The sequence below is a fragment of the Orcinus orca genome, chromosome 13, assembly GCF_937001465.1.
Source record: "Orcinus orca chromosome 13, mOrcOrc1.1, whole genome shotgun sequence".
NCBI lineage: Eukaryota > Metazoa > Chordata > Mammalia > Artiodactyla > Delphinidae > Orcinus > Orcinus orca.
In genome coordinates, this window is record NC_064571.1 from 66,692,893 (window position 1) to 66,807,291 (window position 114,399).

General features: G+C 39.9%; 1 protein-coding gene and 2 long non-coding RNA genes across 4 annotated transcripts; 2 read left to right on the forward strand and 1 right to left on the reverse strand.

Annotated features, from left to right (window-relative positions):
* Nucleotides 1–3,433: 3,433 nt before the first annotated feature.
* On the forward strand, nt 3,434–59,332 carry SRD5A2 (steroid 5 alpha-reductase 2). Its single transcript, XM_004268188.3, has 5 exons — nt 3,434–3,849; nt 47,007–47,170; nt 51,382–51,483; nt 53,871–54,021; nt 56,783–59,332. The coding sequence occupies exons 1-5, from the start codon at nt 3,569–3,571 to the stop codon at nt 56,847–56,849; spliced, it is 765 nt and encodes a 254-aa protein (XP_004268236.1). The 5' UTR covers nt 3,434–3,568; the 3' UTR covers nt 56,850–59,332.
* A 29,350-nt stretch (nt 59,333–88,682) lies between these two features.
* LOC125960899 (uncharacterized) lies at nt 88,683–96,885 on the forward strand. Its single transcript, XR_007471040.1, has 3 exons — nt 88,683–88,707; nt 95,745–95,839; nt 96,756–96,885. It is a non-coding gene; the product is annotated as an uncharacterized LOC125960899 (long non-coding RNA).
* LOC125960896 (uncharacterized) lies at nt 93,499–106,682 on the reverse strand. 2 transcript variants are annotated; one of them, XR_007471036.1, is made up of 3 exons: nt 106,577–106,682; nt 94,903–94,970; nt 93,499–93,869 (listed from the first exon to the last, which is right to left on the reverse strand). It is a non-coding gene; the product is annotated as an uncharacterized LOC125960896 (long non-coding RNA). The 2 variants fall into 2 exon arrangements; XR_007471037.1 differs by lacking the exon at nt 106,577–106,682 and adding an exon at nt 106,407–106,570.
* Between the last annotated feature and the right edge of the window lie 7,717 nt (nt 106,683–114,399).

Genomic DNA, 114,399 nt, shown 5'->3' on the forward strand with positions numbered 1-114,399 from the left:
CCCAGGTGATCTCTTTCTCTCTCTGACACACACACACACACACACACACACACACACACACACGCACACACCAGCCATACCCCAATCATCTCTTATATCAGGCTCTCATACTTTGGACCACTATTCGCCTGACTTAATCACCCCAGTGCCAGGTACCAGCCAACTAGAAATAACCCCTACAACCAACAGCCCACTGAAAATATTCAAACTAGCCAATCCTAAGTCTGCTTACCTTACCTTGTCCATTCCTTCCTGCAGAAACCACAATAAAGCCCTTGTCCATGATTTCCTGTCACTCCCTCTGCCTACTGACTGAGCCTGATTCTTCCCTGTGTTGTCTTGTGTGGCTTGCTGTGTCTCCTGTTTCTGGGGATCTGTGAGTATAAACTTCCTTCATGATGGTCATTTCCATGTCTGCATGCCTTACCATACTGATTAAAATAAATTTCCAGTACCATTAAAACACACACAAAAAGTAAATACTGTATGACTATATTATGTAAAGTTCAAAAGCTGGCATAACTAAAAAAAAATAAAAAAAATAAAAAAGCTGGCATAACTAATTATGATGTCAGAAGTCAGGGTGGTGGTTATTCTGGGAGGGGATGTAAGGAGGCCTGAGGGGAGGATGTAAGGAGGCCTGAGGGGAGCTTCTGGTATGCTAGCAATCAGTTTCTTGACTTAGGTGCTGGTTGCAAGAATGTGTTCAGGTTGTGCAAATCAATCAAGTTGTATATTTCCAATCTGAGCACTTTCTTTATGCATGTAATTCAGAGCAGTTGCATTACTGGTTCCAGTTCTCTACCTCTCCCTGTATCCCTGTCCTTTGCCATGTAACTTTGCAATACTTTCCTATTCTGATTGTGGAATCCACGATGTGACTTGATTTGGACAACAGAAAAAGTACAAAATAAGAGTGTACTAGTTCTTGGCCTGAGCCTCAAGAGGTCTTTTGTGTTTCTTGTCCTCTTGTACTTCTGTTATTGAGACTGTATAGATATGGTGGGGCTAGCTCACTTATGCTAGGACCAGAGCCATGTGGAACAGAGCTGGCTCAGCTAAGGTTCTCCATCCAAACCCAGCCTGGAGCAGGCCTCTCAGTTGCTCAGCAGATGAATGAGTGAGCATAGGCAAGATCAGCCAAGCCTAGCCTAGGACCTGACCTCCAGCTGACTCACAGATGCATAATCTGAAGATAACTGACTTTTAGGGTAGTTTGTTATGCAGCAAAAGCTAACTGATACAGTAGTGGAAAAAAGATGATGAGGACCAAAATTGGGCAAAGTTGTAAGAAAAGAGAGGAGAGAATTGGGACAGGAGAAATTTCATTAAAAAAAAAGTATTCCATCAAGTTGGGTTTGAAATGTCACACTGCCTATTATCCTGATACTGTATGTTATCAAGAAATATAGGGACTTCCCTGGCAGTCCAGTGGTTAAGACTTCACCTTCCAATGCAGGGGGTGCGGGTTTGATCCCTGGTCTGGGAGCTAAGATCCCACATGCCTCATGGCCAAAAACCAAAGCATAAAATAAAAGAAGCAATACTGTAACAAATTCAGTAAAAACTTTAGAAGGGTCCACATCAAAAAAATCTTAAAAAAAAAAAAAAAGAAATCTAGAATTTCCTGAGTCTGCAAGCCAGCCTCCCAGGGAGGCTATGGCTATTTCGGACAGAGAAGAGGTAACCAAGAACACACAGGGAGGATCTGGGTGTGGGTGGAGGAGAGTGGAGGGGAAGATAAATGGGTTTAGTTTTGGGTAGGGTTGAATTTGAGGTTTCTGAAGGACATCCAAGTAGAGTTGTCCAGCAGGGAGGAAACGCAGATGAGAAGCTCCAGTCTTTGCTGGAGGCCTAGATTTGGGTGTTCTCAACTATCAAGTGGTAAATAAGGAATCTGGGACTGGATCTGGAAAGCCAGTGCAAATGCGGCTCTAGGTATCTGTGAGAGCTGAGCCTGGCCACTCCATGGAGAGTGCTTCAGCCGATATGGGTGGTTCCTACAGGGTGGTCAACTGAAAACTGAAGCCTATTTACAATTTAATTTTTAACCCAACAGGAAAGTGGTGAATACCTCTTCAGCAAGCAGAGGGCATCACCATACACCACCGTGTCCCAGGAATCAGGAAACAATCTCACACTGGGCAGGTGAAACACTATGTACCTTTCATTGGAATAGCTGGTAGGACAGGGCAGGAGTGGATGGAGTAATACTGAGTGGGGCTCCTGAGCGGCAGTTAGTGGGAACAAAGGGCGAAGGATGAAGAAAGCGCCCAAGAAAGGGGAGGGAGAGCAAGGGAAAGATGGGTGGAGCCTGAAGTAGGGACAAGAGAAGAGAATTAACAGGGATGAAGCAATCAAGGGAGGTGGGACAAGAAGATGAGGAGGCAAACAGCAGGTGGGAAGAGGAGGCCAACCTGGGAGGAGAAAACTGGATTAAAGAAAGAAGAGGGAAAAAGGGGTACAAAATATATGAAGAAGGCAGTTAAGCAAGTCCGGATACTGAATCAGAGAAGGGAAGAGGAAACAGATAATGAACGAGGGGGTGAAGAATGACAGGAGGGCAGCAAATAGAAGGGAGAGAGAAAGAACCGCGTCTTAGGTGTTCTAGAGCCCAGCTGCACTTCAAAGGGCAACATCATATGGGACTCGATTCATCCGCTCCAGGAGATGGGAGAGGGTGTCCCGCGGCTGAAGCCCTAGACATGAGCCTGAATCTGGACCAGCTCGGGAAGAGGAGAGGCTAGGGCAGACAGACAGGATCACTACTCAGGGTCGAAATCCGTGCTTCCACGCCCACGCTCAGTCGGCTGTCTCTTCAAAGCAGAGAGAAAGCAGAGGAAATAAGGGTGGGGAGAGGCTGGTACCTGCCTGGGGGCGAGGTGGTGTGGAGGGGCCACTAATGACGAAAGTGGCCAAGGAGAGCGGCGCCCCAGCGCAGAAGGCCTGGGGGACGCGGGAAGTGGCTGGAGGCTGGGCCCAGAGTCGAAGGAAGGATTCAGGGTTGAGTGGAAGCTGGCGGAGAGTGAAGGAGCACAGGGAACCGGAGGGGTTGGGGAGATTCTGGCTGCGGATGGTCAGAGGGTGGGAACTGCGTGGCCACCACAGAGGGTGTGTGTTAGAGCGGAAGAACTACCCTGGCTAAGTCGTACCTGTAGTTTTCTATTTCCTAGTCCCAGAAGTTGCAGCATCAGAGGTTGATGGGTGAAGAACAAATCTTCGAAGGGTAGTTAGAAGGAGAGAACAGTGGCAGGATGTGGAGAGGGGCGGACGCGCGGGCGACGGCGCGAATATGGGCTAAAGGAAGGGCGCAGGACACTAAGTTGGCTCCACGAAAGCCTTCATCCACTCTCCGCCTGGCTGCTTTCCGAAGTGCCAGCCCTGCGAAAGGGGCATCGCTGCTGAGCCTAGCCAGGGCTGGCCACTCTGAGATGGGAGGTAGGATAGAGGGGCGGGAGCCAAGGCCGAAGGGGCGGACACGGGGTGGCGTCTAGCTCTCCATAAAGGGGCGGCGAGGGCCGCGCTCTCTTCTGCGCTGGCAGCGGCCACCAGCGGGGAACAGGGCGCAATGTCCGTTCGCTGCCAGGAGAGTCCGGTGCTGGCAGGCAGCGCCACTTTGGCTGTCCTGGGGGCACTGGTTCTGTGCCTCGCGGAGCCCGCCGGCTACGGGAAGTACACGGAGAGCCGAATGCCCGTGGCTACCCGCCTGTCCGCCCGCGCCGCCTGGTTCCTGCAGGAGCTGCCCTCCTTCGCGGTGCCCGCGGGGATCCTCGCCGGGCAGCCCCGCTCTCTCTTCGGCCAGCCTGCGACTGTGCTTCTGGGCCTCTTCTGCGCACATTACTTCCACAGGTAGCATAGCGTTTTCCCTTGAGGGTGCGGAGCGCAGCGCACTGTCAGGCTCCCGGCGTCCAGGAGCGCAGCGCGCGGCGCGAGCCGCTGCAAGGAACGCGGAGTGCCGCGCGAGGGGAGCACCTGGCCGGGCCGGGGCTGCGGGCCAGACGCGGGCTAGTGGAGGAGCGATCGCGGGCAGACGCCGCCTTCACTCTCTACGGCCCCGCGCGCGTCTCGGGTCCGCTTCGAATCCTTGGCCTGCTCCGGGGAAAGCGGTGGAGCGGGGCGGGAGGCAAGCTGGAAAGCTCAAGCTGGGCAGAGCTCTTGGCTCAGACAGTTACCTCTCCAACTCCGCGCCGTCCCGCGTCACCTGTGGCGTCTTGCCCACCACCCCTTCTCGTTCTTCCTTCACCTTTCCTTTGCAGGGTGGGGGCGGGCTGGTTCTGAGATCTTGAGGGAGTCTAAGTATTGGCATCTCCCGAAGGAAACTCGGCTCAGAGGGACTGGATCAACGTATCTCCGCAGGGAGATGGGCAGACCCAGACCCTGGACTTAACGGTGAGAAAGAGAACGTGATGGGAACCCACTGACCTGAGCAGAGTCCCACTTCTCAGGAACCACCGAAAAGGGACCGCACTCACCACCAACTCGTTGCAAGTTCCGCTGGCACTAAAGTGTGGATGGGTTGAAGTTAACTTAGAGCTCAAATGTTCTGAATTAAAAGTCCCAAATTCAGGAGAACTTTACCTTCTGCTCTGAGAAGGAAAGACAGGAAAGAAACCAAGGGCTTTCAAGATTCGGAGAATAGATGTTCAAAAGAGACTCCTAGGAGAAGAGAAGAGCTTAAGATTCAGTTGCCTACCATGCCTAGTCATTTACCGTCTGTCGTCCCATGTAGCCCCATAGTAACCTTGTGAGATATGTATTTACTGTGCCCACTTTATAGACAAAGGAACTGAGGCTGTGTAAGGTTAAGTGACTGAATGAAGATGATACAGCTAGTGCCCAGCCAAATTCAAATCTAAGCCTGTGAAACTCCATGGTTTAAGACTTTCCCACCATGTTAAGCAGGCGGATACTCTGCAAGGAGAAAACAGGATCCATGGACAGAGAAAAGTTGCCAAACCAAATCAAGAACTGGAACAGAGGCACAGCCTTATTTTGCGTAGAGAATTTATGGGGTAAAAAAAATCAAGGAAATCTAGATTAGAAATTAGGGTAAAGAATTCCTCTGGAAGCTGAAAGGCATGATCCTCTCTCATAAGGATCATAAGGGAAAAGTGATGCCTCATTTTGGGAAAAGGAAGTGTAGAGAAACAAGTTTTAACCTCTCTTTCCATATAATCCCTTCTTATCTTCTGGATCTTTTTTATTGGTCAAGATTTAATACTTATGCAATTTTAACTGGATTCTCACTCTTTTAATAATTATTGCCAAGCAACCATTTCATAAATGGGTGTCCTTTCTGGAGCTATTTACTAACCATTTTATTTTATCCAGATTTAGGTAGTTTAATTTGCACAGAAAGAAGGATGTTGGGTGTAGGAGATAAGAGACCAGCTTTTGATTTCACTGTTTTTGGAAAAGACATTTGACAGAAAAATGAGATTTTATCAGGCAATTACTTTTAACTTCTAAAACTACTGTCTATTAGCACCATAAACAATATTTTTATGAGTTCATTTCATCTTACAGTATTGATTAGTGCTTTCTGACACTCCTATTAACATAAGTTTTAGACTTGTTTTTAAAGCCAAAAGGTACTTTGCCTTAGTAAATTATGACAAGTACATTTAAAAAACCAAGGAAGTAATTACTCATAAAATGAATATCAACATACTGTTCACCTTCTTCAGAGGAAAATTTAAAATGTAAAATTTAGAGGATTTGGGGATTGATTCTGCCTGAGGGAAAATTCCCCACAGAAAACACAACTCAGGGTGAGTGAGTTGTCCCTAAGGAATGAAGATGTGATGTTTGTCCACCATTCCCTTTGTGTGAACTCTTTCTTTGTGGCCACTGGACTGTTGAATCTATTATCATTTTGAGTGCTTACAAGGGGTTACGCTCTGTGCTAAACACTATGTGAATTATCTACTAATCCTCATACCAGCCCATTGAGGAAGCACTATTATCACCCCCATTTTGCAGGTGGGAAACTGGGGTGAGAAAAGCTTAAATAACTTGCCCAAGGTCACAAAGTAACCAGGGAGCCAGGGTTCAGATCCAGGGAATCTGAATCCAGATCTTAGGCTGTTAGCTACCATGATAAACTGTTTTATATTTGTTCTTGCTGCCTTGTTCTTGCCTTTTAAAAACTATATTTAGGCTTAAAATTATTTTTTAATTATAAAAATAATGAATGTTTACTAAAGAAAAAATGAAAAGTACAAAAGTAGAAAAATTCCCATAATTTCAACACTTAAGTACATTAATTGTTAATGTTTTGGAACATTTCTATCAAGGTTCTTTTTTTTTTTTTTATCTTTATTGGGGTATAATTGCTTTACAATGGTGTGTTAGTTTCTGCTTTATAACAAAGTGAATCAGTTATACATATACATATGTTCCCATATCTCTTCCCTCTTGCGTCTCCCTCCATCAAGGTTCTAATTTTTCTTGGTCAATTTTTATACATGCTTGCTATATTGAATATATGTAGGTTTTAGTTCTGCTTGATTACTGTCTATAATAAATATTTTTCCACATTATCATAGAATCTTAGTAAATATCATCTTAGTGGCTGCTTGTTATTTCATCTAAAAACAATAATTTATCCATTAATCTATAGTTTTTTGATAATTTTAATATTTTAAAAACATAATTTATATTAAATTGGACATTTAATTTGTCTTTTTATTTTGGCTAAATAAGGTTATGATGTACATTTTTGCACCTAAATTTTTTTCAGAAGTCATCACTATTCTCTTAGCCAAGATTCCCAGAAGTGGTTCAAAGTTATGAGCATTTTTGCCTTGAGGTTTTAGGAGTCATTAGGCTTGATAGTGAGGGCACATTAAGGAAAAAGCTCCAGGCTGCCTTGGCTTTACCCTGTGCCGTGCGTAGCTATGACACAGAGAATACGATGGAAGAACAGGGGTTCAGGAGAAAGCTGGCTCAGCTGTGGCTTAGACTCTTTTGCAAAATGTCCCTTGGGGGCTATTCAGAAAAGCAATATGTCCCATTGGATAGAAGGTGAAACTCTGCACTTTTCTCCATACAAGGGTGACATGCTAGAATGTGAGTCCCACAAGGGCAAGGATTTTTATCTCATTTGTTCATGGCTGTGTCCTCAGTGTATAGAAAAGTGCCAGTACATATTTGGTACTCACTAAAATTTGTTGAATGCATGAATGAACTCTACTTCTGACATCAGTACAGGCAGTCAGAATTGTGGGAGGGCTAGCAATTACTTAGGAATCATTGCTGAGATTGCATGGCTAGGTCAACTCAGATCATTCTCTTCCCTTCAGAATCTATTGTTGTGGATATTTGGTTGGTTTAGCTACATGAAAATGACTGCTGTGTAAGCATGTTGCCTAATCCCACATCTAGAGTTGTTTGAAGTCAGAGTTATCTCACCTCTTGTTGACCTTGACTACGGCCTGGAATGATCCTTTCCCCCCACTCTCTGATTCATCATTTTCTCAAGATGCCTTGGTGTCTCACGCAATGGTCATCACAACACCTATGCCTGTGGGAGCTTATGTTTTTTCAAGACTTGGGTGTGACCTTGGTATTTAGATGAAAAAGAAAACTGTTTTCAAATAAAGGTGACTATTCTGTAAAAAGTTGCTGGCAGTGTGACCTTCCTTGATGCACATGCAGAAGCAGAGGGCAATGCACACATTAGAGTCTGTTTGAATTTGGAAAGAACTTTCCTGGGATTTAGATGCTGAAAATAATGACATTTTCTATTCAGCCTAATAAAATGATGGATTAAATGGGAGGTCTTTTTTTTCTTTCTTTGAATTTTATTTATTTTTTTATACAGCAGGTTATTATTAGTTATCCATTTTATACATATCAGTGTATATATGTCAATCGCAATCTCCCAGTTCATCACACCACACCCCGCCCCCCCACCACTTTTCCCCCTTTGTGTCCATACATTTGTTCTCTACATCTGTGTCTCTATTTCTGCCCTGGAAACAGGTTCGTCTGTACCATTTTTCTAGGTTTCACATATATGCGTTAATATATGATATTTGTTTTTCTCTTTCTGACGTACTTCACTCTGTATGACAGTCTCTAGATGCATCCACGTCTCTACAAAATGAGCTTATTTCGTTCCTTTTTATGGCTGAGTAATATTCCATTGTATATATGTACCACATCTTTTTTTTTTTTTTTTTTTTGCGGTATGCGGGCCTCTCACTGTTGTGGCCTCTCCTGTTGTGGAGCACAGGCTCTGGACACACAGGCTCAGCAGCCATGGCTCACGGGCCTAGCCGCTCTGCGGCATGTGGGATCTTCCCAGACCGGGGCATGAACCCGTGTCCCCTGCATCGGCAGGTGGACTCTCAACCACCGCGCCACCAGGGAAGCCCCCACATCTTCTTTATCCATTTGTCCGTTGATGGGCATTTAGATTGCTTCCATGACCTGGCTATTGTACATGGTGCTGCAGTGAATATTGGTGTGCATGTGTCTTTTTGAATTATGGTTTTCTCTTGAGTATATGCCCAGTAGTGGGTTTGCTGGGTGATATGGTACTTCTATTTTTAGTCATTTAAGGAACATCCATACTGTTCTACATACTGGCTGTATCAATTTACATGCCTGCCAACAGTACAAGAGGGTTCCCTTTTCTCCACACCCTCTCCAGCATTTGTTGTCTGTAAATTTTCTGATGACGCCCATTCTAACGGGTGTGAGGTGAAAACTCGTAGTTTTGATTTGCATTTCTCTAATAATTAGTGATGTTGAGCAGCTTTTCATGTGCTTCTTGCCCATCTGTATGTCTTCTTTGGAGAAATGTCTATTTAGGTCTTCTGCCCATTTTTGGATTGGGTTGTTTGTTTTCTTAATATTGAGCTGCATGAGCTGTTTATATATTTTGGAGATTAATCCTTTGTCCGATGATTCACTTGCAAATATTTTCTCCCATTCTGAGGGTTGTCTTTTCGTCTTGTTTGTAGTTTCCTTTGCTTTATAAAAGCTTTTAAGTTTCATTAGGTCCCATTTGTTTATTTTTGTTTTTATTTCCATTACTCTAGGAGGTGGATCAAAAAAGACCTTGCTGTAATTTATGTCAAAGAGTGTTCTTCCTATATTTTCCTCTAAGAGTTTTATAGTGTCTGGTCTTACATTTAGGTCTCTAATCCATTTTGAGTTTATTTTTGTGTATGGTGTTAGGGAGTGTGCTAATTTCATTCTTTTATATGTAGCTGTCCAGTTTTCCCTGCACCACTTATTGAAGAGACTGTCTTTTGTCCATTGTATATCCTTGCCTCCTTTGTCATAGATTAGTTGACCATAGGTGTGTGGGTTTATCTCTGGGCTTTCTATCCTGTTCCATTGATCTATATTTCTGTTTTTTGTGTTGTATACCATGTTGTCTTGATTACTGTAGCTTTGCAGTATACTCTGAAGTCAGGCTATAGTCTGATTCCTCCAGCTCCATTTTTTTCCCTCAAGACTGCATTGGCTATTTGGGGTCTTTTGTGTCTACATACAAATTTTAAGATTTTTTTGTTCTAGTTCTGTAAAATATGCCTTTGGTAATTTGATAGGGATTGCATTGAATCTGTAGATTCCTTTGGATAGTATAGTCAGTTTCACAATATTGATTCTTCCAATCCAAGAACATGGTATATCTCTCCATCTGTTTCTATCATCTTTAATTTATTTCAACAGTGTCTTATAGTTTTCTGTATACAGGTATTCTGTCTCCCTAGGTAGGTTTGTTCCTAGGTATTTTACTCTGTTTGTTGCAATGGTAAATGGGAGTGTTTCCTTAGTATCTCTTTCAGATTTTTCATTATTAGTATATAGGAATGCAAGGGATTTCTGCGCATTAATTTTGTATCCTGCAACTTTACCAAATTCATTGATTAGCTCTAGTAGTTTTCTGGTAGCATCGTTAGGATTCTCTATGTATAGTATCATGTCATCTGCAAACAGTAACAGTTTTACTTCTTTTCCAATTTGTATTAATTTATTTCTTTTTCTCCTCTGATTGACGTGGCTAGGACTTCCAAAACTATGTTGAATAATAGTGGCAAGAGTGCACATCCTTGTCTTGTTCCTGATCTTAGAGGAAATGCTTTCAGTTTTTCACCATTGAGAATAATGTTTGTTGTGGGTTTGTCATATATGGCCTTTAATATGTTGAGGTAGGTTCCTTCTGTGCCCACTCTCTGGAGAGTTTTTATCATAAATGGGTGTTGAATTTTGTCAAAAGCTTTTTCTGCATTTATTGAGTTGATCATATGGTTTTTATTCTTCAATTTGTTCATATGGTGTATCACATTGATTGATTTGAGTATATTGAAGAATCCTTGCATCCCTGGGATAAAACCCACTTAATCGTGGTGTATGATCCTTTGAATGTGTTGTTGGATTCTGTTTGCTAGTATTTCGTTGATGATTTTTGCATCTATATTCATCACTCAGTGATATTGGTTTGTAATTTTCTTTTTTTGTACTATCTTTGTCTGGTTTTGGTATCAGGGTAATGGTGGCTTCGTACAATGGGTTTGGGAGTGTTCCTTCCTCTGCAATTTTTTGGAAGTGTTAGAGAAGGATGGGTGTTAGCTCTTCTCTAAATGTTTGATAGAATTCACCTGTGAAGCCATCGGGTCATGGACTTTTGTTTTTTGGAAGGTTTTTAATCACAGTTTGAATTTCATTACTCGTGATTGGTCTGTTCATAATTTGTATTTCTTCCTGGTTCAGTCTTGGAAGGTTATACCTTTCTAAGACTTTGTCCATTTCTTCCAGGTTGTCCATTTTATTTGCATAGAGTTGCTTGTAGTAGTCTCTTAGGATGCTTTGTATTTCTGTGGTGTCTGTTGTAATTCTCCTTTTTCATTTCTAATTTTATTGATTTGTGTCCTCTCCCTCTTTTTCTTGATGAATCTGGCTAATGGTTTATCAATTTGGTTTATCTTCTCAATGAACCAGCTTTTAGTTTTATTGATCTTTGCTATTGTTCTCTTTGTTTCTATTTCATTTATTTCTGCTCTGATCTTTATGATTTCTTTCCTTCTGCTAACTTTGGGTTTTCTTTGTTCTTCTTTCTCTAATTCCTTTAGGTGTAAGGTTAGATTATTTATTTGATATTTTTCTTGTTTCTTGAGGTAGGCTTGTAGAGCTATAAACTTCCCTTTAGAACTGCTTTTGCTGCATCCCATAGGTTTTGGATTGTCGTGTATTCATTGTCATTTGTCTCTAGGTATTTTTTGATTTCCTCTTTGATTTCTGTAGTGATCTCTTGGTTATTTAGTAACGTAGTGTTTAGCCTCCATGTGTTTTTGTTTTTACATTTTTTTCCCCTGTAATTCATTCTAATCTCATAGTGTTGTGGTCAGAAAAGATGCTTGATATGATTTCAATTTTCTTCAAGTTACTGAGGCTTGATTTGTGAACCAAGATGTAATCAATCCTGGAGAATGTTCCGTGCACACTTGAGAAGAAAGTGTAATCTGCTGTTTTTGGATGGAATGTCCTATAAATATTAAATCTATCTGGTCTGTTGTGTCATTTAAAGCTTCTGTTTCCTTACTTATTTTCATTTTGGATCATCTGTCCATTGGTGTAAGTGAGGTGTTAAAGTCCCCCACTATTATTGTGTTACTGTCGATTTCTTCTTTTACAGCTGTTAGCAGTTGCCTTATGTATTGATGTGCTCCTATGTTGGGTGCACATATGTTTATAATTGTTAAACCTTCTTCTTGGATTGATCACTTGATCATTATGTAGTGTACTTCCTTGTCTCTTGTAACATTCTTTATTTTAAAGTCTATTTTATCTGATATAAGTATTGCTACTCCAGCTTTCTTTTGATTTCCATTTGCATGGAATATCTTTTTCCATCCCCTCACTTTCAGTCTGTATGTGTCCCTAGGTCTGAAGTGGGTCTCTTGTAGACAGCATATATATGGGTCTTGTTTTTGTATCCATTTCAGCCAGCCTGTGTCATTTGGTTGGAGCATTTTTCCATTCACGTTTAAGGTAATTATCAATATGTATGTTCCTATGACCATTTTCTTAATTGTTTTGGGTTTGTTTTTGTAGGTCCTTTTCTTCCCTTGTGTTTCCCACTTAGAGAAGTTCCTTTAGCATTTGTTGTGGAGCTGGTTTGGTGGTGCTGATTTCTCTTAGCTTTTGCTTGTCTGTAAAGCTTTTGATTTCTCCATCGAATCTGAATGAGATCCTTGCTGGGTAGAGTATTCTTGGTTATAGGTTCTTCCCTTTCATCACTTTAAGTGTATCATGCCACTCCCTTCTGGCTTGTAGAGTTTCTGCTGAGAAATCAGCTGTTAACCTTATGGGAGTTCCCTTGTATGTTATTTGTCGTTTTTCCCTTGCTGCTTTCAATAATTTTTCTTTGTCTTTAATTTTTGCCAAATTGATTACTATGTGTCTTGGTGTGTTTTTCCTTGGGTTTATCCTGTATGGGACTCACTGCGCTTCCTGGACTTGGGTGGCTATTTCCTTTCCCATGTTAGGGAAGTTTTCGACTATAATCTCTTCAAATATTTTCTCGGGTCCTTTGTTTCTCTCTTCTCCTTCCGGGACCCCTATAATGTGAATGTTTTTGCATTTAATGTTGTCCCAGAGGTCTCTTAGGCTGTCTTCACTTCTTTTCATTCTTTTTTCGTTATTCTGTTCTGCAGCAGTGAATTCTACCATTCTCTCTTCCAGGTCACTTTTCCTTTCTTCTGCCTCAGTTATTCTGCTATTGATTCCTTCTAGTGTAGTTTTCATTTCAGTTATTGTATTGTTCATCTCTGTTTGTTTGTTCTTTAATTCTTCTAGGTCTTTGTTAAACATTTCTTGCATCTTCTCCATCTTTGCCTCTATTGTTTTTCCGAGGTCCTGGATCATCTTCACTGTCATTATTCTGAATTCTTTTTCTGGAAGGTTGCCTATCTCTACTTCATTTAGTTGTTTTTCTGGGGTTTTATCTTGTTCCTTCATGTGGTATGTAGCCCTCTGCCTTTTCATCTTGTCTATCTTTCTGTGAATGTGGTTTTTGTTCCACAGGCTGTAGGATTGTAGTTCTTGCTTCTGCTGTCTGTCCTCTAGTGGATGAGGCTATCTAAGAGGCTTGTGCAGGTTTCCTGATGGGAGGGACTGGTGGTAGGTAGAGCTGGGTGTTGCTCTGGTGGGCAGAGCTCAGGAACACTTTAATCTGCTTGACTGCTGATGGGTGGGGCTGGGTTCCCTCCCTGTTGGTTGTTTGGCCTGAGGCAACCCAACACTGGAGCCTACCTGGGCTCTTTGGGGGGGCTAATGGCAGACTCTGGGAGGGCTCACACCAAGGAGTACTTCCCAGAACTTCTGCTGCCAGTGTCCTTGTCCCCAGGGTGAGCCACAGCCACCCCCCGCCTCTGCAGGAGACCCTGCAACACTTGCAGGTAGGTCTGGTTCAGTCTCCTATGGGGTCACTGCTCCTTCCCCTGGGTTCCGATGCTCACACTACTTTGTGTATGCCCTCCAAGAGTGCAGTCTGTGTTTTCCCCAGTCCTGTCAAAGTCCTGCAATCAAATCCCACTAGCCTTCAAAGTCTGATTCTCTAGGAATTCCTCCTCCTCTTGCTGGACCCCCAGGTTGGAACGCCTGACGTGGGGCTCAGAACTCCAGTGGGTGGACTTCTGTGGTATAAGTGTTCTCCAGTTTGTGAGTCACCCACCCAGCCGTTGTGGGATTTGATTTTGTTGTGATTGCGCCCCTCCTACCGTCTCATTGTGGCTTCTCCTTTGTCTTTGGATGTGGGGTATCTTTTTTGGTGAGTTCCAGTGTCTTCATGTCAATGATTGCTCAGAAGTTAGTTGTGATTCCAGTGCTCTCCCAAGAGGGAGTGCACCTATGTCCTTCTACTCCGCCACCTTGAACGAATCTCTCAATAAGAGGCCTTTTTGCTCGATTGCTCAGTTCATTCTCCAGCACCATGAATTCTTCCCCATCCTTCAAGACTCAGATCGGGCATCACTTCCTCCAAGAAGGCTTCTCTGTGTCCTTTCTCCTTTTGTAAGTCAAGGTGTGGTTTTCATAGCAGCCAGCGTGGCCTTCCATGAGGCACTTCACACACTGGATCATAATTCTCTATTTTAAGGAAACGTCACATCTGTCTAGCCTCCTCATTTTATAGAAGCAGAGCACCACAAAGTTAAGACAATTAGGGGCAAAGAGGGCACTGGAACTTGAGTCTCATCATGTGCCGTGTCAATGCTTCTCCAATCTTATAAGACTGGCAGATGTGTCAAATATTCAGAAGTAATAAAACCTCATGAAGGAAATTATTCATTGGCTGAGAATCAGGAGGATGATTAATACGGACATTGGAAACCACCTAGAAAAATCTCTCCTCTTACACACTGAGAAGGAAGTCCCAGGCAGAATAAACTGAATTCTTGTGGTCACTTATTCATGTGTTAAGGACATTCATGAGGCATAATTTGGATCAATTAAAATGGGGGTCAGCAAACATTTTTCTGTAGAAAAGCCAGATAGTAGCTGTTTTAGGCTTTGTAGTAATACAGTCTCTGTCACAGCTACTCAGCTCTGCTCTTGTAGCATGAAAACAGCACAGACAATTATGTAGACAAATGAGTGAGGTAATGTTCCAATAAAACTTTATTTACAAAAACAGGTATTGGGCTGTATTTGGCCTGTGGGTCATAGTTTGCTAGCCTCTGCTTAAGAAAACCATGTGTGGCATAGCTTTACATTCAGTGCTCTGGTAGTTCTATTATAAAATTTTGTTAAATCCTATAGTAAAGTACTGGGCATAATCTAGAAAATTTCTGCTACATTTAAATAGGAATTTGGTAGTAAATCTGATTTTCTGTGAATTCCTGGGTTGCAAGTCATTTATTTGATCCTTTGTGGGAAATAGTAGGACTCTTGGAGTTTACATTCTAAATGGGATGACATCATAAGCACATCTGAAACATATACAGCTATGTTTGCCAAAAATGTAAACAAGATTTAGAGATCTTGACCACTTTTACCACACTGAAGAAAGGTCCAACTTATTGCTCATTTTAAATCTAATTTAATGTCACTTAACAAACAAGATAAGGAAACAGTGATCCAAGCTGGTTAAGTGATGTGTATGAAGTTACATGGTGAGGAAGGGGCAGAGTGGGGCTTGAACTTAGGTGTCCTAATTCTTTATCAGAGTTCCACATGCTCAGAACTGTGCTGGGTCCTAGGGGAGCACACAAAAGAAACACAAAGCTGGTGCTTGCCCTCCAGGAGAAAGGCAGGAAAACACATCATAGTGTGTCTGACACTCTTTCTGGTGTGAAAGTTTGGTGGTGGTAATGTCAGTGTGAGAAGCTCAGGACAGGTGGGAAAATGCAAATTGAGGGACATGTGGGCTATGGTCCACAAGGGGGACCATGGTCATGCCACTGAACATGCTGAGGTCTCTGGTGCCTGTCTGTGTTTGAGTGTGCATGGAAGAGTGGGCAGATGGGTGGGTGGGTTTTGAGGGAACCCAATAAATGGCACCCTTCTTCCCCCACCCAAGTTCATAATCAACTGAGAGACAGATCCAGGAATTAGGCAACTAGAGACAAATTACTACCCTTATTAGTGGTAAAGCTGGTTTGGGGCAACATGGCTTCCCTTTTGGATCCTAACACTGTCCCTCAGAAAAACTCAGTGACAACGATGGCTGAATACTACGGGCCTTACCCAGTGGTGCCTGTTTTGGAAAGATAGCAGAACGGAAGAAGGGCTGAGCTGCACACACCCCTTGAGAGGTCCTGCTTTCAAATTTACCAATTGGGTAATTTACTCCTCCTTTCCTGAGGAGCAATGAGTGAGGGAGAGTGGAAAGGCAAGGAGGTATACTCAGATGAAAGGTCCTCGGCCAGCAGGAGGGAGAATATTAATGTTTTCTGTTACAAGATAGAATATGAAAGTTGTCTACATGTTGATTTTTGCCAGAGCCTGGCAACTTGGTTCTGGAACCTGGGGCACTTCCCTTTCTGCTTTTTGACTCCTTGCCACATATGGCAATGGAGACATTAAAGGCTGGACTCAAGATGTTTAAAAAGTTGCTGGGCTCAACCCAGCAGCCTTTAAGGAGACTCATCATAGGAGCTCTAAATTTTAAAACCCTCTGAACCAGGGCCAACAATGCAATTTGCCTTCCATTTGGTTATGGAAGGGGGGATATGGGAAGGAGAAACCAATATTTATTGAGCTCCAGGTGTTCCAGGAATTATGTTACGTGTTTTATATCAGTTATCTCATGTTATCCTTGAGACAATCGCTGTTATTAATGCAATTTCACAAATAACTGCACTCTGTCTGATTGCAGTAATTGGTGGAAGTGAGGGGGAGTGATGACTAAGCACTTAGCTGGTCCTCTAAAGATGGTCTATGTGGGTGGGAATGAGATGTTCAGTCGGGAAAAGGGGTCTGTTTGGTGACCTATGACTTAAAATTGCCCTGTGCGCCATATGTACTCCGTCTTAGAATACCTTTTTAATACCAAATATCTTTTGTTTCTTTTAACATCTTTATTGGAGTATAATTGCTTTACAATGGTGTGTTAGTTTCTGCTTTATAACAAAGTGAATCAGCTATACATATACATATATCCCCATATCTCCTCCCTCTTGTGTCTCCCTCCCACCCTCCCTATCCCACGCTTCTAGATGGTCACAAAGCACGGAGCTGATCTCCCTGTGCTATGCGGCTGCTTCCCACAATACCAAATATCTTTTGTATCTATGCCATAATATCTGATCCTACTATCCAAGCCTTAAATCAGGTCTGGGCCATTTTCAAAATTCTTCCATTTACTTGCTTCATGTTGTCAAGGCTGATCCTAAAAGTTACTGTGAAGAAAATAAGGCAATTTGCTTTTGATATTTTTTCTATTTGACCATGAAAAACCCGCAACTCCCTTTCTGTGTACAGTCTCTGTTTTTCTCTTCTGCTCTATCTGTCCTCTTTCAACAGCAGTACTTGGTCTCACTTCAGTCTCCCAGTGAATGTTCTTTACTTACCCAAAGTTACTATCTGATAAACAAATCTAAATACTAGTGTTTTGGGTCCTTTGTTTTCTTATTATTAAGTTTTGAAAGTTCTTTATATATTCTAGATACAAATTCTTTACCAGATATATACTTTGCAAATAATTTCTCCTACTCTGTGTGGCTTGTCTTTTTCATTCTTTTAACCATATCTTTTGAAAAGCAGAGGTTTTTAATTTTGATGAAGTCCAATTTTTCTATTTGTTTTCATGCAATTAAATCTAAGAAATCTTTGCCTAGTCTGAAGTCACATGGGTTTTTTCCTTATGTTTTCTTATAAAAGTTTTATTATTTTAGGTTTTACATTTATGTCTATTATCTATTTTGAGTTAATTCTTATATGGGGTTAGAAATATGAATCAAAGTTCTTTCTTTTGCCTATAGATAGCCAATTGTTCCAGTACCATTTGTTGAAAATACTTTTCTTTCTCTAATGAAATTGCTCCTGCACCTCATGATATGAACAGATACTTTGCTAAAGAAAACATATGAATGGCAAATAAAAACAGGGAAAGATGCTCAACATCATTAGTCATTCGGGAAATGCTAATTAAACCACAGTGGGATACTATTATGCCTCCATTAGAATGGCTAGAATAAAAAGACTGAACATACCAAGTGCTACTGAGGATGTGGAAGACTAGAATTCTTATACATTGTTGATAGGAATGTAAAATGACTACCACTTTGGAAAACATTTTGAAGTCTCTTAAAAAGTTAAACATAAACATACCATGTGACCTACCCATTCCATTGCTAGCTCTTTTCCAAGCAAAATAAAAGCACATGTCTGGGGCTTCCCTGGTGGCGCAGTGGTTGAGAGTCCGGCTGCCGATGCAGGGGACATGGGTTCGTGCCCCAGTCCGGAAAGACCCCACATGCCGCGGAGCGGCTAGGCCCGTGAGCCATGGCCGCTGAGCCTGTGTGTCCGGAGCCTGTGCTCCGCAACGGGAGAGGCCACAACAGTGAGAGGCCCGCGTACCGCAAAAAAAAAAAGCACATGGCGACACAAAGACTTCTATACAGATGTTTTTAGCAGGTTTATTTGTAGCAGCCAAAAACCAGAAACAACCCAAATGTCCGTCAAAAAGTGAATGAGTAAACAAATTGTGGTATAACCATATAATAGAATAGTACTCAGCAATAAAAATGAGTGAACTATTGATGTGAACTACACTAAGATGAAAGTCAAAATAATTATTCTGTGTAAAGAAGCCAAGCAAAAAAAATAGTGCATGCGTTTTTTTTTTTAAATAAATTTATTTATTTTTGGCTGCATTGTGTCTTCATTGCTGCGCACAGGCTTTCTCTAGTTGCGGCAAGCAGGGGCTACTCTTTGTTGCAGTGTGTGGGCTTCTCATTATGGTGGCTTCTTGTTGCAGAGCATGGGCTCTAGGTGTGTGGGCTTCAGTAGTTGTGGCACGCAGCCTCAGTTGTTGTGGCTTGTGGGCTCTAGAGCACAGGCTCAGTAGTTGCAGCACATGGGCTTAGTTTCTCTGCGGTATTTGGGATCTTCCCGGACCAGGGCTCGAAACAGTGTCCCCTGCATTGACAGGCGGATTCTTAACCACTGCGCCACCAGGGAAGCCCAGTACATGCTTTATGACTCCATTTGTATAAAATTCTATGGAATTCAAACTAACTTATGGTACATGAAGTACATCAGGGGTTTCCTGGGGACAAAGGGAGAGACAGAAGGATGAGATCACGAAGAGTATGAGCAAAATTTTGGTAGAGATGGATATGTTATTTTGATATCATGATGGTTTTAAAATTTATCAAATTGCATACTTTAAATACATGCAGTTGATTGTTAATTATACCTCAGTAAAGATTAAAAAAAAAAACTATAGGTAGGCCTTTGAAAAAATCGTTGTATGTGTGGCCCTGTGTCACTGAGAATTGTTCAAACTTTCTGTGAAGCTAATCTGGCAATGTTTAACAATAGCTGAAAAGCAGTTCACTTTTTTCCCCCAGGAATTTCACTTAGGTAGAATACTCAAGGGCAATAGTCCAAAAGAAAGAAATCAATTTACACAAAGTTATAGTGTTACTATTCACAACTGTAGAACACTGGAAGTTACTTAAATGCTCTACTATTAAGGGCTGATTGTAATCAGTATGATTGAATATTACATATAATTCAAAAATATTACCTTCTTGGATCTATATCTGTGATGGAAATAATATAAAGTTATTTAGTGAAAAAATAGCACACAATGAGTATGCTCTAAATAAGTCCACATCAACCCATATGAATTAATATAGATAATGATTAGAATATAAAGTGATGTGAATAGCTGATACTTTTGGTTTATAGATTTTTTAAAATAAAGTTTTAAATTTATTTTTGTCTGTGTTGGGTCTTCATTGCTGCGAGCGAGCTTTTTCTTATTGCAGCAAGTGGGGGCTACTCTTCGCTGTGGTACACTTGCTTCTCATTGCAGTGGCTTCTCTTGTTGCAGAGCACGGGCTCTAGGCATGCGGGCTTCAGTTGTTGCGGCTCATGGGCTCAGTAGTGTGGCTCATGGGCTCTAGAGCGCAGGCTCAGTAGTTGTGGTGCACGGGCTTAGTTGCTCTGCAGCATGTAGGATCTTCCCGGACCAGGGCTCGAACCCATGTCCCCTGCATTGGCAGGCGGATTCTTAACCACTGTGCCACCAGGGAAATCCCTGGTTTCTAGATTTTTATGTAATATTTTCAAAGTGTTTAATGGCATAACTCCCACTATACCTAATAGAAGCAATAATACTGACATTACAAGATTTTAAGAATTACCTCGCAAACTGAGCATGCAATTAAATGCCAATAGAGATCAAGACATTTCTACAAATAAGCACTGCCTTGGGGGAAAAGTCACCATTAATGTATAAGATCTCTCCCACTAAGCCACTGTGATATCACTAACTTCTGAAATTGTCATCTTTCATATTGATCCTTTGAGTTAGGATGTTGAAGATCCCTTAAAAGGCAGATGTTACCTGGTAAAGTGTCAATACACAGATATCCTTTTAATATGTATAGAATACATGGGGATGTCACCTGTCTGATTCTTGATAATGGTAATGTATGTCTTCTCACTTTTTCCCCTACTCTGTCTAGCTAGAGTTTTATCAACTTTATTGATATTTTCAAGGAACCAGATTTTGGTTTCGTTGAGTTTCTCTATTGATTTTTATGTTTCCTGTTTGTTTTCTGATTTGATCTTTATTATTTCCTTCCTTCTTCTTACTTTGGGTTTAATTTGCTCTCCTTTTTCTAGCTTTTTAAGGCAGAAGCTGAGGTTATGCATTAAGACCTCCTTTTTCTGATTTGGCATATATTGCTATGAAAATCACAAAATACTGCTTTTGGCACCTCACAAATTCTAATATGTTGTTTTTGTTCTAATTCATTTCAAAATACTGATATTTCTCTTTTGATTTCTTCTCTGATCCATGGGTTATTTGGAACGGTACTATTTAGTTTCCAAATGTTAGGGCTTTTCCAGATATATTCTGTTATCAATTTCTAATATAATTTCATCATGGACAGAGAACATACTTTATATGACTTAAAGCCTTTTACTTGTTGAATTAAAACTTGTTTTATGGCCCAGAATTTGGTCTGTCTTGGTAAATGTGCTCTTTAAACTTGAAAAGAATAGGTATTCTGCTGTAAGGAGGAGTCTTCTAAAAATGTCCATAGGTTAATTTGATTGAAAGTGCTTTTCAGATCTTCTATATCCTGCTGATTTTCTGTCTACTTTTTCTCTAAGTACTGAGAGAGGAGTATTGATTTATGTCTGATTAAAATAGGACTTCCCTATTTCTCCTCAAAGTTCTATCAGGTGTTTTTCATGTATTTTGAAGCTCTGTTATTAGATGCATGAGCATTTAGGATTGCTATGTCCTTGATGAATTGATCCTTTTTATCATTATTCCTTTATTATCACTACTTCATTATCATTACCCTTATTCCTGATAATATTCTTTGCTCTGAAATCTACTTTTATCTAATATTAATGTAGTCACTATGGTTTTCTTTTTCTGAGGGTTGGCATGGCATATTTTTTCAACATTTTACTTTGAATCTGTCTCTGTTTAAATTCACTGTATGTTTCTTGAAGGCAGTATATGGTCAAGTCTTGCTTTTTGCTCAATACTGACAATCTCTGCTTTTTAATTGGGACTTTTAGAATGTTTATAGCTAATGGGATTATTTATGTAGTTTGGTTTAAATCTATCACATTGCTATTTGTGTCTTTTTGTCTCTCTGTTACTTGCGTTCATTTTCCCTTTATCTTCCATCTTTTGAATTGAGTGTTATTTTATTCCATTTTATAGCTTTTGTTGGATTATTAGCTATAACTCTTTCTTTTGTTAGTTTGATTAAAGCTTTAAAGCACGTATCTTAAACTTATCACTATTTATTTTCAAGTGATGTCATACCACTTCATGTGTACTGTAGGAATGTGAAATAATATACTTCCCTTTCTTCCCTCTTGACCTTTATGCTATTGTTGTTATTTGTTTTACTTACACACATGCCATAAGAAGCTTCAACCTATTGCTGTTATTTTTGTTTAAACAATTATCTTTTATAGAGATTCAAATAATAAAAAACATGTATTTGCCCATGTATTTGCCATTTCTGATGCTCTTTACTTTTGGAGGTTGATCTATACTTCTATCTGATATTATTCTTTCTTTTGTCTGAAGAAATTAATTTTGTTAGAACAGTTTTTTCGTATTTTGAATATCTGAAAATGTCTTTATGTCTCCTTTGTTTCTGAAGGTATATAATTCTAGACATAGCATTCAGATTGACAGTTATTTTCTTTCAGTACTTTAAAGGTGTTGCTCCACTGTTATCTAGCTTGCATTGTTTCCAAAAAGAAACCTGTCGTTTTCCTTATCTTTGTTCCTCTGTACATATGTCTTTGATCTCTGGCTGCTTTTATTTTTTTTGCTGTATGCGGGCCTCTCACCGTTGTGGCCTCTCCCATTGTGGAGCACAGGCTCCGGACCCGCAGGCTCAGCGGCCATGGCTCACGGGCCCAGCTGCTCCGCGGCATGTGGGATCTTCCCAGACCGGGGCACGAACCCGTGTCCCCTGCATCGGCAGGCAGACTCTCAACCACTGCGCCACCAGGGAAGCCCTGCCTGGTAATCTTTGATTGGATGGTCAGACATTGTACCTTGCTGGCTGTTGGATATTTTTGTATTCCTATAAATATTCTTGAGCTTTGTTCCGGGGTGCAGTTAAATTACTTGGAAGTAATTTGGCCCTTTCAGGTCTTAATGTGGTTTATTAGGTGGTTCTAGGAGAGTGCTAGTGGAAGGGCTAATTAATCCCCTCCTCTGAGCTAAGGCCTTTCTGAGTACTCTACCCAATGTCCCATGTATTGTGAGTTTTTCAGTCTGGCTGGTGGGAATGGGTTCTATTCCTGGCCCATTCCAAATGACATCAGGATCCCTCTAAAGCTAGGCTGCAGTATAAAGCCAAACAACTAGAATTAGAAAACCACAGCATCATTTTTGCAAATAATGAAAAATGAAGGAGACAAAATTACAGCTTAGAGAAATTATGTATTTGTGTCCAACAGTGAATGTGTCTTGTCCTTATCTTACCTTAGTAGCCTTGCTGAACTTTGTACTTCAAGCTGAAGACCACCCCATGTCACAATTTATAATTTATTAACTTGGTTGTGACCAGTTAGCATGAGTGGCTGAGGAGATGTGTCTACACCATGCCAAAACCCACACCAAAGCAATCAACTTAAAGAAAAAGAAAAGGTAAACTAGTTATTCAAATTAATTGATTAGTTACTCAGGCCGAGAGATTGATCTGGTTCTATTTGTACGCTAAGATTTTGATCTTCTAGGGTATAAATAAATAAGGAAGCAAGCAAACAAACAAATAAATAGGGTCAGTGGTCTGTAGCCTGTCTCTTGTAGGAGGTTGTAGCCTCGATGATTACTCTTTTCATCATTCAGAAGATCCTCAAAGTTTCTTAAAACCTTAGTAATTCATTGGATGTTCAGACTGAATTCTGCTTTGATGCAGAGGTGGGAAGAAAGAGGAAAATTGAGTGAGTGAGCAGTCCCAGGGTCTCCCAATACTACCAGGACACAAAGATTAAGAAATAATACAGGAAAGTTAAAAATGGTGTACTGTATTTTAGATCTTCATGAGCTAATCATCTCAATAATTTTAATATATCTACTGGATCATGACCACCAGGTGGTTCACACCGGATGACGTCTGCAAGGGGTTGACAATGGGGCCTGTCTGTCCTCACTTCCAGGGCATCAGAGCAAGATAAGAAGAAGTCTTAGGAGCTTTGGGGAAAACTTTGTATTGAATTTTTCCCATGGTATCACCCTTAGTAGAAAGTGATCAACCACTCTATTGCAGGAAAAAGAAATGTAGTTTTATTGAATTGAGTCCCTTAAAAAAAACTAGATTTGGCAGTCTAATTTCTCTGTGTGTACATAGTCTTTGGAGAAACCAAACCATCTGGTCACTTCCAATTTGAAAAAGTTAAATTTGCCATTGAAGTTTATGCTGTTAGTGGTTTTTAACCCTGTCTGCACATTAGAGTCATCTGGGGGGACTCGTAAGTGCTACTGATGCTCAGGATCCTATGCCTAAGATTCTGATTAATTTGTCCTCAGTGTGCCTCTTCCCCTTTAGTGTTCCTAAAGCCCCTTAGGTGATTTGAATATGGAACCAGAGGTGAGAACCTCTGGTGTAAACAAATGCTCATGAAACTGATGTTTTTCACACAGTGACTGCAAAGCAAAGTGCTCAAGAGCATAAACTCTGGAAACAGCTCCACCTGGACTTGGATCCCAGCTGTGACATTTCATAGCTGTGTCAACTTGGGCTAATTTAATCTCACTGTGCCTCAGTTTCCTTATCTGTATAATGGGGATAATAACAATATTACCTATCTCCTAGGGTTACTATAAAGATTAAATGAGTTAATGTGTGCAAAGTACTTAGAACATTACCTGGAGCATAGTAAGCAACGTATAAATATTAGCTGTGTGTGGTCCTTTGCTGGCAGTTCCCTTACCGGATGTCTGAACTGAAATTAATTTCAATGACCTGATATTACTCTAACAAGGTGTATTAGTTCCCTGTAGCTGCTATAATAAATTACCACAAATGGGGTGGCTTAAAACTACAGAAATTTTTTCTCTCATCATGCTGGAGACCAGAAGTCTGAAATTTTTTCTCTTGTCATTCTGGAGGCCAGAAGGTGCCAGCAGGGGTCCCTGTGGAAGCTCTAAAGGAAGATCTGTTCCTTGCCTCATCCAGCTTCTGGTAGCTGTCTGCATTCCTTGGCTTGTGGTTACATCTCTATGCTCTGTCGTCACATTGCCTTTTTCTCTGTGTATCTTTCTTTTCTTCTGCTCCTTTCTTGTATAAGGATACATGTGATGGCATTTAGGGTCTATCCAGATTATCCAGGATAACACCATCTTCTCAAGATCCTTCATTTAAACTCATCTTTTGCCATGTAAGAATATTCGCTCTTTTGTTATAATGAAGTAGTATTCACAAATTCTGGGGATTAGGGCATAAACATATTTTGGGGGCCACCATTCAAACCACAACACAAGGTCCATAGTAAAACATAAACTTGGATGGGATGCACCACTGACTCATTCTGTATTTAGTCACCTTTGCATTTGGCCTGCACTTCCCACTTTCTAATATGTCCGAAACCATTACTTACAATGACAGGTATCATCTGAGTATATAGACAAATGACTGTTCGTTGTCACTGTTTGTTATTTCTTGGGAAGGACTTGGGGAAGTGGGCCAAGGGCTCAGAGGACGGGTTGGCCTAATGCCCTTTGGCATACATAGAGGCTCCAACAAGGAAAGACCTCTTGGTGAGTTCTGCTCCAAGAAAATAATTTTGGGGAAACTCTTGTTTTATGATTAAATGCAACTCAAAACCTTCACCAAGTCTGGTTTCAAACTTGGAAAAGTTTGATGCTTATTTCAAAAGAGAACAGTGTGGTGATGCATTAATCAGGACTCTTTCAGTTCCAAGTGACAGAAAATTCAAGTAGGTTTAAGTAAAACCTGAATTTATTAATTCTCATGACTGGAAAATTCTAACTTAAGGTCCAGATTGATGTAGTGGTTCCAAAGATACCATCAAGACCTGGTTTCTCTCTCCAACTCTTGGCTCTACTTCTTTTACTGGCTCTGTTTTCAGAAAGGCTGTCCTTTGGTGGTGACAAGACAACTGTAACATCTAAGAGTATGTGTACTCTCAGATCCAAGGCATGTGGGAAAAAACAGTTCTAGAAAAAAACATAAGGGGTTTGTTGGGTCATGTGCCCAGCTCTGAAACAACCAGTGTAATAGGGCTGTCACTGTTTTGATTGACTGAGGATGAACCCTCTCATGGGCTAAGATGGAAAGGGAGTGGAGAACCAGGGTAGTTACCATAAAAAGGAAGAATGAATGCTGGGTGGCAAATACAACAAATGACTACCAGAGATGCAACAAGATCCTTAGACTAAAATGACTGAAAACCAAACATGGATTCTTTTGAAGGGCATGTGAGATTTTTTTTTTCCAATTGTATGTTTTGATGTGAATTTTCCTTTCCAACTGGAAATGAGTGAGTTGTTTTGAAACAGGAGACCCTCATTTAAATCTCATCTCTGCTGCCCCTTTGTAGCTGTGTGGCCCTAGGAAAATTACCATACCTCTGTGAGTTTCATATTCTTCACTGGCCCAGTAGTAGTAACACACACACACACACACACACGCACACGCACACGTACACGCACACGCACACACACACTCAGGATAGATGCCTTCTTATCAGGACAGCAGGGTGCATAAACAGAATAAGCCTACCTGAACACAATCTGATCGGTACCAAAAAACCATCTGCCCCTACAACTCTTTTCTGTGGCCCTGAAACATGTCTGAAATTCCTACCATTCAAGTGTTTTCTTTGGTTTAAAGCAATGTGTCTCCAGGGAGCCAGGTAAAAAATGCAAAAAAACCCCAAGGAGAGGTAACAGGAAATCTTGCATCACTGACTACTCTTTATCTGCCGTCTTGGAGGGGATGAACCAGAGAAAGTCACCTTGTGAGATGATTTTTATTGCCACATGCAAGGCAACAATTAAGACCTGGAGAAAAATGTTTTCTTTTCCTTCCTCATCTATTTTAGGATTCTTCTCTCACTGTTTCTCCTTTCACTCAGGCAGGGCCTTCATGTTCCCTAGCGATACCCAAAGCCACAGGGAACCTCCACAAGGAAAAACTCTGTGTAGTGTTCTCCTTTCCCCAAGTGTCTCTAGTTGTGAAATGACTCTCTTCTCCATAATCACAATTCTCATTTTCACACTGGAACTGATGTTAGGTAGGGTGAGTGCCATCTGATTACTATTTGATTAAAGTATTTATGCAAAGCATGAATGAGGGACAGGCTCAACTTTCTTTCAGGGGATAAACAATATTTATCTTCAATCTTCTATTTTGGCATAAGAGGTTTTTTTTTAAATTAATTTATTTAATTTATTTATTTTTGGCTGCATGGGTCTTTGTTGTTGTGCGCGGACTTTTTCTAGTTGCAGTGAGCGGGGGCTACTCTTTGTTGTGGTGAGCGAGCTTCTCATTGTGCTGGCTTCTCGTTGCAGAGCATGGGCTCCAGGTGCGCGGGCTTCAGTAGTTGTGGCTCACAGGCTCTAGAGTGCAGGCTCAGTAGTTGTGGTGCGCGGGCTTAGTTGCTCCGCGGCATGTCGGATCTTCCCGGACCAGGGCTCGAACCCATGTCCCCTGCATTGGGAGGCAGATTCTTAACCACTGCGCCACCAGCGAAGCCCTGGTGTAAGTTTTTGAGAAGGATACTTAGGTCTCTTTCCTAGTCACCAAAGATCAGTTACAAATGTGCTTATAGCAGGTGCTAACTCCACTTCTGAGAGATTATTGCCCATAGGTTTTAGGTGTTGCTTAGAAGATAATAGGAAGTAGAGCATCCTGAGGGATTAGGACAAAAGAATGGTAGGTTTCAATAAAGGAACTGGAAAGAAAAGATTTGAAGACTGGGAAATTTCCAGGAAAAATAAACATTTTGGGGAACGGTCATTCATGTCTGTGTCAGGCATGTCTGGGATCCTGAGAACCTAGGGCAAAGAGGGAAGCAGTGGGAGAGAGCCCCACAGGGGATATGATCTGAGCAGACCCAAAGACTAGGGCACAAAGACCATTTTCACCATTGGGCTTAGGCTGACCCTCGGCTTTATACAGAGAAACTCTAATGATATATTTCCTTGGTTGGGGAAAGAAACACTTAGTCATTAAGTTTTAATATGTGCCAGTTACATTAATAATGTCATTTAATTCTTTCAACAACCTTCTGAGGTTGGTTATTATTCTCCTCCTTTTACCAATGGAAAACTGAGGTTCAGAGGAGTTAAGTTGCCAAGGTCATTGTGATAGTTAAAAAAAAATAATAATAATTTTTTTTTTTTTTTTTTGCGTTACTCGGGCCTCTCACTGTTGTGGCCTCTCTTGTTGCGGAGCACAGGCTCCGGACGCACAGGCTCAGTGGCCATGGCTCACAGGCCCAGCCGCTCCGCGGCATGTGGGATTTTCCCAGACCGGGCACGAACCCGCATCCCCTGCATCGGCAGGCAGACTCTCAACCACTGCGCCACCAGGAAAGCCCCCAAAATATATATTTTTTGATATGATTTCCTTGAAAAGATGACACCTAAGAGAGAGTTAAGAGAGCTCTTTATGCATTCTAAACTTCTAGTTCTTTGTAAGATATGTGGTTTCCAGATATTTTTCCCAATGTGTAGCTTGTCTTTTCATTCTCTTAACAGGGTCTTACAAAAAGCAAAAGTTTAAAAAATTTTGGTTAAGTCCAATTTATGCATTTTTCCTTTTATGGATGGTTCTTTGGGATTTTCTGTAGAGACAATCATGTCATTTTCAAACAGGAACAGTTTTATTTCTTATTTCTTATCTGTATGCTTTTAATTTTTTTCTTGCCTTGTTGCACTGACTAGAATTTCCAGCACTTTGTTAAGTGAGAGTGGTGAGAAAAGACATCTTGTCTTGCTCATGATCTTAGAGGGAAAACATTCAGTCATTGACCATTAAGTATAATGTTAGCTGTAGATGTGCTTTATCAAGTTCAGAAAGTTTTCCTTTATTCCTGTTTTCTCAGAGCTTTTATCATTAAAGGGGTTGAATTTCATCATATTTTTTTTACAATGATTGATATGATCATAATATTTCTTTTTTTATTCTGTTAAAATGTTGGGTTGCATTGATTGATTTTTCAATATTGAACCAGTCTTGCAGCCCTGGAATAAACCTCACTTGGTCATGCTGTATAATTCTTTTTATATATTGCTGAATTCTATTTGTTAACAGTTTGTTAAAAATTTTTGGCATTAGTGGCTTGTAGTTTTTTTTCTTTGTACTGTGTTTGTCTGGTTTTTGTGTCAGAGTAATATTAGCTTTATAAAGTGAAGAGATTGTGCAGAATTAGTGTTAATTCTTCTTTAAATGTTAGGTAGAATTCTCCAGTGAAACCATCTGGACCTGGAGATCTCATTTTTGAGGAGTTTTAAAATTATGAATTAAATTTCCTTAATAGTTATAAGGCTAGTCAAATGATCTGTTTCATTAGGATGAGTTATGATTGCTTGTGTTTTTCAAGGAATTAGTCCATTTCATCTAAACTGTCAAATTTATGCATGTATAGTTGTTCATAGTATTTCATTAATATTCTTTTGTTATTTGCAGGTTCTCTAATGTTATCCCCTGTTTCTTTCCTGATTATGTTTTCTCTTTTTTTCTTTATTAGTCTCATTAAAGGTAAATTTTATTAATCTTTTCAAAGAATTAGTTTTATTATTGTTTTACTATTTTGAATTTTATTGATTTTTTGCTCTTATCTTTTTTATTGCCTCCTTGGATTTATTATTCTCTCTTTTTTTTTCCCCTAGGTTCTTAAGGTAGAGGTTTTGAGACCCTTCCTATTTTCTATTGTATGTATTTAGTGCTACAAAATTTTCTACGAGCACTGATTTAGCTGTGTCCCACGAATTTTGATATATTGTATTTTTCATTTTCATTGAGTTCAGTATAGTTTTAAATTTTCCCTTGAGGCTTCCTCTTTGAAACATAAATTATTTGGAAGTATGATGTTAAGTTTCCAAGTTTTGGAGATTTTCTTATCTTTCTGTTTGATTGATATGGTGTGAGGTGGCCAGATTCTGGAAATATTTTGAAGGTAGAGCTGACAGGATTTGCTAACAGATTCTATGTGGATTATGAGAGAGAGAGAGAGAGAGAGAGAGAAAAGGAGAAGAAGAAGAAGAAGAGAGAAGAGGGAGAAGTCAGTGAGGGTTCAAGTCCTCAGTCTGAGCAAGCAGAAGAATGAACTGAGATGGGGCAGACTCAGGGAAGTGCAGGTTTGGGGAAGAGTAGGGAATCAGGGGTTTGGGTTTGGATGTATTAAGTCTGAGATGTCCTTTAAGTTAGATGTCTAGTAGGAAGTTGGCTACATGAGTCTGAGTTCAAGGACAGCAGACATCCTGCCTGGAGGCATAAATTTGGGAGTTGTCATTCTACAGATGATATTAAAAGGTATGAGACTAGATGTGATCACATCTACAATGGCTGTAAATAAAGAAAGAAAGAGTCCCGAGCCCTGGGGTACTCCCATATTTAGAGGTCAAGGAGATGAAGAGAAACCAGCAATCGAAAATGAAGAGAAATCAGTGAGGAAGGAGAAGAATCAAGAGAAAGTGGTGTGCTGGAAGCTGCGTGAAGACAGTGTTTCCAGAAGGATGGAGTGATTAACTTGTCAGATAAGAGGGCTGAAAATTGGCTCTTGGATTTGGAAATGTGGAGGTCTGTGGTGGTCTCGCCAAGATCAGTTTCTATTGGGGGGGAGGGAGGAAATAAGGAGGAAAAGACACAGATGGAAAGTATAGACAACTCTTTGGAGGAGTTCTGCTGTAAAGGAAAGCAGAAAAATGAGGTAGTGGATGAAGGGGGAGATGGGGTTGAGGAAGGAGTTATTACTATACATAACAAGTAAATGTACACATGGAAGCCTTGTATTTATATATAGAACTTGAATTTATTTTGATTGACAGTGAAGTCTAAAATTTAATATAGTGAGAAGTCTTCAATAGGCTTGATAATCTCAGCAATAGCATTTATATTTGAAGAAGACTTAGTTAAATATGAGATAGTCTATGCAAGATGTGTAATTTTAAAGGTTTTTCCTTTAGTTTAATTTGGATTTGCAATTTCAGTTAACCCTTTCCAATCAGCATCCCCCCCAAATGAATATTTACTTAGCCGTGATAGAAAACTTTATATTTACATAGTGCTTATCAGGCTCTGTATCAGAACAAACACAGAAGAATGAAAATGTACATTAGACGTGTAGGAGGGAATTAAAGGGAATTTGTTCCAAACCCCAGGGAAACTGAGTCTCAGGCCATATTGGGATCTGAAGGTGAAACTCACCTGCAACGCCCCAGAGCACTAATGGTTATTAGCCTCTTGGGTGGACTCTCCTCCCCTTCCTCTCCATTGTTTTTATCTTTCTACAAGGAAACACTTATTTTAAACAGCTCCCAGTTGTCCAATATCAAAGTTTTTCTGATCAGAAGAATCTTATTTGTTCTCCAGGACTCCTGGCTTTCCAGAGTCTTTTGCCTGTTCAGCTAGGCTGCATTTCCCAGTCGCTGTTGCAGTTGGGTGGCGCCAAAGTGGGAGTTATATGTGCTACTTCTAGTCCGCAGCCTGGCCCTTAAGAAAACCTTTACACAATCCTCCACGCTGTCTTTGTCTGTTGGCCAGAGGAGGAAGGTGCATGGAAAGAGCCTGGATCCTCAATGATTATAGAGCAGAGCATCACCCCTGAACAGCATTGTGCTGTTCTTGACACAAGCAAGAAATGAGCTTTTATTACATGGAAACTCTCTGAAGTTGTTTATTATAGTAGCGAGCCTGTCTTGATGAACATACTCTTTGGATGAGAAGTGATTGAGTACTGACTTTGCATTCAGACTTAGTCTGGGGACTTTCCTCGTCATCCAGTGGCTAAGGCTCTGTGCTCCAAATGCAGGGGGCCAGGGTTTGATCCCTGGTCAGGGAACTAGATCCCACATGCCGCAACTAAAGTTCTATTAAAAAAATAAATTAATTAAAAAAAAGAATTACCAAAAAAAAAAAAACAACCTATAACATCCAGAAGGTAGAGGTTGGATGGATACATGATTTAATTTGGAAAATGGCTACATGCACTATGTCCTGTGTTTTCAAAAGGCAAGGACTTTGCCTTTGGGCTTGTTTTGAGGGCATCGTTGGCACTGACAGGGCCACACTGGGAGGCCAACAGCTATCTTTTAATAGGCTTTCTTTAGCCTTCTAAAACCCTTTCCCTCTAAGAACTTGAGCCACCTTCACACCCTCAAAGCTTCATAACCTATATAAATAGGAGGAGAAACAAATTGTTTAGCAATTATCCTGTGTCAGGCAATTTTTCTTACACCATCTTATTTAATTTTTATAAGAATCCAGTGAGGTAGTAATGATTAACCTCCATTTACAGATGTTTATAATCAACTATGGTCATTATTCTTATCAATACCCAGTTGGTCACAAATTTGGCCAGTGGAATTCCTTTCCAGTTGGCATCTATGTAATTTTGACAACTCCTGTCTCCTGTTTAATCTTCAATTGTTTCCTTATTTTCCAACACACAAAAAATTTCTGACTCAACCTTGTACTTTTCCTGACTTTGATCTAGAATGAGCTACTTCTCTGTGGTGCCCTGCTTCCTTTAGGTAATGGTATTTACAAATGAAGACCCAGTTGCTTAGTGTGTTTTTGTTGCTGGTGTGCCATTTCTCCTAGATCTTCGAGCGGGCCAGTTTTAAAAGTCATGGATCCATACTGATATTTTCAATTCAAATTTAACATTACAACTTTTCATTTAATTTTATATTTGTGTCTTCTACACTGAAAATCTTAGTTCTTAGTTACATAGCATATTTCCTTGATTTCTCTATCTGACAATATTCATAAAATAATTTATAAGCTACAATACCATTATTATTGGTAAAAATAGAATAAATTAAAATTTATTATATATTTGCCATTCTTTCCGTGCTTAGAATGAATATAGCCCACTAAGGCTATATGGTCAGAGCACTATGTTCAAATGTCACTTGAAATTATTCTTTTTGTGTGTGTGTTACTGGTTTTATATACAATTGGGTTCATATCGATATTTTGGTTTGTCTTCAGTTTTACAATTTGCTTTCTTCACTTTTTGATATTTGATGTCTTTTTTTGTATTTAAAGGCATTTACATGGTCAAAAGTTCAAAACTATATGAAGAAGGTAAATTCAGCAATGTTTCACTTCATGTCAATCCCTTCCACTCTTTATCCCCTCCCATCCTTCTGCCCTTTATAGGTAAGTATCTTTTAAAATTACTTTCCCATTTATCCTTTTAGGGTTATTTTGGGGGGGGGAAGTAAGCAAATATGGTCACTTTGGTAAACATTCTGTCAGTTCCTCAAAATGTTAACCATAAGACCCCAAAATTCCACTCCTAGGTATCTATCTGAGAAAAATGAAAACATACATACACATAAAACTTAGATGTGAATATTCATAGCAGCATTATTCATAGTAGTTAAAAAGTGGAAACAGGGAGGGACCTTCAAGATAGCGGAGGAGTAAGACGTGGAGATCACCTTCCTCCCCACAAATACATCAAAAATACATTTACATGTGGAACAACTCCTACAGAACACCCACTGAACAATGGCAGAAGACCTCAGACTTCCCAAAAGGCAAGAAATGTCCCATGTACCTGGGTAGGGCAAAAGAAAAAAGAAAAAACAGAGACAAAAGAATAGGGAAGGGACCTGCACCTTGGGGAGGGAGCTGTGAAGGAGGAAAAGTTTCCACACACTAGGAAGCCCCTTCACTGGCAGAGATGAGGGGTGGGTGGGTGGGGGGAGCTTTGGGGCCACAGAGGAGAGTGCAACAACAGGGGTGCAGAGGGCAAAGTGGAGAGATTCCTGCACAGAGGATCAGTGCCAACCAGCACTCACCAGCCCGAGAGGCTTGTCTGCTCACCCTTCAGGGTGGGTGTAGGCTGGGAGCTGAGGCTTGGGCTTTGGAGATCAGACTCCAGGGAGAGGACTGGGGTTGGCTGTGTGAAGGCAGCCTGAGGGGGCTAGTGCACCACAGCTAGCCAGGAGGGAGTCTGGGGAAAAGTCTGGACCTGCCAAAGAGGCAAGAGACCATGGTTTTGGGGTGCACGAGGAGAGAGGATTCCTCCTCCATGTGCCCACAGAAGGCAGAGCACTGCCTAAGTGAGCTCCAGAGATGGGCGTGAGCCGTGGCTATCAGCTTGGACCCCAGAGATGGGCATGAAACACTAACGCTGCTGCTACCAAGAATCCTGTGTGCAAGCACAGGTCACTATCCACACCCCCTTGGAGCCTGTGCAGCCCGCCACTGCCGGGGTCCCATGATCTAGAGACAACTACCCCAGGAGAACACACAGCAAGCCTCAGGCGGTTGCAACGTCATGCCAGCCTCTGATGCTGCAGGCTTGCCCCACATTCCAATTGAGATTACCATACCCTTCCCTCTCCATGGCCTGAGTGAGCAAGAGCACCACAATCAGCTGCTGCTTTAACCCCCTCCTGTCTGGGCGGGAACAGATGCCTGAGGGCAACCTACACGCAGAGGTGGGACCAAAACCAAAACTGAACACCAGGAGCTGTGCGAACAAGGAAGAGAAAGGGAAATTTCCCAGTGCAGCCTCAGGAACAGGGATTAAATCCCACAATCAACTTGATGAACCCTGCATCTGTGGAATACCTGAATAGACAAAGAATTGTCCCAAAATTGAGGTGGTGGACTTTGGGAGCAACTGTAGACTTAGGGTTTGCTGTCTGCTACTGATTTGTTTCTGATTTTTATGCTTATCTTAGTTTACTTTTTAGCGCTTTTTATCATTGGTGGATTTGTTTATTCATTTGGTTGCCCTTTTTTTAATTTAATTTTTTTATTTTAATAATTTTTAAATTTTAATTTTTTTAATTTTATTTTTTTCCTTTTTTTTTTCCACCCTTTCCTCTGAGCCATGTGGCTGACAGAGTCTTGGTGCTCTGGCCTGGTGTCAGGCCTGAGCCTCCGAGGTGGGAGAGCTGAGTTCAGGACATCAGATGACCAGAGACCTCCCAGCCCCATGTAATATCAATTGGCAACTGCTCTCCCAGAGATCTCCACCTAAACGCTAAGACCCAGCTTCGCCCAACAGCCAGCAAGCTCCAGTGCTGGACGCCACATGCCAAACAACTAACAAGACAGAAACACAACCTCACCAATTAGCAGAGAGGCTTCCTAAAATCATACTAAGTTCACAGACATCCCAAAACACACCACCGGATGTGGCCCTGCCCAACAGAAAGACAGATCCAGCCCCACCCACCAGACCACAGGCACCAATCCCTTCCACCAGGAAGCCTACACAAGCCACTGAACCAACCTTACCCACTGTGGGTAGGCACAAAAAACAACAGGAACTATGAACCTGCAGCCTGCGAAAAGGACACCCCAAACACAGTAAGTTAAGGAAAATGAGAAGACAGAGAAATATGCGGCAGATGAAGGAGCAAAATAAACACCCACCAGACCAAACAAATTAAGAGGAAATAGGCAGTCTACCTGAAAAACAATTCAGAGTAATGATAGTAAAGATGATCCAAAATCTCGGAAACAGAATGGAGAAAATACAAGAAACATTTAACAAGGACCTAGAAGGATTAAAGAGCAAACGAACAATAATGAACAACACAATAAATGAAATTAAAAATTCTCTGAAAGGAATCAATAACAGAATAACTGAGGCAGAAGAATGGATAAGTGACCTTGAAGATATAAGAGTGGATAAACTACCATAGAGAAGAATAAAGAAAAAAGAATCAAAAGAATTGAGGATGGTCTCAGAGAATTCTGGGACAACATTAAATGCAGCAACATTCAAATTATAGGGGTTCCAGAAGAAGAGGAAAAGAAAGAGTCCGAGAAAATATTTGAAGAGATTATACTTGAAAACTTCCCTAACATGGGAATGGAAATAGTCAATCAAGTCCAGGAAGTGCAGAGACTCCCATACAGGATAAATTCAAGGAGAAACATGCCAAGACACATATTAATCAAACTATCAAAAATTAAATACAAAGAAAAAATATTAAAGGCAAGGGAAAAGCAACAAATAACATACAAAAGAATCCCCATAAGGTTAACAGCTGATCTTTCAGTAGAAACTCTGCAAGCCAGAAGGGAGTGGCAGGACATATTTAAAGTGATGAAGGAGAAAAACCTACAACCAAGATTACCCAGCATGGATCTCATTCAGATTCAATGCAGAAATTAAAAACTTTACAGACAAGCAAACGTTAAGAGAAATCAGCACCACCAAACATGTTTTACAACAAATGCTAAAGGAACTTCTCTAGGTAGGAAACACAAGAGAAGGAAAAGACATACAGAAACAAACCCAAAACAATTAAGAAAATGATAATAAGAACATATATATCGATAGTTACCTTAAATGTAAATGGATTAAATGCTCCTGCCAAGAGACATAGACTGGCTGAATGGACACAAAAACAAGACCGTATGTATGCTGTCTCTGTTTAAAAGAGACCCACTTCACACCTAGGGACACATACAGACTGAAAGTGAAGGGATTGAAAAAAGATATTCCATGCAAATGGAAATCAAAAGAAAGCTGGAGTAGTAATTCTCATATCAGATAAAATAGACTTTAAAATAAAGGATGTTACAAGAGACAAGGAAGGACACTACATAATGATAAAGGGATCAATCCAAGAAGAAGATATAACAATTGTAAATATTTATGCACCCAACATAGAGCATGTCAATACATAAGGCAAATGCTAACAGCCATAAAAGGGAAATCGACAGTAACACAATAATAGTAGGGGGCTTTAATACCCCACTTTTACCAATGAAAAGATCGTCCACAATGAAAATACATAGGGAAACACAAGCTTTAAATGACACATTAGACAAGATGGACTTAATTGATATTTATAGGACATTCCATCCAAAAACAACAGAATACACTTTCTTCTCAAATGCTCATGGAACATTCTCCAGGATAGGTCATGTCTTGGGTCACAAATCAAGCCTTGATAAATTTAAGAAAATTGAAATCGTATCAGATATCTTTGCCGACCACAACCCTTTGACACTAGATATCAATTACAGGAAAAAAACTGTAAAAAAAGAACCACACACACACATGAAAGGCTAAAAAATACGCTACTAAATAACTAAGAAATAACTGAAAAAATCAAAGAGGAAATCAAAATATACCTAGAAACAAATGACAATGAAAGCACGGTGACCCAAAACCAATGGGATGTAGCAAAAGGAGTTCTAAGTGGGAACTTTATAGCAATACAATCCTACCTCAAGGAACAAGAAACATCTCAAATAAACAACCCAACCTTAGACCTAAAGCAATTAGAGAAGAAGAACAAAAACCCCCGAAAATAAGCAGAAAGAAAGAAATCATAAACATCAGATCAGAAATAAATGAAAAAGAAATGAAGGAAACAATAACAAAGATCAATAAAACTAAAAGCTGTTTATTTGAGAAGATAAACAAAATTGATAAACCATTGGCCAGACTCATCAAGAAAAAAACAGAGAAGACTCAAATCAATAGAATTAGAAATGAAAAAGGAGAAGTAGCAACTGACACAGCAGAAATAAAAGGATCATGAGAGATTACTATAAGCAACGCTATGCCAATAAAATGGACAACCTGGAAGAAATGGACAAATTCTTACAAAAGCACAACCTTCCCAGACTGAACCAGGAAGAAATACAAAGTATAAACAGACCAATCAGAAGCACTAAAATTAAAACTGTAATTAAAAATCTTGCAAAAAACAAAAGCCCAGGACGAGATGACTTCATGGGCGAATTCTATCAAACATTTAGAGAAGAGCTAACACCTATTCTTCTCAAACTCTTCCAAAATTAGCAGAGGGAGGAACACTCCCAAACTCATTCTACGAGGCCACCATCACCTTGATACCAAAACGAGACAAAGATGTCCCAAAAAAGAAAACTACAGGCTAATATCACTGATGAACATAGATGCAACAATCTTCAACAAAATATTAGGAAACAAAATCCAACAGCACATTAAAAGGATCATACAGCATGATCAAGTGGGGTTTATCCCAGGAATGCAAGGATTCTTCAGTATACACAAATCATCAATGTGATACACCATATTGGCATATTGAAGGATAAAAACCATATAATAGATGCAGAAACAGTTTTCCACAAAATTCAACACCCATTTATGATAAAAACTCTCTAGAAAGTAGGCATAGGGGGAACGTACCTCAACATCATAAAGGCCATATATGACAAACCCACAGCCAACGTCGTTCTCAGTGGTGAGAAATTGAAACCATTTCCTCTAAGAACAGGAACAAGACAAGGTTGTGCACTCTCACTACTATTATTCAGCATAATTTTGGAAGTTTTAGCCACAGCAATCAGAGAAGAAAAAGAAATAAAAGGAATCCAAAAAGAAGTAAAACTGTCCCTGTTTGCAGATGACATGATACTATACATAGAGAATCCTAAAGATGCTACCAGAAAACTACTAGAGCTAATCAATGAATTTGGTAAAGTAGCAGGATACAAAATTAATGCACAGAAATCTCTGGCATTCCTATACACTAATGATGAAAAATCTGAAAGAGAAATTAAGGAAAGATTCCCATTTATCATTGCAACAAAAAGAATAAAATACCTAGCAATAAACCCACCTAAGGAGACAAAAGACCTGTATGCAGAAAACTATAAGACACTGATGAAAGAAATTAAAGGTGATACAAACTGATGGAGATATATATCATGTCCTTGGATTGGAAGAATCAATATTGTGAAAATGACTATACTACCCAAAGCAACCTACAGATTCAATGCAATCCCTATCGAACTACCACTGGCATTTTTCACAGAACTAGAACAAAAATTTCACAATTTGTATGGAAACACAAAAGACCCCGAATAGCCAAAGCAATCTTGAGAAAGAAAAACGGAGCTGGAGGAATCAGGGTCCCTGACTTCAGAATATACTACAAAGCTACAGTAATCAAGACAGTTTGGTACTGGCACAAAAACAGAAATATAGATCAATGGAACAGGATAGAAATCCCAGAGATAAACCCATGCACATATGGCCAACTTATCTTTAATAAAGGAGGCAAGAATATACAATGGAGAAAAGACAGCCTCTTCAATAAGTGGTGCTGGGAAAAGTGGACAGCTACATGTAAAAGAATGAAATTAGAACTCTTCCTAACACCATAGACAAAAATAAACTCAAATTGGATTAAAGACCTTAATGTAAGGCCAGACACTATAAAACTCTTAGAGGTAAACATAGGTATAACACTATGAAATAAATGACAGCAAGATCCTTTTTGACCCACCTCCTAGAGAAATGGGAATAAAAACAAAAATAAACAAATGGGACCTAATGATACTTAAAAGCTTTTGCACAGCAAAGAAAACCATAAACAAGATGAAAAGACAACCCTCAGAATGGGAGAAAATATTTCCAAACGGAGCAACTGACAGAGGATTAATCTCCAAAATATACAAGCAGCTCATGCAGCTCAATATCAAAAAAACAAACAACCCAATCTGAAAACGGGCAGAAGACTTAAAAAGTCATTTCTCCAAAGAAGATATACAGATTGTCAGGAAACACATGAAAGGATGCTCAACATCAGTAATCATTAGAGAAATGCAAATCAAAACTACAATGAGGGGCTTCCCTGGTGGCGCAGTGGTTGAGAGTCCACCTGCTGATGCAGGGGACATGGGTTCGTGCCCCAGTCTGGGAAGATCTCACATGCCGCAGAGCTACCGGGCCTGTGAGCCATGGCTGCTGAGCCTGCGCGTCCGGAGTCTGTGCTCCGTGACGGGAGAGGCCACAACAGTGAGAGGCCCGCGTACTGCAAAAAAACCCAAAAACCAAAAAACAAAACTACAATGAGGTATCACCTCACACCAGTTCGAATGGCCATCATCAAAAATTTCCACTACTGGGCATATACCCTGAGAAAACCATAATTCAGAAAGAGACACATACCACAATGTTCACTGCAGCACTATTTACAGTAGCTAGGACATGGAATCAATCTAAGTGTCCATTGACAGGTGAATGGATAAAGAAGATGGGACATATATATACAATGGAATATTACTAAACCATAAAAAGAAACGAAATTGAGTTATTTGTAGTGAGGTGGATGGACCTAGAGTCTGTCATACAGAGTGAAGTAAGTCAGAAAGAGAAAACAAATACCGTATGCTAACACACATATATATGGAATCTAAAAGAAAAAGAAAAAGGTTCTGATGAACTTAGGGGCAGGACAGGAATAAAGACGCAGATGTAGAGAATGCACTTGAGGACACAGGGAGGGGGAAGGGTAACCTGGGACAAAGTGAGAGAGTAGCATAGACATATGTACACTACCAAATGTAAAATAGATAGCTAGTGGGAAGCAGCTGCACAGCACAGGGAGATCAGCTCTGTGCTTTGTGACCACCTAGAGGGGTGGGGTAGGGAGGGTAGGAGGGAGATGCAAGAGGGAGGGGATATGGGGATATATGTATACATATAGCTGATTCACTTTGTTATACAGCAGAAAGTAACACAACATTGTAAAGCAATTATACTCCAATAAAGATGTTAAAAAAAAGTGGAAACAACCCAAATTTCTATCAGCTGACAAATGGGTAAACAAAATGTCATATATCCATACAATTAACTATTATTTGGCTATAAAAATGAAATTAAGTAGTGATACAACATGGATGACCCTTGAAAACATTATGCTAAATGAAAGAAGTCAGTCACAAGAGACCACATATTATATAATTCCATTTATATGAAATATTCAGAACAGGCTAATCCTTTCAGACAGATATTAGCAATAGATTGCTGGTTTCCAGGGGCTAGGGAGTGGGGGAAATTGGGATTGACTGCCACTAGGTATGGAGCCTCTTTTTGTGGTAATGAAGATGTTCTGGAATTAGATAGTGGTGATGGCTGCACAGCTTTGTGAATATACTAAAAAACCTGAATTGTGCACTTTAAAAGGTGAATTTTAGGTATGTTAATTTTATCTCAATAAAGCTTTTATAAAAATAAGCAAATCTGTACATAGATTCTTATTTCCCTTTCTTGATTATGAAAAGGGGCCAAATTTTAGATACTATTTTACAGGTTTCTTTTTTCACTAACAAATATGTCTTAGGGCTTGGATGAATCTCGAGGGAGATATGCTGAGTGAAGAAAGCTGATTTCAAAGGTTACATATGTATGAGTCCATTTACATAATATTCTTGAAATGATAAAACTATGGAAAGGGATAACAGATTAGTGGTTACCAGGGGTCAGAAGAGGGTAGGCATACATCTGTGGCTATGAAAAGACAGCATGTAGAATCCTTGTGGTGATGGAGTAATACGCAAATATACTGAAGTTTAAAAGTGTCATAAAATACTATCTTAGTTTTTTACAGATGCATTCAAAAACTTGAATAACATGCATGATTTTCTATGAAAATATAAATTTTCTAGAATTTATTAGGATGCCCCAGAAGGCATAGATAATCTAAACAAACCGATTACCATGAGAGAAATAGAAATATGATCAATAATATTAACAACTCCTCCTCCCAATAATACAGTCCAAGGTAGATTTCACAAAGGGCTTCTACCAAATATTTAAATACGGGTAATTCTGGTGCTATTTATGTCATTCCAGAGCATGGTCAAAGAACAAATGCTTCCAGATTCTTTTTAAAGAGCAGAATGTAACATTATTTGCAGATGCTGATAGACCTGGAAAATACACTGAAAAAGTATTATAAATAATAAGGGAGTTCAGGATGTGGCTGGGAACAAAATTAATGTTAAAGGCCTTCTTGTATATGTAAAACAGTTACAGATGTAAATGGAAAATCCTATTTACAGTAACACAATTTTAAAAAGAAAAAAACCTTTTTAAAACCCTTTTAAAAAACCCTTGGGTTTAAACATTAAAAATGTGCAAAATATATATGAAAAAACTTTAAAACCTACTGAGGAACGCACAAAAAAAGACCCAAATATGTGGAAAGGAACATCCTGTACCTGAACAGAAGAGTAATGTCAACAACAACCTAATAAAGATAATGTTTACAAAAATAACATATTTAATCAGCTTTTATTATTTGTCCTGTTCTAAGCACTTTGAGTATATTAATTCACTTAATCCTTACAATGCTATGAAATGAGCAGAGGAAGAAACAGACGTACTGAAGTTAAGTGACAGGGTCATCCATCTGGTAAGTGGAAGAGGCCCTACAATTTAACCTCTGGGCTCCACTGCCAGAATTTTCTCTTACTTAACCTAAAAAATGGAGATGTAACTCACATATCATAAAATGCACCATGTTAAATGTACAATTCACTGGTTTTTAGTATATCCAAAAAATTGTGCAATCATTACCACTATCTAATTCCGGAATATTTTCATCACCCCAAAAAGAAGTCCTGTACCTGGTAACAGTCACTCCCCATTCCTTAATTCCCCATCCCCTGCCAACCTTCAGTCTACTTTCTGTCTCTAAGGACTTGCCTATTCTGCATATTTCATATAAATGGAATCATAAAATATGTAGCTTCTTTCACCTAACATACTGTTTTCAAGGTTCATCCGTGTGGTTTATAGTTTAATAATATGCCAGCAGTATGGATTTATAACATTTTTGTTTATTCATCAGTTGATGGACATTGTTTCTATTTTTTTGGCTACTATGAATAATGCTGCTATGAACATTTGTGTACAAGTTTTGTATTAACATACATTTTCATTTATCTAGGGTAGATACCTAGGAGTGGAATTTCTGGGTCATATGGTAACTCTGTTTAACTTTATGAGGAACTGTCAGGCTGGTTTTTTTGAAGTGGCTACACCATTTTACATTCCCACCAACGATGTATAGTAGTTCTAATTTCTCCTCACCAACACTTGTTCTTTTCTTTTTTGTTTAAATTATAGCCCTCCTAGTTGCCTTAAAGTGGTATATCATTATGGTTTTGGTTGACATTTTCCTAATCTCTAAAGATGTTGAGCATCCTTTCATTTGCTTATTGAACATTTGTTTATCTTTTTCGGAGTAATGTCTATTCAAATCCGTTGCCCTTTTAATTGAGTTGTTTGTCTTTGTCGTTGTGTTGTAGTTCTTTGTATACCTGGATATAAACCCATAATCAGATACTGCTTTGAAAACATTTTCTCCCATTCTGTAGATTGTCAATTTACTTTCTTAATAATGTTCTTTGCTGTACAAAAGTTCTTAATTTTGATGAAGTCCAATATATCTATTTTTTTCTCCTTAGCTTTTTTTTAAATTTAATTTTATTTATTATTTAATTTACACAGCATGTTCCTATTAGTTTTCTATTTTATCCGTATTAGTATATATATGTCAATCCCAAACTTCCAATTCATCCCACACAAACCCCCACACATACCCACTTTCCCCATTGGTGTCCATACATTTGTTCTCTACATCTGTGTCTTTATTTCTGCCTTGCAAACAAGTTCAACTGTTCCACTTTTCTGGATTCCACATATATGAGTTAGCATACGGTATTTATTTTTCTCTTTCTGACTTACTTCACTCTGTATGACAGTCTCAGGTCCATCCACATCTCTACAAATGACCCAATTTCATTCCTTTTTATGGCTGAGTAATATTCCATTGTATATATTTACCACGTCTTCTTTATGTATTTGTCGGTCGATGAGCATTTAGGTTGTTTCCATGACCTGGCTATTGTAAAGAGTGCTGCAATGAACATTGGGGTGCATATGTCTTTTTGAATTATGGTTTTCTCTGGGTATATGCTGAGTAGTGGGATTGCTGCGTCGTATGTTAGTTCTATTTTTAGTTTTCTAGGAAACCTCTATACTGTTCTCCATAGTGGCTGTATCAATTTACATTCCCACTAACAGTGCAAGAGGGTTCCCTTTTCTCCACACCCTCTCTAGCATTTGTTGTTTGTAGATTTTCTGATGATCCCCATTCTAACTGGTGTGAAGTGATACCTCATAGTCATTTTGATTTGAATTACTCTAATAATTAGTGACGTTGAGAAGCTTTTCATATGCCTCTTGGCCATCTGTATGTCTTCTTTGGAGAAATGTCTATTCAGGTCTTCTGACCATTTTTGGATTGGGTTGTTTGTTTTTGTAATACTGAGCTGCATGACCTGTTTATATTCTTCCTTAGCTTTTGTTTTTTAACATCTTTATTGTAGTATAATTGCTTTACAATGGTGTGTTAGTTTCTGCTTTATAACAAAGTGAAGCAGTTATACATATACATATGTCCCCGTATCTCTTCCCTCCTGTGTCTCCACCCGCACTCCCTATACCACTCCTCTAGGTAGTCACAAAGCACCGAGCTGATCTCCCTGTGCCATGTGGCTGCTTCCCACTAGCTATCAGTGTATATATGTCCATGCCACTCTCTCACTTTGTCCCAGCTTACCCTTCCCGCTCCCCGTATCCTCAAGTCCATTCTCTAGTACATCTATGTCTTTATTCCCATCTTGCCACTAGGTTCTCCATGACCATTTTTTTTTCTTAGATTCCATATATGTGTGTTAGCATATGGTATTTATTTTTCTCTTTCTGACTTACTTCACTCTGTATGGCAGACTCTAGGTCCATCCACCTTACTACAAATAACTCAATTTTGTTTCTTTTTATGGCTGAGTAGTATTCCATTGTATATATGTGCCACATCTTCTTTATCCATTCATCTCCTGATGGGCACTTAGGTTGCTTCCATGTCCTGGCTATTGTAAATAGAGCTGCAATGAACATTTTGGTACATGATTCTTTTTGAATTATGGTTTTCTCAGGGTATATGCCCAGTAGTGGGATTGCTGGGTCATATGGCAGTTCTATTTTTTGCTCTTTAAGGAACCTCCATAGTGGCGGTATCAATTTACAGTGCAACAGTGCACCACCCACCAACAGTGCAAGAGGGTTCCCTTTTCTCCACACCTTCTGCAGCATTTATTGTTTGTAGATTTTTTGATGATGGCCATTCTAACTGGTGTGAGATGATATCTCATTGTAGTTTGGATTTCTGTTTATCTAATGATTAATGATGTTGAGCATTCTTTTTTTTTTCTTTTTCTTTTTTTTTAACATCTTTATTGGGGTATAATTGCTTTACACTGGTGTGATAGTTTCTGCTTTATAACGAAGTGAATCAGTTATACATATACATATGTTCCCATATCTCTTCCCTCTTGCATCTCCCTCCCTCCCACCCTCCCCATCCCACCCCTCCAGGTGGTCAAAAAGCACCGAGCTGATCTCCCTGTGCTATGAGTCTGCTTCCCACTAGCTATCTACCTTACGTTTGGTAGTGTATATATGTCCATGCCTCTCTCTCGCTTTGTCACAGCTCACCCATCCCCCTGCCCATATCCTCAAGTCCGTTCTCTGGTAGGTCTGTGTCTTTATTCCTGTCTTATCCCTAGGTTCTTTATGACATTTTTTTCCCTTAAATTCCATATATATGTGTTAGCATATGGTATTTGTCTTTCTCTTTCTGACTTACTTCACTCTGTATGACAGACTCTAGGTCTATCCACCTCATTACAAATAGCTCAATTTCAATTCTTTTTATGGCTGAGTAATATTCCATTGTATATATGTGCCACATCTTCTTTATCCGTTCATCCAATGATGGACACTTAGGTTGTTTCCATCTCCGGGGTATTGTAAATAGAGCTGCAATAAACATTTTGGTACATGACTCTTTTTGAATTATGGTTTTCTCAGAGTATATGCCCAGTAGTGGGATTGCTGGGTCATATGGTAGTTCAATTTGTAGTTTTTTAAGGAACCTCCATACTGTTCTCCATAGTGGCTGAAGCAATTCACATTCCCACCAGCAGCGCAAGAGTGTTCCCTTTTCTCCACACCCTCTCTAGCATTTATTGTTTCTAGATTTTTTGATGATGGCCATTCTGACTGGTGTGAGATGATATATCATTGTAGTTTTGATTTGCATTTCTCTAATGATTAGTGATGTTGAGCATTCTTTCATGTGTTTGTTGGCAGTCTGTATATCTTCTTTGGAGAAATGTCTATTTAGGTCTTCTGCCCATTTTTGGATTGGGTTGTTCGTTTTTTTGTTATTGAGCTGCATGAGCTGCTTGTAAATTTTGGAAATTAATCCATTGTCATTTGCAAATATTTTCTCCCATTCTGAGGGTTGCCTTTTGGTTTCCTTTGCTGTGCGAAAGCTTTGAAGTTTCATTAGGTCCCATTTGTTTATTTTTGTTTTTATTTCCATTTCTCTAGGAGGTGGGTCAAAAAGGATCTTGCTGTGATTTATGTCATAGAGTGTTCTGCCTATGTTTTCCTCTAAGAATTTGATAGTGTCTGGCCTTACATTTAGGCCTTTAATCCACTTTGAGTTTATTTTTGTGTATGGTGTTAGGGAGTGTGCTAATTGCATTCTTTTACATGTAGCTGTCAAGTTTTCTCAGCACCACTTACTGAAGAGGCTGTCTTTTCTCCACTGTATATTCTTGCCTCCTTTATCAAAAATAAGGTGACCATTTGTGTGTGGGTTGGGAAAATTATCTTTGAGTAAGTAAAACACTATGGAAGGAACTCAAATATTCATCAAAGTAAAATAGATAAGCACATGTGGTATATTCATACATGACAATAATATACAACAATGAAAATAAATGAACTATAGCCATCCACAACAACATGCTTGAGTCTTAGAAACATGACGAGTTTCCTTTCATATGGAATTAAATATGAGCAAAATAAACTATGTTTTTAGGGATGCATACAAATGAGGTAAAATTGTAAAGAAGCAAAAGGAAATGATTATTACAGGAATCAGGATGGTGGTGACCTCTGGGGTAATGGTGGCACTGTGAACAGGAGGGACCCATAGGAGGCTTCCGGGTGATGGCAATATTCCGTTTCTTGACTTGGGTTAGTGACATTATGAGTGTTTATTTGATAGTAATTCATTAAACTATTCACATAGGTTTATGAACTTTCCTGTATGATGGTTATATTGCACCATAAAAGAAGAAAAATCAGAAACAGGACATAGTTTGCTGTCTAGTATTTAGCATTATATCTTGGGCAAATTTTAATTTTGACATTATTTATATTTTTTAACGTCTTCCTAGATTCCTCTAGATTCATAGCTCCTTGCATTTAAAGGAATCTCTCACTTTTCTCAAGTGGTTCTGCAGCCCACCTTCTAGGGAATGCTACAATATCAGTAATTAAATCATATTAGAGAGACATATGGAAAGCCACATATGTCTGAACGACTCCTATCACAATTCCATTCCGCTGCTACATGGGTTAAGCCTGGCTTTATCTTTCTTCCAGTATAATCTGGATTTCACTTCTAGATCCATGTAAAGCTGATCTCCAGTCCTGTGTTTATAGGATTGAATTTATTAACTAAATTTATAAGGATGAAATTTACCTTTCAAGGCTGTTGTGGCTTGAAATGCATGGTGGCTACTGTGCATATTAATGAAACAAGACAAATAGCCTAAGTGATTGCTCTAGAACCAGATAATAATGTCCTTTCATTGCATACATTTAAGGGAAATGGTTTTTAAAAATGGGTTTGATGTGATTGCCTGTTGCTTCATCTCAGTGATTGATTTTTTTTTTTTTAACAATGGATCCTGACCTTTCTCCCCCATATACCCTAGGACATTTGTTTACTCACTGCTCACTAGAGGGAGGCCGTTTCCAGTTGTATTCCTTTTCAGAGGCTTTGTCTTCTGCATGGGAAATGGACTCCTCCAAGGCTACTATCTGGTTTACTGTGCTGAATACCCTGCTGAGTGGTACACAGACATACGGTTTAGCTTGGGTAAGTGAATCTGACTACTTCTCACCCATACCCCAGTTAACACCCCTTCCCACAGGCTAAATCACCATTACCTCTCCCTATCCTACTGCAATAACCTTCCAAGGATTCCATTCCCCCCACCCCAACCCCACGACCGCCTCCACCCTGGTCTTTTCTCTGTATAGCAGCCTGAGAGATCTTTGAAAAACATCGTGTCATTACCCATCTCAAAACCCTCCAATGCATTTCTGTTACTCTCAGGATAAAATACAAATTTCTTACCACTGCTTACGAAACCCAAATGTTCTTGGCTTGCCCCATTTCCTGACTTCATTTCCTATCTCCATCCATCTCACTGTGCTGTAGCTTCAGTGGCTTTCCTGCTGGACCTGGAATACTCAAGTGTGTCCTGCTCCAGAGCTGTCGTACAGACTGCACCCTCTGTGTAGAATGCTCAGTCCCTGTATACTCGGGGAGCTTGCTCCCTCCCTTTATTTAGGTCTCTATTAATTCACACCTCCTCAGAGAGACTTTCCCTGACCACCTATCCAAAATAGTAGAAAACACTGACCATTGAATGTTTTTCATTATCTGCAAGAGGAGCTAAAGTTCTTTACTAAAGTAAAGGTTCAACTGTTTGTACATTCTTTTGGCTCAAAGGAAAAAGGCAGAGATTATCCTTAATCCCTCTCCTTACATCACATATCACGTTCCCTCCATCAGCTTAGTACAGCTGCCTCTAGTTCTAAAACATGTGCCGACTGAGCTCAGCTCTCCATGACTGCACTAACTTCATCCTGGTCTGAGCCAGGATGACCTCTTGCCTGGACTGCCACGGTGACCTTCAAGCTAAACATCCTACTTCCAGTCCTGACCCTCAGTAGCTCCTTCTCCACACAGCGGTCAGAGGGAACATTTGGACACACGAATGGCCAGAGGATTAGTTGTACGAATGCTGGTACATGTACCCAGTGGAGTATTCTGGAGCCACAAAAACAAAGCAGACCAAAAGCAAGGACTGTCTCTGTGCTCGTCTGGAGACATCCCTAGAGCATGAGGTTAAATAAACATAAAGTGTGCACAGTGTGTATAGTGTGCTGCTGTTTGTGTAAAAAATTGGAGGAGGAACTATTGGACTGCTAAAAGAGAAACTGTTTTTAAAAAGGGTATCTGTAGGGTTTGGGGTAAAGAGAATGGGATGGTGGGCAGAAATTTTCTTTTAATACAGTTTTGTCCTTTAAATCGTGAAACTTCATAACTTAATTAAAAATCCAAATGAAAGTTGCTCAACACTGAGAACAGATAAATAAATGTACCTAACTGTATAGTTATTAAACTGGTCCCATAACCACACAAGAAAATGATTTATGCCAGTTTACAGGAAATACAAAGAATAAAATAAGTTAGATGCCACCGTGAGGAAGTAAGCCAGTCTTATCTAGAAAGGGGGGCTTTCTGAGGGACCACTGTCTGGTCTTTTTAAGAAGTCAGTGTCCTAAAAAAAAAAAAAAAAAAAAGACAGGGGTCTGGGCTAGATGAAAATGGCCTTAAAGGATGTAATGACCAGATGTCGGGTGTGGTCCTATATTGGACTTTGGTTTACACGAACCAGCTAGAAGTGGTATTCTGGGGACACTGGAGGAAATTGGAGTATGCCTAAGATGAAGATCTGGAAGGACATGCACCAAAGTGTTTAATGGTGGTAGTTCTTGGGTGGTAGGAACAAAGTGTCTTGGTTTTCTTATTTCTGCTAATTAGCATTTCATCTTCCACAAAACATATATACTTCTTTTGTAATGATAATAAACTGACATCAGATCCTATTCTCCCCTGCTTAAAACCTGCCATCGGCTTCCTGTTGCAGTTAAAAATCCACACTCCTCACCATATCCTGTAGAGCTTGATGGGATTTTGAAAGTTCCATCCTCTTCTCGTCTCCTCATTACCACCACCACCCCGCCCCCCCACCATCTATCTTAAAGCATTAACTGTAGCACCTTCCTTCTGTTTCTTAGACATGCTAAACCTATACTAGCCTCAGGACCTTTGCATCTGTTAGTCCCTCTACCAGAATGCTCTTCCTCAGATCTTTGTATTCTCATTATTCAAATCATAGGACAGATGCCAGATCTTCAGAAAAGCTTTCCCTATTGACCTCATCTAAAGTAGAGATACTTCCTCCCCACCCCAATTCATTCTTTTTTATCTCCTTATCCTACTTTGATTTTCTGCTTTGTAGTGATATTATGTGATTTAAAATTTTTCATTATTTTAATTCATTTCTGTGTTTCTCCACTGAAATGTAAGCTCTATGAGAACAGACACCTTGACTGTTTTTCTCACTACTATATCCCTGGTGTTTAGGACAGTGCTTGGTACATAGTAAGAACTCAACACATGTTATCTGAATAAATGAATCAAAGAATCAACACATGAATGAGTCTCATACCATCCTTTTAAGATAGGTACTGTTGGAATCTACATTTTACAGATAAGAAAAGTGAGGCTGAGAGAGGTTAAGTGACTTGTCCAAGGACACACAGACATCGAATCTAAGGTGCCTGCTTTTCCACTGCTGTGCATGCTATCTCCCCTCCCTCTCCCACCCCCTTGTCCTCCCTCCACTGGTGTCCCTTCCCAGGTTTCCTTTCTTCCAGGCTAATAATCTTTTGACAAGACAACATTAACAATCATTATTTCATATCATAGCAAATGAGGTGAGAGTAGATGTGACTGTTTTTAATTCAACTGTTCTTGCCTGATGTATTTTGTTTTTTTTAAATTTATTTTATTATATTTTTATTTTTGGCTGCGTTGGGTCTTCGTTGCTGCGTGTGTGCTTTCTCTAGTTGTGGCAAACGGGGGCTACTCTTAGTTGCAGTGCACGGGCTTCTCATTGTGCTGGCTTATCTTGTTGCAGAGCATGGGCTCTAGGTGCGCAGGCTTCAGTAGTTGCAGCATGTGGGCTCAGTAGTTGCGGCACATGGGCTCTGGGGCACACAGGCTTCAGTAGTTGTGGTGAGCGGGCTCAGTAGTTGTGGCTCACGAGCTTAGTTGCTCTGCGGCATGTTGGATCTTCCCGGACCAGGGATCGAACCCATGTCCCCTGCACTAGCAGGCAGATTCTTAACCACTGCGCCACCAGGGAAGTCCTCTGCCTGATGTATTTTGATCAGCACAAATACACTTGGCTGAGAGCTGGGGTTGGGCGTCTGTGTGGAACAGTGAGTGATTCTGGGCCCATTGGGACGTAATACATAGCATCCCTGACCCCAGCTCTCCTCATCTCAGACCAGGGCCCTTTCTGTACCTGTGAATGGGGAAAGGGAGTGTGTGTGTGAACTGGCCGTGGTGGAAAACAGTTTGCTAGGTGCCAAGCTCTCCAATTACTTCCATGAGCGTGGGTATATCAGTCAGTAGTGCTCTCAGCAATAAGTCACAGAAACCCAACTCTTAGTGAAATAATTAAGAATTTATATTTCCTACATAACAAGATTGTCCAAAGGTAGGTGGCTTCTGCATTCCTTCAGCTGCTTGCTGGTGTCATTAAGATCCCAGGCACTTTCTGCTCCACTGTTGTGAGAATATTTACTTCTAGTCCTCATCACAGTCACGTCATGGTTGCAAGACATTTCCTGTAGCTCAAGGCATCGCATCTGGCAACAAAGGAAGAGGGAGGCCATAGAGACACTGGTCCCATTTAGCCCCCTTTATCAGAAAAGCAAAAGATTTCCAAGGAAACCTCCAGAAGACTTCCCTTTACATCCTCTTGGCAGAACTAGGTCACAAGACCGTCTCTCAGCCTCTGTAGCGGGGGTGGCAAAGGAGAGGGGATTAGAGTTGGCTGTTGAGTTTGCCGACCATGTTTTGATTATCTGTGAATGGGCTGAAAGCTTGCTATTTATTCATTCATTTATTTGTTTATTTACTTATTTAAGTATTGCATGATGGTAGGGCCTCCCTCTCTCCTTTCCCGCTTGCCTCTATCACATGACACTGTGCATTTTCAGCCCTTTGGTTTATGAAAAGCACAGACCCTTCATTCAAGTTTAGGACCAGGGTTAGTTGCCCCCTCCCCCCCTTTTTTGCCTTAGTTTCATTCTTAAAATTCGAAGTCAAATGCCCTTCCCTTCATTTTTAGAAAAACAACAGCAACAACAAAAACTTTAGATTGTGAGAAAAACACCAAAAACAGGATATATTCTTAACTTCTCCCTCTCTTCTTTGCCAAGGTGTCTTCTTATTTATCTTGGGAATGGGAATCAACATTCATAGTGACTATATATTGCGCCAGCTCAGGAAGCCTGGAGAAATCATCTATAGGATTCCACAAGGTAATGTCTCCCCTGCCCTCCAGATTCCCACTCCTCCTTGAGAGCCTGTCTCAGGAATTACACTATGAGTAACAAAGGGACAGGGGGCAGAGAGGGCCCAGATGACACAATATATCCCAATATGTCCCTGACTTCTCCTCCACATCCCATCCTATCCCACAGCACATTTGCAGTCCTCATCTGAACCTGGAAGTTCAAGAGAAGAGCCCCCAGGAAGGTTCATGATCACAATACCCTGCAGGTGGGGGGAGGGAGGGGTTTGGGGTAGGGTGAAAGTGAAAGTAGGCTGCCTCTTAGTTGCAGTAGGTAAGATTATTATGTGCTGTACTGGGGTTCTCCAGAGAAACAGAACCAATAGAATATAGATTTAGACATTGATAAATAAAGAGATTTATTATGAGGAATTGGCTCACATGACTATGGAGGCTGAGAAATCCCATGATCTTCCATGTACAAGGTGGAGCCCACAGAGAGTAGGCAGTGCAATTTCCAGTCTGAGTCCCAAGGCCTGAGAACTGGGAGAGCTTCCGTGTAAGTTCCAGTCCTAATGCAGGAGAAGACCAATGTCCCAGCTCAAAAACAGAGCGTGAATTCTCCCTTGCCCTGTTTTTTGTTCTATTCAGGCCTCCAGTGGATTGGATGCCCATCAACCCTGGGGAGGACAATCTGCTTTACTCAGTCTGTTGATTCAAATGTTAATCTTATCCAGAAACACCCTCACGGGCACACCCAGAAATAATGGTCAACCAAGTATCTGGGCACCCCATGGCCAGTCAACTTGACACAAAAAATTAACAGTCATATGTACGGAGTGTCGATCCTAGGTTAGCAAATGAAGCCTAATCATGCATGACCAACAAATTGGTCCTCTTCAATAAGTCTCACTAGACTTACCTAGTGAGTAGTCAGGGGGTAGTATTTGTTTATTTCCTGCCACTCGTGTGTTCTAAAAGGTGTAGGGAACCATATTTACTTAATCAAAAATTAGGATGGGAAGTCTAACAAGTACAAGTGCATTTTCAGGGATAAAGGTACAGAATATTTGAAGTCCTAACTGTTCCCAAGTAACCAAGCTGTGAGGTTGACAAGTATAAGCAGGTGGGAGTGAATTCGTCCAAGTCATCCTTCAACATCTTTAGGTGGGTATTTGTGTAGGTCAATGGCTCTCACCCTTTTTGATGTAAATACAGCTCTTTATTTACATTTAAAAATTACTGAATTACGACGTGATGTTGGCACAGACTAATGTCCACTGATTAAAAAAATAATGACAAAGCTACTTTGAATTCGGTAACACTTAAATGAATTTGAATGTTGCTAACATCCTTTCAGTACCTACATCAAACAAAAATAATACTGTAGGTTGAGATACACCATTTGCTATATTCACAGACTATTTATAGACCCTTTGCAGTAGGCCAGTGTTAACTCCTGGGGAGTTACAGGTCAGGAACTGCTGATGCAATATCATCCTTCAGGAAGATAGCTTTAAGGGGCTTTGATTTTTTAAGTCTTCATTCAGTAACTAGACAAATAGAGAAGAGCAGAGAAAGCTCTTAAAAGTGAAATTGCCAAGGTTAGTCTCCAACTGTTAAGTTATGTTAGATAATGACTTAAAAACAAAATATTCTTTGTATAAGTATGGAAAGAAAAAATTGTTTGGGGTGGAACTTTCCCAGTTTAGTGTGGGGCAGAAATATTGAGTGTAGATATATTTCCTAACATTATAAATGTGTTGATTTCTAGATACAGTTTTGAGGTCAGAAATAGAGGTTGGATAGAAAAGGAAATCTTTAAAATCAATAGAAACAGACTTCACCAGCCTCCAGTAGGGCAAAACCCTTGCAGCTCCCACTCTGTACTTTAAACTCGAACGAGTGTACTGTTTTGCAGAAGTGGGAGGGCAAATGCCAAAGGAGAATCTGACTAATTCTCACATCAGTTCAGCTTGTTATTGTTTTCACGTGGTGTGTTCTTTTAACTTGTATATGGTGGACGTGCTGTGTGGGTGTCCAGGGAAGGAGTGAGAAAGTGAGTGGTAGCTGGAAATGTTGCTTAATAGAACGAAACCATCCCCAACCTCCTGCACCTCATCCTTGTCCTGTCCAGAGCCAGTAGCCCAGCAGTTGTTGGAGATTTAGATGGAGCCCATCCAGCAGTTGGGGCCACTCCTCAGAACATTCCCAGATGTTCTGAGGGCTACAGGATGCTGATGCTGTTTTCCCTTCTCCCCAAGAGGATTCCACCAAACTCCCATTACTCTGAAGGCAGTCTCCAGCCCCACATTCATCCTAGGTTCCCTTATGTATTTTGGAACAAAGCACAGGGGTTTTAATGCAGCACTGATCTAGGACTGATGATTGACTTGTTGATTCTTCTGCACGCAGGTGGCTTGTTCACGTACGTTTCTGGAGCCAATTTCCTTGGCGAGATCATTGAATGGATCGGCTATGCCCTGGCCACTTGGTCCCTCCCAGCACTTGCATTTGCATTTTTCTCACTTTGTTTCCTTGGGCTGCGAGCTTTTCACCACCATAGGTAAACTTTTCAATCAAGGTGGCAGCATCCATGTAGCTTTCTTCTCCAAACAGGGTTTTATTAACACACGGAGTCAGATATAGACACGGAAGAGATTTTTTTTTTTTTTTACAAGGTAAGGTTGATACAATTATCCAGACGGATGAATTCTGACCTTTTGGATTTTCACTGAAGTTGAAATTTAGCTGGATGACAGTAACAGTAACAATTTTTTTTCTTCCTATGAGCAAAACCAAACCCAGGTAGATAGGAGCACCAAAGTGACTTGGGAAGCCACATGCCCCCTCGTTGAAGAAGGCTTCCCAGAGAGAAGCACTCGGTGTCCACATGAGTTAGTTGACCCCGGCTCTGTGCTCTCCTATCAGGCTTATCTGGCAATGGCTGCTGTTTGGCAGTGGGCTACAGGTAAGAGGAGGTACAAGACGTAGATTCCATTTCCGTGCTTCAATTCACTTCCGCCACATCTCTCCAAGTGTGTTCCATAGGTGGGAGCCCAGGTTGCACTTTCCAAAGCTTCACAGGTAATTCTGAGGTACAGCCAGGGTGGATAACCACTGGGGAAAAGTACTAGCCCTGTACCTAGTGTGCCTGCTATTTTTAATTCTAGGTTTGGTGCTAACTGTTCAGATAATCACAGAGCCCTGGAAACTCTAGGATTATTTTCTTGGAATCTGTGTAATACCAGGGCTTATTTTGGTACTCTCCTCCGTCCTCTACCTCCACCCTCCATAAATCATTACCAACGTTATTGCTGGCTTCCTGGGAAGATAGGGTCAACAATTATGTACTTGTGTGGTGCAGTTTCAGGACTGTGCCATCTGTTGGGGAATGCTGGGAATTGCAGGGGTTTAGACCCATTCCCCTGTAGGTCTAGCCTAAAGCTTTACTAACGCCTCCCTCCCTCCCTCCCAATCCCTGAGCCTGGGATGGGGTGGGGACAAAAGAGTTAAGGAAAAGTATCACTGGAAGGGAAAGGGTTACATACTAAGTTGCTATCAGGCTGTAAAGGCAAATGTCAGATCCCTTTGCTGAAATGGGGCTGGAGGAAAGAGAAAGCCTGTGGTTACTGGTGACAGAGGGGATGGATGCCCAAAGAGAGAACGGGCTTGGAACCAGGACCCTGAAGGAACCCCTTATACTCCTGCATAGGTGTTTTAGTCCCGCTAATGATTAATTTCAAAGTTTTGAAGGTTTAAATAAGAATGTGTTCTTTTCCTTGGAGTGGAATTTATGCAGAGACCTGTGAGAAATGAATGAAACAGCAACTCCTCATGATCTATTCTTACCCCCTCCTTTGCTTGGTGGGGAAGGGCGCCGGAGGGTCCCCAGCCTGGAAGGGGGTCAGTGTAATAGTTCTCCCCCATTCAGGTAGGCCTGTTGCCCACCAGAGTCAGAGGGGTGGGGGAGAGGACAGGGCATCAGCCAGCAGTTGGAGGGGCCCTGAGAAGGGTGGCCTGCGCTGGGCTTGGTCGGGGAGGGATAGCAATCCCACCAGAGGGTTCTAGCTAGTACAACAGCAGGATCCAAACTGAGGCCCTGTCCTATTATGTCAGCCTGCTTCAGAGGGAAGGGCGGAGGGCATCTTTTCACAGGGCTTACTGGGGTTTGTGAGAGGCAGCTCGGCAGACCCCAAATCACAGCACGGAAAACCAGCCACCTCCTGTGACATATTAATACTATTTGTCCCTCAGTTCAAACTATGGTACTTGAACAGAGTGTATCATCTTAATTATAACTTGAGAGCTGCCAGCTTCAACTAGGTAAGAGAACAGCCTGGTCACTTAAAGGGAAAGCCTTTTTACAAGATGTTAGTCTCCCTGGGCTGCCGAAATAGATGACCACAAACCGAGTGGCTTAAAGAACCGAAATTTATTCTCTCACAGTTCTGAAGGCAGAAGTCTGAAATCAAGGTGTGGGCAGGGCCACGCTCTCTCTGGAGGCTCAAGGGAAGAATCCTTCCTTGTCTTTTCCTAGCTTCTGGCAGTGGCCGGCAGTCTTTGGTGTTCATGGCTTATAGCGGCCTCACTCTAATCCCTGCCTCTGTCTTCACGTGGCCTTCTCCCATGTGTGTGTGTCTCTGTGTCTCTTCTTCCCCTTCTCATGAGGACACCAGTCATATTGGATTAAGGGCCCACCCTGCTCCAGTATGACCTCATCTTAATAAACTATATTTGCAGTGACCCTATTTCCAAAATAAGGTCACATTCTCAGGAACAGGGGTTTAGAACTTCAGCATATATTTGGGGGGAACACAATTCAACCTATAATACAAGGTAACTTTTTTTGGCGTTTCCCAGGCCTCACAAAGGGATATTTTTCCTGGGAACATGACCAGTTCTCTAGGGTTAACGTTGCCTATGCTCTTTGGGGTCTCTGGTTCCCTGTATTTCTCAGTTGAATCAACTGAGTACTTCTTTCTGGCTATGATGTATTTTTTATTGGGTAAAATATACATAACATAAAATCTACCATTTTAACAATTTTAAGTGTATAATCCAGTGGCATCAGGTACACTCATCATATTGTGCAGCCACCACTGCTGTCCTCTGGCTATTACTTTTTATTTCTCAACATGAGAAGCTTCAACATCTACAAGAGATAGGATGCAGGAGGGAGGAAGAAGATAGATAGATGGCCATCTGGAAGAGTCAGACCCTGAACAACTGCAGGCTGGTTTGTAACAGGGATTCCAAACAGATCAAACCTCAGTCGTTGACCACTGCTTGGTTGTATTTATAATTATTCCTCTCTTGTCTTTTAGATTCTACCTCAAGATGTTTGAGGACTACCCCAAGTCTCGGAAAGCCCTCATTCCAGTCATCTTTTAAAGAAACCAAATAAAAAGGGAACAAAGCTCCCACAATCCTTTTGAAAACCATCAAGCTGCTGAACTTATAACTTTTTTTTTTTTTTTTTTTTTTTTGCGGTACGCGGGCGTCTCACCGCTGTGGCCTCTCCCGTTGCAGAGCACAGGCTCCGGACGCGCAGGCTCAGCGGCCATGGCTCACGGGCCCAGCCGCTCCGCGGCATGTGGGATCCTCCCAGACCGGGGCATGAACCCACGTCCCCTGCATCGGCAGGCGGACTCTCAACCACTGCACCACCAGGGAAGCCCTGAACCTATAACTTTTTAAAGTCCCATCGTGTATATGTAATAGGAGGCCTCTGGTGTTCTGGCAGCTGGCCTGAGGATTCTGCATGGGCCCCCCTAGTGTTTCCTCCCATCCTCCCTGTCCAGATCTCTTACTGAAGCTTCAGCAAGGCCCTTTTTTTTACTCAAAGACATCTACTTAGCTATTGCTCCTAGAAAGTGCAAAGTTTCCTATGTTTTTTTTTCTTTGAAAGACCCAAGTACAGGTGGCTTTATACCTGCTCTGTATCCATCTAAGACAGCTCGGTAGTTGAGAAAGTTTTGAGTTGAGGGCAGTGCTTATAGAATTTATTAAAGGTGCACATTTGACACGTATACAAATCCGCAGCAATTTAAATTCTGAAGCTGCATGGACCCAGAACAATTTTTCTTCCAAATGAAAACCCACTCACGTGGGTTTTCCTTAGTTAACTGTGAAAAATGTGAAATGATTACGTAGACTTTTAATAAGGGAGCTCTGTCTTCATATTGCTGAAAATGCAACAACGCGTTGACCCCATTTCAAATTTGTGCATTGTCTTAGTGCCTCTGTCTTCCTGAAGAGTCCACAATCCCTGTTAGAGATATCATAGGCTAATCCAGAAAACTGGTGTGGGTTTTATTGAAGGTCAGATTTTAATGACCACAGAGAAGAAGAGATGACTCTGGTTGACTACAAAGAGCAGAAAAGTGTTTTACAATAGACCGCAAATTCTTATATTCTTAGAAACTGGTGGGAATATCCAAATAATGAGTGTCAGATAAGGAAATCGCCGAATAAGAGCACATGTTGTTTGCCTGGACAAGACATGTACAATGATGGTAAAGCATCTCAGAAGCACCCAACAACTCTTCTCTTCTGGAGTTTCTGCATCACAGTCCTCAGGATCTGATCAAGAAGGCGTTCCCTAGGGGTGCCTTGAACATCAGTTCTCAAAAGTCCTGGGAGCAGAGGCTGAAAATTGCAACCGGAGGAACGCCTTTAGGCAGAAAACCTGCTTTGTTTGGCTCTGACAGTGTTTCTCACATAGTCTGGTTTTCTTTTCTTTTCTTTTCTTTTCCTTTTTTGTGGTACGCGGGCCTCTCACTGTTGTGGCCTCTCCCGTTGCGGAGCACAGGCTCTGGACGCACAGGCTCAGCGGCCATGGCTCACGGGACCAGCCGCTCCGCGGCATGTGGGATCTTCCCGGACCGGGGCACGAACCCATGTCCCCTGCATCGGCAGGCGGACTCCCAACCACTGCGCTGCCAGGGAAGCCCCAGTCCGGTTTTCTTTTTTTGTTTACATTCAAAGTTTCCAAAATTTAAAAATTAGGAGGTTTCTGCATTCTCTAGTGTCCTTTAAAAAGTTGGAGGATCTGGACCCATGGAACCAGCTAAGAGCTGGGACTGATCAGCTGGTAGACATCAGAATTTGCAGCCTTGTGGAGGGGTCACCCTTGCATGGGTGCTGAGACTTTGGGCTCTTTAGGGAAGGGGCTGAACATTCATAATTAGAATGTATGATGATATTTGTCTATGTAGGTCTAGGTTTGTACTCAGCATTGGTAATATTTAGCAAACCCCTTTGAGAATGAGCACCAGTTTTATCAGATGTAATGCTAAGTGCAGAAATTCACTAGGATAAAACACACAGGACACTCAAAAGATCTGAAGATGATGTACATTACTGAAAAATATAATCACATATATACATGTTTTGCTGTTTAAATGCCTCTCAAATCATGGGTGTTAAGTAATTTTTTTGAATTAAAAGATCCCCAGACTCACGAAGATTTTCATAAAGTGTTGAGCTGTGTTTGTTCCCCCTTTATTTCTTTTTTCCTCCAAGTGTTGCTTCCTTTTTTTCTCTTCTCTCTTCATTTTGCCAACTTGAAATTCAGGGCTCTGAGCTGAAAATAAAAGAGAAATATGACTTATAGAGCTTGTCACACAGCTAAGAACTCCAAGCAGGTGCAATAAAGGCGCAGGAGAATGTGCTAAGGCTGGATGCCCCTCCTCGTGTTCAGGCATACACGGGGGAGTGGGAGAAACACACTCAGTGAAATAAATCTTAAAGTGTAGCTTGGCCTCTGTGAAATAAAAGACTCCCTGTTCTCTCCGTGACATTGAAAAGTGCCTTTATTAAATCCTTTATCTTATTACTATGTAAAACATCCTTGAAATATAATGAGTGCTCAACAAATGGTAGCTACTATTTGCCCAGTGTGTGCAATCTCAGGACGAAACTGCTATTCAGCAATTGCATTTTTTTTGCCACTAGAGGGTGCTCTCTAGAATTTTATTTAGGCCAATCCTGATTTACTTAGGAAACGCATGTCTGGAAATTTAAGAAATTCTACTGTCATTTCAAGTTAACATGATCGTGGACCTCCTTAATTTAAAAATAGGGTAGAATAACTTTTATGTAATTTTAAATATTTTCTTGATAACTGAGTTATTCTCTGCTGTAGGGCTATTCAACTCGATTTCTCTGTTTAGGTCCAGAATATGTATGCAGAAGGAATACAGTAAAGGTCCGGAGCCTTGCTCATCCCTAAACGTATTTCCCCTTTCTCCTAAAACTGGAGTGCAGCAAAAATATGGTTAATTTAGGCTTCTGTGGAGTGGTTTTTGAAATTAGGGGCTAAAATATGACAGTGGCTTTTCCTAGTGGGAATGTTTTCCTACCGGCCTGTAGGAGGTGCTGTAATGTTTTGTTTTCAGAATTAAAGAGCCAAAGCACATTTAAGACATCAGCTAAGATTGGGATTGACATATACACACTACTACATATAAAATAGATAACTAATAAGGACCTACTGAATAGCACAGGGAACTCTACTCAATACTCTGTAATGGCCTATTTGGGAAAAGAATCTAAAAAAGAGTGGATATATGTACGTGTATAACTGACTCACTTTGCTGTACGCCTGAAACTAACACAACATTGTAAATCAACTATACTCCAATAAAAATTTTTTAAAAATAAAGTAATAAAATTATAAAAAGTAAAATAAAAGATAAAAACAGGCAAAAAAATGTAAAATAAAACAATCAAAACAAAACAAAATAGTTTAAAAAAAAAGACATCAGCTAGGTCCACCCCTTTGTATCACAGATGCAGACACTAAGACCCAGTGTTAAATGCCTTCCAAGGTGTTGCATAGCTGGTCTTAACTTGTCTCTTTAAGGATCAGAAGTCTTTTTTTCTTTGTAAAGCACAGCAGACTTTTACAAGAGAGACCCAGCAGAGCCTACCCAGATAGGTGTGAATTTAAGGCCTGAACATGCTCATGCACTCAGCAATCATTTTTGAGTATTTATGATGTGAAAAATGGTAAGGGGTGGGAGGATATTGTTGAATTAGACATGACTCTTGCCATTTAGGGGCTGCCATTTGGATTTCTGAAGAACTCCTGCAGGAGAAAAATAGCCAGAGCTTAAGTGCTGTGTCACAATTCAGATACACACTGATTTTCCTGGGCATTGGGTGGAAACTGTTTTTTTCACTCTGTGGGGGAGGATCTGGCTGAGGCCCTTATCTTGAACCTATTTGATAAAATGAAGGTGTAGTAGAGATGACATTTGTGTTCAGCATGGAAAATATATTAAGTCACAACTTCCCCTCATCCCAAACACTTATCTTCATACAGAGCAACATTGGTTCTGTAATGTTCAGAAGGAGAAAAGACTGCTAATGAGAAATTTGCAATTAAATAGTGACTTAGGTGGTTTAAACTCTTTCAAAAGCCAATAAATAAATGTATGATTTTACTGTCCTGTAGTTTTGCAATATCCATCTTTTTTTTTAAACAACTTTATTGGAGTATAATTGCTTTACAATGGTGTCTTAGTTTCTGCTTTACAACAAAATGAGTCAGTTATATGTATACATATGTTCCCATATCTCTTCCCTCTTGCGTCTCCCTCCCTCCCACCCTCCCTATCCCACCCCTCCAGGCGATCACAAAGCACGGAGCTGATCTCCCTGTGCTATGCGGCTGCTTCCCACTAGCTATCTATTTTACGTTTGGTAGTGTATATATGTCCATGCCTCTCTCTCGCTTTGTCACAGCTTACCCTTCCCCCTCCCCATTTCCTCAAGTGCATTCTCTAGTAGGTCTGTGTCTTTATTCCTGTCTTACCCCTAGGTTCTTCATGACATTTTTTCCCTTAAATTCCATATATATGTGTTAGCATACGGTATTTGTCTTTCTCTTTCTGACTTACTTCACTCTGTATGACAGACTCTAGGTCTATCCACCTCATTACAAATAGCTCAATTTTGTTTCTTTTTATGGCTGAGTAATATTCCATTGTATATATGTGCCACATCTTCTTTATCCATTCATCCAATGTTGTACACTTAGGTTGTTTCCATCTCTGGGCTAGTGTAAATAGAGCTGCAATGAACATTTTGGTACATGACTCTTTTTGAATTATGGTTTTCTCAGGGTATATGCTCAGTAGTGGGATTGCTGGGTCGTATGGTAGTTCTATTTGTAGTTTTTTTAAGGAACCTCCATACTGTTCTCCACAGTAGCTCTATCAATTTACATTCCCACCAACAGTGCAAGAGGGTTCCCTTTTCTCCACACCCTCTCCAGCATTTATTGTTTCTAGATTTTTTGATGATGGCCATTCTGACTGGTGTGAGATGATATCTCATTGTAGTTTTGATTTGCATTTCTCTAATGATTAGTGATGTTGAGCATTCTTTCATGTGTTTGTCGGCAGTCTGTATATATTCTTCGGAGAAATGTCTATTTAGGTCTTCTGCCCATTTTTGGATTGGGTTGTTTGTTTTTTTTGTTATTAAGCTGCATGAGCTGCTTATAAATTTTGGAAATTAATCCTTTGTCAGTTGCTTCATTTGCAAATATTTTCTCCCATTCTGAGGGTTGTCTTTTGGTCTTGTTTATGGTTTCCTTTGCTGTGCAAAAGCTTTGAAGTTTCATTAGGTCCCATTTGTTTATTTTTGTTTTTATTTCCATTTCTCTAGGAGGTGGGTCAAAAAGGATCTTGCTGTCATTTATGTCATAGAGTGTTCTGCCTATGTTTTCCTCTAAGAGTTTGATAGTTTCTGGCCTTACATTTAGCTCTTTAATCCATTTTGAGCTTATTTTTGTGTATGGTGTTAGGGAGTGATCTAATTTCATACTTTTACATGTACCTGTCCAGTTTCCCCAGCACCACTTATTGAAGAGGCTGTCCTTTCTCCACTGTACATTCCTGCCTCCTTTATCAAAGATAAGGTGACCATATGTGCGTGGGTTTATCTCTGGGCTTTCTATCCTGTTCCATTGATCTATATTTCTGTTTTTGTGCCAGTACCATACTGTCTTGATTACTGTAGCTTTGTAGCACATCTGAAGCCAGGGAGCCTAATTCCTCCAACTCCGTTTTTCGTTCTCAAGATTGCTTTGGCTATTCGGGGTCTTTTGTGTTTCCATACAAATTGTGAAATTTTTTGTTCTAGTTCTGTGAAAAATGCCAGTGGTAGTTTGATAGGGATTGCATTGAATCTGTAGATTGCTTTGGGCAGTAGAGTCATTTTCACAATGTTGATTCTTCCAATCCAAGAACATAGTATATCTCTCCATCTATTTGTATCATCTTTAATTTCTTTCATCAGTGTCTTATAATTTTCTGCATACAGGTCTTTTGTCTCCTTATGTAGGTTTATTACTAGATATTTTATTCTTTTTGTTGCAGTGGTAAATGGGAGTGTTTTCTTGATTTCACTTTCATATTTTTGATCATTAGTGTATAGGAATGCAAGAGATCTCTGTGCATTAATTTTGTATCCTGCTACTTTACCAAATTCATTGATTAGCTCTAGTAGATTTCTGGTAACATCTTTAGGATTCTCTATGTATAGTATCATGTCATCTGCAAACAGTGACAGCTTTACTACTTCTTTTCCGATTCGGATTCCTTTTATTTCCTTTTCTGCTCTGATTGCTGTGGCTAAAACTTCCAAAACTATGTTGAATAATAGTGGTGAGAGTGGGCAACCTTGTCTTGTTCCTGATCTTAGTGGAAATGCTTTCAGTTTTTCACCATTGAGGACGATGTTGGCTGTGGGTTTGTCCTATATGGCCTTTATTATGTTGAGGAAAGTTCCCTCTATGCCTACTTTCTGCAGGGTTTTTATCATAAATGGGTGTTGAATTTGGTCGAAAGCTTTATCTGCATCTATTGAGATGATCATATGGTTTTTCTCCTTCAATTTGTTAATATGGTGTATCACGTTGATTGATTTGCGAATATTGAAGAATCCTTGCATTCCTGGAATAAACCCCACTTGATCATGGTGTATGATCCGTTTAATGTGCTGTTAGATTCTGTTTGCTAGTATTTTGTTGAGGATTTTTGCATCTATGTTCATCAGTGATATTGGCCTGTAGTTTTCTTTCTTTGTGACATCCTTGTCTGGTTTTGGTATCAGGGTGATGGTGGGCTCGTAGAGTGAGTTTGGGAGTGTTCCTCCCTCTGCTATATTTTGGAAGAGTTTGAGAAGGATAAGTGTTAGCTCTTCTCTAAATGTTTGATAGAATTCGCCTGTGAAGCCATCTGGTCCTGGGCTTTTGTTTGTTGGAAGATTTTTAATCACAGTTTCAATTTCAGTGCTTGTGATTGGTCTGTTCATATTTTCTATTTCTTCCTGATTCAGTCTTGGCAGATTGTGCATTTCTAAGAATTTGTCCATTTCTACCAGGTTGTCCATTTTAGTGGCATAGAGTTGCTTGTAGTAGTCTGATGATCTTTTGTATTTCTGCAGTGTCAGTTGTTACTTCTCCTTTTTCATTTCTAATTCTATTGATTTGAGTCTTCTCCCTTTTTTTTCTTGATGAGTCTGGCTAATGGTTTATCAATTTTGTTTATCTTCTCAAAGAACCAGCTTTTAGTTTTATTGATCGTTGCTATCGTTTCCTTCATTTCTTTTTCATTTATTTCTGATCTGATTTTTATGATTTCTTTCCTTCTGCTAACTTCGGAGTTTTTTTGTTTCTCTAATTGCTTTAGGTGCAAGGTTAGGTTGTTTATTCGAGATATTTCCTGTTTCTTAAGGTAGGATTGTATTGCTATAAACTTCCCTCTTAGAACTGCTTTTGCTTCATCTCATAGATTTTGGGTCGTCGTGTCTCCATTGCCATTTGTTTCTAGGTATTTTTAAAATTTCCTCTTTGATTTCTTCAGTGATCACTTCGTTATTAAGTAGTGTATTGTTTAGCCTCCATGTGTTTGTATTTTTTCCAGATCTTTTCCTGTAATTGATATATAGTCTCATAGTGTTGTGGTCGGAAAAGATACTTGATACAATTTCAATTTCCTTAAATTTACCAAGGCTTGATTTGTGACCCAAGATATTATCTATCCTGGAGAATGTTCCATGAGCACTTGAGAAAAATGTGTATTCTGTTGTTTTTGGATGGAGTGTCCTATAAATATCAATTAAGTCCATCTTGTTTAATGTATCATTTAAAGCTTGTGTTTCCTTATTTATTTTCATTTTGGATGATCTGTCCATTGGTGAAAGTGGGGTGTTAAAGTCCCCTACTATGAATGTGCTACTGTCGATTTCCCCTTTTATGGCTGTTAGTATTTGCCTTATGTATTGAGGTGCTCCTATGTTGGGTGCATAAATATTTACAATTGTTATATCTTCTTCTTGGATCGATCCCTTGATCATTATGTAGTGTCCTTCTTTGTCTCTTCTAATAGTCTTTATTTTAAAGTCTATTTTGTCTGATATGAGAATTGCTACTCCAGCTTTCTTTTGGTTTCCATTTGCATGAAATATCTTTTTCCATCCCCTTACTTTCAGTCTGTGTGTGTGTCTAGGTCTGAAGTGGGTCTCTTGTAGACAGCAAATATATGGGGCTTGTTTTTGTATCCATTCAGCCAATCCATGTCTTTTGGTGGGAGCATTTAGTCCATTTACATTTAAGGTAATTATCGATATGTATGTTCCTATTCCCATTTTCTTAATTGTTTTGGGTTTGTTATTGTAGGTCTTTTCCTTCTCTTTTGTTTCTTGCCTAGAGAAGTTCCTTTAGCAGTTGTTGTAGAGCTGGTTTGGTGGTGCTGAACTCTCTCAGCTTTTGCTTGTCTGTAAAGGTTTTAATGTCTCCATGAAATCTGAATGAGATCCTTGCTGGGTAGAGTAATCTTGGTTGCAGGTTTTTCTCCTTCATCACTTTAAATATGTCCTGCCAGTCCCTTCTGGCTTGCAGAGTTTCTGCTGCAAGATCAGCTGTTAACCTTATGGGGATTCCCTTGTGTGTTATTTGTTGTTTTTCCCTTGCTGCTTTTAATATGTTTTCTTTGTATTTAGTTTTTGACAGTTTGATTAATATGTGTCTTGGCGTGTTTCTCCTTGGATTTATCCTGTATGGGCCTCTCTGTGCTTCCTGGACTTGTTTAACTATTTCCTTTCCCATATTAGGGAAGTTTTCAACTATAATCTCTTCAAATATTTTCTCAGTCCCTTTCTTTTTCTCTTCTTCTTCTGGAACCCCTATAATTCGAATGTTGGTGCGTTTAATGTTGTCCCAGAGGTCTCTGAGACTGTCCTCAGTTCTTTTCATTCTTTTTTCTTTATTCTGCTCTGCAGTAGTTATTTCCACTATTTTATCTTCCAGTTCACTTATCCGTTCTTCTGCCTCAGTTATTCTGCTATTGATCCCATCTGAGTATTTTTCATTGCATTTATTGTATTGTTCATCATTGTTTGTTTCATCTTTAGTTCTTCTAGGTCCTTGTTAAATGTTTCTTGCATTTTGTCTATTCTATTTCCAAGATTTTGGATCATCTTTACTATCATTATTCTGAACTCTTTTTCAAGTAGACTGTTTGTTTCCTCTTCATTTGTTAGGTCTGGTGGGTTTTTATCTTGCTCCTTCATCTGCTGTGTGTTTTTCTGTCTTCTCATTTTGCTTATCTTACTGTGTTTGGGGTCTCGTTTTTGCAGGCTGCAGGTTCGTAGTTTCTGGTGTCTGTCCCCAGTGGCTAAGGTTGGTTCAGTGGGTTGTGTAGGCTTCCTGGTGGAGGGGACTAGTGCCTGTGTTCTGGTGGATGAAGCTGGATCTTGTCTTTCTGGTGGGGAGGTCCACGTCTGGTGGTGTGTTTTGGGGTGTCTGTGGACTTATGATTTTAGGCAGCCTCTCTGCTAATGGGTGGGGTTGTGTTCCTGTCTTGCTAGTTGTTTGGCATAGGATGTTCAGCACTGTAGCTTGCTGGTCGTTGAGTGAAGCTGGGTGCTGGTGTTGAGATGGAGATCTCTGGAAGATTATCGCCGTTTGATATTATGTGGAGCTGGGAGGTCTCTTGTGGACCAGTCTCCTGAAGTTGGCTCTCCCACCTCAGAGGTATAGCACTGACTCCTGGCTGCAGCATCAAGAGCCTTTCATCCACATGGCTCAGAATAAAAGGGAGAAAATGTAGAAAGGAAGAATTAGTAGAAGTAGAAAGAAAGAAAGAAAGGGAGGGAAGGAGGGAGGAAGGAAGGATGGAGGAAAGGAAGGTTAAAAGAAAGAAAGAAGATAGAGTAAAATAAAATAAAGTAAGGTTAAAATATAATAAAGTTATTAAAATAAAAAAATAATTATTAAGAGAAAAGAAAAAAAAAAAAAACGGACGGATAGTGCCCTAGGACAAAGGAAGCAAAGCTCTATAGACAAAATCTCACACAGAAGCATACACATACACACTCACAAAAAAAGGAAAAGGGGAAAAAAATCATAAATCTTGCTCTCAAAGTCCACCTCCTTAATTTGGGATGATTCTTTGTCTATTCATGTATTCCACAGATGCAGGGTATATCAAGTTGATTGTGGAGCTTTAATCCGCTGCTCTGAGGCTGCTGGGAGAGATTTCCCTTTCTCCTCTTTGTTCTCACAGCTCCCAGGGTCTCAGCTTTGGATTTGGCCCGCCTCTGCGTGTAGGTAGCTGGAGGGCGTCTGTTTTTTGCTCAGACAGGACGGGGTTAAAGGAGTCGCTGATTCGGGGGCTCTGGCTCACTCAGGCCGGGGGAGGGAGGGGCACGGAGTGCGGTGCGTGCCTGCTGCGTCAGAGGCCGGCGTGACGTTGCACGAGCCTGAGGCGTGCCGTGCGTTCTCCCGGGGAAGTTGTCCCTGGATCCCGGGACGCTGGCTGTGGTGGGCTGCACAGGCTCCCCGGAAGGGGGGGTGTGGATAGTAACCTGTGCTCGCACACAGGCTTCTTGGTGGCGGCGGCAGCAGCAGCCTTAGCGTCTCATGCCTGTCTCTGGGGTCCGCGCTTTTAGCCGCGGCTCGCGCCCGTCTCTGGAGCTCCTTTAAGCGGTGCTCCTAATCCCCTCTCCTTGCGCGCCAGGAAACAAAGAGGCAAGAAAAAGTCTCTTGCCTCTTCAGCAGCTCCAGACTTTTACGCGGACTCCCTCCCGGCCAGCCCTGGCGCACTAAACCCCTGCAGGCTGTGCTCACGCCGCCAACCCCAGTCCTCTCCCTGCCTCTGACCGAAGCCCGAGCCTCAGCTCGCAGCCCTGCCCGCCGCAGCGGGGCAGCAGACAAGCGTCTTGGACTGGTGAGTGCCGGTTGGCCCTGATGCTCTGTGCGGGAATCTCCCCGCTTTGCCCTCCGCACCCCTGTTGCTGTGCTCTCCTCCGCGGCTGCGAAGCTCCCCCCTCCGCCTCCCAGTCTCCGCCTGCAAAGGGGCTTCCTAGTATTTAGAAACCTTTCCTCCTTCATAGCTCCCACCCACTGGTGCAGGTCCCGTCCCTATCCTTCTGTCTACCTTTATTCTTTTTTCTTTTGCCCTACCCAGATACGTGGGGGGTTTCTTGCCTTTTGGGAGGTCTGAGGTCTTCTGCCAGCGTTCAGTAGGTGTTCTGTAGGAGTTGTTCCACGTGTAGATGTATTTCTGGTGTATCTGTGGGGAGGAAGGTGATCTCCGCGTCTTACTCTTCCGCCATCTTCCCGGAAGCCCTCGCAATAGCCATCTTGACTTCTTGTGGTAACCTCATGGCAGTCTCACGAAGAGAAAGCTCTTGGCATGTGAAAGAATGGACTTGTGAAGAGTCGTTTCCATTCTTGCCTGCCTTTTTGATTCTCTAACAGGCTGTGGGCTGAGGTCCGGGCATGGCAAATAAGCAGAGTAGCAATAAATGTAAGGCGAATCCTTCTAGAGAAGGCTGCTGATTGTTTTAAAGCATCTATACTGTCTCATGATAAAAGAAAGAGGCATGGTGCCACCTGGTAATGTGGGTGCTTGGATGATTTAATAGCCATTGAATGGATTTAATTTCTAAATAAGAGATTTGCTTTTTCTCTCTGTAAGTCCACTGAGCCTTGATCTTAAAAGGTTCTGTGTTACCTGTGTCTTATTTCTTCCCACTAACCATAGCTTGGGATTTGGATGAGTGAAATATGTTTTTGGGGAAGGTTAAAGTATGTACTAAGCTGTGTTAGTTCCTTTTGTTCTAACCTTTGTGGGTGCAGGGCTTGGCTTTGCTCACTGTAGTCAGAGTCTAAGTGAAGGATATCCGGTATCCTCTCCCACGTGGCAGCCTGGCTGGGAGGAGGAGGGGAACAGAGAGAGAAAGTGGAGGAAGGTGGGGACTTATGTGGGAGGAATGGGCTGCGGTGGCAGAAGATCTTCAGTGAAGTGAGGCAGGGGGCCATGGGAGAGGGTGGCCTCTCGTGACAGAGTAGTTTCTTCTCTTTCCCTTGTGTCCAGGTCTGCATAAGCCAGATCCTTTCCTTATCCTCGCAGGGAAAAAAAATTCCTCTGAGAGAGAAAATAAGCTCTTCTTCGAGCTCCTTTTTTATAAGGGAAGAAGCTGAGTTTCTTTAAACACAAGCCATATGGCTGTGCCTCACGATAAATAATTTTATTGTATTTCTGTCCGCTCACCTCATAAAGATGGTTTTAAGTCTGTGCAGAAGTGACACTTGTGAAAAAGAGGTGAAGGAATTGTTCTGAGAAGCGTATGGCAGCATCCAAGTTCCGTGAGGCCAGTGGGGAGGGAGAGCAGCCAGAGGAGTCAGCATCCATCAGGGTTTTCCCTTGTAATGGTCTTTGTTTTCCGTTACTCCAGAGGCCTTAGAGAAGAGGATCCTTTTGGGGTGCATTTTTCAGCACTAACTAGAAAGCAAATACCATAAAAATCCATTAAATTTTGTTAATTCATTAATGCATTAATTCATTTTCAATAATGTAAGATTCTTAAACTATCCAGAGAGAGGTATAAATATAAATGTAAACTGTGTTAAGTTAAAGATATATATATTGTACAAACTCTAGGGCAACAATTTAAAAAAGAGATATAAATAATAAACTAATAGTGGAAAAGAAAAACAATCACAAAAAACTACTCAATCCCAAAATAGTGCAGTAAAAGCAGAAGAAATTAAAAAACAAAACAAAACAAAACCCAGAAGGGGAGAATAGAAAATAGTGAGATGGTATTTGTGAGGAGTCTGGGAAGGGTTCACAGGGGCAGTCACATAAACTGGGCCCTCATTATGTCCATTATGAAACTAGAGATGAATTTTAAATATGGACAAAACTCTCAATATATTTTATTGAAAATTTGAGATAGAAAAATTTAAGGGATGAAAATGAGCCTTGTAGCCTTCTGTACAGTAGTCATTTGGACTCTGGGGGCTCTATCTAATCCTTATCTGGTCTTCTCAATGCAACTGAAGTCTACTCTTCCCTGACATATGAGGCATTACTCTTCCCAAATTTATAGGTGCTAGGAATGCTCTAACCATCTCCATCCCCCACTTGGCAACTAGCAGAAGTATTAGCAGAGCCTCATGTAGCTGAAACACCACCACACTTTATCAACAGTTCTAATGCACTCTCCACCCTAAAAGGCATAGAAATATGTTAGGTAAAAGCAGATTTTTTCTGCCCTGTACTATTTGATAGATTCATCATTTTCCTTTAGCCTATAAAAACTGTAAGAAAAACCCAGATGCCTGGTGATTGCTGAAGACACGTCCTATCAAATTTTTCATTCATGAAGCTAAGTTATATTGAGATAATTGGATATCCACATGCAGGAGAATGGATTTGAGTCCCTATCTTACACAATGAACAAAAATTAACTCACAGTGAGTCATAAAGCTAAATGTAAGAGCTTAAATTATAAAACCCAATGGAGCAAACATAGGAATAAATCTTTATGATGTTGGATTAGGCAATGATTTCTTAGACATGATGCCAAAAGCGCAAGCAATAAAAGAGAAGATTGGCAAGTTGAACTTTATCAAAATTAAAACCTTTTTTTTTTTTTTTTTTTGTGGTACGTGGGCCTCTCACTGTTGTGGCCTCTCCCGTTGCGGAGCACAGGCTCCGGACGCGCAGGCTCAGCGGCCCTGGCTCACGGGCCCAGCCGCTCCGTGGCATGTGGGATCCTCCCGGACGGGGGCACGAACCTGCGTCCCCTGCATCGGCAGGCGGACTCTCAACCACTGCGCCACCAGGGAAGCCCCAAAATTAAAACCTTTTGTACCTCAAAGGGCACCACAAAGGAAGTAAAAAGGCAACCCACAGACTGGGATAAAATATTTGCCAATCATACCTGATAATGGACTTATATCCAGAATATATAAAGAACTCTTACAACTCAATAATAAAAAGACAGATAACCCAATTAAAAATGGACAAAGGATTTGAATAAACATTTCTTTAAAAAAGATACACAAATGTCCAATAAGGACATAAAAAGATGCTCAACATTATTAGTCATTAGGGAAATGCAGATCAAAACCACAATTAGAAGCCATTTCGCACACACTAGAACGGCTATAATCAAAAAGACAGATAATAATGAGGGTTGATGAGGATGTGAAGAAATCAGAACCCTTATACATTGCTGGTAGGGATACAAAATGGTGCAGCATGTTTGGAAAACAGTTTGGCAGTTCCTGAAATGTTCCTGAAAATGTTAAACTTAGGTTACCCTATAACCCAGCAAGTCTAGGTATTTACCTTCTTCTAGTTGGGTTAAAGCACCAAGTGACCTGAAATGACACTCGGTTAAATATCTCTTGGCAGGGGTTACTTTGGTTGACCCTTTGTCACAGGGTCGGCCTGCAGCAGGGCAAAGAAATGGAAGCAGAGGAGGAGCCGACAGAGGGGAGAGACTGGGCAATGCTTGGAGTGCCCTCTGGTGGGGATTGTTTAGACGTGCAGCAGGGGCTGTGGGCAACTGGGGGTTGGGATGAGGATTATGGGCACCCCATGGACTGGGGGAGGAGAGGCCAGAAATGAACCAAAGGGTAAACCTCAAGGGAGAGAGATTTGATTAACTATAAGGAAGACAAAGAACCTGGCTGTGAATTCCCCATCACTGGAGCATTCAAGATGAGGATGGACTATGGAGAACAGTATGGAGGTTCCTTAGAAAACTACAAATAGAACTACCATACGACCCAGCAATCCCACTACTAGGCATATTCCCTGAGAAATCCATAATTCAAAAAGAGTCATGTACCACAATGTTCATTGCAGCACTATTTACAATAGCCAAGACATGGAAGCAACCTGAGTGTCCATCGACAGATGAATGGATAAAGAAGATGTGGCACATATATACAATGGAATATTCCTCAGCCATAAAAAGAAACGAAATTGAGTTATTTGTAGTGAGGTGGATAGACCTGAGACTGTCATACAGAGTGAAGTAAGTCAGAAAGAGAAAAATAAATACCGTACGCTAACATATATACATGAAATCTAAAAAAAATGGTTCTGAAGAACCTAGGGGCAGGACAGGAATAAAGATGCTGATGTAGAGAATGGACTTGAGGGCACGGGGAGGGGGAAGGGTAAACTGGGACGAAGTGAGAGAGTGGCATATACTTATATATACTACCAAATGTAAATAGATAACTAGTGGGAAGCAGCCGCAAAGCACAGGGAGATCAGCTCGGTGCTTTGTGACCACCTAGAGGGATAGGATAGGGAAGGTGGGAGGGAGACGCAAGAGAGAGGAGATATGGGGGTATATGTATATGTATAGCTGATTCACTTTGTTATAAAGCAGAAACTAACACACCATTGTAAAGCAGTTATACTCCAATAAAGATGTTAAATAAATAAAAATTAAAAAAAGAAAAAGAAGAGGCTGGAAGATGACTTGGGGAAGGTCAGGTTGAATGGAAGCCAGGGTTTAGACTAGGTGTTCTCTAAGCCCTTCAAAGTTTCTGACTCTAAGCGCTAGGCATTGACAAAATTCCTGGTTGATAAGTTTTCCTGGGCCAACCTGGCCTACAGTTCCAATTGGTTTATGGAAATCAATCCAGCCCTGCCTAGGATCTCTCAAGGCATCAGTAATTCAGTTGCATTGGGTTCTGGGTCTGAGCCAGTAACACCTGGATGTGTGTGGATGGAAAAATGCAGGACTCAAGAGGCTTAGCTCAGTTCCAGGGAAAGCTGTACCTCCTGGAGCACCGGATTCTGGACAACAGCTATGGAACTTCTGTCTACAGAAGTGGGGTTAGTGCTGCAAAACACTTGTACTACTTGCATTCAAGGGAACTAGTGAAGGAAAAAAGATGGAGAAACTGTGATAGAGGAGAAGAGGCTCTAGAAAGATGATATATCAGTGACTTGATTATGTAAATCACTTTATTAGACAAACTTTTTTCATTCATTTTTAGGAGAAAGAAGAACATAAGAAAGCAAATTGATAGTAGAGATATCTTTTCCTTATCAACTTGATAAGAAATTATTTACAACAAATTGCATCTGTTTCAAGTGTATATATGATGAGTTTGACAGTCATATACATCAGTGAAACTGCAACTGTAATCAAGATACAGAATATTTCCTCATCCTCATAAAAGATTCCTTATGCTTCTTTGCAGTCCATTCTTCCCTTCACCACTAGTCACAGACAACCACTGATGTGATTTTCCTCACTACAGGTTAGTTTGTATTTTACCTAAATGGAATCATACAGTGTATACTCTAGTATGTGTTGGTTCCTTCACTGGGCATAACACAGCAGTCATGAGACTCATCTGTGTTACTGTGTGGATCCCTATTCATTCCCTATTATTGCGAAGTAATATTGCATTAAATTTGCCAAAATATATACATTTTATTTATCCTTTCACATGTTGATGGATATTTGAACGGTTGCTAGTTTTTGGCGATTATAAATAAAGCTGTTATAAACATTTATCTATAGATTTTTGTACAAACACAAATTTAATTTCTCTTGGGTAACTGCATAGGAGAGGGATTGTTGGATTATGATATGCATATGTTTACAGGAAACTGTTTCTGAAACTGAAATGGGTGAACGTTTTTGTTTTTGTTTTTTTAGTTTAAACGGTTTTATTTTTTAGAAAAAGAAGAAACTGTCAAACTGTTTTTCCAAAGTGGCTGCATCATTACTTTTTTTCTAGACGTTTTGTAGTTTTATGTTTTTCATGTAGGTCTGTAATCCATTCTGAGTTAATTTTTTGTCAGATGTGAGATATGAGTTGAGATGAACTCTTTCACATATGAATATCAAATTGCTCAGACCCCATTTGTTGAAAAGGCTCTCTTCTCCATTGATTTGTTTTGTATATTTGCCAAGAACCTGTTGACTGTATTTGTGGGTTCTATTTCTGCACTTTCTATTCTGTTTCACTGCTCTGTGTGTCTATCTTTTTACCAATACCACACTGTCTTGATAACTTTAGATTTATAAGTTTCAATATCAAGCAGTGGGATACTCCAACTTTGTTTTCTTTTTCAAAATTATTCTGGCTATTGTAAATCACTTGCCTTTCCATATAAATTTTAGCATCAGCTTATTATTCTCTACAAAAAAACCCTTTTTTATATTTTTATTTGTATTTCACTGTAACTAGAGCTCAATCTGGAGAGAATTGATATCTTAATAAGATTGAGTCTTCCAATCCATAAATATTGATTTAGATCTTACTTGATTTCTTTTATCAGTGTTTTGTAGTTTCCTGCATACAAATCCTGTACATATTTTGTAGAATTTATATCAAAGTAGTCCATTTTTGGATGCTATTGTAAATGGCACTGTTTTATAAATTCTGGATTCTGTTTTGAACTCTAATTTACTTTTCCTAATTTTTTTTTTTTTTTTTTGTTCGGTACGTGGGCCTCTCAGTGTTGTGGCCTCTCCCGTTGCGGAGCACAGGCTCTGGACGCGCAGGCTCAGCGGCCATGGCTCACAGGCCCAGCCGCTCCACGGCATGTGGGATCTTCCCGGACCGGGGCACGAACCCACGTCCCCTGCATAGGCAGGCAGACTCTCAACCACTGTGCCACCAGGGAAGCTCTACTTTTCCTAATTTTAAAAAGTAGAATTTTAGATTTCTTATTTTCTAAGTATTTGATGCTATAAATTTCCCTATAAGCACTGCTTTACTGTATCTCCACAAGTTTTGGTATCTTGTATATCCATTATCATTCAGTTCAAATATTTTATTTCCTTTATGTTTTCTTCTTTGGCCTTGGACTGCTTAGAAATGTTTTATTTAGTTATTGATTTATAATTTGCTTCCATTGTGGTAAGAACATACTTTGTATGGATTGAATCCTTTTAAATTTATTAAAACTGTTGTTATGACCTAACATGTTCTATGCTTGTAAATGATCATGTGCATTTGAAAAGAATGTGTATTCTGCCATTGTCGACTATAGTGTTTTACAAGTACAAATTAAACGAAAATGATCAAAAACAGGTTCTACTTTTTTTTTTTTTTTTGCGTTATGTGGGCCTCTCACTGTCGTGGCCTCTCTCGTTGCGGAGCACAGGCTCCGAACGTGCTGGCTCAGCGGCCATGGCTTATGGGCCTAGCTGCTCCACAGCATGTGGGATCTTCCCGGACCGGGGCACGAACCCGTGTCCCCTGCATCGGCAGGTGGACTCTCAACCACTGCGCCACCAGGGAAGCCCCAGGTTCTACTTTTTTAAGTGATTTTTTGGACTAGTTATTCCATAAATTACTGAGAGAATGTTAAATTTTCCTTTTATAATTATGAGGTTGTTTATTTCTAAGTCCATCAGTTTCTGCTTCTTGTATTTTGAGGCACTTTGTGTGTGTGTGTATATATATACATATGTATGTTTTATTGTTATATCTTCTCAATTAATTAAGCTAAAAAGCTAATAGATAACATTAACATTATGAAATACATCTCTTCATATTTGACAATACTCTACTCTTTATCTGAGAGTCTGTTTTATCTGATTTAAATATATCCATTCCAGCTTTCTTAAGCTGGCTTTTACATGCTATATCTTTTCCCATGTATTGCTTTCAGTCTTTCTGTGTCTTTATATTTAAAATATGCCTCTTGCACAGTGGTTGAGAGTCCGCCTGCCGATGCAGGGGACACGGGTTTGTGCCCTGGTCTGGGAAGATACCACGTGCCGCGGAGCGGCTGGGCCCATGAGCCATGGCCGCTGAGCCTGCGCGTCCGGAGCCTGTGCTCCGCAACGGGAGAGGCCACAACAGTGAGAGGCCCGCGTACCGCAAAAAAAAAAAAAAAAAAAAAAAAAAGCCTCTTGTAGGCAACATAGGTTTAATCTTGCCTTTAAAAAAATCTAGTCTGATAATTTTTGGTATGTTTAGTCCATTAGCATTTAATGAAATTATTATGATGATTGGATTTAGGTCTACCAATTTATTATTTATTTGATTTGTTCCCTCTGTTCACTGTTCCTCTATTATCCTTTTTTTGCCTTGTTTATATACATTTTAGAAATCCATTTTAATGTTATATATTGGATTTTTAGCTATATTTCTTTGTGTTATATTTTTAGTTAATGTTTTAGGGATTACATATTCCTCCTTAGCTTTTCATGGTCCTAGAATTAATCTTAGACTTAGTAACTTAGAGTTAACCTTATATCACTTCGTCTATCTATCTATATTCCTTGCAATTGTAAAGGTCCATTCATTTATGCCCCCACCATGCTTTATGTTGTAGTTGTCATATGTATTACATCTACGTTCATAGTAAAGTCTGTAAGGCAATGTTAAAATTTTTTCTTTAAATAGCCATCTGTATTATAAAGGACTTAAGAGAAGAAATAGTCTTGTACCTACATCTCTATATTTACTCTTTCCTGATTTTTCTTGTGGTATTATTTTCCTTCAGCCTATAGAACTCACTGCAACATTTCTTATAGTGCAAGTGTGGTAGTACCCTTAGTTTTCCACTATTTGAAAGTATCTTTATTTCACCTTCATTCTTGAAAAGTATTTTTTGTGGGATACAAAATTCATAGTCAACAGGTTTTTTTTAACCTGTCAGTGCTGTAAAGATGTTTCACTGTATGCTGGCCTCCTTGGTTTCCGATGAGAAGTTGTGATCATTCAAATAATTGTTGAACGTTATGTGTCATTTTTCTCAGAAATCATACTTCATGATTTTCTCTTTATCTTTGTTTTTCAACTGTTTGAACCTCATGTGCCTCTTCAAATTTATCCTGTTTGGGGTTCATGAAACTACAGAATTTGTAAATTTAAATCCTTTACCAAATTTTGGAAGTTTTTGGACATTATTTCTTCAAATATTTTTTCTGCTCCCTTTTCTCTCTCTTCTTTGTCTTTAATTACATTTACACATATGTTAGACCTTTTGAAATTGTTCCATATATCCAAGAGGTTGTGTTGACTTTTTTTCCTGTTGTTTAGACTGTATACTTACTATTGATCCATCTTCAAGTTACTGCTTTCAGAAGAAAGTCACAAGAAGGGGATGTTATTGTTTTCCATGCAGCAGATCTCAACTCTCCTCCAAAAACTGCCTGCTTTTGTTCCATCTCTAGAGTCTCGGGTAGTTGTTTTTATATTTTGTCCAGATTTTATAACTCTTACTTGCAGCAAGATCAGGTTTTTAGGTGTTCATTTCCCAATACAGTAAGCAGAAACTAAAGGTAATATTTTGCCTTGAAGTCAGCATGGGTTTAACCCAACCACTCACGATTTATACAGCCGTATTTCACAGATGGTTCTCAATGAATCAAGAGGTATAATGACTTAAAGTCTGTAAAAAATAGTTAAAGAAAAATTAAAAACTGTTCATTAATAACACACTTATTAATGAAGAAAAGAACTCATACATCTATAACATTTTTCATTGATTTACTCCTAGTTAACTAGAAAGATCTTGCCAACTCTCAATGCCTCGGTTTCATTACCAGTTTAAAAAAAAGTTAGACTATACTGACCTTCCCTGAAAAATATTCTACAGTGATAAGAGACGTTGCTTGCAAAATTGTTGGGTGGTTAAGTATGTTCGGAATCTGTAGGATTAAGCAAAGTTTAATAGGGTTCTTTTCTGCAGTATTTTTCAAAGCCTTTAATATGCTAATACATGTTCTGAGTTTCCAAAAAGAGGACAAGATATTACTTATTTTTGCCTTTGTCTCAGGCTTTAATATGGCTCAGTGTGCCACTGTTACTGATTCTGCCTTTATTTAAAACCTTGAGGGCTTCCCTGGTGGCACAGTGGTTGAGAATCTGCCTGCCAATGCAGGGGACACGGGTTCGAGCCCTGGTCTGGGAGGATCCCTACATGCCGCGGAACAACTGGGCCCGTGAGCCACAATTACTGAGCCTGCGCGTCTGGAGCCTGTGCTCCGCAACAAGAGAGGCTGCAATAGTGAGAGGCCCGCGCACCGCGATGAAGAGTGGCCCTCGCTCGCCACAACTAGAGAAAGCCCTCGCACGGAAATGAAGACCCAACACAGCCATAAATAAGTAAATAAACAACAAAAAAACCCTAGATATTTTGCTTATCATGGACTTTTTGTACATTGATTTGTCTTTTAAATGCTGCATTAGAATATTGATTACTGAGTTTTTTGTGCCTTCTTAAATTTTGCAATAGAGGCAAGTGCCTCTTTCACCTCACTTGCCTCATTCTAGTCCTGGCCCTTATAGCAGCTAAATTGATAGATTTACTAATAAGGCTTTGTATTTCCCCAAACATGAAATCAAACGAACCTATCAGCTTACAAGATCTTCTGTGGCTTGACTCTTATGAACCCCTTCTCCACTCTTTCTATACTTTACTTCCTTCTTGTCACATGAACATTCTGCACTCAATTACCCCTTCAAGTTTTTGTTCCTTTTCTACCCAAACTAGGAATGTCTCCCCCACTGCATTTCTTCTCCTCAGCTAATTCAAATTCTTCTTCAGAATCCTGCTCAAGTGTCACTCCCTTCTTTCAAGTTCCCCAGACGCCCTCCCTCTGCTGATTTGTAGTTCATGAATTTCCCAGTGGTCCCACACGACTTGGTCATGATTTACATCCTGCCTAGGATGGTTTCTCGATCATTTTATGGATCCATGTCTAGTCCCCTCTGAGTTCTAGAGCACATGTCTCACACTTCAATATACTTTCAGCACAAAGCATTGTGTGAAGGCATACAGGGCTCAGTAACTGCTGCTGATTTGATAGGTTGCTTCAGAATTCCCTCAACTCACTCTTCTTCCCTTGCCTCTCTGCTCTTCTCTTTTTCTAAGTTTCAGGTGTTACAGCATTATAATTTGACATCTGTGTATGCTACAAAGTGGTCACCACCACAAGCCTAGCTGCCATCTATCACCGTACAGTTGACCCCCTTCACTCATTTTGCCCACCCTCTAATCCCCTCACCCCCTGGTAACCACTAACCTGTTCTCTGTATCTTTGTTTTTATTTTATTTTGTTTGTTCACTTATTTGTTTTAGATTCCACATATGAGTGAAGTCATACAGTATTGTCTTTCTCTGATTTATTTTGCTTAGCACTGTACTTTCAAGGTCCATTCATGTTGTTTCAAATGGCAGAATTTCATTCTTTTTTATGGCTGAGTGGTAGTCCATTGTATATTTATACCACATTTTCTTTATCCGTTCATTCATTGGTGGACACTTAAGGTTGTTTCCATATCTTAGCTACTGTAAATAATGCTGCAGTGAACATAGAGCTTCATATATCTCTTCAAATTACTGGTTTCGTGTTCTTCAGACAAATACCTGGAAGTGGTATAGCTGGTAACTCTATTCTTAATTTTTTGAGGAACCTCCATACTGTTTTCCATAGTGGCTACACCAATTTACAGTACAACCAACAGTTTATGAGGGTTCTCTTTTCTCCGTATCCTATCCAACATTGTTATTTCTTGTGTTTTTGATAATAGCTACTCTGACAAGTGAGAGGTCACATATCATTGTGGTTTTGATTTGTATTTCCCTAATAATTAGTGATGTTGAACATAGTTTCATGTGCCGGTTGGCCATCTGTATGTCTTCTTTGCAAAAGTGTCTATTCAGATCCTCTGCTCATTTTTTAATCTGGTTGTTTGTTTTTATCTTGTTGAGTTGTATGAGTTCTTTATATATTTTGAATATTAACCCTTATTGGATATATGATTTGCAAGTATCTTCTCCCATTCAGTAAGTTACCTTTTCTTTTTTTGACAATGGTTTCCTTCTCTGTGCAGAAATTTTTTGTTGGATGTAGTCCCATTTGTTTATTTGTACTTTGTTTTCCTTGCCTTTAAAGTCAGATCCACAAAAGCATCACTGGGACCAATGTCACTGCTTATGTTTTCTTTTGAGAATTTGTAGTTTCAGGTCTTAGATTCATTACCCATTTTGGATTAATTTTTGTGTATAGTGTAATATAGTTGTCTTCTTTCATTCTTTTTTGTGTTGTTGTCCAGTTTTCTCAACACCATTTATTGAAGAGTTTATCCTTTCTCCCTTGTATGTTCTTTGCTCCTTTGTCATACATGAATTGTATGTATGTATGGGTTTATTTATGGGCTCTCAATTCTGTTCCACTGATCTGTGTATCTGTTTTTGTGCCAGTACAATACTGTTTTGATTACTATAGGCTTGTAGTATAGTTTGAAATCAGGGAATGATACCTCCAGATTTTTTCTTCTTTCTCAAGGTTGTTTTGGCTATTTGTGATCTTTTGTGATTCCATAAAATTTTAGAATTATTTGTTCTAGTTCTGTGAAATATGCCATTGGAATTTTGATAGGGATTCCACTGAATCTGTAGGTTGCTTTGGGTAATATGGATATTTTAATAATATTAATTATTCCAATTGATGAACACAGAATATATTTTCATTTATTTGTGTCTTCTATTTTTTTCATCAGTGTCTTATAGTTTTCAGTACACAGGTCTTTCACCACCTTGGTTAACTTTATCCATAGGTATTTCATTCTTTTTGATATGATTTTAAACGGGATTGTTTTCTCTTTCTGATACTTCATTATTAGTGTATAAAAACACCATAGATTTATGTATATTGATTTTTTATCCTGGAATTTAATGAACTCATTTATTAGTTCTAAGAAGTTTTTGGTGGAATCTTTTTTTTCTTTTGTGGTACGCGGGCCTCTCACTGTTGTGGCCTCTCCCATTGCGGAGCACAGGCTCTGGATGCGCAGGCCCAGCAGCCATGGCTCACAGGCCCAGCCGCTCCGCGGCATGTGGGATCTTCCCGTACTGGGGCACGAACCCATGTCCCCTGCATTAGTAGGCAGACTCTCAACCACTGCACCACCAGGGAAGCCCCTGGTGGAATCTTTAGGGTTTTCTATATATAGTTTCATCTCATCTGCAAATAGTGACGGTTTTACCTCTTCATTTCCAGTTCGGATTCCTTTTATTATTTTTCCTGCCTAATTGCTCTAGCTAGGACTTCCAATACTATGTTGCATGAAAGTGGTGAGAGAGGTCTTCCTTGCCTTGTTCCTGATCTTAAGGAAAAACTTTCAGCTTTTCACCTTTGAGTATAATGTTAGCTGTGGATTTGTCATATATAGCCTTTATTATGTTGAGGTACCTCTAGACCCACTTTTTTGAGAAGTTTTATCATACATAGATGTTGAATTTTGTCAAAAGGCTTTTCTGCATCTATTGAGATGATCATATGATTTTTATCCTTCATGTTGTTAATGTGATGTATCGTGTTGGTTTATTTGTGGGGGTTTAACAGTTCTTACATCCCTGAAATAAATCCAATGTGATTGTGATGTATAATCCTTTTAATGCATTGTTTTATTTGTTTCCTAATATTTTGTTGAAGATTTTGTACCTATGTTCATTAAGGATATTGGCCTGTAACTTTTTTTGTGGTGTTCTTGTCTGGTTTTGGTACCAGGGTAATGTTGGCTTTGTAAAATGTGTTTGGAAGGATTCCCTCCTTTCACTTTTTTTGGAAAGTTTGAGAAGGATAAGTATTAAATCTTCTTTGAATGTTTTGTGGAATTTGCCAGTGAAGCCATTTGGTCTTGGGCTTTTGTTTACTGGGAGATTTTGGTAACTGTTTCAATGTCCTTACTAGTAATTGGTCTGTTCAGATTTTCAGTTTCTTCATGATTCAGTCTTGGAAGATTGTGTTTCTAGGAATTTATGCATTTCTTCCAGGTTGTCCATTTTTTTGGCATATAATTGTTCATAATAATCTCTTATGATCCTTTGTATTTCTGTGTTGTCAGTTGCTGCTTCTCCTCTTTCATCCATGATTTTATTTATTGGAGTCCTTTTTTTTCTTGGTTAATCAAAGGTTTGTTGATTATGTTTATCTTTTTAAAGAAACAGCTCTTAGTTTCATTGATTTAAAAAGTTTTTTCAGTCTCTCATTTATTCTTGCGCTGATCTTTATTATTTCCTTCCTTCTTCTAATTTAGGCTTCATTTGTTCTTCTTTTTCTAGTTCCTTTAGATGTAAAGTTAGATCGGTTATTGAGGATATTTCTTGTTTCTTTTTTTTTTTTTTTGAAGGAATGGCTAATATTTTTAATGAAATCAAATTTAATATTTCAATTAGTTTTTTTTTAACATCTTTATTGGGGTGTAATTGCTTTACAATGGTGTGTTAATTTCTGCTTTATAACAAAGTGAATCAGTTATACATATACATATGTTCCCATATCTCTTCCCTCTTGCGTCTCCTTCCCTCCCACCCTCCCTATCCCAGCCCTCCAGGCCGTCACAAAGCACCGAGCCGATATCCCTGTGCCATGTGGCTGCTTCCCACTAGCTATCTACCTTACGTTTGTTAGTGTATATACGTCCATGCCTCTCTCTCGCCCTGTCACAGCTCACCCTTCCCCCTCCCCATATCCTCAAGTCCGTTCTCCAGTAGGTCTGTGTCTTTATTCCTGTTTACCCCTAGGTTCTTCATGACATTTTTTCCCTTAAATTCCATATATATGTGTTAGCATACGGTATTTGTCTTTCTCTTTCTTACTTCACTCTGTATGACAGATTCTAGGTCTATCCACCTCATTACAAATAGCTCAATTTCATTGCTTTTTATGGCTAAGTAATATTCCATTGTATATATGTGCTACATCTTCTTTATCCATTCATCCGATGATGGGTACTTAGGTTGTTTCCATCTCCGGGCTATTGTAAATAGAGCTGCAATGAACATTTTGGTACATGACTCTTTTTGAATTTTGGTTTTCTCAGGGTATATGCCCAGTAGTGGGATTGCTGGGTCATATGGTAGTTCAATTTGTAGTTTTTTAAGGAACCTCCATACTGTTCTCCATAGTGGCTGAAGCAATTCACATTCCCACCAGCAGTGCAAGAGTGTTCCCTTTTCTCCACACCCTCTCCAGCATTTATTGTTTCTAGATTTTTTGATGATGGCCATTCTGACTGGTGTGAGATGATATATCATTGTAGTTTTGATTTGCATTTCTCTAATGATTAGTGATGTTGAGCATTCTTCCATGTGTTTGTTGGCAGTCTGTATATCTTCTTTGGAGAAGTGTCTATTTAGGTCTTCTGCCCATTTTTGGATTGGGTTGTTTGTTTTTTTGTTATTGAGCTGCATGAGCTGCTTGTAAATTTTGGAAATTAATCCTTTTGCTTCATTTGCAAATATTTTCTCCCATTCTGAGGGTTGTCTTTTGGTCTTGTTTATGGTTTCCTTTGCTGTGCAAAAGCTTTGAAGTTTCATTAGGTCCCATTTGTTTATTTTTGTTTTTATTTCCATTTCTCTAGGAGGTGGGCCAAAAAGGATCTTGCTGTGATTTATGTCATAGAGTGTTCTGCCTATGTTTTCCTCTAAGAGTTTGATAGTTTCTGGCCTTACCTTTAGGTCTTTAATCCATTTTGAGCTTATTTTTGTGTATGGTGTTAGGGAGTGATCTAATCTCATACTTTTACATGTACCTGTCCAGTTTCCCCAGCACCACTTATTGAAGAGGCTGTCCTTTCTCCACTGTACATTCCTGCCTCCTTTATCAAAGATAAGGTGACCATATGTGCGTGGGTTTATCTCTGGGCTTTCTATCCTGTTCCATTGATCTATCTTTGTTTTTCTGCCAGTACCATACTGTCTTGATTACTGTAGCTTTGTAGTATAGTCTGAAGTCAGGGAGCCTGATTCCTCCAGCTCCGTTTTTCATTCTCAAGATTGCTTTGGCTATTTGGGGTCTTTTGTGTTTCCGTACAAATTGTGAAATTTTTTGTTCTAGTTCTGTGAAAAATGCCAGTGGTAGTTTGATAGGGATTGCATTGAATCTATAGATTGCTTTGGGTAGAATAGTCATTTTCACAATGTTGATTCTTCGAATCCAAGAACATGGTATATCTCTCTGTCTATTTGTATCATCTTTAATTTCTTTCATCAGTGTCTTATAATTTTCTGCATACAGGTCTTTTGTCTCCTTAGGTAGGTTTATTCCTAGATATTTTATTCTTTTTGTTGCAATGGTAAATGGGAGTGTTTTCTTCATTTCACTGTCAGATTTTTCATCATTAGTATATAGGAATGCCAGAGATTTCTGTGCATTAATTTTGTATCCTGCTACTTTACCAAATGCATTAATTAGCTCTAGTAGATTTCTGGTAGCCTCTTTAGGATTCTCTATGTATACTATCATGTCATTTGCAAACAGTAACAGCTTTACTTCTTCTTTTCCGTTTCGGATTCCTTTTATTTCCTTTTCTTTGATTGCTGTGGCTAAGACTTCCAAAATTATGTTGAATAAGAGTGGTGAGAGTGGGCAACCTTGTCTTGTTCCTGATCTTAGTGGAAATGCTTTCAGTTTTTCACCATTGAGGACGATGTTGGCTGTGAACTTGTCATATATGGTCTTTATTATGTTGAGGAAAGTTCCCTCTATGCCTACTTTCTGCAGGGTTTTTATCATAAATGGGTGTTGAATTTGGTCGAAAGCTTTATCTGCATCTATTGAGATGATCATATGGTTTTTCTCCTTCAATTTGTTAATATGGTTTATCACATTGATTGATTTGCGTATATTGAAGAATCCTTGCATTCCTGGAATAAACCCCACTTGATCATGGTGTATGATCCGTTTAATGTGCTGTTAGATTCTGTTTGCTAGTATTTTGTTGAGGATTTTTACATCTATGTTCATCAGTGATATTGGCCTGTAGTTTTCTTTCTTTGTGACATCCTTGTCTGGTTTTGGTATCAAGGTGATGGTGGCCTCGTAGAAGGAATTTGGGAGTGTTCCTCCCTCTGCTATATTTTGGAAGAGTTTGAGAAGGATAGGTGTTAGCTCTTCTCTAAATGTTTGATAGAATTCGCCTGTGAAGCCATCTGGTCCTGGGCTTTTGTTTGTGGAAGATTTTTAATCACAGTTTCAATTTCAGTGCTTGTGATTGGTCTGTTCATATTTTCTATTTCTTCCTGATTCAGTCTTGGCAGGTTGTGCATTTCTAAGAATTTGTCCATTTCTTCCAGATTGTCCATTTTATTGGCATAGAGTTGCTTGTAGTAATCTCTCATGATCTTTTGTATTTCTGCAGTATCAGTTGTTACTTCTCCTTTTTCATTTCTAATTCTATTGATTTGAGTCTTCTCCCTTTTTTTCTTGATGAGTCTGGCTAATGGTTTATCAATTTTGTTTATCTTCTCAAAGAACCAGCTTTTGTTTTATTGATCTTTGCTATTGTTTCCTTCATTTCTTTTTCATTTATTTCTGATCTGATTTGTATGATTTCTTTCCTTCTGCTAGCTTTGGGGTTTTTTTGTTCCTCTTTATCTATTTGCTTGAGGTGCAAGGTTAGGTTGTTTATTCGAGATGTTTCCTGCTTCTTAAGGTGGGCTTGTATTGCTATAAACTTCCCCCTTAGAACTGCTTTTGCTGCATCCCATAGGTTTTGGGTCGTTGTGTCTCCATTGTCATTTGTTTCTAGGTATTTTTTTATTACCTCTTTGATTTCTTCAGTGATCACTTCGTTATTAAGTAGTGTATTGTTTAGCCTCCATGTGTTTGTATTTTTAACAGATCTTTTCTTGTAATTGATATCTAGTCTTATGCCGTTGTGGTCGGAAAAGATACTTGATACAATTTCAATTTTCTTATATTTACCAAGGCTTGATTTGTGACCCAAGATATGATTTATCCTGGAGAATGTTCATGAGCACCTGAGAAAAATGTGTGTTCTGTTGTTTTTGGATGGAGTGTCCTATAAATATCAATTAAGTCCATCTTGTTTAATGTATCATTTAAAGCTTGTGTTTCCTTATTTATTTTCATTTTGGATGATCTGTCCATTGGTGAAAGTGGGGTGTTGAAGTCCCCTACTATGAATGTGTTGCTGTATATTTCCCCTTTTATGGCTGTTAGTATTTGCCTTATGTATTGAGGTGCTCCTATGTTGGGTGCATAAATATTTACAATTGTTATATCTTCTTCTTGGATCGATCCCTTGATCATTATGTAGTGTCCTTCTTTGTCTCTTCTAATAGTCTTTATTTTAATGTCTATTTTCTCTGATATGAGAATTGCTACTCCATCCTTCGTTTGATTTCCATTTGCATGGAATATCTTTTTCCATCCCCTTACTTTCAGTCTGTATGTGTCTCTAGGTCTGAAGTGGGTCTCTTGTAGACAGCATATATAAGAGTCTTGTTTTTGTATCAATTCAGCCAATCTGTGTCTTTTGGTGGGAGCATTTAGTCCATTTACATTTAAGGTAATTATCGATATGTATGTTCCTATTCCCATTTTCTTAATTGTTTTGGGTTTGTTATTGTAGGTCTTTTCCTTCTCTTGTGTTTCTCGCCTAGAGAAGTTCTTTTAGCAGTTGTTGTAGAGCTGGTTTGGTGGTGCTGAACTCTCTCAGCTTTTGCTTGTCTGTAAAGGTTTTAATGTCTCTATGAAATCTGAATGAGATCCTTGCTGGGTAGAGTAATCTTGGTTGCAGGTTTTTCTCCTTCATCACTTTAAATATGTCCTGCCAGTCCTTTTTGGCTTGCAGAGTTTCTGCTGAGAGATCAGCTGTTAACCTTATGGGGATTCCCTTGTGTGTTATTTGTTGTTTTTCCCTTGCTGCTTTTAATATGTTTTCTTTGTATTTAGTTTTTGACAGTTTGATTAATATGTGTCTTGGCGTGTTTCTCCTTGGATTTATCCTGTATGGGCCTCTCTGTGCTTCCTGGACTTGATTAAATATTTCCTCTCCCATATTAGGGAAGTTTTCAACTATAATCTCCTCAAATATTTTCTCAGTCCCTTTCTTTTTCTCTTCTTCTTCTGGAACCCCTATAATTCGAATGTTGGTTTTTTAATGTTGTCCCAGAGGTCTCTGAGACTGTCCTCAGTTCTTTTCACTCGTTTTTCTTTATTCTGCTCTTTATTTCACTCGTTTTTCTTTATTCTGCTCTCAGTAGTTATTTCCACTATTTTATCTTCCAGGTCACTTATCCATTCTTCTCCCTCAGTTATTCTGCTATTGATCCCATAGAGTATTTTTAATTTCATTTATTGTGTTGTTCATCGTTGTGTGTTTCATCTTTAGTTCTTCTAGGTCCTTGTTAAATGTTTCTTGCATTTTGTCTATTCTATTTCCAAGATTTTGGATCATATTTACTATCATTATTCTGAATTCTTTTTCAGGTAGACTGTTTGTTTCCTCTTCATTTGTTAGGTCTGGTGGGTTTTTATCTTGCTCCTTCATCTGCTGTGTGTTTTTCTGTCTTCTCATTTTGCTTATCTTACTGTGTTTGGGGTCTCCTTTTTGCAGGCTGCAGGTTTGTAGTTCCCGTTGTTTTTGGTGTCTGTCCCCAGTGGCTAAGGTTGGTTTTGAGCTTTGTGTAGGCTTCCTGGTGGAGGGGACTAGTGCCTGTGTTCTGGGGGATGAGGCTGGATCTTGTCTTTCTGGTGGGCAGGTCCATGTCTGGTGGTGTGTTTTGGGGTGTCTGTGGACTTATTATAATTATAGGCAGCCTCTCTGCTAATGGGTGGGGTTGTGTTCCTGTCTTGCTAGTTGTTTTGCATAGGATGTCCAGCACTGTAGCTTGCTGGCCGTTGAGTGAAGCTGGGTGCTGGTGTTGAGATGGAGATCTCTGGGAGATTTTCGCCATTTGACATTATGTGGAGGTGGGAGGTCTGTTGTGGACCAGTCTCCTGAAGTTGGCACTCCCACCTCGGAGGCACAGCACACAGCACTGACTCCTGTCTGCAGCACCAAGAGCCTTTCATCCACACGGCTCAGAATAAAAGGGAGAAAAAGTAGAAAGAAAAAATTAGTAGAAGTGGAAAGAAAGAAAGAAAGGAGGGAGGGAGGGAGGAAGGAAGGAAAAAAAGAGAGAAAGAAGATAAAGTAAAATATAAAGTTATTAAAATAAAAAATAATTATTAAGAGAAAAAAAGAAAAACAATTAAAAACAACAAAAAAAATGTCCAGATAGAACCCTAGGACAAATGGTGGAAGCAAAGCTATACAGACAAAATCTCACACAGAAGCATACACATACACAGTCACAAAAAGAGGAAAAGGGGAAAAAATCATAAATCTTGCTCTCAAAGTCCACCTCCTTAATTTGGGATGATTCTTTGTCTATTCATGTATTCCACAGATGCAGGGTACATCAAGTTGATTGTGGAGCTTTAATCCGCTGCTTCTGAGGCTGCTGGGAGAGATTTCCCTTTCTCTTTGTTCTCACAGCTCCCAGGGGCTCAGCTTTGGATTTGGACCCGCCTCTGCATGTAGGTCGCTGGAGGGCATCTGTTCTTCGCTCAAAAAGGATGGGGTTAAAGGAGCTGCTGGTTGCGAGGAGGGAGGGGCACGGAGTGCGGGTCGAGCCTGCCGCGGCAGAGGCCGGCGTGACGTTGCACCAGCCTGTGGCGCGCCGTGCGTTCTCCCGTGTGAGTTGTCCCTGATTCCTGGGACCCTGGCAGTGGTGGGCTGCACAGGCTCCCCGGAAGCGGGGTGTGGATAGTGACCTGTGCTCGCTTACACGCTTCTTGGTGGCGGCAGCAGCAGCCTTAGCGTCTCATGCCTGTCTCTGGGGTCTGCGCTTTTAGCCGCGGCTCGCGCCCGTCTCTGGAGCTCCTTTAAGCAGCGCTCCTAATCCCCTCCCCTCACGCACCAGGAAACAAAGAGGTAAGAAAAAGTGTCTTGCCTCTTCGGCAGCTCCAGACTTTTAGCCGGACTCCCTCCCGGCCAGCCGTGGCGCACTAACCCCCTGCAGACTGTGTTCACGCCGCCAACCCCAGTCCTCTCCCGGTGCTCCGACCGAAGCCCGGGCCGCAGTTCCCAGCCTCCGCCCGCCCCGGCGGGCGAGCAGACAAGACTCTCGGGCTGGTGAGTGCCGGTCGGCCCTGATCCTCTGTGCGGGGATCTCTCCGCTTTGCCCTCTGCACCCCTGCTGCTGTGCTCTCCTCCGCGGCTCCGAAGCTTCCCCCCTCTGCCACCCGCAGTCTCCGCCCGCGAAGGGGCTTCCTAGTGTGTGGAAACATTTCCTCCTTCACAGCTCCCTCCCACTGGTGCAGGTCCCGTCCCTATTCTTTTGTTTCTGTTTATTCTTTTTTCTTTTGCCCTACCCAGGTATGTGGGGGGTTTATTGCCTTTTGGGAGGACTAAGGTCTTCTGCCAGCGTTCAGTAGGTGTTCTGTAGGAGTTGTTACATGTGTAGATGTATTTCTGGTGTGTCTGTGGGGAGGAAGTTGATCTCCGCGTGTTACTCTTCCGCCATCTTCCCGGAACCTCTGCCATGCTGTTTTTGTCCGCATGGTGACTTTGTTGTAAAAGTGAGCATGAGTTTGGGGAATGAGAATTAATTCTTATGTAGCTGTTCGTTTAACTGAGCTGACCGTTTGCCAACTCCCAGGATCCCCCAAGATTAGCCACAGTGGCCAGCACAGGTTCTCCAGGGAGCTACACAGAGGAAAAGCTCCAGGAAATAACACTGTATTATTGCAGTTTTTCCCTCAAATACGTGGTGAGCTGGCTGACTAGTCAGCTTCAGAATGGGTTAACACTGACATCAAAAGCAGGTAAGGGGGTCTTTTGATCCCTTATCCTGGGACATTCCCTATTCTCAGTCTCCCCAGTGAGGAAAGTTTAAGACATGTAAAGTCAAGGAAAAGCCCATTAAAGGCTAAAGGAGGAAGAGGTTTTCCTGCTAAGGTCTGGTTCAGAAGTCACCTAAGTCAATTTATTTGTGCCTTCTTACTTCATGTCCAAATTTCCCAGCAGGTCAGAGGACAGAGTAAGGGGTTTCCAAACAAGAGGAAACAACAGAGTGATCTTACCAGCCCAAACCACTCACAAGACAATGAATACTAAACCCAAGAGAGATGCGTAGAAATAGAAGGATGGTATCCAAGACTGGTGAACATGTGACCAACCATTTACACCCTGCTGACACAGATTCGCATAGGATACAGCTATATATGCAGATTCACCTATAGTTTCGTGCATATCATTAATTTATTATCTTTAATCACTGTTATTTTATGGTATGAATATACTGCAGTTTATTTTTCTTATTTCACTTATTGATGGACATGGGGGTTGTTTCCGTTTTTGGCTATTGTGAAAAAAGCTGCTATTAGGAAAAGACCTTTTGTGGACATACATTTGCATTTCTCCTAGCTATATACATGGAAGTGGAGTGTTTGGATAAGACGGGTGTATGTTTATCTTTATTAGAAACTACCAAAGAGTTTGGACCATTTTACACTCACACAATGAGTTTTAATTGCTTAAATTTAATTTAATGGGAGTTTTAATTGCTCCACATCATCATAGCACTACTTTCTCAAATCTTTTTAATAGTAGCCATTCCAGTGGGTTAGAAGTGGTATCTCATAGTATTTAAAAAATAAAAGCTTATGACAGTATATTTACACACAATAAAATATAGTTTTAAGTATACAGCCAATGAGTTTTGAAAATTTATGCACCTATATAACTATCACCACAACCAAGATATATATATGTGTGTGTGTATATATACTGATATACATATGCATGTATGTTTCCGTCATTCTCGTACCCCTTTCTAGTCAGTAATGATCCCACTCTTACCTCAACTTCAGACAACCGCAGAAGTGTTTTTGTCACTGTTGATTAGTTTGTTTTTTCTAAAATTTCGTATGAATAGAATCATAAAGTATTTACTGTTTTTCAATCAGCCTGATGTTCTTGAGTTATAGCCATACTGTTGTGTATATCAATAGTTTTTTCTTAACTGAGTAACATTTTATTGAATGAATGCACCATAGTGCATTCACTTGTTGATGGACATTTGGATTGTTTCCAGATTTTGGCTACTACAAATAAAGCTGATACTATCTTATTTTGAAGGTACAGATATTAAGGTAAGCATGCAATACAGTTGGGGAGAAACAACTAGGCTACTGGAATAGAATGTGGACCTTGAAACAAATAAATTCACAATGATGATGATGGTGATGATGAAGATGGTGGTGGTGATGATGAGTGTTTTTTATATATTTATTTATTTACTTATATTTATATATATAAATAAAATCAGAAATGGTAGTTCCTATAAATGGGGGAAAGATGAGCTCTTTATATACTTTTCTGGGATAATTGACTAATTGTTCATTTGGGAGAATAATTAGCTTCCTAACTCACTTCATACAAAAAAAATTACAGATAGATTAAAGGTCTAAATGTGTGAAAAGTACTTTTTTAAAAAAATATAAAAGGATATATTTATGAATTTGAAAAAAATTATTTAAAAAAATCAAAAAAAGTGCAAGAAAGAAAACAATTGATAACATCTTAACTTTTTAAAAAACCCTGCAACTTCTGTGGAATAAAGATACCATAGAGAAGGTAAAAAGATAAACCATAGCCTGAAAAAAACATATTAGCAATAAATAAATCCAATAAGGAACAGTAATCAAGAATGTATACAAAACTTTCACAAATTAATAATCCTCCAATGGCAAAGAACTTGAATAGGCAATTCATGGAGGAAGAAATCTGAAATGACAATTAACATATGATTAGAAGTTCAACTTCATGACTGATCAGGGAAAAACAAACAGAAATGAGATATTTTGTACCCATCAAATTTCCCAAAATTAAAAAATCTTTCAATACTAAATTGTTGGCAGGGATGTGGAGAAACGGAAACTTCCGTACATTCCTGTTAAGAGTGAAACTGGGACAGTTGCTTTGAAGAGCAATTTGCAATACTTGGTAAGGTCACTTTGTTTACATTACAATTCGACAGTTCTACTTTTAGGCATGTGCCCTATAGCTGCACTCTCTGTTACAGTAATCTCTAGCCACATGTAGCTATTTGAGCACTTGAAAAATTAAGATGTAATATAAGTGTAAAATAAGCATCAGACTGAAAAGACTTAGTATAAGAAAAAGAATGTGTAGTATCCGATTCATAATTTTATATTGATTATTTATTGGAATGATAATACTTTGGATATATTGGTTAAATAAAATATAGTATTAGAATTAAAATTCAACCTATTAGTTTTAATTTTTAAAATGTGGCTACTGGAATATTTTAAATTACATGTGTGTGTTGCATTATATTTCTACTAGACAGCACTGGTCTAGGGAAACTCTCACACATCTACTCAAGAAGACATGTACAAGAATGCTTATAGCAGCATCGTTTGCAGTCACAAATTTAGAAACAACCTCTATGTTAATCAGGGCTATGAATAATTTGTCCCCATGAAATGAAATTCTATACAGAATTAAAATAAATAAATTAGAGTTACATATGTAAGCAAGGAGAAAACTCAGAAACGTGTTATGGAATATTATGCAGAGTACATTAAGCAAAAAATACAGGTTATAGAATATTATATAAACTGTTATACCATTCATTTAATGTTTTAAGAACTCCACAGAAAAATAACAAATGTTGTTTATGAATATACATATACAGTGAAAGTATAAAAACACAGGAATGATACAAACCAATTTCAGAATAATTATTGCCTCTGGGAATGGAAGGAGGAAAATGAGATTAGGAAGAGTTATATTAGAGACTTCAACTGTATTATTAATGTTTTATTTCCTTAAACAGATTGGGAGGAAAAATGGCAAATTGTTAGAATTTGTTAAAAGTTGTCATTGGGTACATAGATTAATCTTGTGCGTTATTCTCTATGGTTTTCTCTATGTTAAAAATCGTGAATCATAAAAAGTAAATGAGAAAACTATATTGTGTGAGACAGTTTTTGAAAAGACTAAATTTCAAAGACTTGGTGAAGATATTGCAAAGTAATAAAAGTACAGGGAAGGGGGTTCTTTTTACACCCATGAACTGGAAATACAGTAGCTTCATGTAGTGGCAAATGGTAAACCTTTGGAGAAAGACCACCCAGGTTCAAATCCTAACTGGGCTGTTTTTAAACTATGTAACCTTGAGCAATGTGGTTAAATTTTCATGTTTGTAAAGCAAGGATCACAATATTTGCCCTGCAGGGTTGTTATGAGGGTCAAAGTGACATACACATCAAGTGTCTGGCACGGTAGACATTCTATAAACTGTAGGCTCGTGTACATTAGTGCAGATTTTCATTCCCTCCCTTTTTGTCTGAGACCTTCCATGTACCTCCTGCTTTTCCCCCAACTTTAAAGCAGGGAGAAGCGGAACTCTGCTCAAATAAGAATAACACCATAAGCACATGTGACTGTGTCCCTGAAAAAAGTGAAAGGCTACTAACATAATGAATATACCTACAGTAAGTCCCATGCATACGGACGAGTTCCATTTGGAGAGCACGTTCTAAGTCCAATTTGTTCTTAAGTCCAACAAAGTTAGCCTAGGTACCCAACTAACACAATCGGCTATATAGTACTGTACTGTAATATATTTATAATACTTTTCACAAATAATACATAAAAAACAAACAAAAAATAAAACTTTTTTTTTTTTTTTTTTTTTTTTTTGCGGTACTTGGGCCTCTCACCGTTGTGGCCTCTCCCGCTGTGGAGCACAGGCTCCGGACGCGCAGGCTCAGCGGCCATGGCTCACGGGCCCAGCCGCTCCGCGGCATGTGGGATCCTCCCAGACCGGGGCACGAACCCGTGTCCCCTGCATCGGCAGGCGGACTCTCAACCACTGCGCCACCAGGGAAGCCCAATAAAACATTTTTAATCTTACAGTACAGTACCTTGAAAAGTACAGTGGTACAGTACAACAGCTAGCATACAAGGGCATGTTCGCATCTTTGAAAGCTAACAACTTGAAGGTTCATATGTAGAGGACTTACTGTATTTTTGGCAGAATGGAATTTAGTCAAAGCTTTGTTATGTAATGGGATTAACACTTGCCTAACTGATCTCACACAGTAGCTATGAAAACGAATTGTGATGACTATGAAAGCCTTCTCTGAATGCTGACAGGTTCTTGCCTCTTCTGCAGCAGTCGATTTGTGGGACTTGTTCTCATTTTGACAGGTTTGAAGTGGAAAACACACAGCCATGGGGGCCTCTGAAACCAAGAACTGGAACTGCAGAGACATTAGATGCTTATTATCAGAATGACCTTCACCTAATTCCCAATGAGTGACAACTAGCTGTCAGGACTGAAAATTATCTTTAATGCCATTGTCTCATGTGTTCCCCACAGATATGCAAAAATGAAGTAAGATAATCCTAAGGGATACATTCTACTTATGGGGGTGCTCCAAGGATAGACAAAATTTCCAGAGTTCCTTTCTGTCAGTCAGTCCACACATACATTTATCCACTCAGAAATTCATCCTTCCATCTGACGCACAGACCAACCTGGCACAATGTGAGAGGGACCACACGGGGTGTGAATACCAACAGGTGGGGTCAGTGGGTCCATCTTTCAGTCTGTTCACCACATTCACTAAGGTCACCACTAAGGACCTCTTACTGGCCCAAAACAGCAGACATTTAACTATCCTTTTCAAGTACTATGGACTGCATGTTTGTGTCCTTCCAAAATTCATATTTTGAAGCCCCAATCCCCATTGTGATAATATTAGGAGGTGGGACCTTTGGGAGGTAAATATATCGTGAGGATGGAGCCCTCATGATGGAATTAGTGCCCTTATAAGAAGAGACGTGAGAGACCTTGCTTCCTCTCTCTCTCTCTGCTGTATGAAGACATAATCAGGAAGAGTGTTCTCACCAGGAACTGAATTGGTTGGCACTTTAATCTTAGACTTCCTAGTCTCCAGAACTGTGAGAAATACATTTCTGTTGTTTAAGCCACCAAGACTATGACATTTTTGTTACAGAAGCTCAAACTGAGTAAGATACCAAATAAGGGATTCTACCCCATGTATGATTTCTCTCACCTGACCATTCCCTCCTTAACCCCCTCTTCTCTCTTGATGTTTGTCCCCTGCCTTGGTTTTCTTTCCACTTCTTGAGTGGTTAATTCTCAGTCTCCATTCCTCCTCCTCCTGCTTCCTAAGTCTTGGTGGGCTCCCAGGAAAATGCCCTCAGGTCCCTAATTTCCTCTCCCAAACTCGGTGGCCCCAAACTGAACCCATAATCTTCCTTTCATACCTTGTCTTCCTGTGGTCACCATCAGTTACTGGTCTGGGACCTCAACTGCTCCCCAACATCCGGGGTCTCTGCAAAGTCAGAGTGATTGGCTGAATCAGAGGTTGCAAATTATGGAGCCTCAGGAATATTTTGTTTGTTTAAACTAAATAGTGTTTACAATAAATGAAAAATCACAAAAATCCAGATTTTCATTTACCCTTTAAACCTGAATTTCCACATGACAACAATAAGTGGGAGCTGATTGGCAGCTGCCCCCTTTATTCTAAGTACACACTGTCCAGTATGCTGTGCAGTTTGTCATGGTCCCCACTACTGCCTATTGATCTCCAGCAAGATACCTGACATGTTTTGCTTTTTTAAAATTATTATTACTTGCACAGACCTTGTAGTAAGTTGTGTCATAGATTTGTGTGGAAACATGATGGTGCTTTTGCAGAATTTTTCACTGCATGTGCAAAGAATATAGATACTATTGCAGTAGTATAGGAAATGTGGGATTTACCATTGCTCCAGCTCAACCTCTAAATGAAGGAAAATGAAGCCAGGTTTCCTATGAATGAAGACTTGTTCCTTTTAGTATCTGTGGTAGCTGCTGTCTGCCCTGTTTTTTTAAATTATGTTTTTCATTAAACATGGCAAATAAGCTGTGTGTTAGAGCATACTTAGTCCAAAGACTGTAGTTAAGATCCCACCTGAGCTCAATGAACGAGCCACTCAAGTTTGCTCAGTGATTTCTGCTCTCTTAGTTGGACCCACTTATATGAGTTGCTTGGGTTGTTGCTGAATACAGCTCTCCAGGTCATCTGTTTTGATAAGAGCTGTGTCATTTTTTTACACCACAGATTTATTCCAGTGGGTGTGGAGTCAAGTGCCCAGGAGGTGGGGCAGTCGCTCACACTTTTTGGAGATTCAGCTCCTTCCTGAGCTGTGCTTTCAGGTAAGAGATTGTGCCAGGCTTTGGAAACACTGGGTTATGGGTTAGTAGCTTCAGCTCCATGTAACAGGGTTTTCCAGGGCCCACACCTGAGCCCGAACAACTGTTTCTTTATAAATGGAACAGAAAATGACGCTTTTGAAAACTCCAAACAATAATTTATTACATTATTAAATCAGGGATAAGTAACATGTAGGAATAGATTATAAACAAAGAAAACTGCTACTAAGTGGTAGATGGTCTGTTTAATCTGTTTCAGTCCCCTGATAACATTTTGCAGGTGTAATCAGGGTTCTGCTCTGCTAAACTGAGCCACAAATCACCTTATCTGCCTGCAGTTTGCTGTTTGTATTTACAATCGTAGTTTTTCCACATATAAAGATCTTCAGGAACCTAATTTTTTCAGGGCCCTCCAGCAGTATATATACTGCTCCCCCATTTCCTGTCATAAAACGGGGGAAACATTTTAAGAATAGGTTTATTTGAGAGGGTGTGCCTATAATAGCTTTTTCTCTTTTTCACTATACTAAGCTATATTATATAAATAAAAATATGGTGTGAGCCAAATACATTCATATTTCAACAAAATAGAGTTTCTTGGCAGGCATTGAGATTTAAGTATCCTATCAAATGAAATCAACTCCACATTGACTTTCCCTCTCTGAGCTACCATATTTCTGAGATCTTACTACTTTTGGCAACAGAAGAAACTGGTCATTTTTACAGTAATTCAGGTTGAACAGGTTGGGGAGTAAAACCTGGTCTCCTCAAATCAAGTGAAGCCAAAGAATGAAGTGAGTCTCAAATGGCACCATTTGCTGCTTTAACCTGGGAGTCTTACTTCCCATCATTAAAAGTAGGGTTTGAGAATGTCAAAGCAACTTGGCCATCTGCTTCAATTTCCTTTTTATCTTGGCAGATCTCCTCTGGCTGAGTGTATACAAAGTTGACTCAATTCAAGAAGAAAGCAGATAAAAAAAGAAGAAAGGGAGAGTAAGTAGATATTGGGGGAAGGGAGTGGGAAAGGAAACCTTTATTGAGAACTGACTATAGCCAGGCATTTTGTATATTTTATCCTATTTAATGTCATAAAACCCTGATAAGTAGGTATTATGTCCATAATATTGATGAAAGATGTGAGATTTGAAAGACTGGCTAACTACCAAACCTCTATTCTTTCTGTTACTACCTGGAGGATAATAAAAAGTGAGAAGGATTATGACCCATTCACTTAAGGGATATGTTGAGAAGATGGTGCAAGAGAGGTGTGGAGCTCAAAAGGCTAATGTGATGATGAAAGACTAAGAAGTATCATTTTATTTTAAAGGCTGAGAATCAAATACAGGGAGATTTGGCAAACCTCCTGATGCCTAGGCTTGCTTTTTGATGGTTTGGGAGTGTTTGGAAGAATTTTATGGTTCCTTGACTTAGCCTCAGGTGAATGGTGAGCAATGGAGAACACAGTATGTTCTATCCATTAAGGCGCTCAAGTGGACAGGTGCCAGACATGAGCAAACTTAAGTGTTAAAAGAATGACTGACTGCTTTTTGGAGAATAGACAATAAGGACTCAAATATTAAACAAAGCAAACCAACCAGGGGTTAGGGCAGTTGTCTAGGGGAGATAGGGTGGTGGCAAGAACCAGAGTGGTAGTGATGGAGAGAGTGAGGAGTGCTTGGATTTACATTATATTTTAAAGGTAGAGCCAATATCATGGCTGATGGATTGGATGTAATGTGTGAGACAAATAGAGAAGTTAAGGATAATGCTAAGGTTTATGGTTTTTTTGACCTGAGCAACTGATTGACACTGTGATGGGGGACTATCTGAGGAGAAACATTTTTAAAAAGGTAGAAGAGGAATTGAGTGCAGTTTAGGGTAGAATAACTTTGATATATCTAGTAGTTATTCAAGTGAAATTATTGGGAAGACAGTTGGATGCACACGTCTGAAGATACTGTATATGAGTTGGATATCAGGGCTGGGGGTATATACAGAAATATATGGCATTTAAATCCATGAGATTGGGTGTGATCACTATGGGCGTGAGTGTAGAGGGGTCAGAGGAGAGGTCTGTGGATCAAGGGCACTCTGGCTTTTGTTGTAAAAATTGCCACTGAGCCATCTTGGAGCTATCCAGAACTTTTCTCTCTTATAAACTCCACATCCAATTCATCAACAAATCCATGTTCTAACCACTGCCACAGCTATCACCCCAATCACAGCTGCCGAGATCACTCCCCTTGATGATTACAGTAGCTTTCTAGCCTTATTATGGCAGCCGGAGCAGACTAATACAGATGGTAGTGACTTTTGTAGTGCCTCGTCTCTGGGTGACAAAACCTCTCCCCAACTCTCCCCACTTTGGTTCTCTAGTCCTTTTTAACACTTTTAAGCAATATCTCCTGCATTAAATACCTTTGAGCTGAAAATACCTAAGGTGATTTCCATTTTTTTCTGAATAAATCCTGATGGACACAGTATTTGCTACCAAGGATGATGGCATTCATATTGGATCAAACTGCATCTATTGATATAGATACAATTGCCAGAGATTTTGAAAACTCTGTGTTATCGTGAGCAGCTGGAGTGATTGCTATCAGCTTGCTTGTTTAGTTGACTGAAACCTGGACTCAACAGTGGCCTAATTCAATGAATCTGAGGTGCTATAACTTCTTTGGTGAAACAGAAAGGAAGAAATCCTAAAGCTTAGGGAGAAGAAAGCTGGAATACATTTTTCAGGTGTGAACCTCCTATATTCCACTGTGTCTCGAGGAAGACCCAAAGCATTTAGAAACGCATTGATGAGGGAAACACCATAATTTTGTAAAGCTCTGTACTGTCTGTCTCTTGCTACCTGGGCATGAAAGTGATAGATGCCACTTTACAATACACCCCCAGAGTGGCTGAGACCAAGTGCCAGCACTTAACTGCCTGAGACAACATGGGCCTAGGTCCTGAAATGGTCAGTAGGGATGGGACAGCAATGTGAATATTGTGACCCATTGTGACAATTTGATCTGTGTCCTTAGGACTGATAGATGGGTATTCAACGAAAGTAATAAATATAATCAGAAACATTTGAGACCTGGACACAGATCTTGTAGAACTGTGTGCTCTCACCCTGATCCCAGACTCAAGCCAGTTCAGTGACTTGTAGCCTCTTGAATGAAGAAGGGACTGAGTCTCCTTGAGGAAGGAGCCCGTGACAGGACCAGAGTTATAGAGTGTAAATATTCCTCCAAGATTTCCCCCAAAGGACCTGCATCCATATAGCATGATGATAGTGAATTGAGGAAAGAAAAATAACAATATCTTTAGGAATTGTAGACAATAATTTGGAATGAATGTTAATCCCTGGGGACCTGAAATGCATCCGTAGTCTGCCAGAGTGGGGGCCTGTGGAGGTTGGGTGATAAGCAGAGTTTTAGTCTAAATTGACCTCACAGTGGGTCTAGAAAGTCTGAATTTACCTCAGGTTATTTCCTAAGTTCCCAAATGCATGATTGGAATAGACACACTGGTAAGTGGCAGAATCACCAAGTTCATTCCTTCACTTATGGGCTGAGGGTTATTAAAGTAGGGAGATCCAAGCAGAAGATGCTAGGGCTTCCTCTCCCTACTAATCCCTGGGTGAACTGCAGTTGTTGGTACTACCGTTAAAGGCTGGAAAGATGCAGAAATGATGATTCCTTCCATATCCTTACTTAATTTTCCTGTTGGTCTGGCCATAAGGCAGATGCATCTTGGAGAATGACTGTACATTTTTGGAAAGTTAATCAGATGTAATTCCAATTGTAGCAGCAATACAGCTGGAGTAGGTGCCATGGAAGACTGAGCCACCCATCATCAAACTTGCTTATGTTTTAGAACCATTTCTACTCAGTTACAGCTTGGTGTCATGCATGCCCAATGCTATAAACTGGGATTCAGATAATACCCAGCTCACATGTAAAAGAATGAAATTAGAACACTCCCTAAAACCATACACAAAAATAAACTCAAAATGGATTAAAGACCTAAATGTAAGGCCAGAAACTATAAAACTCTTAGAGGAAAACATAGGCAGAACAGTCTATGACATAAATCACAGCAAGATCCTTTTTGACCCACCTCCTAGAGAAATGGAAATAAGAGCAAAAAATAAACAAATGGGACCTAATGAGACTTAAAAGCTTTTGCACATCAAAGGAAACCATAAACAAGATGAAAAGATAATTCTACCTGAGAGGTTGAACCAAGATGGTGGAGTAGAAGGATGTGATTTCACTCCCTCTTGTGAGAACACCAGAATCACAACTAGCTGCTGGACAATCATCAACAGGAAGACACTGGAACTCCCCAAAAATATACCCCACATCCAAAGACAAAGGGGAAGCCACAATGAGATGGTAGGAGGGGTGCAACACAGCAAAAACAAATCCCATAACTGCTGGGTGGGTGACTCACAGACTGGAGAACACTTATACCACAGAAATCAACCCATTAGAGTGAAGGTTCTGAGCCCCACATCAGGCTTCCCAACCTGGGGGTCTGGCAACAGGAGAAGGAATTCCTAGAGAATCAGACTTTGAAGGCTAGAGTGGTTTGATTGCAGGACTTCAACAGGACTGGGGGAAACGGAGACTCCGCTCCTGGAGGGCACACACAAAGTAGTGTGTACATCGGGACCCAGGGGAAAGAGCAGTGAACCCAGGGGAGACTGAACCAGACCTACCTGCTAGTGTTGGAGGGTCTCCTGCAGAGGCAGGGGGTGGCTGTGGCTCACTGTGGGGACAAGGGCACTGGCAGCAGAAGTTCTGGGAAGTACTCCTTGGCATGAGCCCTCCCAGAGTCTGCCATTAGCCCCAACAAAGAGCCCAGGTAGGCTCCAGTGTTGGGTTGCCTCAGGCCAAACAGCCAACAGGGAGGGAACCCAGCCCCACCCATCATCAGTCAAGCAGATTAGTGTTTTCCTGAGCTCTGCCCACCAGAGCAACAGTCAGCTCTACCCACCACCAGTCCCACCCATCAGGAAACCTGCACAAGCCTCTTAGATAGCCTCATCCACCAGAGGACAGACAGAAGAAGCAAGAAGAACTACAAACCTGCAGCCTGTGGAACAAAAACAACATTCACAGAAATATAGACAAGATGAAAATGCAGAGGGCTATATACCAGATGAAGGAACAAGCTAAAACCCCAGAAAAACAACTAAATGAAGTAGAGATAGGAAACCTTCCAGAAAGGAATTCAGAATAATGATAGTGAAGATGATCCAAGACCTCAGAAAAACAATAGAAGCAAAGATGGAGAAGATGCAAGAAATGTTTAACAAAGACCTAGAAGAATTAAAAAACAAACAAACAGAGATGAACAATAAAATACCTGAAATGAAAACTACACTAGAAGGAATTAATAGCAGAATAACTGAGGTAGAAGAACGGATAAGTGACCTGGAAGACAGAATGGTGGAATTCACTGCTGCAGAACAGAATAAAGAAAAAAGAATGAAAAGAAATGAAGACAGCCTAAGAGAATTCTGGTACAACATTAAATGCAACAACATTAGCATTATAGGGGAGCCAGAAGGAGAAGAGTGAGTGAAAGGACATGAGAAAATATTTGAAGAGATTATAGTCGAAAACTTCCCTAACATGGGAAGGGAAATAGGCACCCAAGTACAGGAAGCACAGCGAGTTCCATACAGGATAAACCCGAGGAGAAACACACTGAGACACATAGTAATCAAATTGGCAAAAATTAAAGACAAAGAAAAATTGTTGAAAGCAGCAAGGGAAAAATAACAAATAACATACAAGGGAACTCCCATAAGGTTAAAAGCTGATTTCTCAGCAGAAACTCTACAAGCCAGAGGGAGTGGCATGATACACTTAAAGTGATGAAAGAGAAGAACCTACAACCAAGATTACTCTACCGGGCAAGCATCTCATTCCGATTCGATGGAGAAATCAAAAGCTTTACAGGCAAGCAAAAACTAAGAGAATTCACCACCACCAAACCAGCTCTACAACAAATGGTAAAGGAACTTCTCTAAGTGAGAAACACAAGAGAAGAAAAAGACCTACAAAAACAAACCCAAAACAATTAAGAAAATGGTCATAGGAGCATACATATTGATAATTACCTTAAATGTGAATGGAATAGTGCTCCAACCAAAAGACACAGGCTTGCTGAATGGATACAAAAACAAGACCCATATATAATCTGTCTACAAAAGACCCACTTCAGACCTAGGAACACATATAGACTGAAAGTGAGGGGATGGAAAAAGATATTCCATGCAAATGCAAATCAAAAGAAAGCTGGAGTAGCAATACTCATATCAGATAAAATAGACTTTAAAATAAAGAATGTTACAAGAGACAAGGAAGGACACTACATAATGATCAAGGGGTCAATCCAGGGGGAAGATATAACAATTATAAATATAGATGCACCCAACATAGGAGCACCTCAATGCATAAGGCAACTGCTAACAGCTGTAAAAGAGGAAATCGACAGTAACACAATAATAGTGGAGGACTTTTAACACCTCACTTACACCAATGGACAGATCATCCAAAATGAAAATAAATAAGGAAACAGAAGCTTTAAGTGACACAATAGACCAGATAGATTTAATTGATATTTATAGGACATTCTATCCAAAAACAGCAGATTACACTTTCTTCTAACTGCGCCCAGAACATTCTCTAGGATTGATCACATCTTCGATCACAAAATAGCCTCAGTAAATTTAAGAAAAGTGAAATCATATCAAGCATCTTTTCTGACCACAATGCTATGAGATTAGAAATGAATTACAGGGGAAAAAACGTAAAAAACACAAACACATGGAGGCTAAACACTACGTTACTAAATAATCAAGAGATCACTACAGAAATCAAAGAGGAAATCAAAAAATACCTAGAGACAAATGACAATGAAAGCATGACAATCCAAAACCTATGGGATGCAGCAAAAGCACTTCTAAAGGGAAGTTTATAGCTGTACAAGACTATCTCAAGAAACAAGAAACATCTCAAATAAATAATCTAACCTTACACCTAAAGGAACTAGAGAAAGAAGAACAAACAAAAACCAAAGTTAGCAGAAGGAAAGAAATCATGAAGATCAGAGCAGAAATAAATGATATAGAAACAAAGAAAACAATAGCAAAGATCAATAAAACTAAAAGCTGGTTCTTTGAGAAGGTAAACAAAATTGATAAATAATTAGCCAGGCTTATCAAGAAAAAGAGGGAGAGGACTCAAATCAATAAAATTAGAAACGAAAAAGAAGTTACAACAGACACCACAGAAATACAAAGCATCCTAAGAGACTACTACAAGCAATTCTATGCCAATAAATGGAAAACTTGAAAGGAATGGAGAAATTCTGGGCCTCCCTGGTGGCACAGTTGTTGAGAGTCCACCTGCTGATGCAGGGGACATGGGTTTGTGCCCCGGTCCGGGAAGATCCCACATGCCACAGAGTAGCTGGGCCTGTGAGCCATGGCTGCTGAGCCTGTGCATCTGGAGCCTGTGCTCCGCAATATGAGAGGCCACAACAGTGAGAGGCCCGCGTACCGCAAAAAAAAAAAAAAAACAAAGGAGAAATTCTTAGAAAGGTATAACCTTCCAAGACTGAATCAAGAAGAAATAGGAAAATATGAACAGACCAATCACAAGTAATGAAATTGAAACTGTGATTAAAAATCTTCCAACAAACAAAAGTCCAGGGCCGATGGCTTCACAGGTAAATTCTATCATACATTTAGAGAAGAGCTAACACCCATCCTTCTCAAACTTTTACAAAAAATTGGGGAGGAAGGAATACTCCCAAACTCATTCTATGAGGCCACCATCACCCTGACACCAAAACCAGACAAAGCTACTATAAAAAAAGAAAATTACAGACCAATATCACTGATGAATATGGATGCAAAAATCCTCAACAAAATACTAGCAAACAGAATTCAACAACACATTAAAAGGATCATACACCATGATCAAGTGGGAATTATCCCAGGGATGCAAGGATTCTTCAATATATACAAATCAATCAACGTGATACACCATATTAACAAATTGAAGAAGAAAACCCATATGATCATCTCAATAGATGCAGAAAAAGCTTTTGACAAAATTCAACACCCATTTATGATAAAAATTCTCCAGAAAGTGGGCAGAGAGGAACCTACCTCAACGTAATAAAGACCATATACGACAAACCCACAGGCAACATCATTCTCAATGGTGAAAAACTGAAAGCATTTCCTCTAAGATCAGGAACAAGACAAGGATGTCCACTCTCACCGCTATTATTCAACATAGTTTTGGAAGTCGTAGCCACGGCAATAAGAGAAGAAAAAGATATAAAAGAAATACAAATTGGAAAAGAAGAAGTAAAACTGTTATTGTTTGCAGATGACATAATACTATGCCTAGAGATTCCTAAAGGTGCCACCAGAAAACTACTAGAGCTAATCAAGGAATTTGGTAAAGTTGCAGGATACAAAATTAATGCACAGAAATCTCTTGAATTCCTATACACTAATGATGAAATATCTGAAAGAGAAATTAAGGAAACACTCCCATTTACCATTGCAACAAAAAGAATAGAATACCTAGGAATAAACCTACCTAGGGAGACAAAAGACCTGTATGCAGAAAACCATAAAATACTGATGAAAGTAATTAAATATAATACCAACAGATGGAGAGATATACCATGTTCTTGGATTGGAAGAATCAATATTGTGAAAATGACTATACTACCCAAAGCAATCTACAGATTCAATGCAATCCCTATCAAAATACCAATGGCATTTTTTACAGAACTAGACCAAAAACTCTTAAAATTTGTATGGAGACACAAAACACCCCGAATAGCCAAGACAGTCTTGAGGGAAAAAAACGAAGCTGGAGGAATCAGACTCCCTGACTTCAGACTATACTACGAAGCTACAGTAATCAACACAATATGGTACTGGCACAAAAACAGAAACATAGATCAATGGAACAAGATAGAAAGCCCAGAGATAAACCCACGCACCTATGGTCAACTAATCTATGACAAAGGAGGCAAGAATTTACAATGGAGAAAAGACAGTCTCTTCAATAAGTGGTGCTGGGAAAACTGGACGGCTACATGTAAAAGAGTGAAATTAGAACACTCCCTAACACCATACACAAAAATAAACTCAAAATGGATTAGAGACCTAAATGTAAGACTGGACACTATAAAACTCTTAGAGGAAAACGTAGGAAGAGCACTCTTTGACATAAATCACAGCAAGATCTTTTTTGATCCACCTCCTGGGGTAATGGAAATAAAAACAAAAATAAACACATGCGACCTAATGAAACTTCAAAGCTTTTGCACAGCAAAGGAAGCCATAAAGAAGATGAAAAGACAACCGGCAGAATGGGAGAAAATATTTGCAAACGAATCAACAGACAAAGTATTAATCTCCAAAATATATAAACAGCTCATGCAGCTCAATATTAAAAAAACAAACAACCCAATCCAAAAATGGGCAGAAGACCTAAATAGACATTTCTCCAAAGAAGATATACAGATTGCCAAGAAGTGTGTGAAAAGCTGCTCAACATCACTAATCAGTAGAGAAATGCAAATGAAAACTACAATGAGATATCACCTCACACCAGTCAGAATTGGCTTCATCAGAAAATCTACAAACAACAAATGCTGGAGCGGGTGTGGAGAAAAGGGAACCCTCTTGCACTGGTGGTGGGAATGTAAACTGATACAGGCACTATGGAGAACAGTATGGAGGTTCCTAAAAACAGTAAAAATAGAACTACCATATGACCCAGAAATCCCACTTTTGGGCATATATCCTGAGAAAACCATAATTCAAAAAGAATCATGCACCACAGTGTTCATTGCTGCTCTATTTACAATAGCCAGGACATGGAAGCAACCTAAGTGTTCATTAACAGATGGATGGATAAAGAAGATGTGGCACATATATACAATGGAATATTACTCGCCATAAAAAGAAACAAAATCGAGTTATTTGTAGTGAGGTGAATGGACCTAGAGACCGTCATACAGAGTGAAGTATGTCAGAAAGAGAAAAACCAATACTGTATACTAACACACACACACACACACACACACACACACACACACACACACACATATATGGAATCTAAAAAAAAAAATGGTTTGAAGAACCTAGGGGCAGGACAGGAATAAAGATGCAGACATAGAAAATGGACTTGAGGACACAGGGAGGGGGAAGGGTAAGCTGGGACGTAATGAGAGCGTGGCATGGACATATATACACTACTAAATGTAAAATAGCTAGTGGGAAGCAGCCACACAGCACAGGGCGATCAGCTTGTTGCTTTGTGTCCACCTAGAGGGGTTGGATAGGGAGGGTGGGAGGGAGAGGAAAGAGGGAGGAGCTATGGGGATGTATGTATATGTGTAGCTGATTCACTTTGTTATACAGCAGAAACAAACACACCATTGTAAAGGAATTATACTCCAATAAAGATGTTAAAATAAAAAGATAATACCCAGCTCATAATGAATAGCCATGATGGAATTGTACCTTGAGCTCCATGGTCAGGCATTCAGTCTCAACTAGGGCTCAGTAGTAAGCCAGAAGCTGTTTCTCAAAGGCGAATAGACATTTGAAGAGGAGGACATGGCTTTGCTTCAAAACCTTAGGGTTCTGTACCTCTACTGGGGCTGGACAGAAATTCCATTCAGTATCCTTACCTGCTGCAGACACTGTGATCATTGCAGGATCTTCTGGGTTACCAGGCCCAAGTGGCCAAGCAACTTTCATTAATCGGACTAATTGCAGAGGCTTCTCTTGCTGTTGGCTGAATTTGAATGAGGCAGCCTTGTGGGTTTCTCAATGAGTCACAGTAACTAATGCAATTAAATATGGCATATGTGTAGCATGACCTTCCATTCCAATCTGCCCAGGCCAGTCCCAGTTGATTCTAAAAGATAAAATCTCAACCACCACAGCGTCTTTAATGTTTTATTCTCTTGGATGCTTTTACTTTTATATAGATCTTCACCATTTTACTCTGCTGGTAAAATACTTTGACTCTTTTATAGAGCTTCAGTACTTTACTCCCTTGGACAAATGTCATAGACCTTTATAGATGTTTATTATTTATTGGGCAAATACATGTCTTCTTTTGAATGTTTGCTATCAGCACCCATTTCAAATAGCTTATTTGGAAATTATCTAATTTATGATGGCAAAATCTAATCCCACCCTCCTGCTGAGGTCTTATCTCCCCTTTCTGGGGCCTCCTCCTCTGTTGACCTCAAGGAAATTCTCAGAGGATTCTTGGATTATATTTATGTAGGAAGGAAACATGAATGTGTTAAGGGTGTGGTAGTTAATGCCCCAAGCTGGTAAAAACTCACCACCTTTTTTCCTGCAGACAGTTTTTACAAATATGAGTCTTATTTTTTAACATCTTTATTGGAGTATAATTGCTTTACAATGGTGTGTTAGTTTCTGCTTTATAACAAAGTGAATCAGTTATACACATACATATGTTCCCATATCTCCTCCCTCTTGTGTCTCCCTCCCTCCCAGCCTCCCTATCCCACCCCTCTAGGTGGTCACAAAGCACCGAGCTGATCTCCCTGTGCTATGCGGCTGCTTCCCACTAGCTATCTATTTTACGTTTGGTAGTGTATACGAGTCTTATTTTTAAATTTGAAGTCTGAAGATTATCTGTAACAGTTGCTACCTGCCATTCCCATGCAAATGCTTTTCTAAGCCTACATGGAAAGTCTTGGTTAGGAAATTAAATTTTTTTTTTTTTGCACTTTGCCAAATGATTGTACTTTAGGCCTTGGAAAAAAATGCTTTGCATTTCAGGTTAAATATAAAAGCCTGTAACCATCAATGACTCAGAACAGTAGAGTAGATCTGTAAATAACAGCCTTTCTGTTTAGGAAAAATAGTGCTTTCTCTCTGCAGGTGTAGAAAAGTCCCATGTCAGATGTGTAAGGCATCTTTTTATTCATGCATTAAGAATGCTGGTTTATAGTACTTTTAATAAGAAAATGAAAAGAAGTGTTCGTAATGTAAAGGTTTATTTAAAGTGTAGCTGAGTTCCTTCATTACAAACAGTACTCCTAAAAGCATGCTTACCATATCCTTCAAATTTTACTATATATATATTTATCCACAAACTTTCAAGAGAATCTTTAAATATTACATTTCCCATTTTTAAGACAGATTATTTTGTGGATCGAAAAACAGTTATCTTTTTCGTAGCTCTGTTCAGAAAGCATTTCCTTTAGTTTTCCCCTCAATTTCTCAGTAAGTCATATTGTCACAGTATCACTGACACTGACAGAGACTGATGAGTACTTTCTTTTTTTTTAAATAGTGTCATTCGTTTCTATATTTATTTTTTAGCATCTTTATTGGAGTATAATTGCTTCACAATGTTGTGCTAGTTAGTTTCTGCTGATCAACAAAGTGAATCAGATATATGCAAACATATATCCCCATATCCCTTCCCTCTTGCGTCTCCCTCCCACCCTCCCTAGCTCACCCTTCTAGGTGGTCACAAAGCACTGAGCTGATCTCCCTGTGCTATGTGGCTGCTTCCCACTACCTATCTATTTCATATTTGGTAGTGTGTATGTCACTGCTACTCTCTCACTTCATCACAGCTTACCCTTCCCTCTCTCCATGTCCTCAAGTCCACTCTCTACATCTGCATCTATATTCCTGTCCTGCCCATAGGTTCATCAGAACCATTTTTTTTTTTTTTTTAGTTTCCATATATATATGTTAGCATACGGTATTTGTTTTCCTCTTTCTGACTTACTTCACTCTGTATGACAGACTCTGGGTCCATCCACCTCACTACAAATAACTCAATTTCGATTCTTTTTATGGCTGAGTAATATTCCATTGTATATATGTGCCACATCTTCTTTATCCATTCATCTGTCGTTGGACACTTAGGTTGCTTCCATGTCTTGGCTTTTGTAAATAGAGCTGCAATGAACATTGTGGTACATGACTCTTTTTGAATTATGATTTTCCCAGGGTGTATGCCCAGCAGTGGGATTGCTGGATCATATGGTAGTTCTATATTTAGTGTTTTAAGGAACCTCCATACTGTTCTCCATAGTGGCTGTATCAGTTTACATTCCCACCACCAGTGCAAGAGGGTTCCCTTTTCTCCACACCTTCTCCAACATTTGTTGTTTGTAAATTTTCTGATGAAGCCCATTCTAACTGGTGTGAGGTGATACCTCATTGTAGTTTCGATTTGCATTTCTCTAATAATTAGTGATGTTGAGCAGCTGTTCATGTGCTTCTTGGCCCTCTATATGTCTTCTCTGGAGAAATGTCTATTTAGGTCTTCTGCCCATTTTTGGATTGGGTTGTTTGTTTTTTTAATATTGAGCTGCATGAGCTGCTTATAAATTTTGGAGATTAATCCTTTGTCGGTTGCTCCATTTGCAAATATTTTCTCCCATTCTGAGGGTTGTCTTTTGGTCTTGTTTATGGTTTCCTTTGCTGTGCAAAAGCTTTGAAGTTTCATTAGGTCGCATTTGTTTATTTTTGTTTTTATTTCCACTTCTGTAGGAGGTGGGCCAAAAAGGATCTTGCTGTGATGTATGTCATAGAGTGTCCTGCCTATGTTTTCCTCTAAGAGTTTGATAGTTTCTGGTCTTACATTTAGCTCTTTAATCCATTTTGAGCTTATTTTTGTGTATGGTGTTAGGGAGTGATCTAATTTCATACTTTTACATGTACCTGTCCAGTTTTCCCAGCACCACTTATTGAAGAGGCTGTCCTTTCTCCACTGTACATTCCTGCCTCCTTTATCAAAGATAAGGTGATCATATGTGCGTGGGTTTATCTCCGGGCTTTCTATCCTGTTCCATTGATCTATATTTCTGTTTTTGTGCCAGTAGCATACTGTCTTGATTACTGTAGCTTTGTAGTATAGTCTGAAGTCAGTGAGTCTGATTCCTCCAGCTCCGTTTTTCTTTCTCAATATTGTTTTGTCTATTTGGGGTCTTTTATGTTTCCATACAAATTGTGAACTGTTTTTCTAGTTCTGTGAAAAATGCCAGTGGTAGTTTGATAGGGATTGCACTGAATCTGTAGATTGCTTTGGGTAGTATAGTCATTTTCACAATGTTGATTCTTCCAATCTAAGTACTTGGTATATCTCTCCATCTGTTTGTATCATCTTTAATTTCTTTCATCAGTGTCTTATAGTTTTCTGCATGCAGGTCTTTTGTCTCCTTAGGTAGGATTATTCCTAGGTATTTTATTCTTTTTGTTGCAATGGTAAATGGGAGTGTTTCCCTAATTTCTCTTTCAGATTTTTCATCATTAGTGTATAGGAATGGAAGAGATTTCTGTGCATTAATTTTGTATCCTGCTACTCTACCAAATTCATTGATTAGCTCTAGTATTTTTCTGGTAGCATCTTTAGGATTCTCTATGTACAGTATCATGTCATCTGTAAACAGTGACAGTTTTAATTCTTCTTTTCTCATTTGGATTCCTTTTATTTCTTTTTCTTCTCTGATTGCTGTGGCTAAAACTTCCAAAACTATGTTGAATAATAATGGTGAGAGTGGGCAACCTTGTCTTGTTCTTGATCTTAGAGGAAATGCTTTCAATTTTTCACCATTGAGAACAATGTTTGCTGTGGGTTTGTCATATATGGCCTTTATTATGTTGAAGTAGGTTCCTTCTGTGCCTACTTTCTAGAGAGTTTTTTATCGTAAATCAGTGTTGAATTTTTTTTTTTTGGCGGTGCGCGGGCCTCTCACTGCTGTGGCCTCTCCTGTTGAGGAGCACAGGCTCCGGACGCGCAGGCTCAGCGGCCATGGCTCACAGGCCCAGCTGCTCCGCGTCACGTGGGATCTTCCCAGACCGGGGCACGAACCCGTGTCCCCTGCATCGGCAGGCGGACTCTCAACCACTGCGCCACCAGGGAAGCCCAGAATTTTTTCAAAAGCTTTTTCTGCATCTATCAAGTTTATCATATGTTTTTTATCCTTCAGTTTGTTAATATGGTGTATCACATTGATTGATTTGCGTATAATGAAGAATCTTGCATTCCTGAGATAAACCTGACTTGATGATGGTGTATGATACTTTTAATGTGCTGTTGGATTCTGTTTGCTAGTATTTTGTTGAGGATTTTGCATCTATGTTCATCAGTGGTATTGGCCTGTAGTTTTCTTTCTTTGTGACATCTTTGTCTGGTTTTGGTATCAGGGTGATGGTGGCCTCATAGAATGAGTTTGGGAGTGTTCCTCCCTCTGCTATATTTTGGAAGAGTTTGAGAAGGATAGGTGTTAGCTCTTCTCTAAATGTTTGATTGAATTCACCTGTGAAGCCATCTGGTCCTGGACTTTTGTTTGTTGGAAGATTTTTAATCACAATTTCAATTTCAGTGCTTGTGTTTGGTCTGTTTATATTTTGTTTTTCTTCCTAGTTCAGTCCTGGAAGGTGGCGCTTTTCTAAGAATTTGTCCATTTCTTCCAGCTTGTCCATTTTATTGGTATATAGCTGCTTGTAGTAATCTCTCATGCTCCTTTGTATTTCCAGACTCAGTTGTTACTTCTCCTTTTTCATTTCTAATTCTGTTGATTTGAATCTTCTATTTTCTTTTCTTGTTGAGTCTGGCTAATGGTTTATTAATTTTGTTTATCTTATCAAAGAACCAGCTTTTAGTTTTATTGATCTTTCCTACTGTTTCTTTCATTTCTTTTTCATTTATTTCTGATCTGATCTTTATGATTTCTTTCCTTCTGCTAACTTTGGGGGTTTTTTGTTCTTCTTTCTCCAGTTGCTTTAGGTGTAAGGTTAGCTAGTTTATTTGAGATTTTTCTTGTTTCTTGAGGTAGGCTTGTATTGCTGTAAACGTCCCTCTTAGGACTGCTTCTGCTGCGTCCCATAGGTTTTGGGTTGTTGTGTTTTCATTGCCATTTGTTTCTGGGTATTGTTTGATTTCCTCTGATTTCTTCAGTGATCTCTTGGTTATTTATTAGCGTATATTTTAGCTTCCATGTGTTTGTATTTTTTATAGTTTTTTTTCTGTAATTGATATCTAGTGTCATAGCATTGTGGTCAAAAAAGATACTTGATATGATTTCAATTTTGTTAAATTTACCAAGACGCAGTTTGTGACCCAAGATATGGTCTATCCTGGAGAATGTTCCATGAGCACTTGAGAAGAAAGTGTCTTCTGGTGCTTTTGGATGGAATGTCACATAAATATCAATTAATTCCACCTTGTTTAATATGTCATTTAAAGCTTGTGTTTCTTTATTTTATTTTCATTGTGGATGATCTGTCCATTGGTGAAAGTGTGGTATTAAAGCCCCCTACTATGATTGTGTTACTGTCGATTTCCGCTTTTATGGCTGTTAGCATTTGCCTTATGTATCAAGGTGCTCTATGTTGGGTGCATAAATATTTACAATTGTTATATCTTCTTCTTGGTTTGATCCCTTGATGATTATGTCATGTCCTCTTCGTCTCTTGTAATAGTCTTCATTTTAAAGTCTATTTTGTCTGATATGAGAATTGCTACCCTAGCTTTCTTTTGACTTTAATTTGCATGGAATATCTTTTTCCATCCCCTCACTTTCAGTTTGTATGTGTCCCTAGGTCTGAAGTGGGTCTCTTGTAGACAGCATATATATGGGTTTTGGTTTTGTATCCATTCAGCTAGTCTATGTCTTTTGTTTGTAGCATTTATTCCATTTACATTTAAGTAATTATCGATATGTATTTTCCTGTTACCGTTTTCTAATTGTTTTGGGTTTGTTATTGTAGGTCTTTTCCTTCTCTTGTGTTTCCTGCCCAGTGGAGTTCGTTTAGCATTTGTTGTAAAGCTGGTTTTGTGGTGCTGTATTCTCTTAACTTTTGATTGTTTGTAAAGATTTTAATTTCTCTGTCATATCTGAATGAGATCCTTGCTGAGTAGAGTAATCTTTTTTTTTTTTTTAGTATGCGGGCCTCTCACTGCTGTGGCCTCTCCCATTGTGGAGCACAGGCTACGGACGCACAGGCTCAGCGGGCATGGCTCATGGGCCCAGCTGCTCCGCGGCATGTGGGATTCTCCTGGACCAGGGCACGAACCTGTGTCCCCTGCATCGGCAGGCGGACTGTCAACCACTGTGCCACCAGGGAAGCCCGATAGAGTAATCTTGGTTGTAGGTTTTTCCCTTTCATCACTTTAAATATATCCTGCCACTCCCTTCTGGCTTGCAGAGTTTCTGCTAAAAGATCAGCTGTTAACCTTATGGGAATTCCCTTGTATATTAGTTGTTGCTTTACCCTTGCTTTTAATATTTTTTTCTTTGTATTTAATTTTTGATAGTTTGATTAATATGTGTCTTGGCATGTTTTTCTTTGGGTCTATCCTAAATGGGAGCCTCTGCACTTCCTGGACTTGATTGACTGTTCCCTTTCCCATGTTAGGTAAGTTTTCAACTATAATCTCTTTAAATATTTTATCAGACCCTTTCTTTTTCTCCTCTTCTTCTGGAACCCCTGTAATTCGAATGTTGGTGCATTTAGTGTTGTCCCAGAGGTCTCTGAGACTGTCCTCAGTTCTTTTCATTGTTTTTTCTTTATTCTGCTCCCCGGCAGTTATTTCCACCATTTTATCTCCCAGCTCACTTATCCGTTCTTCTGCCTCAGTTATTGTGCTGTTGATTCCTTCTAGAGTACTTTTAATTTCAGTTATTGTGTTGTTCATCACTGTTTGTTTGCTCTTTAGTCCTTCTAGATCCTTATTAAATGTTTCTTTTCTTTTCTCCTTTCTGTTTCCAAGATTTTGGATCATCTTTACTATCATTACTCTGAATTCTTTTTGAGGTAGGTTGCCTATTTCATCTTCATTTATTTGGTCTTGTAGGTTTTTACCTTGCTCCTTCATCTGTAACATATTTTTTTGTTGATTCTTTTTTGTTTTTGTTTTTTTTTTGCTGGGTGGGGCTGTATTTCTGTCTTACTGGTTGTTTGGCCTGAGGCGTGCAGCACTGTAGTTTGAAGCCAGTTGGATAGAGCCTGGTGTTGGTGCTGAGGTTAGGACCTCCAGGAGGCCTCACTCCAATTAATATTCCCTGGGGTCTGAGATTCTCTGTTAGTCCAGTGGTTTGGACTCAGAGCTCCCACCACAGGAACTCGGGCCTGACCTCCAGCCTGGGAACCAAGATCCCACAAGTTGGTGGCTTGGGGTTCCTCCTGTCCCTTTTGGTGTCCATGGTCCCTGGTACCCCACTGGTGCCTGGTAGGTGCCCTAGTTGTGCAGAGACAGGAATTCTGCATCCTCCTAGTCAGACATCTTGTCTCCGCCCTCTGCCAAGTACTTTCTTCCTTCAGTTTCTGACATATCAGTTGCCCTGTCTGCATAGAGGCTGCTCTTATGCCATACTGTCTCCTCAAATGTGCATCCACTGTGTGCAAGCAACTACGCTAAGTCCTGTAAGAGCTACCAAATAATGAGATCCTACCAGGTGCTAGGCTTCGAGCCATCAGGCAGGCTGGCTCCTGAATGGTAAGC

Bases quoted from the DNA above. Each gene is read 5' to 3' on its own strand.
- SRD5A2 (XM_004268188.3), top strand. From the start codon at position 3,569: ATGTCCGTTCGCTGCCAGGAGAGTCCGGTGCTGGCAGGCAGCGCCACT. The intron at 3,850-47,006 runs GTAGCATAGCGT...CATATACCCTAG, and splicing joins TGCGCACATTACTTCCACAG to GACATTTGTTTACTCACTGC. The intron at 47,171-51,381 runs GTAAGTGAATCT...TTCTTTGCCAAG, and splicing joins AGACATACGGTTTAGCTTGG to GTGTCTTCTTATTTATCTTG.